The sequence below is a fragment of the Tetrao urogallus genome (assembly GCF_951394365.1).
Source record: "Tetrao urogallus genome assembly, chromosome: 4".
Taxonomy (NCBI): Eukaryota; Metazoa; Chordata; class Aves; order Galliformes; family Phasianidae; genus Tetrao; species Tetrao urogallus.
This window is the reverse complement of record NC_136817.1, coordinates 66,074,699-66,218,877: the sequence shown is the minus strand read 5'-3', so window position 1 is coordinate 66,218,877 and position 144,179 is coordinate 66,074,699. Positions and strand designations below refer to the sequence as shown.

The 144,179-nt window shown below is 43.4% G+C and overlaps 4 protein-coding genes across 4 annotated transcripts; 1 reads left to right on the top strand and 3 right to left on the bottom strand.

The window, feature by feature from the left end:
- Window positions 1-43,426: 43,426 nt before the first annotated feature.
- Window positions 43,427-56,311, bottom strand: SUCLG1 (succinate-CoA ligase GDP/ADP-forming subunit alpha; the record flags this gene model as incomplete). The annotated part of the gene is made up of 9 exons (XM_079535152.1): window positions 43,427-43,512; window positions 44,184-44,372; window positions 44,814-44,965; window positions 45,805-45,888; window positions 48,288-48,345; window positions 48,432-48,644; window positions 49,174-49,290; window positions 50,200-50,303; window positions 56,260-56,311. 9 exons carry the CDS (start codon window positions 56,309-56,311, stop codon window positions 43,486-43,488), a joined length of 996 nt encoding a protein of 331 aa, XP_079391278.1. The 3' UTR covers window positions 43,427-43,485.
- A 14,762-nt stretch (window positions 56,312-71,073) lies between these two features.
- Window positions 71,074-85,693, bottom strand: RPIA (ribose 5-phosphate isomerase A; the record flags this gene model as incomplete). The annotated part of the gene is made up of 9 exons (XM_079534677.1): window positions 71,074-71,171; window positions 75,039-75,138; window positions 76,435-76,576; window positions 77,067-77,135; window positions 77,244-77,308; window positions 78,196-78,255; window positions 80,841-80,896; window positions 82,543-82,603; window positions 85,508-85,693. 9 exons carry the CDS (start codon window positions 85,691-85,693, stop codon window positions 71,074-71,076), a joined length of 837 nt encoding a protein of 278 aa, XP_079390803.1.
- A 4,753-nt stretch (window positions 85,694-90,446) lies between these two features.
- On the top strand, window positions 90,447-130,477 carry EIF2AK3 (eukaryotic translation initiation factor 2 alpha kinase 3; the record flags this gene model as incomplete). Its single annotated transcript, XM_079534407.1, has 17 exons — window positions 90,447-90,697; window positions 96,102-96,231; window positions 111,596-111,790; window positions 114,347-114,477; window positions 116,481-116,715; window positions 116,993-117,155; window positions 118,064-118,201; window positions 118,719-118,841; window positions 118,998-119,218; window positions 119,547-119,659; window positions 120,704-120,826; window positions 121,991-122,140; window positions 122,907-123,693; window positions 126,518-126,685; window positions 127,201-127,302; window positions 129,165-129,227; window positions 130,301-130,477. The coding sequence occupies 17 exons, from the start codon at window positions 90,447-90,449 to the stop codon at window positions 130,475-130,477; spliced, it is 3,270 nt and encodes a 1,089-aa protein (XP_079390533.1).
- Window positions 130,478-132,351: 1,874 nt separating this feature from the next.
- Window positions 132,352-136,407, bottom strand: LOC306945464 (histamine H2 receptor-like; the record flags this gene model as incomplete). Its single annotated transcript, XM_079534186.1, has 4 exons — window positions 132,352-133,030; window positions 133,623-133,799; window positions 135,995-136,280; window positions 136,383-136,407. The coding sequence occupies 4 exons, from the start codon at window positions 136,405-136,407 to the stop codon at window positions 132,352-132,354; spliced, it is 1,167 nt and encodes a 388-aa protein (XP_079390312.1).
- Between the last annotated feature and the right edge of the window lie 7,772 nt (window positions 136,408-144,179).

The following is a 144,179-nucleotide window of genomic DNA, read 5'->3' as shown; positions in this document are numbered from 1 at the left end:
CTCACCTTGAAGGCCCACAGCCATCCTATGATCAATGAGTACAAACAGGTCCTCTTTTTTTCCCTATTATTTATGTGACAGTTTCCAAGACTACAGCAGGAATTCTTGTTATAAGTTCCCAAGTAAATGATACTGCATTTCGTAGCACTGAATTTCATTCAACTGCTGTACTTCAGTCCTATTATTTTGTCTAAAAAATGAAAATCTACCAAAGAAGTTAAACAGCAATGAATTATATGTAATGTGTCTGTTTTCATTTTGTCCCCTTTATCTTCACTTCTTAATTTTTCTATTCATGTAAGCTGAGCTCTTTTCATCATGATCACACTAGAAAATCTGTACAATCTAAGCTTTTTTTCCTCCTTTTTAATGGATAAGGTTTATCATTCTACAGGTGTGTAGTGTTACCTTTGCAAGGCTTACACCTGACTTACAAGTTCTCGTTTCAGCTTTGTCTAAATTCCAGGATGGCAACTAGTTAATCCTTAAATTTAATTCTTTTAATCCTCTAGATCTGTGCTTGCACATATGATTTGTGTGCTATATAGACATGTATAGAATCATTAAGGTGGGAAAAGACCTCTGAGGTCATCTAGTCCAACTGTCATATTGTGCTTTTATGAACAGGAGAACTCTCACTATTTATACATGCTGCATCTACAGTATAAGGTTTTACTGTGTGAAATCCAGAGCAGGATTCAGTTGTTCTAATGACTGCCTCAACCATAAGCATGTAGGATACTCTAGGGTATTTTGGCAAGCACAGGCTGGGCAGATATGACACAGTGGCTACAGAGACCTTAACTTTTCTGGAACAGTTGCTACAGAGCATCTGGAATACCATGAAACATCTTCAACAGGGGGCACAACTGGAGCTCACCCTCAATCTATTGTCTCCACTGGGAGACTTCGAGAGATTAAATGAAAACTTTCAATTTAGAAACAACATTGGTGTCTTCTAGCAATGAGCTAAACAGGCAAAGGTAACTTTGGAGAAGACAGCCCTCAAGTCAGCTTTGGGCAATTTGACTCCACGCTGTTTTTTTCCAAGCTTAACAATTGTGATGTTCCACATTACCTCTTCTTAGCTACACTGGGGCAAGAAAGTGATTATCTTGAGCACTCTTGACAAAGCCAGATATAAAGACAGGTCTTCAGAGTTTCAGTTATATCATCAGCCAAAAAGAAATACCCAAATGTCCAAGCATACTCACAATTTTTGCTTTGTGATTACGGCCAACAACCAGCAGACCACAAGGACTAGAGCTCAAAGGAAAACTTCAGCAGATTCACACCTAGGAGAAAAAATACATATATCCCCTTGGTTGTACCATCCTAAGCTTTCAGAGCTGTTGGGATTGTTTGTTCACTTTGATTTCAGCTTTTGACAGAGCCCTGAGACATAGAGCCTCCTGTTCACATGGTCATAGCCAGCACTGAGTGAGTTCTCTGTCACCGCAGGGATATTTGTGGTATTTCCACTACTCCTGTTCCCTAATGCTGTTTCCCAACAGTGTTTGCCTTCAGTTCATGTGTTCACAGTGGTGATGGATTGATAGTTGGACTAGATGATCTTAGCGGTCTTTTCCAATGTTAATGATTCTATGATTCAAAGTCACTGGGAAGAACTGAGGTAGGACCTCAAATTCTATGAAACCACATGAAAAAGGCAGAAAAAGAGCTTGCCTGTGTAACTGTGAATTAAAAGAAATATTTCTCATTTAGTAACAGGTAATATTTTGACACAATCTCTGAATTCAGGCTTTACTGCTGCCAGAAGTGTTAATCTCTGATTCGAGCTCTTATCAGTGAAGATGGGAGGGAAGGAAACCTTAAATGCAAAATTGCCAGAAAAGGGCTGCTTGAATAAGCAACTTCTAGCTCTTCCAGTATGAATGTAATTGATTTTTAAGCACTGTTTCTGAGGAAGAACACATCACATCGTGCCAAACTGCCACCTAGCATTGGGCTCTGCCTGTTTGGACAAAGGTCTCCATGTTGTCAAGTACTGTGCACTCCAGCAAAACTAAAAATAGTAAAAGATAACTGTTTGGTTCAACTGTGCAGCAAGTGGAGATTATTAATTGCAGCAGATAGCACATTTGTAATATCTCAACAGTACTTGTGGAAATAAATGAAATGGTAACATAATTACTCTAACTTTTCCATTATTTCAATTAATTTTGCTTTCATGTCCAGTGACGCTCTTGTCACACTGTAGTATTGTGTTTTGAATAAATTTCTGCCCTGCTTCAGAAGGTCTGCTGGGTCTCCAACATAGAAGTTAAAGCCCTCTAATTAATTGTTCCTTTCATCCTTTAATTAGAACTATCCTAATTTCCTTCCACATCATTATTATATAAAAAGCCACACCTTCAACTCCATTTTTCAGCTCTTGTATGCTGATGTGGGAGATTAAAATCATAAGAACACAAGTACAAGTGACGAGGGATGCATCACAGCCTGCAATGAAATTTTGTTAAACTGTGTCCTTGACAACAGAGAATTGTTCTCTAAGGCTTAACCAACACAGCTTTTGATTACGCACAAACTTGCAGAATTATCTCTGTCCAATGGGATACTAGACCAACAGCTAATGAACTTCAGTAGAGGAAAGTTCTTTTGTTGACCCTACATCACTGGATGCTATAGGAGATTTCTACTAAAAGGGAAAGAGAGGGGAAAATAAAAATCAGAGCTGTGTGAAAGATAAGACACTAGGCCTTCTTTTAAGTAGTTCATTTCTGATATACTGCATTGTAAAAGTCTTAATATTTTCAAAGCTCAGATTTGTTTCTGTCCAATGCTGTTATCAGGTTGCCACGTAGTTTATTTTGATACTTGGTTTAAAGGGATTTTTCTATTTGTCCTGAAATTGAAATGGATTCTTTAAAGTCAGGCCCACCTCTAATTGAGGAACAGGATAGGTCAAAAAGAGGAGGGTATTCAGTAAAGCTACCTATTTATAAATTAAAGATCAAGCATACCTCACAACTTGAGATCTTGAGTTGAGCATACCTCAACTCTGAGACAAAATTCAGTCTCCACTTATTTTTGTATTTCTTCACAATTGCCAAGAAACTATTTTAATAACCTCTCTAGAGCTTAAAACGATGCAGGTAATTGCTTTAAGTAATTTTAGTGCTATTAAAGATAACAAACCTTTTGTGTAAAATACTCTTCTAAGCAGTTTTTCGCAGAAAAGGGGTAAAGTTGTTTTTAGTGCAAGTTTGAGTTCTTTTTATAGTTGAGCTCAAGCGATAATTACGTTATCTATAACAAAAGATGTGCAGATATTCCAACTCCTGCCACTTCAGTCTCATGTTGACTCACGCAGAAAACATCTGAATTTTAACTAGCTCCATTCCCACCGTTGAGCAGCCTGTATGTGATCTCCAAATGCACCTTCAGATCGCACTGATAATGTTCCAGTTGCAACGTTATTCATCATAGAACATTTGTAACGCTCGAAACGGAGTTCCTCCCAAATTACTTGTGAGAAACTCAGAGGAACAAGTGAGCATAAATCCTGCATGCTTTGCTTTCATTTCTTTTTCTGACCTTCATGATTACAGCCACAAAATCAGTTTCTTCTTCTTGGCTCTACTTCATGAAAAAAAATGTGTCAGAAAAAGTTGGATTCTTAGAGAAGTTTGGAACACAGAAAACTCAGTCACACAAAAGTTTGAGGGTCCCAAGTGAGCTGTAATATAAGTTCCTTCTCTGTAACATTATGTGCTGCTAATGAGTTATGAGAATCCATACTCCCTCGGTGTTCAGATGCTGAATAAACAAAAAAAGCATGCACTTTTCTTCTTCTTCAGACTTTTTAGAGGATGCAAGTAGCTTAGACTCAGAATAATCCCACCTAATAAAAGTTAGGCATTTTAACTGGGAATGTAATTTACTGAATAACTCACAGCATAATGAAATAGATGCAATAGGTTATTCTACAGAGGTTCCGATCTCTCCCTCTTGAGAATGATGCAGCTTGCTGTCAGGAATACATTTCCTTCCCAACATTACAGGAAAAAGAGGCTGCTATTGCAGACTAATGAACTACACATCATAACTTCATCAGGGCTGTCCAAAATACTCATTACTTTATGCCTTTGTGGCATCATAACCATCAGTGCCCGAGGCAGGTTAATCCCAGTACCTGGTTCTGCTTTCTCACAAGCTTTCCTCTTCTTTGTTTTATTCACATTCAATCTTTTCATCTCTGGCAGCTGCCGGCCCTACATCTAGAAGGGACCTCCTAGTGCTGCCCAGCTCCAATGGATAACTGAAACAAGTTGAGTAACATCTGCCAAAGAAGCTTGGCAAAAAGAAAAGAAAAAGGAGCATCTGTGTAGATGGAAAAATAAATCACACTGCGATGGCTCTCACACCTCTCCCAACAGCTGGGACATACGTTAGGTGAGAAGTTCTGGCCCGAATAGTCTACAATATTTATCTCTGACCAGACTAAAAGGTTGGAGATGCTTCTCCCACTATTCTTTTTTTTCCACTGAGTCATGAAAATGCATTTCAAACCACACAGCTTTAAAGCTTACAACTGGAATTTATTTATTTTCCTCCCCTTGCATTCCATGTTTCCTGCTCATTTTTTTCATCCCTCTGGACAGTGTTCCAAGGTAGTAAAAGCTCTCTTCCAAACAGACTGAAGGAAAAGTCTCTTTCCTTCCCATTTTCCTTGACAAGAAGCATTGATTTTTCAGCCATTAGTTTCTGTGAGCTGAATGTTAATGAGCCTGCACAATATAAGTAATGATGATGGATGCTTTCCAGGTGCACTTATAGACAGCCAAACATTCTTTCCATGGTCTGGCTGCAACAGCTCCTACCCAAAGGGAGCCACCATTTGGCACAAATCCATCCATTATCACAATGCCTTTGCACTGAAGCTCAATGCATGGGATAACCTCAGATCACTAAACTAATTTCTAACCCGTGATTTGGGGGATTCACCTTTTATTTATTTCTTACATAGGAAAAACTTTCTCCCTCCTGAAGCAGGGGAAGGAAGTGATCATTGTGGAAGAGTAGAGATGAAGGAAGTTGAGTCACTGACTCTGGAGGTGCTCAAGAAAAATTTAGGTGTTGTGCTAAGGGACATGCTTTGCTGAGGAAATTTTGGTGGTAGGCAGACAGTTGGACTGAATGATCTTGGAGGTCTTTTCCAACCGTGGTGTTTCTATGATGTGTTACAGGCTCACCAGAGTCCCCATTCTTCTATGCCATTTGTAGTGAGGAGGTAAAAGAGGATGGAAAGGAATAGGAAAGTGTTTTTAGTTTGCTTTCAGTTCTCACAGCTCTGGTCTGCTAGCAGTAAACAATGAATTATATTAATCTCCTTTATGCTGAGTTCGTTTTGCTGATGAGTGAACTTCCTGTCCTTATCTCAGTCCCTTGCCTTTTTGAGGAGGAGGAGAGGACAGTGTGGCCACTGGTGTGAAACCACCACATTGTCCTGCTCTCATTAAGATCTATAGCCAAAATACCTTTGGAGAGCTTTGTTACCATTGTTTATGTCTTCCTTAATAGCTAAAAGGCTTCATCCTTGAATATTTTCTACATGGAAGAAATTCTGACTTATGTAAGCAGCACCCTGGAAGGTCACAGCTATTCATACTGAATAAGGGAGGAAACAAGATAATTGAAAAATGGTTTGCAAGATCATTCCTCCACTCCTTTCTCCAGTAAAATCCTCAGCCCTAAACAAGAGCTGTATAGATTGTACAAGCAATGACCTAAATGTTCCTCATTTTAAATGTTTGTACCTCTGCCAAAGTAAGCAGTTGGTGAGCTAGATGATCTTAGGTGTTCTCCCTCCTGGTTTTCAAATGTAAAACTGTAAATGTGTTGCTGTAGAACAAGGCACTGGTATATCAAGCTAAGCATCCTTCCTAATGTACTGCTTGGCCTCATCTGAGAATTAATAAGAATGTGCAGAATGTATCCAGTAACAATGCAGGAAACTGATAACGTTACAGATAGCACATAGTACAGATAGGCATAGCCAAGTTACACAAACAAATGGAGAGGAGCATTAGGGGCCATGTGGGGAGCTGAGTTGAGCAAGGCCAGCAAGATCTGGAGGATGATATTAGCAATACTGGGTAAAGCTGAGATTACCTAGGTAACTGTATCAGAAATAGCAGCTTTACATACATGGATGTGGAAAATTGTGACTAATAAAAAAGATAATTAGCCATAGGTCAGTTACTTGGGAAGGAATGAGGGTCAAAAGGGAAAAAATGCAATGAAAAGGACATCACGCAATCAGATTTGTCTGGGAGCCCTGTGCATACCACTGCAGTCTGAGGCGTGACAAAAACCTTGCTGCTTCCATCACACCCATATCTTGATCCCACAGTCGTGTGGATCTCAGGCACCTCAGCCAGCTTTGCTAGAACATCAGGAGCTCCTTTCCCAGCAAAGAGAGGGAGATGGTACAAACCAACAGCACCACTCCTTCCTTCCCCTTTAATGGGCAGAGAGCACAAATTTGTTTCCATAACTTCATCAGATGGCAGCCTAAAAAACTGAAATATTTTGACTTCTTTCTCCCCCACCCTTTTCTCAGCTCATTCAGACTCTCTAATCTCTTCAATCCTACACCTCAACTCCACACTCCAGATACACATTTCCACTTTTCACCACAACACTTCCCAATGCAGTAAGCCAGTTAAAGTAATACATAGATTCCATTCTCCTAATTTATTTTAGACTGCAACAGGGTCAGGAGAAATAAGGATTACTTTCTTAGCCAGCAAGTCTGCGTCCAGAAACAGATGCATATCCATGTTTCCATAGCAATGGAAATTTCAATAGCTGCTTTGCTGTTTCATGCCCACCAAATGTGCACCGATGAGCAGCATCACAATGACCATTCCAGCCCCTCATTTGCCCCTGGTAAGAACTCACACATTGGATTAAACCACTGTGACTCATGGATGAGCTACCCAAAGCTAAACTGCAAGAAGCTGCATTTTAGCCAAAATGGAAAGCTGATGTCCCATAGGCTCCCAGGAGAATTGGTTCTATTTCCACAACATTAAGTCATTTTCATTTCTCTACTCTGGACTTTTTGGGGCAGGTTCTCACACATTTGTATGTAGAAATAGGCAAAAACGTTCAGCTGAAACAAAGCTAGCTCTGATTGCATGAGGACCTGAATGCAAAACTATTTCCAAAAGTCTTCATACACACAAATGAGCTGCACTCCAGCACACTGCATTTTCTTCACTGCAAATACTATACTTCTATCCTCGTCTCTTAGTCTTGATGCACTCTTTGCTTTCTATTAACAAAAATGCTCTCAAGCTAAGGAAAACCAGCAACACTTCCACATTTATGCCAGCTAAAATTTGCCTCACAAATTAGACATTTTGGATTTCCTCCTGCCCCTATGAGGGCAAAGAAAAGTTTAGTAAGATAAAGAACTCAATCTACCTAAATGGCTCATGTTGTCAAGTTGCATTTTCTCCTTTTTTCTAATTCCCAATTGAAAGAAGATAACCAGAAAGGTACAGCATTTTAAACAGTGGGTAATAATTCTTATTTTATAGTCACATGAAAGCACTGGTAATTGCCTTCTACTTGCTGCGGCTATAAGACATGGAAATAATAAGGTCTGGAGATAAGGTTGTAAGTATCAACAATTTTTCTTTCTATCCACTGAGATTCTAGTTTGGACCCGACAGTCATCATTGACTTATGTGCCATTTGAGCAGGCATTCTGGTGTCATTTCACAGGGACATGTGGCTTGATGGGCCTTTTATGAACAATTACACAATGGTGTAATTTACAGCATTAGCCTGGCACACTCTGCATGTCGCAGGATGCACGCAGCAGTAAGGCACAGTGCAGAGTGAAGGAAATCAAGAAATACAACGCTGCCTGGGCAGATTCCCCATAAGTTCGCAGCTGAGAAGCTGGGCATGTAAACCCCATGAGATCCACACAGACGACTGAGAAAGGCTATCCCTCCCTTAGAAACCAGTTTTAATTCTAAAAGCCAAATTAACGCTGGGCACATTTCCTCTGAAAAGCAGAACTTCAGCTTTTATGAAACTGAATTAAGTTTATCAAAATTTAAGTTCTTTTACTCTGTCCATTAAATCTTTTAAGCAAAAGCCATAATGATGATGGCTGTCATTATTTGCCATCACAGTAGCAGCATTTTGCAAGCACCCAGGAGCCCAGTCAATTGTACTGCAATGTTCAGTTCTAAACTATATCGATCCTAAGCTCCAAGTCTCAAATCAAAAGCCATTTCTGAGATTTTTAGTTGGCGTGACTCAAAGGCAGAAAAGGGCTATGTTAAGAGTCACTCTTCTGCAGGGATGCATCACCTCAGCAGCCATGAAAGGTAGTTCTAAATTTACAGTTCAAGAGTTGACTTGAGACACCTCCCAGAGCTTACACTGCCAGTCAGGCCAGAGACTCAATTTCTCTTAACATATTCCATCTGAGAAGCTTCTGAAACCAACAGAAGGTCTCACAGTGACTTCTACTGCATGTAGCAGTCCAGGCATGTGAAGAACATGAAAATGAGAGAAGATCTGTCGAACCCAGTAACCAGCTGACCTCCTTCTGGTGCACCATGGCTCAAGTGACAGAGTTACATACCATGCTGAGCTATGATCTTGGGCTGAGCAGCATGAATTCCCTCTGCTTAGCCTCCAGGTACATAAAGCATACCAAAAGCCCAGGAAGTGAAAGAAAAGGATCTGGAGATTTTGGTCAACACTCAGCTGAACATGAGCCAGCAGTATGCCCAGGTGACCCAGAAGGCCAACAGCATCCTGGCTTGTATCAGCAATCGTATCAGCAGAAGGGAGATGATGGTATTCAGCTCTGGTGAGGCTACACCTCATGCTCCATCTTCAGTTTTGAGCCCCTCATGACATGACAGACATCAAAATGCTGGAGCATGTCTAGAGAAGGGCAATAAAACTGGTGAGGGGTCTGGACCACAAGTCTTATTGGGAGTGGCTGAGGGAACCAGTATTGTTCAGTCTACAGAAAGTCTCTGCCAAGCCTTTTCTTAACATCCTCATAATTCCCTGAAAGGACTGAGATGGGAGTCAGCCTCTTCTCCTAGGTAACAGTGATAGGACAAGAGGGAATGGCTTTAATTTGCACCAGGAGAGGTTCAGGTTGGATAACAGGAATAATTTCTTCTCAGGAGTGGTGATGCATTGCAATTGGCTGCCCAGGGAGCTGGCAGAGTCACTGTCCCTGAAGGCATTTATGGAAAAGGTAGATTTAGTGCTCAGGGACTTGGTTTAGTGGGTAATGCTGGTGGTAGGTAGATGGTTGGAATGAATGATCTTAGAGATCTCTTCCAACCTCAGCGATTCTATGGTAAGTAGGAGACTTTAATAAATTAAAAAAAAAAAAAACACAACACAAAAACGATGTATGGAGCAGATAGAGCAAGCTACAGCTACCCCAGCATTCGCTGAGACTAAAACTCAGAAAGCCATTTGACCTTCCTGTCTCCTTCTGGCCCATGTACAGGACTCTGTCACCTTGTCTGCAATCGTATACAGCTTCAGGGAGCTTGGAAAGCAAACCAATGCAATTTTAAACCTCTGAGACTGCAGAAAGTCACCACATACTGATTTTACCACTTCTAGACCAATGACTCTCATTAGACTTTTATGAACTAGAAAGACATCGTGGTCACCTATTGTCTTCTCAAAGAAAAATGGCCAGTTTTCTAGGCAAAAAAACAAAAGAGCCTAGATGGAATGTATGATTCTATCCAGCAAATCTGCCTTCAAACAGAAAGCTGAGTGATAGAATCATAGAATTGCTCCAATTGGAAAAGACCTTAAAGATCATCCAAAGTCAACAGAAAGTCAAGGAGGTACATGGAGGCTCTGACATTCCCTACTCCCTCTCCACCTGCTGAGTGGCTATGAATATCATTCCCAAGTACATTATTTTTCGATTTACTGAACACAGAAATTAAATGCCAAATTTTGTTTCCTGAGCAACACTCTTCCTTCTGTCCCAAACTACTTCACAGTCTTGTCAAATTGTGTGGTATTAAATTGCAATTAATTCCTACTTTACATTTCTTCAAGAGAGAACTCTGTTTCAGAAGTGGCTGGAGCATTGTTTAGATATACTTTGGTTTTGTCCCTAATAAGATTGAGTTTCCTTGCTTCTAGTCCCACACTTAGATTAGTGTATCACAGACAACAGTTACTGAGGATTAAGCTCTCTTCACCAACAAAAAGAAGTTGAGGCTGATATTAATTTGTTCTTGATATATAGTCCTTTTTGCTGCAAATGGGCCAAGTTAAATGGAATAGCCTCTGGTTTAGTTAGTCAAAATTCTCAAGGTAAGTACATGATCTCACACTCATGAAGAATAAAAACTCATGAAGAAAAATACAGAATAATCTCTGTTCCTCTTTCAGCAGACTTGACAGGTCTGTAATAGGACATAACTCATTAGAGCAGTAGAGCTCATTGTCAGCAAATGTTGTAAAGTAAAATAAATGGGAATTAAAATTAATTCTTCATTAAGATTTGATGAAGACGCTGTCCTTGAGCTGTAAATCCAAGGCACCTCTCCTTTGGAGAACCATTATAAACCTGCAAGTCCCCCTTATTGTCTGGGAGGCTCTATATGATGTACTGTTACTGGTATACACACTTTGCATTCCACTGTTACCATGCTCATCTCCATAGGAACCACTTGCACCACGGACTGCTGGAGGGTCTCCTGGTCCTTCACACCAGCCTACTGAAATCACAAAGACTTGTGGGTGCGAAGCAGTTTAATTCTTTCACTCTTCCCAGTTTACTTCAGTTCAAGGATGGCCTGGTACATGCCCAGAACATGCAACGTAGTTATCTTTGGAATATATCTTCTATTGTTTTGGGAAGATACCTGCTCCCTGTCCATCTTTACTGAATAGAAAGAAACCCGAGATTGAAGGCATAGCTATTAGAAATCTGAAGTCAGGTGAGCTGTACCCCACATCAAGATCTAGTTGTAGGCTCTTCAGTAAGAATGGGATTCTTCTGTTGTATCTTTTGGTAGGCATCTGTGTTTCCAAGCAGAAATAAAGACATAATTCATTCATTTGTACAATGGCTGTAATTGCAGTCATTGTTCTGCAAAAAGGGCCACACCACACTGTGTGAAGTGGCATTCCAAAGGGCAAGATGAGGAGGGATAATCCTCCTGAAAGGATGCTTACCCACCCTGACAAAGAAGGGTCTGAGGGATCTGATTCTTTTTGGTTTGTATAAGGAGAAGGCACGTAAGTGCTCTGAAGTTGAAGGAAAACACTGACAAAGAAGAATTGGTGTGAAATTGGTCATTAATATATTTAAGCTGGCGATTAGAAACAAGTTCCATTAAATCAACTCCCAGGCAAGACTGAAAGAAGAGAAAAACTGACTCTGAGACAGAGCTTCATACTGTGAAGAGGAGGATACAAGGTGCTGCTTTTGATTACAGGCAGCTCAGTGTGCTGACCCACAAGACCCCTTTCAACTTCACACTACTGTGTTCTCCAATGCTGTCATTGCCTTCATCATTACAAGTGGAAATTGAGGGCACTCAGCACTGACCAGTCCTAGATCCCAGCACAAAGAACTCTCACACTTAAATTTGCTTTTCTCAGTTGCTGAAAGTATTGGCTCAACAGAATCCGAGAAGAGCCAGCCAGGCACGGTATTCCCTGGTCCCCTTCATTTCTTCAGAAATAATTTCTCAGAAAACATGTTTCCATTTTACAAATGGACTCCCAGAAAAGTCCTGGATTAGGCATTTTGGTTTTTTTTCTTCATCTGCTAGTGCAAACACATTTCAGTCAATGTGAAATCTGGCTGCAGCAGCTCCCTTTGGAAGGATTACAATGACAGCAAAAGGAGGCTGATGAAAATTGTGACAATCCTCTCTCTCCCCAACAGATTCAGAACAGTGAATGCTAATGTTAAAAAGTACAAATGGCACCACATGCAATTTTAATGATTATCATATGAGAAAAAGAAAAAACATCTGTGGAAGTTAGGAAATCTTAATGGGAGATTTAATTGACTTCATTTATCTAAGGGGATATGCATGTGTCTCAGGACCTCCAAATTAGGTGCTAGAATTATTGGTTTGCTTGATGGAGGGTGCGCTATACCCAAGAGTCTGTAGCTGTCATATCTCACTCCAAACAGGAAAATCAAGGTTATAAATCACCTTTATCACCAAGACAATGATTAAGAACAAAATGTAACGGTTTAGCACAAGAAGTGAATGAATGACTGCTGCCGGACCCAAAGGCCTCCAACTATAAAATGAAGAACTGCGATTAAGCAGAACAAAAGTCTTCAACTTACTTCAGGCCATAAGGATCAAATTAAGCCTCAAACCATTTAGGAAATGGCTTTCATAACATTTCTTGTTATGAGCATCTTGGCAAGTGTTCAGGAAGTTCATTAGGAAACAGGAGCAACAAATGCTCTTTACTGACTCAAGAAGAGAAGGCTTCTTGGAACTGAACGCATCAGAAGTCAGCAGCAGAGAAGGCCATGGTTTTAGCTGAGTGTAATCCATTCAGGCACAGCCTGGTGGCCCAGAAGTGACTCCAGTCTCTTTTCTATTTGTGCAGATACCCCTGCACACTTTCATTTCTCTTTTAACTTCATGTAAGAAATGAGTAGAAATTTAATGGATTTTTTGGTATTTCCCATCACTGGCGACATTCAAGGCTAGGCTCTGAGCACCTGATGAAGCTTGTAGTTGTCCCTGCTCATTGCAGGGCAGTTGGATTAGATAGCCTTTAAGTGTCCCTTCCAACTTCAACAATTCTTTGATTTTCTATTTAAGAAGGCTGCAAAACATCAGTTCACCCAAACTCAAGATACATCTGTTGAAGACAAATCCAAATTTTTCAATTTAAAAAAAATATATACATTTTCTTCAGAAACCTATGTTTGTCTAAGTTACCAAAAATTAAGAATATAAGGAAATTATTGAAAACTAAGATACAAACCCCAGAATTGACCAAAAGAAAACATTCCTGCTGAAACAAGCATCTTGGCCCCCCTTCCCTCTAAAATGAACTTGTACATTCATCCCAACTCTCTATGTGGATATGCACAGAGAGGCTGCTGACAGCAGTGGGGTAACTCAAGGCACTCAACCAGTGTCAAATGAATAGGTACAGAGCACAGCCCCAGGTCTTCATCTGCTTCTCCCAGCTATTTCAGGAGCTTTCTCTGCTGACTGATTCAGCTCCACAGGAAATGCACCCACTTGCTATTCCTTCCATCACTGAGTAACTTTGCAAAAAGGTACTCCGTTGGCCTGAGAGGTGCCCAGAATCTCCTTCACTCACCAGCAAAGTGCTGTAAAAGCCACTTGTGATGTGAAAGCCTCAAACCTCTCCCCTAGTTGCTTGCAATCAAAATCAAGAGTCCAAATTGCACTCAACACAGAAACGTGGCTGCTCCTCTACCCATCTCTGCACTGCATTTTAGGTACCAGCAAATTGTTTGCTGGCTTTTTAGAGAGTTTTATGGTTTGGATAAATGGAGATGCAATTAACTTCAGGCACCTTCATTAGTAGATACATTTGGTAAGCTGTCAGTCCAAAACGGTCTGTATAAGTTTAAAGCAAATGTAACCTGAAAGCTCAACAGCCATCTGTGACTCTCACATCCCACTGGCATTTCTCATGTAAACTGGATGGGTTGTCTTGGTGCCCAGCTCCATATTTACCTGCCTGTTTTTTAAACCAGGAGATGACAAAGATAGTTACGGAAAGTTACTCTCATACCTTGTTTTTCTCAAGTAGTCTAGGCCATGAAGGAAGGTGCTGAGCTCTACAAAGAACCATCTGCAGGTTGCATTTTGATAGAAGGGGACAACTAAGACAGTCCCTCTGAAAGTTATTGCCTGAAGGAAGAGTTCATTGACCTCATTCATCTAAAAGCAGACAAGAAAGACCATCTTGTCTGAGGACACGTCCCAGGGCGAGATTTAGTGTGACAGCAGTCAAGGGAAGAAAGCAGGCTGGTATTCCCCCAGTATCCTTAAGAAGTCCTCTGTGCTTCTGCATGTATTATTTCAGTCCCTCTAACATCTGTTGACTTCCTTAAAAAAAAAAAAAAAAAAGCCAGGAGTAGGAATTCTCACATTTAAGATTACCCACAAATATTAATGTGCAAATATACATGTATTATCTCAAATAGCACAGCTGTTCTGAACCAGTTTTCATTCTCTCCAGTTATAAGAGGGAGATTTGGTAATTGTGGATGAGCTGCTTTGAGCTCCCCTTCACGGAACCATTGAGATGACAAGGTGAAACGTTCTCTGCTGTGATTATTACTATTTATCCTGAGCCGTGAAATGTGTATATGCGACATAGCACAGTTGAGACACTATTATATACCTCTTTAAGTCTTCAACTACTACTGAAAAAGAAAGAGCGAGCAGCTTGGGAATGGGCAAATTTGCTCCACAGTGTCAGGGGAAGCCACCTTGGCAGATGGAAGAAGGGGAAAGAAAGATGAATGGATAGCCCAGATGAGATCCAGTTATCAGTGGTTTCTGCCCTCCCACAACTGATCTGCTCAAAGCAATTTATATCTCCTCAGCACATGCAAGACACAGACCTACTGCAGCACATCCACAGGAGGGCCACAGAAATGATACAAGGGGTGGAACACCTCCCTACAATGACAAGTTGAGAAACTGGGTCTGTTCAGCTTGAAGAAGAGAAGGCTCCAGTGAGACCTGATAGCAGCCTTTCAATACCTGAACAGGAGCAACAGGAAAGAAGGTACAGACAATTCAGCAGGGTTTGTAGTAACAGGACAAAGGGAAATGGTTTCAAACTGGAAGAGGTGAGATTTAGACTAGCATATAAGGAGAAAGTTGGGGTTTTTTTTTTGTTTTTTGGTTTTTGGTTTTTTTTTATGATAAGGGTAGAGAAGCACTAGTACACATTGCTCAAGAGAAGTGGTGACTACGTTGTGAATATCCCTGTTCAGTGCAGGGGAGTTGGACTAGATAGCCTTTAAAGGTCCCTTCCAACACAAACAGTTCTATGATTCTATGCTGAGCAATGAGCAGTAGCCACAATTTGGCATGAGCCCCATCGGTTGGGGCCTGGACCCTCTAGCAGACTGTGCATTGTTCCAAGGAGACTGGAGTAGCAGAGGAGGAGGGGGGTTGAGCATACTCAGCTCTCTTCCTGGTACAAAGGAGATGCAGGTGAGATGCACAAGAGATAGGACCTGGAAATCCCTGGGCTAGTAGCACACACTTGTCCTGGCTACCTGGAAACAAAACTTTAGGCACAACCTCTCACCTCAGCACAGCAAAGTTTTGAGCATTTAATCACAGAAACATTTTTCCATACCCAAACACCACTATTAAATCACCCCTAAGCAATGCAGCAGCTAACGCTTGCTGACAGCAGAGCTGAGTGCAGCAGGGAGGGGCTGCCCTGCCTCCCTAGAAACACTCGCTCTCAATCTGTTTTTCCAAACACAACGAACAAAAATAGCCCATGCAATCCTGATGGAAGCTTTTTCTGTGGGATACACTTCCCTCTGCTGTTCAAACGTGCCAATTGCAATGCAGTGACAATATGCCTGTTCTTCTGAGCACCCAAAGGATATCTGGTTGATATTTGGTGTTAAACTCAGCATTAAACTTGTAGGGTGATATTTATTAATTGGTGCCATCTGAAGAAAACTGTGGCTTATCTACTTTCCTAGTTACATTTGCTTAGAAGGCATACTCAGATCCTATCTGAACTTGGAGATTTCTGAAATAGAATTTGTTCTGCACAGAAATTAAGGCCAAGTATTTCCTGCAGCAGAGCTTTACTGGAGTTGTACACACTGCTTGTGGCTAATGGAGTCACAAGCAGCAAGACTGCAAAATGCATTCTCAACACAGCTACTCAGTCATATCACTGTTCTTGCTGCAGCACTGTACTGCACATACACAGCAAAAAGAGCAGCTTTATTCCAGCAGTCAGTGATGTTAAAGAGCACTGCCAGTTCTGGATCACACCCTCACAGGTTTACTTGATTTAATTTGTCCAAGAAGTGGCACACACTCATTCATCCTAAATGCCTTCCTTGTGGAAGAACTATGCACCCGGGTGAGGGCAAAGAAAAGAATAAGGGCTCAGTGCTCTTCCTTACAGATGAAGGATAACTCTCTCCCAGGAATCAAATCCCAGCAAAGTATTCTACTGCCTTCTCTTTCCTGGGAGCAGAAGGATGACTCCCATTGACACCCACAGCTTTCGGTTGTGGATGCCCCATCCCTGGAGGTGTTCAAGGACAGATTGGATGGGGCCCTGGGCAACCTGGTCTAGTATTAAATGTGGAGGTTGGAGGTCCTGCATGTGGCAGGGGAGTTGGAGATTCGTGATCCTTGAGGTCCCTTCCAACCCTGGCCAATCTGTGATTCTGTGACTGGAGAACCATGACAAGAGGTGACAGCATAGAATAGGAAGAACCTTAAAGATAATTCAGCTACATCCCCCTGCTACATCCTGGTTGCCATCCACTGGATCAGGTTGCCCACAGCCCCATCCAACCAATGCCTGGTGTACATCTCTGCTCCTCCAGTAGTGCTCATAGGCTCCCCCAGAATCACAGAAGCTGTCCTGAAAAAAAGGAGCAGCACTAAAAGGGAAGAGGAGTTCAGCTCAGCACATTCTGATATCAGTTCCCCAAACACAATTCCTCCTGGCTATTGCAGCCACCCTTATTTAGACCTATTTTCGCAAAAGCTTCAGTGACATGTAATTAACTTTGTGCTCTGGGCAAAGTCTCACAGAAGTAAAAGTGCTTTAAGTGCACATGCAGTGGAAATTTACTGTTTGTAAAGCAGGGTATATGCATAAGAACTGCTGATACAAGATCACGTTTTGTTACTTTTATTCTTTGTTCTTTCTGCTCAGAGGAATTTGAGATATTTCCTTCTAAATTTATTGAATTACCTGCCATCAGCTTTTATTTCATGCAACCATTTTATTCTAATCTCTGCATAGCAGCCCAGCACCTTATGTATAACCTCCCCACTCCAGAGGCCTTCAAGGCCAGGCTAGATGGGGTTTTGAGCAGCCTGCTCTAGCAGGAGGCATCCCTGCCTATAGCAGGAGGTTGGAACTGGATTATCTTGAAGATCCCTTCCAATCCAAACCATTTCATGATCCGATAACATGAGTAGAAATAGCAAAGTCCTTGGTCTGCTCTGAGTGTCCATCATATATTACTGAGGGGAAAAAAAAAAAAACAACCTTGTTTGATGGTTTTAGAAGGATTTTTTATTCTGTTGCAAGATATAAAGATATAAAGTTAATACCTAATCAGGTTAGAATCATTCTTATACAAAAATATACCTTCCTCACTTAAGTAGTTTCTTAACTCATGCAAAAAGCAAGCAAAAATACACTTAATTCCCCAGTAAGTGTAAAACATCAAACAAATGGTGTGCTATAAGAGCAGGATGAGAACAGTTAGATCTTCGCCCTCAGTCTTCATTGAAGGCATCTGAACTCCTCTGAGGAACAGCACCATGGAGAAGAAATGGCAACTCAAGAACCTTACAGAAGAGCACTGGGAAGAACTTTTCTGGGTCATCTTGCCCAGAGAGCTGTGGGAACCCCATCCCTGTAGGTGCTCAAGGCTGGGTTGGATGGGCCCCGGACAGCCTGAGCTGGTGGGTCAAGCAGCCCACAGTAGGAGTTGCAGCTGGGTGGACTCTAAGGTCCACTCCAACCCAGACCAGTCTGTAATCTTATCTAGTCCATCCTCCAGGGAGAACATAGACCAGTTCAGATCTCCCTTACATGCTCCCAAATATTTATATCCCATACATAGTGGAGACCAGGACTTGGGTGCTGTCAACATGAACTGAAGGAAGAAGATCCGTGCCCAGCCCTCACCAGGGGAGACCAAGAATGTTCATCATCCCAAAGAACTGCAGGATGCAGCCTACAAGCTGCTCCAACAGCAGTGGGACATGGAGCAGGGTCAGGATGGAGGCTCCCTGGTGGGCTGGAGCATTTGGGCAGTATGCTTTAAAGTGGATTCTCCTAGAGACATTCAGCAATGCCCCCACACTTCTGTTTTTCTTCCTTTTGGGAGGGATTGTAAATCAGTTCTGATATCTAATTGGACACTTCTACCTCTGGTTATCATATCTTATCAATTCTTGATTTAAAATTTAATGACAAGGCACAGGCACAGAACTAGGTAGCCAGCAAAATTTGTTTCCTTAGGAAATCAAGCTAAAAATTCAATTAACAAACCCAACAGCGTCAAACTACCTTGAAACTTCAGTTACTTATTAGCTTTGCCTTTGCAGGTGTTGAAGACAATAAAATTCCCAGCACTGAAGCCCCAGTCAGACATTGAAAAGCAGCCAAGCTCCTAAGGCTGGGGCGCTGGAAATAATCTGTTTCCCTGCCAAAGCCAGAAGAAAGTTAACAAGCAATTTAAGTTTCAAGGCAAGCCGTTTTCATGTGTGTTGTTCATTTATTTGTCTTTGCTAGATAGGTGTTTTTTCTTTCCTTCAGTCCTTAACTTTTAAATGTGCAAGGCTGCCAGGGAGGAGAATGATGTGCTGCAGGGAAGATTTGGAAGGAGGTTGAGGCAACATAAAAGCACTTGCTTTAAAGGCAGAGACAGGGGGTGGATCAGGTCAGCTCTGCCAGATCACAACAACCTGAGATGTGCAGAGGGTTGAGATGCTACCATAAAGAAAGCCATCAGCCCACCTAACCTGAGGACAAGACACAGCATAAATCAGGCAGTGCAGATTCAAGGGTGCTGCCGTATTGATCACATCTTGTAGCTGCGCTGCCTCGGAAGAAATTCAGATTTGATGCCCCAGCTCTGCCAACCACAGCCAAAGCCACAGGCTCCTACGCAAAAAGAAAATCAATCTGCAAAGGGAAAAACAAGGTGCAAGCTCTCAGCAGACTGCTCTGCAAAGGGCCAGTGAGTAATCCAACTATTGCTATGGTTGTTCCCCTAATGATCTCCTGTTCAAAGGAGAACTCACACCGTTTCAACCATTCTCCCCAGTGAATACCCTGGGAAGGCAGCAGCTCTTCCCATCCTTCACACTCTCCATGAAGCCTCACACTGATTACCAAAGTCTCTTTAGCTTCCTGTGATTCAGGTGCCACTACTTTTCTATATGTGCAGGCTGCAACTCACCACCAATTCTGTGATTCAGCCATCAGAACAGATTTGAGAGGAGGGGCTGTGAATGCCTTTTGGTGCTAAATCCACCCCCTGCAAAGGTGCTCTCTGGAGCAACATACACCTTAGAGTGACTGAAAGGCAAATCAGTTGTTTGTACTCGAGCTGCCAGGATTCACTGCTTCTTCCAACTGCCAACTGGAATTCAATTGGAGGGATTCAATCCAGACATGCATCTAACTACTCCCCCTGCTTCCTCCCACCATTGTTTTTGAACTCTCCTGGAGATCAGAATTTAGGGGCTTCATCATCATCTGCTTCCTCTTGTTTCTTCCTTCAGTTCCCACACACATCCCTTTAAAACAGCACATGGCCAGACTGCAGCTTGGCCAGGCAGGGAGAGAAATGCTGATTGCAGGGTCAGGGCAGCTGTCAGAACTGCCCAGGAGCAAAAACCACTTCATCTTTTGGAAAGTAAACAAATAGGAAAGGAGCATCAAAGAGACCAGCACTGCCAAGGTCACACAGAGTCAGAGGGAGGAGACCTCATGCATCCCAGCTGCCTGATGGCCTGGAGGAACAAGCTGTCCTTGTCCTGAGCTTTTTTGCAGGGCAAGGGGTGACTGTGCACGAGAGGCATTGACTCAGATGCTCCAGGTAACCACCTGCTGTGGTTTCAGGAGGTCTCTTGCCACAGCCCTTTGTTCCTTTGCTAAAAGGATGAGGTGGGCAGGAAAAAAAAGCAATTACATTTTGGATCATCTGCTTGAAAATGCACAGCTCACTTATTGGAGCTTCACAATTCCAGTTTGCATCTAAGCCACCCACTTTGTCATCATGCCAAGAAACAACTGGAAATTGTTTTTCCAGCTGTCTTCTTGCAGCTCAGTCACCATCCTCAGCAATTTGTCATATTGCATGTTCCCCCAGAGGATTCTAACTGTGATAGGTATTCTGAAGAACACACAATCCTTAACACCTCCAGGGACAGTGACCCCACCACCTCCCTGGGCAGTCTGTTCCAACAAGTCAACACTCTTTCTGAGAAGAATTTTTTAATATCCAACCTGAACCTCCGCAGTACAATTTGAGGCCATTACTTCTCATCCTAAACACACACCAGCAAATTGTAGCATGATACTAGACAACCACATCCTCACTGCTCTTTTACAAGAGCAGCTCTCTTTCTCCCACTTTGGATTTACCCACACCAATTAACTTCTGTTTGTTCGTTCCTCCTTCACTGCACTGCTCCAGTAACTTCAGAAGACAACTTAAATCTCAAGGGACTGCCATAATCTTGCCCACAGGGAACAGAGTTGATGATGGCTCAAATTGTTTGCTCTGGTGGCAGCTACAATGCTGTCACAGCTACAGTGGATATAAGGCTTTAAGCATCGACTTTGTAGAGTCATATTAGCTACAGATTTTTTATGCATTAATTTAGGGTACAAAAGTAATTAGAAGTACCCAGACCTCAAAATGAAGTCACTAGAGAGACTGAGAAATACCTAAGCCAGTGTGTTCCCATCATGCCTAGGAACCATACATTAGTGGATAACACACACATTACCTGGAGAATGTCCATCCCTCAGAGAAATGCTTGCTGTATGACAGACATTGAGAAATGCCTATCTGAGTCCCACCAACCTTCTGGTCACTATGGATAATTCCTGAAGACCTAGCAGAAATCAAGCATTTCCAGAAAGTGTTTTGGCTCACCTGAGGGACGTGAACAAACTTTATCACTGCAGACACTGCATTCCTGTGAGATGAAGCCCATCCTCCCTATCCCAGCTCTTAACACATCCAAATTCCCCAAAACAACCAAAGTTGAGGTTCTGTTAACCCAGCTTTGACACAGTGAAGATGAATACAACTCTCTCAAGCATTTTTCCAGCTTTTCTTTCTACAACCACAAGTTTAAGTTTTCTGGTATTATTAACTTGCTTAAAGGATACCTGCACTGCATTTCCAACATACTGAGTTTTGTTGAAGTCAGCAGGATAATATTTACTCACTGGGATTCCTCCAGGTGCAAAAAACTGCATTTAAGCCCTAGTTACAAGGCAATGGAAGGCAAGACTCAAATGAGAAGATATATTTAAGCCAGAAGTGCAAGCATCAAGTCATACACACTGCTTCATGTACAGGTTAATACTGAATATGAGTAGCCAGATAACAGCCCTTGCCTGGTAGAGGCATGCAAATGAACTGGAAAGAAAAGAAATAGAGCCATCTAACTGCATATATCTGTTCCCCTTGTCTGTTTGGAGAATGCAATTAGCAATAGGTAATTGCTCAGCTTAGAAATGCTAGACCCTATAAGGTAGCTTTCGTGGCATAACACAAAAGATATATAATATTAATTAGCTACCCTGCCTCAAGAGATAGTTTCAGTAATGCTTAGTGGGTCAGAAACCATGACTGTAATCAAATTTAGCCTTCACATTGTGGTCTAATGGAAATACATCAGGTGAAATTTAGAACAAGAAGCTTGCATAGACAGAATAGGAACATTTCTATCACACTTCCACGGCATCTCTTTTAGTTTTGCTCTACATTAGAGAAATAGGAGTCCAAAGCCCCTCTGCTTTCTCAGCACGCTGAACTTGTTGCAAGGTAGACCTTCCCCCCAGCTCAACCACAGGCAGAGGAGCTCCCCCACTGACAGATTTGGAGGAAAGCCCCAGGGCTGGCACTGCAGCTGAACCTGATCTACTCACTACACTGATTATGCCCTGTAGGAGAATTGCAAGCTGGGGAAGCTAGAGAGATGGTTCCTCTTAATAGTCTACAAACTATGACCAGGGGCAACTCTTCTGTTTTTTGTCCCAGTGCTCAGTGCCTTTGCATCACAGGTCTTAATACAGCCAGCACTAGATATGTGAGCCTTGGGCACTGCAAGGGGATCTTGCCACCAGATTATATCTTTAAACACTGCTATAACACAGCGTTCCTAGTGACTCCCTAACAATGATTTTGACTGACACACTCAGTGACAGGACAGCAAGGTGCCAGGTTACAAACCCCAAAAGCCCAAGTATCAGTTTTAGCAGGTGATGCAACCATCTCAAACCAACCATTAGCATTCCTGCCGCTGCTACAAATCAGCAAACTGACTACAACAGGCAACAAGAAACAAGAACTTGTTCCTCTTTAGCCACAAAAAAAATTCCCCCCTCAATTTCCCAGCAGACCCCCAAAGGACTTCAAATCTTCAAATGTGAGCTCAGGCTCACAAAGTAATTACAGCTGGGGAAAACCTGGGAACACCAGGGACAATTCCTATGGTGACCCCACCTTGGTCTTGGACAGCTAGCTTGCTTTGTCTAAGACAAACCCCACTGAAGTGCACACACTGACATCACATCAATAACTTTATAACATGAGCAGCATTTCACCATCCACAACCATTACATACAACCCAGCTGGCTGGTGTTATACCTGGAATGCACCAGTCAGATTTAGGGGACAGCACTACACTACAAACATTTCTCTTGCTCTGTGCCTTCCACCATCTTCCAAAAGCCAAGAGAGATGGATTTATTTTGTCTCTGATTTATTTTAGATTAGTGCATTGCCTGAATTGACAGTCTTTTAAGGGGCTTTATTAGAAATTATGTGAGAAGCACACTTGGCTAATGAGTAAGAATGTACGAATCACTTACCTTTCACAGATGTTATTTGGGCTTTATTAATTAATTAGGCGACAAGGAAAAAAGCCTTGAAACACATTTATCGGTTAATTCTAGAAGAGAGTTTTTAATCCAGAAAAGTATTTGACATTTACAGCTTAACTGGTTCACAAGACGACTTGTTTTGATTTCATATTGTTAGAAATCAATGCACAAGGTTAAGCATGACATTATAATCCAAGGTTCTGTGTCATAAACAGGACTGTAGTTATGCTAAATCAAGGTAGGCCAAATTTACTGCAGAGTCCTAGACAGCATAAATAGTTAATTCATGGATATTGCATTACCTGGTTTAGAGGTAGAAAGAGTTGTTAAGAACAGCTCTGGAGTCGTTCCCCAAGGCTGCTTTGCAACTGCTGTCATTCATCTTCTATCCACCCTGACAAGCTTCTGAGTATTTTGAAAGAGGCATTTTGATTTTAGCAATAAAAATAAGTAGCTTGAATGTCGCTTGGTTTGTTGCTGTGCAAGCATAACCCCCCAGTATCTCCATGAGTTTCAGTTTAAAGGGATGAACCTCTCAAGATCAGCCTAGCAAAAGTATTTGTAATTTCACGGCCAAAACAGAAGCCTTATTAGAAAGAAAAATCTCTTTTGTATAAACATCAGTAAAAAGCTAAAAAATGAAAAAGCTTCATGTGAAAATAATTAGCATACACATGCAATCATGTTTGCAAGCAGTATGCCTATAGCTATAGCTGCCTTCTTGAGAAACAGGACTCCCATAGGTTTCTATGTCTTTGAAAACCATGCTCTGTGCATATTGCTAAGAAAACAAGAGGGAGGAGGTCAGATACCACACTAACTCTCTAGTGTTACTGATGACAACACTAACATACTGTGAAATGTACTTAAAAACATGATGTAATGCAAATTGTAAAGGGAGATCGTTGGGAGTTGTTACTTCCCCCTTCTACAACAGAAGGAGAAGAGAAAAACAATTCAAAATGGATTACTCAAGTGACAGAAAAACCCACCTTCTCATAGCTATGCTCATAGGCATTTTGGAAGCAAGATTTTCCAGCTCCCTTCCAGTTATATGACAGGATGAGGAGAAACAGCCTCAGTTGTGCCAGGGTAAGTTTAGGTTGGATATCAGGAAAAACTTATTTACAGAAAGGGTTGTTAAGCAGTGTAATAGGCTCCCCTGGGAGGTGGTTGAGTCACCATCCCCGGACGTGTTTAAAAACCATTTGGATGTGGTGCTCAGGGACATGATTTAGCAGAGGGTTGTAAGAACTCTGGTTAGGTTGTGGTTGGACTCAGTGCTCTTTAAGGTCTTTTCCAACCTGAGCAATTCTATGATTCTGTATATATTAGTGAGATTTCTACATGCCTTTAACAAAGAAATGGTTTTGTGTTTGTCTGAGAGTTTCTGTGAATATCCCATAAACTTTTTGTTCTTGTGAAAGTCTTAAGTTACTTTTTCTATAATGGCTGGGAGACAACTCCAAAATCAACCTGATATCAAATGCAAGTTCACTGTGATGCTTGGAGGGCAACTGACTCATACACCAGTTTGCTTCTGGAAAGCAGGTTTTTGACAGAAGTAATTTATATTCCATGAAGAAATTTATGTTTTTTTTTATAGTAACCTTTAAAATCTTTTCCTTTCCCCCAAATAAATCAAATATTTGAACCTCCTTAGGCTTTCAAAGAATTGATTGCGAAGAAAAAACAGAAATGGAATGAAAACACCTTTTTTCTTTAAATTAGAATTACAAGTGCATGTTGTTTTACTTCAGTATTTTCCTTTGAGGGGTAGAAAATAAATAGCTACATAATAAGATGAATTAAAACAACACAGAAGGACTCCTGACATTTTTCTTAAAAAGAAAAATGAAATACCATTGCATGTGTAAAGCTGCATTCATAGATTTTTGTTAGTCATTTATTTTGTATGGTTATGGCTTCTTACTGAGATTATGGCTTCTCATAAGATGGCATTGCTCCATCTTATAGGGGCTCTAGATTACTTCAATAGGTTTTGATATAGCTTTGAATTTCACAGGAGGGCAGGGGAAACATGGAAAACTTCAGCTGACTTTTTCCCCTTCAGTCCTCAGTTGTTCCTTTTCACATATATTTATAGCCACTTCCAAGGATGATAACTTCTTTGAAAGGGTTGCAATTTGAGCATTTTATACACCCCAGGTGCATTGCACCTATATAACTCTTATTACCATATAACTCTTTCTAACTATAAAACTCCTTTAGGGAACATAATATTGTTTGCATTAACTCAGGAACTGGGAACCAACCACCAGCATGTCAGGCCCCTCATACAGGGCATCACACATGTCCACATCCTTTATTCCTCAATGAAACAGGTCCAAGAGCCCTCTTATTCCTTTTAATGGACAAATAGATTATAAAAACATTTCTTCACAAGAGCAGCTCTGGAGATAAGAGTAGTTTATCAGGATTCAACAGGAGTGAATTTAATTTCAGCAAGTTTTAATCTCTAACTTTGTTATCGTGCACCCAATGCCTTTGCATGCTCAGCTTTGCAGGAAATAATGTAATGCCATTGCTGGCAATGGGAAGCCAACAGCAGGAGGTGAGACTGAAAGCTTGTTTGCACAGATGAATATTTATAGCTGTATTGTGAGCATCTATTTTTGTGGATTACACCAGAAGATATGACAACACACCACTAAAGGAAATTACCTTATGACTTTAACATCCATGTAATTTCTGTACCACAGAATGGCCCAGATTGGAAGGGACCTCGAGGATCATGAAGCTCCAACCCTCTGCCACATGCAGGGCCACCAACCTCCCCCATTTAATACTGGACCAGGCTGCCCAGGGCCCCATCCAACCTGGCCTTGAACACCTCCAGGGATGGGGCATCCACAACCTCTCTGGGCAGCTGTTCCACCACCTCACCACACTCATTTGCAAAGAGCTTCAATTTCATTCATCTTGATTTGGTAGCATTTTATGTGAATGGTAAGCTCTGTTCTATCATTATTCTTATTACAGCTAATAATAAACATTCTTACCATAATTAATTAGCAGTTTTCTCTTTCAAATCCATAATGAACAGCCAGGAGAAAGGTGCAATAAATACATGGGGCATTTAGAAACTGCTTAAACAGTTACACTGCTAAGGACTTCCTACAGCTAATATACATCTCTGACATACCAGTGGCATTCTGGTATGCATGGAAGTGATGAAATCACAGCCATATTAGGAAATTAGGTCTTATTTTTCCTCCGAAACAGTTCATCTTAATTGTCTTAAACACCTCCTAAAACTACAGCAAAGAGAAAACTTAGTTGCAATAGAACTAGAGCTAATTTCACGAGCAGTGGACGAAAGTCTTCAGTGGGTTTAATCGGCTCCCAAATCATTTAATGAGAAGCAGTGTTAGATCCCCCCACCCAGGATAGAGAGATATAGAGACACATTCAGTGCTCTAAACTGGTGCCTTGGTGCATCTGAAATGCATGCACTGTGGAGTCAGACACCTGGAGTAGGCACAAACCACAAAGAACCTACAGGAGCTCCTCATTCTGCAGTGTTACACCATGTAGTCACTAAACCTGATAACTAATTACATGATTTCTACATATTTCTCCCTCACTGGATGAGTAACTACAGCATCATTAATCACCGTACTCAGCAACAAGTAAATAACACAGAGCATTAACATGATCAAACCAATCCCATATTTGCCACTGTTGCTTTTATCACAGCACAAACACAGGAAGCGTTATCAGATGGAAAGAGTCACCTTTAAAACACAATGCTGAGAGGTACTTTGAAGCACATCAGGAGTCCATAGTCCTAAAATTCAGTAAAAGCACGGGTTTCTCCCCAGATGTTTTCTCACAAAAGTGAGAATTTTCCCTCTTGTTGCCCCTGAAGACACCATGGAAACTGGGCCATCATTAGCCTGACCCAACACCCTGTGGGAGCAAACACCTGCAGAAGGTGATTTGAAACCACTAACATTAACCTCTTCCAGCCTCATCCATGACCTTCCTCAGCTGACTTCCCTTGCACTCAGCTGACACGTGCTCTGAGACATAAACTGTATTTTAGATATGTTTGTGGGAAGACTGAGCTGTTATTACTTTTACAACAGGAATAGATACACTGCAGTATTTACAGCCCCATTTCACAAGGCACCATACAGATGGGTCTGAAGAGACAGTCCCTTCCCTGAGCACAGTATGGAGGAGGCAAAAAAAACCTCAAAATTTATTATAGTTACTCAGCAGCAAAGCAGAGGGAAAAGTGCCACTTCTGAGCTTGGTGTTCTGCCCAGACAATTTTACCATTCCTGCCTTTTAACACTTTTTAACTTTCCCTTTAGCTGGCATTTTGTTGAAACAAACTTTATGGTCCATAGCATCAGTGGTACCAAAATATGGCAATTAATCACAGCCAGCTGCCAAGTTTCTACTGAGTTCAAGCATTTAAGTCACAATTAGCAGACACAATATTTCAGGACATCAATTTAGACAAAACATTGAAACGCTGAACCGAGTTTGATCTATGACATTGGCAGAGTTGCAATGAGTCCATTATCATACAGCTGCATTCATCATAATTTACCTAGTGGCTGTTGAGCACTGCTACATTCACTGGGCCATGAAGGAAAGGCCTATAAGCAATCCTTGAATCTACAGCCGTGATGATTCAAACCAGCAAATTTCACTGTCTTGCTTCACACACACCCAATAAGACTCCAAGAATATATACTTCACAGCCAAAAAGACTTAACTTTGCAGTAACAAGTGCCAGACCAGCTGTACAGGCATTCAGCCCCCAAAACTACGGCTTAAGCAATAGCAACCAACTCTAGAGAGAGCAAGGCTCCTAACAGGTAAGAACCTGCTCTCACAACACTCTTCACTGGTGGAACAACTTGTACACCCAAAAATGTAAAAGGAAAAAGCTTACCTTTAGCTGCTGCAGAACACTTCACCTTTCCCTTCTCTCTGTAAAGCTCACACAATAATTCAAGAGGAGATGCTGGAAACCAAAGAAGAGAGATGGCTAATGTTACCAGGCTATAGAGGCTTCAGACTCTTAAATCAGCTTGCCAGCAAATCAGATCTCTTTCAGGATCAGCATTAGGTGCAGCTGGTAGGCTGACACAGGTGAGGCACATAGGGCTAAAATTGCCCACTGAGACTCATGCCCTACTTAGGCTGCAGCTGTGCCCATCCCCACTAACACAGTGTAAGGGGATCATGAAACATCCCTCCCCATCCACCTCTCTGAGCTCTATTCACCGTTGCCATTGTCTTCATTTGCATTTCAGACCAAGTAGAATAAAAGCAGTCTCGTGTGTCTTTCTGTCTGTTATCACAAAGGAGTATTCCTTGAAAAGAAGGAGTTCCCCCTCTCCTTAATATTAAATTCTTTCCCAGTATTGTATTAATTCCTTTACTCACATGTAAAATTTATTGAGTTGTTGCTAGGTTTGGTATTTATCACAAACTGATTTAATTTTTTGTAGATGCTTCCAAATGAAAAGTGGATTCACTCAGAGGCTGCTTAGAAACTACATAATTGCTCAGAGTAATTGAATGGCTGAAAGAAAAGAGAGAGAAACAGAAAGAGAAATCAAAGGGGGGGGGGGGGGGGAAGAACAAAAAAAGAAAAAACTGGTTTGTTTTTTGGCAATCATTAATAAGATAGAAGATAATAAGATCAATAATAAGATAGAAGGGCAAAAATTAGCTCCTTAAACAATCCTCTCCCTGCACCACTATTCTGATGCAGCCCGAGACATTGTTGTCTTCTGGGCTCCAACAGCAAACAGCTTGCTCATGTCCAGCTTTTCATCCACCAAGACCCTCAAGTCCTTTACAGAGCTACTCTCACTCAGTTCTTCTCTTAGTCTGTACACATATCTGGGATTGCCCCTACCCAAGTGCTACACCTTGTACTTGGCTTAATTAAACCTCTTTAGATTCTCGTGTGCCTGCTTTTTGAACGAGTCCATGTCCCTCTGGATGGTGTCCCTCCCTTATAATGCATCAACTTCACCACTCAGCTTGATGTGATCTCCAAATTTGCCAAAGGTACACTCAATCCTACTGTCTATGTCGTTGATAAAGGTGTTGAAGAGCGCCAGTCCTGAGACAGACGTGCTAGGGAAGACTACTTGTGACTGTCCTCCACTTGGTCATAGAGACTCTAGCTACAACCCTCCAACCAATTCTTGATCAATATGATCCACTGAGAGATTCATCCAAGGGCTTTTTCATAGTTTGACCAGGATTCCTTTAGGAAGGAGACTCTGTGTTATCAATCCCACACCTGTAAGTCCATATCTGGATTCCCAAAGCATTCATGAGGTTGTGCCCAGTGAGATTAAAGTTTTGCTTACAAATAAGCTGCATGTAAAGGCACAGAGCACATCCCATGAATCACATTTATTCCCTTCATCTTCCCATACTCATGGGGATAACCCCACATCCCAAACCCCACTGGTCAACCACTACCATCATCCTCCATCCTTCCTATGCCCACCATTAAAGAGGCCTGAAAGAGATCAGCAATGTGCTCTAGGCATTTGCCTCACATGTGCGACCACACTGACCGTGTTCCACTCTAGGACAGAAGACATCTAAGGCCTGATGCCAGGACTGCCAGGTATCCATCAGCACCTGCTGCCTCTGAGCTGTGCCATTCCCTGCTGGACAAAAGCCATCTGGACCACAGCATCTTCTCAGCCTTGATGTGGGCGTCTCCGAGTGATCAAAGCAATGGATGCCTCTATCCAAGTCTACATGTGACTAAAATGACCTGACTTCTCCATTTGTCTGGATTTAAAATTATGAACAAGTTGCACAGAGCCTATTTCTGACTTGGCATGCTCTTACACTCAGAGGACCTTTTTTTAACTGATGATGCTCAAGATGATATATGGGTTTCCAAGAGCTAAAGTCAAATCGCATCACTAGGTTATTTTTTTGTTATTATTCATGAAGCCCATTTCAAAGCTCAATTCAAAGGGCATCTGTAAGCAGCCTGTGAAGAGCTGGAAAGCTTATTGCAATAAGTGAGTCATTTCTCAGTAGAAAATGAAAAACTTACCATGTCAGCAAGATGAATGCACATGGTAGAGCATTGAGAGAAAGACAAAATGAGATTAAGGGACTGGAAATGCAAAGAAATCTTAAGATAAAGCAAAACATATGAGTGGAAAGAACATCAAATGGAGTTACATGGAAAATTGTTCTTAGGAAGTTCCTCAGGTGATCCAGAGCTTCAGAATAAGAGAATCATTTTGTACCTCCTTGCCCACTGAGCTAATTTCAGAGACAGAATGCCCAGGCGTGGAATAGTGAAGGTCAAAGTTTTTCTCACAAACCACCACTAACCTCCATCCTTACACCTGGAGTGGAAAACACCATAGATCAATGATTCTGCATGTTTTGTGATATTAGCAGGTCGTGGTCTTGAAGACCAGCATTTTGACATCTTTTTCCTAGGTGGCAACACTTCAACATCATATCCTCCCTCAAATATTTGCCATTCCAAAGCAAATTATTTTGGCCACCTTGCAGGCTGTACATTCTCCATTCCTGTGGCCATCCCAGCTGTTCTCCGTAGGGCTTCCAGTTTAATGTTATCTTCTGAGCATGAGTTTTATATAAGTCATAATATGGACTCACATAACATTTGCAAGGATATTTATATTTCTCTCCTGGAAATATAGCTTGCCAACATTAGCGTCTTTGTTATAGTTTCGTTGTACTGATGGCTTGGCCAGATGCTGCCATCAGCCCAGGTTTCTTCCTCCTCCCATACCTTGTTTTATACTTGGGTTTTGAGAAGGTTGGTCCTTGTTCGTGTAGATAACTGCTGAATAAATCTTTACTTTAGTTCTGCTTTTTAGCCCCCTTATCTAATACCAAAGGAGGCAGCAATGTCTCTCTAATACACAAATTACTTTTGAATAAATCAACAAATGGTACTGATTTTAGGAGATGCAAAGGACTGTCTCTAACAGAAGAACATCTCTTTTCACTCACTGAAGACTTATCTTTTGTAACATACCTGTTATTTAAACAACAGGTATCAGAATCTACTTGCTATACAAATATCTTTCATATTGGCATATGGAAAACATTGTGTGTTTCCTATTGAGATGCACAGGCAAAATTTTAAAGAACAAGAGATAGAGTAACAAATAAAACAAGATGCAGAAGGACCAGGGTAAAGGGAGAAAGGGAAAAGCTTTGTGGCTCCTTGTAAGCATGTATGGGAACTACTGAATCATAGCCTGAAACTCTGATTGACCACCTGAGGCAAGCAATGAGTCAGCCCTGGAGCACAGGTGAAGGCAATTCACCTGTGCTACTGGAAGGGGTGGAGCCTGGCTCCACCTCTCTTAGACCCCATTTAAGTGCTGACTACCATAGGGGAAGAGTCTCTTTTGGAGATTGCTCTTCTTGGAGTCTTCTCAGTGAGCTCAGGACAAGGGTAAGCTTTATTATTCTTTAGTGTGATAAGCTGTTTAGCTTAACTTTCTTGTGTGTTTCTTAATTATAACATCTGTGTATTCATTGATTATACCTAAATATGACCTGTTACAACTCATGTACTTCACTCCCATGGACACGGCTGGGAGCATAGCGGTGATGGTTTGACAGCTGGACTAGATGATCTTAGGGATCTTCTTCAACCTTAATGATTTCCAACCCTATGATTCTATTCCATGGCATGATCATCTACCTGAATGCTCACTGAGAGCTGACAGTACAGACAGATTCTGACCTGCCTAAATCTTCTCAATGTCTGTGCTGCTCTTTCCATAGGAATGAGTGCCTTCTTAAAAGATAACAGAGATGGTAGTGTAGGAACTGATGAAACAAGCTAGTCTAAAGCTGGCATGAGTTGGAGAGAAGGGATGACACCACTAATCATCTTGTCTGTTTCTATGTCCTGCTTGCTTCTTGTCATGTAAGTCTTGTAGGTGTGCAGACAGTTGTGTTCTCGCTAATTTGGTGTTTGGAAGGTAACAAGGGGCTTTGTGTTGTTTCAAGGTTCTTCAGTAGACAGAGAAATGTGTAAGGTCCTACCCATCTCCTGCACTCATGAAACAAGTCAAACATAGAGGAATTTCTGAACTCAGCTTTTCTGGGGAGCTTTCCAGTATTCACAGAATGGCTTAGGTTGGAAGGGATCTTAAAGCCCATTCAATCCCAACCCCCTGCCATGGGCTGGTTGTCCCACCACCAGATGAAGCTGCCCAGGGCTCCGTCCAACCTAGCCTTGAGCAATTCCAGGGACTCACAGCTTCTCTGGGCAACTTGTGCTGGTGCCTCAACATCCTTTGAGCCAGTGAAGTGAAGGGATGGATCACTTTAGGTAAATAAGCGTGCAAAGAAATTATCTCGATCCTTACTGCCTAATGAGGAGAAATTGCTTTTCTGGTCACTGACGTGATTTCACTATGAGTCCAGATAACACACAGAATTCATCAGGAATGAGCAAAATGTGAAGCACTAACATTAGCTGGGCCTCAACAAAGTGGGATTGGCTGATGGATTTGCTGAGTTTGTTGCAATCATTGAAGAGGCAAACGGGCTCTGATCTTGCTTTGGACATCATCTCCCTGACCACTCAAGTCAACAGGAAATGTTTCCTGTAACATCAGTTATTTTTCTTTGGTACCTGTATGGACATCTTTCATGAAGCTTTGCAGTGTGTAAAGCACATAGGGAAAGAGACAAGCCATTTAGTATCTTATTTACATGTTCTTGAGTTATGGAGTCCAAGTGAAAGAAAAGCCAATAAACTCACTGGACAGATTTTTATAAGCATTCCCTTCGGAGAGAACAGCTCTGAATACTGTACAGTTCTGAAGCAGAAGCACAAGTTTGATATTAATTGCAATGGGCAAAAGCTATAAGTTTTTTCCCTCCTTTTGACAGTTTGAAGATGAGTTGTGCCATTTCTGGACCAGGCAATGTGTACTGAAGAGCAAAAAGAGACAATTCAGGTGTTCATGCAGGCAAAGAGTTTACATTAGCTAAATCTACCAGGGGTGCTGCAGAATCAATCTGCGAGTAGAAAACTGAAGTGCAGGACCATGTTGGGCATATAGAGCAGAGAACTGCAGCTATGCTTTCATGTCCAGCTTTGTGAAACAAAAGCTGTTACCAACCTAAGTTTACTGCAGTGACCCCAAAGCTGACCTTGAGCCTCTAAAGGTCTCTTCCCAACCCATATTATCTTATGATCTTCTCTCATCTCAGCCCCTCGCCTCTTACCAGCTGAGTTGTGCACTTAGCATGAGTAGCATAGAAGACTTTGATTCAAGTTCTCCAAGAACTGTTGGCTGTATTACAAATCCAGAGCACTATTAAGCAGGGTTTGCAGGCTCAGAAGAAGAAATAAAAAGCACATTGGGAGTGAACACTGAGATGATGTGCTGAATTCTGCAGAACAGAAGTGATTTAAAAGGTGTGTGGGTGTTAGATGTCAGAAAGACCCATCACTGAATCTGACTCCCAGACACATGGGCTGAAGTGTTTTAGTTTAGCCAATGATCTGCAGAAAGCACTTCTCTGCAAAGATTATTTTGCTCATAAATGCAGTAGCATGAGAGGCATCTTTAGAAGCTGAGATACCTTGAGGCCTGAAATCATTTTGAGGATGTCAGCATAGGAAAGAGGCACCGAAATCCTTTTACAGACCTGGAGCTGCTCTCTTAACCATTAAAGGAAAAAAGGAAGCACGTCAAACTCAAAAGGGATGTAAGATAGTCCCAGGCTTGGATAACTTCTTCAATATTTGGGGGGCTAAAGGTGATAAAACTTGCCCTTCTCTGTGTCAAAATTCACGTATGCACCTTTCATTTTTAATCCAATCATGATGAAAATGCTACTCAGTTCTGGAGTTCTCTACATCCAGATAGAGGTTTGAGCATGCTGACCAGGCTGATATACCTTCAATGGAGACCTAGTGGTCAATTTAGTAACCAGCTTATGTCAACTTGGATATCCCAAGCTGTCCCTTGGCCTCCCTCTGCTCTCCAGCAGCCCATGGGTCTTCCATAGGTGCTGCACCTGTAGAAGATCTTGGTTTGCTTTGCTGTTATTTTGTATGACAGGGTTTCACCTGGCCCTAACGCAGAGAGCAGGGATGATTTAATGCTCAGCTGCAAGCAGGAGGCAAACTGGAGGTCGTCCCTGGCTTAAATGAGCTGTCAGACTTTGTGGCCTCCTGCCCTCGAGGGCCCTTCTGCTGCCTGGGATAATTGGCATTTATGAGCTGTTCTTTAGAGCCACATGTGGAGAATATGGGTTTCAAATCCCAAGGCTGGAATTCACTTCTGTAATGAGACTAAGAGATGCATAAAAACAAATAAGGATAAAAATAGTCACAAATCAAACACCAGCTGGCTGCTAATTGCACCTTCTCTTTGTTCACCTGGTGTATTTAGTGAAGTCAAACAATGTTCTTACTGATAGGAGCCCCAGCTGCATTCTCTCTGCAAAATTTCCCCAAAACTGAGCTGGCAGGGTACACAGTGCTCTGTATTCCTGCCTCATGGGAACAAGATGTTTTGTAGGCCTGACCAGAGCCAGAAGCTTGGCTATGCTTTTCTCTTATGCTCACTGCCAAGAGCAGCCTCTACCCTATTTTTCAATCTCTCAACTTCCAACCGTTTGACCCTGTAAGAAAGGTTTCCTTGTTTGCACCAGGGGAAGTTCAGGTTTGATGTTAGGGAAAATTTCTTCTCAGAAAGAGTGGTGATGCATTGGAGCAGACTGCCCAGGGAGGTGGTGGGGTCGCTGTCCCTGGAGGTTTAAGATACAGATGTGACACTGAGGGATGTGGGGATGGGTTGGGTTTGGACTAGATGAGATGATCTTAGAGGTCTTTTCCAACCATAATGATTCCTATGTCTTTGCCAAATTCAAAAGGATTTTATGACTACACCCATCTCCAGAGCACACAGCATAATTCCCTTTCAATGTCTGAGCCCTTAGGTTGCAGGCAAGGCAGATTTTCAAGCTTTTCTCCACAGCCATGGGGCAAGAAATAGCAAACTGCCACTCCTGGTCCAGATGCAGTTACTGGGAGACTTCAGTGCTGCCTTCAGCCTAAAGTGAAGGCTGAATGCCTCTGATCCCAACCACCTTCAAGTTACTGCATGACTGACATTCAGCTGATCTTCACATTCTAAAAGGAAATGAAACAAAACTCTGTTCGTTACAACAATCCACCAAAAATGTTTCATGCTGTAAATCTTGGTGTGCAGGCTCTACCAACATCAAAACAATCTATCCAGGAGAAGGCGTTCTCCCCACCCCACTAGCATTATTCGCACATTAAATCAGAACTGACAAAGCAATCTTTTCAGCTGAGCTGCTCTCATTCTTCTTTTTTTATCATGATGAAATAATTTCCCTTTTTAACCACTTCCAAAAGCTTGTACTGATGCATTATGGAAGTGGCGACGTGGATATCCAAGAGGATGACACGTTTGACTTTTTTCAGAGCACTAAGCAGACAGGATGTTAATGAGTTGGAGAAGTATTAAAAATGCTTTTGCAAAAGGAAATGGTTTTTAACTGCATAAACCATCGCAGCAGCTATTGATTGCATTTCCCCCACAACAAGGCAGGCGAAAGCTGATTTATGACAGCAACCCACCCTAACTATCTAACCAGATTTAATATAGTTGCCACTCCGTGACACAATGATGTATACCTTTGTGGCAATCTAGAAAATAATTTGCAAGGAATAACAGTTTGTTCTTCAGCAATCAGCCATAAAGCTGTCAGGGGAGGGTCTCCAGGCTGGTGATAGGACAGTGATGGAGCAAGGAGGGACTGAGGGGAGGATCTCAAATTTATGAGCATGAGGATTTTCATGAGGCTGTGTTGTTACTGGTTTTATTTTAACTGTAAACCAAAAGTAACACAGTCTCCATACACGGTATTTACCCACCCTCACTTTTCATTGTCTGACAAAAATTCAAATGGGCCTTGCTGTGTAAGTTGACAATGCAGTCATCAGTTGTCTGAAGCCAGGATTTTCTGACAGCTCCAGAAGCAGCATCCCCGTTGGGAGCCAGAGGCCAAGGTTATGGAGGGAAGAGGAAGGCAGAATCTCAGTTCACCTGCACTTTTTTTGCTTCTTCACTCGAAACAAATACTGAAGTCACCAAGAAAGCAATCTCTTCCATACTGAAATACTTTGCAAGTCTAGGTAAAAAAAATTTCAGGACTTTTGCTTGGAGCAAAGCCTTGAATAAAACACAGTGTTTCATGAGGTTGGATCTTATAGTAAAGGCTGTTCAAAATGTCTCCTAGGAGTGTCTACTGAAGAGGGCCTTAGTATGGGACCAGGGCAGAAAGGACTGGGGTAAGCCAAAGGTGTGATTTGGCTGCCTCACTAGTAAGAACACCCAAGTTCTGTGCTTCAACCATGACTGTGTTACAGCTGGGCAGTAAATACAACAGCCCCCATCCCTTCCACCTTTCCCATGCTGCCTTTTCTCTTCCATCACTGAGGCTCTCTGAATCTAGTTACAAGAGAACTGGTTATTTTGTGCTCTCCTTATTTCTTTGCACACTGGTATATTGCTCACCTTTAGGGTACATTGGCTTCTCAACCACATCTCAAAGCATATCTGCTCCACAGGAGCACCAGTACATCCTAAGGTGCTCTAAGTGAACCTCAGGGTGGAGAGCAAGAAGGACATGACCATAGTGCCTGCTTCAGGCGGAGTGTTGACACCTATTTCCAGAAGGAAAAATCCTTTTAGCAGCCTAGAAGCATTTATGGATGTCTTATTTACCAGAATAACAAAAACAACATCAGAAACTTAAGTTAACCACTGAACAGAGCCCTGGCTGGAAAACAAGCCAGGCATATTTTCTTTAGTTGACTAATTCTTGTTTGTTTTTTAAAAGCTGCTGCTATAAAATGCACAATCCAATTACAATTTCCATGCTGAAAGAATGGCTTCTAATTATATTGTTTCCCATCATTGCTACAATCATTGGAAGAAAGAATGGATTAATGCTGTATGATTTTGTTCCCTGTACAAGAATCAGATAGAGGCATTCTCAAATGATTTATAAAAGACACATTAAATAAACAAACAGTGTTTTTGCAACAGAAATAGACTGCACCATAAACAGGACAAATTGAAAAATACAGATTTGCTGCTATGTTCCAATGCATCAGAAATGAGGATAACACAGTAACCATGCATACTGAGTATAAACTGTATGACACGAAATCAGGAGGGAAGCTCAAGTGACTTCTGAAATGTGAGTCTGGGCTTTGGGAGAGCTGGCTTGGGGTGAGGCATGGCAGAAACCTTAAATGTGACTTCGAGTAAGTCCTGGCCAAGGGCTACAGTAGTGCAGCTGTAGAGGGAGCCAGCCTAATTGTCCCCAGGTGAGTGCAATCATGCATGCTTTGGGTGTATGAGTTTCTCTTATGAGAGTTTGACCAGAAATCTAGTCAATGTAGATCAGTGATCAAATGTGTCTACTTGAACACACCAGGGATTTTGCTGCCCTGGCTTCATTTCTTGCATGCTTAACTCCAAACACCCAATTCTACTATGTCTGAAGACCTTGGGAGATGGATATGGATCTTGACCCAAAATCCTTCTGTGTTTTAGAACGAGGCTGGAACCAGAGTCTAGATTGGCATCTATGAAGCTCCAGTTGGCTACTCACCTGGAGTACTGTGTGCAGACGTGGAGTCCTCAGTACAGGAGAGACACAGACCTGTAGGAGAGCATCCAGAGGAGGGCCACAAAAATGATCCAAGGGATGGAACACCTCTTCTACGAGGACAGACTGATTGGGATTGCTCAGGCTGGAGAAGGCTCTGAGATGACCTGATAGCGGCCCTTCAATATCTGAAGGGGAGCTACAGGAAAGAAGGGGGCAGACTCTTTAGCAGAGTCTGTTGTGACAGGACAAGGGGAAATGATTTCAGGCTTAAAGAAGGTAGACTTCGGTTGGATTTAAGGAAAAGGTCTCTTACAGTGGCACAGTGATGGTGAGGCACTGGAACAGCTTACCCAGTGATGTGGTGGATGCCCCATCCCTGGAGACATTCAAGGCCAGGCTGGATGTGGTCCTGGACAACCTGATCTAACTGTGCATGTCCCTGTTCGTTGCAGGGGAGTTGGACTAAATGGGCTTAAAAGTCCCTTTGAACTCTAAGGATTCTATGATTCATTCCCAAATCATCCATACTGTGGGAGACAAAGTTCAGTATCTGACTTGAACTTATCTGATAGTTTCCTACCAAAAGATAAATAAGGTCTATCCAGTTATATGACTGCTGAGAAGCCTTCCCCACCTATTGATTTTTCTCCTGGCAGCTATTGGTAGTTAGCAGCAAGACTTGCAGCCTAAAGGCAGAGCAAGAAAGGAGAGGATGATCTTGGGCAAGACACAGCCTTTTAGGCTGTGATTCCTCAGAGGCATTTCTAAGTGCAGAGGCACACATACGTCAGTCACTACATACACGTCTATTGCCACAGCTCCTAAGCTACAAGACCCCTTCCTGCCTTTCTGCACAGTCAACCTCCTCCACACAATGGCTGAGGCTAAAGATCCTAAGCCAAACTGATCTTGTCCCACACATCGCAGAAAAGCAGGACTATTCCAGTTCCCAATGGCACTGCTCATTGCTGGCTGCCTTCAGTGTGCACAGCCTGCTGTATGTGGCTCTACAGAAGATGCTTTTCTTCCAAGGAGCCTCATCTCCTTCTGCTGTCCTCCAGAGAGTCAGCAGAGGGTGACTATTTCATAGCTCAGTTTATTATGCACTGGTTAAGTTTCTGCTTCTGCTTTTGTTTTCTTTCATACGTGACAATTCATTTCTCTCCTCCCTGACATCCCTACCTGTGCTCCTTCTTGTCAGCCCTCCAGCCTTGGGCAACAGAATAAAAGCAACAACAAATACAACAGGTAAGCTCTTGAAGAAACAGCCTAAGACATTTCTTGTCCACATCAGAACGAAGATCAGTATTTCTCTAAGGCAGGTTCCATCTGACTGCTAAAGCCACTCAGTTCAGACAACATTACTCATACCAGACTGAAAAACAACAAGAAATAGCAGCACTATTGGCAGGCTGAGAGCACAGGGAGGGAAACCAGCTGGGCTCTCTACCACCTCTCCCCAACTCAGATAAAGGGATATGATCATAAATCAATACAACATCCAGAAAGAATAAAGTAGTGCTGCTTTTGTTTTCATCTTCTATTTCACCGGCACAGTTTCAGCCCTCAAGTTAAGAGAGGGAACTCAGAACTGTTTTGGTGTCAGAACCTGCCACCTAGAGAGCAAAACGAATGGAAACAGGTTGGTGGGTTGTTGTGGGTCTTTTGGTTTTTGTTTTGTTGTTGTTTTTTAAAGCAGCCATCTCATAGCCTTACAGATGCATTAGAAACTATAAATTCACTGCGCTGTCTTTTACAGCAACGAAACAGATTTTAAGAGACCTTTAATTATGTATCTGCACAGCACAGACATCATTACAGGCTATCACGTCTACTCTCAGCACAAACACTGCCACGTGCAGTTTAGTGATTATGGGACAGGAAAGCTTTTTTTCCCCCCAGTTCCCTGAATTTGTAGTTTGCACAAACAGGCTGATTCATGTAATTCTTTCTGAGATCACATCTCTACTGCAGAAAGCAGCTGGTTTTTAATCATCAGTTTGGGATGCTACAAGCAGCAGCGGGTTGAAGGGAGGCTGAGGAGAGATGGAGGTCTTCCTCCTCTCCCCGTTGGTGGGATGGGAGGTTGTGCCAGGGGGGTCAGATTGGATGTTAGGAATAATTCCTGAAAAAGCAGTAATGCCTTGGCAGGGAGGTGGTGGAGTTACCATCTCTGGAGGTGTTCAAGAACCATGGAGATGCGGCACTGAGGGATGTGGGTTAGTAACGGTGGGGATGGGTTGGGGTTGGTGATCTAAAAGGTCTTTTCCAACCTTAATGATTTGATGATTCTGTGATTCTAAAAGCCTCCCCATCACCATACAGCCGTGGTGCTCAGCACCCACAGCCCTCAGCCCTGCCCCAGCAGGTACAGCCTGCTGCCAGGTGGCCACAGCAGCACAGGGCTCCCCATCACAACCTCAAGAAGCAGCTAGCAGGTTCCTGCCCGTGTCAGACTTGCAGAGAGTCCCTCTGAAGAAAAGCTTTAATCTAATCTTGACCAGCAAGAAGTGGCAGGCGATGCTTCATTCCACAGTTTCAGCACAGTTAAGAGCTTATTGGTTGGGAATCAGAAACCAGCTCCTGTGGCCGTTCTTGAAACCACAGTGCTGTGCCTCAGTGCTCAGATTCCAACATTTCCCAGCCTATTTTGATATGCCTATCACGGGGCACCCAGCCACCAGCCCTGCAGGGACCAGTGTCAGGGTCAGTCACTGCCCCAGGCCAAAGGACATTTTTTAACTACTTTCAGACCACCTAATTAGTGGCCTTCTGCCAGAGTGCAACCTCTAACCCACTCGTCACTGGTGAGGCCCATTAGTGAGTGCTCCCTCCTCACCTTAAGACTTTAAATCTGCCATTCGATCCACCAAGAATTAAGCTGCATCTTCAGTTCAACCAAAATCACCCGCACCATCTCAATGCAGCATCCATCCAATTCTAATTAGCACTGTGTCAGCACCACAGGAAACAGGAATCCGAGAGGATAAAACAGATATAACAAAGGGGCAAAGGATTGGGGCACACCTCAGAAACTACAACAGCTGTTGAGAAAATCAGCATCATTTTCTCAGTTATCCCCTATGGTTTTAAGAACATCTTGACACTTCAGCGTCCATCTTTCAGGAGCCTCTCCTCCCTTCTCTGGCTCCCAAGCACAAAGATCTTTTTTAGCCAAAGGAATAGGCATAAATGCTTTCTTTTGTTAGTGAGTTTCAATAAATTGAGTTATAAATACCCATTTGCTAGAATCTAGCTAGCATTTTATGTATTAAAAAAGTAACACTCATTTGTCCAAAAATATTGCATAAAATATTAATTCTGGACAACAACAAAACCACAGAAGAAAGATCAGTGCCAGAAGTCTTAATTAATTTCAAACTATAGTACATATATTTATTTGTGGACAGCCTAGATCAAGGAGAACGAGGGGTGGAGAAGGGAGGATTAATTCTTAAAATCTAATGAGAATTTGAACAGCAACCTCAGATGTGCTTCTCTTGCACATAAAACCTATTTATTGAGCTATAAAGTAGCCAGAGGTTAAGGCTCAACACTAACTCAACTTTTTCCTTTAAAAAAAAAAGAAACCAGAACAATCTTCCAGTTCAGATTACTTGAAATATTTATTCATAAGCACATATGGTATGAAACGGATGCGAATCTATTTTTCACTGTCTTTATCAATGACAAACATCATCAGCCTTTTACAAGTGTGCATTTTTAGGCAGCAAGAGAAAACTGGAAAGATTAAGCCTTTCTATCACAGTCAGATTTCTTCTCCATCTTCAGCTGATCCTCTCCTTCACGCTGGCACAGACTGCTTCCCCAGGCTTGTACAGAACCAGGCAGCTGCTAAGGTGTAGCCCTGAATATCTGCTGTGACCATTAGAATCAGGGTCACACTTTTAAGCCCTCCTTCAAATACCAACGTACGAGGAATGCCTCCTCAGAGTAAAATAGTAAAATGGAGTTTATGGCTAACTTATAAAATTGCTGGTGCCTCTAAAACAGCTTCCATTGAGCAATCCTTAGCAGGAAACTACCACGCTTCAGTTGTGCTGGAACAGCTGCCCAGACAGGCTGTGGATGCTCTGTTCCTGGAGGTGCTCAAGGCCAGGATGGCTGGGGGCCCTGGGCAGCCTGGTCTGGTATTAGATATGGAAGTTGGCAGCCCTGCCTGCAGCAGGGGGGTTGGAACTTCATGATCCTTGAGGTCCCTTTGAACCCAAACCGTTCTGCAATTCTATGAAATTCAGGTGGCTGTATCAAGAAGCATTACCCATCCCTAAAGCTGCTGTGGAGAAGCCCACCATTAAAATGAGTCAGCTTTGATGCAGGATCACAAGAAGACAGGCTGCAACATCCTGACATTCACTGGTGAACTGCACTCTTTCCCAGATGGAGACATTTTAGTACTGATATTTCTTGAGCTAAAGGGCACTGATTTGTCTTTTTTGCTTCAGACTGAATCAGGCACTACTTGAAAACAAGAGCAGATCTAGCATTCAATTCCTACCTGCTTTCATAGGTTTTATCAAATGATTTACTGTTCAGTGTTGCTCCCAGCTGTTTAGTGACTTGATGTCAGGTCCATTTTAGCAAATCATGCCGATGTTTTACAGCATCTAACTCCTGCATCCTGTGGACCCCATCATCTGACCAATTCTGACCACATGTGAAGTGCACTAATACACATCCGGAACAGCAGATATATGACCTGTCCTTTTACACATTTCCTCAGGGCTTAGCTCTCAGAACTGTAAATGTCAGCTTTGAGATATATGGTCACTGCTTGCATTAGGAAGCAAAATTGCACAGGCGCTTGAGAAAGAAAGCTCACAGTTTTAAACAAATAACAAGACAAGCTTTTGTAACAGCACCTTTATGGAACAAGGTTAGCTTTAGACAAGTGCCAGGTTACAGGGATTTTTATATAAAGAAAGCAATCTTGGGTTTAGCCCACTCTGATAAAGCTTACAAGACTAATTTATAGGCACTGTGTTCGGGCTATTTCCAAAGTAAAAAAAGGCTTTCCATTACAGTGCTTGGAGTGGTTAACAAGTAAGATAACTTACTACATTCTTTTTCAGAGATCACTCAATCTTGTCCATTATGTCCCAGCATTATTGGGATTTCAGAACACACAAACAATGCAATCCTAGCTCAGGTTAAAGAGGAAAGCAAGGTAATGTAAGCCAAAGAACAAACCATTTTCATAGTTACAACTGTGAATATACATATTCGCATTGGAAGTTACACTCATTTTTCTGCATAAAAATTCCACCTCTCCATACAACAGTTATGTGTCAGCAGAGGACTACACTGTGCACGGCTCAGCCTTGAATAGAAAGTCTGGACTGGAATCACACCCAGCTACATGGATCAACAAGCAACCCCTTCAGATCCAGCAGCTCTGGTTTAGTGGACGGAAACTTTGGCCTATTGTTCAAACATACTTGTCAGCAACAAACAAGAAAGATCTTTAAAAATAAAGCAAACTGTCTTGTGTGCATAAAAAGTCAGTGCCTTGACCTTTAAAAGCATCTCTATAAGCGACTTTACCTTAAACTGGGCAGTGCTTAAGTTACAAAAGATTCAAGGCTGATTAGTTTCTTTATGATGGCTGAAGAAACGGTTCTGCTTCAGGAATTCAAAATGAATCAGGTTTAGTAGTAGATTTATTAATTTGCTGTGATTTACAGTGCAGTGATCACGTCTGAAACGAGGAGACATCAAAACAGGTTTAGCCTAAAGGTTTATGGCTTCCAAGTCAAATTCCATGACCAGTGTCAGTCATTTGGGCAACTGAAGATTAGCAAACAGAAGATAAGCAGAGGTCAGGTGCTGCACTGATGATTTGGAGACAGTATTCCAAAGTATCTTCTCTTACAGCAATTTCCTTTTCTCAAACTCCTGCAAGTAGCAAACAGACATTTCAGATGTAAGAAAAAAAAAAAAAAGGCTTTTATTACTATTATATTTTTAATTACTTTGTATTTATTTTATAAATCTAATTTTAGGAATTAAAAACTAAATTAAAAAATACTTCATGTGTGCAAACCTTCTCTCACCTCACATTAACTCACTGGCTACGAAAAGCAATTGAGCTAGACTGCAGTGATACCAAGGAACCACTTGCTCCCAGACACAGCATGAACTGGCTTGAAAAACATTAATTCTCTGTAAGAGCATACAGAAGTTTTTCAGTTGTATGCATTCAGCTCTAATTCCGAATTAGTACTTAACAGACATTTCTATATGCCATATTGACTGCGCTTTCAAAGACTGTTTTGTTGTTTTAAATTAATTTGGGTTCTTTGCTTCCTCTGATAGAACCCAGAAAACACAGTTCAACAAGCAGTTGTACACCACAGCAAAATGTAATCACTTCTGCATTTTTGCTGCTCACTTTCCTATAAAGGAAATACTACATATAACTACTTCTGCATATCACCTAAGTCATAACTACATTAACCAAGCTTCGAGCAGCAGAGTATTTGGGTCTGATATGCACTGCCAACTCCTATTCCCTCAAAAGCAGACTCCTGCTTAGTGTGAGTGCACAAATATACCAATTAACAAACCTTGTAGATGGTGCTGCCTAACTGAGCAGGGGACATGCTGACAACAACACCAGCGCTCTGAAGAGCAGCTATCTTCTCTTTGGCTCCACCCTTCCCACCAGCAATGATTGCTCCAGCATGACCCATCCGTCTGCCTGGAGGAGCAGTGAGACCAGCAATGAATGACACTACTGGCTTGGCATTTGAACCCTGTCAATAACGAAAAGACACTGAGTTACATGGTGAAGGGTGAATGAAAAGCAACTCCAGGTAACAGATTTCAAATAATACATCTTTGGCTAGCTGATACATCAAAGAGCTGGAAATCTCAGACTACGTGGAACCTTTAGCTAGAAGTGTGAAATACTTCACCTCCTGATAAAAAGCAATACTTTACAAAATGCTTCCCAAAAAAAAAGCAAAATGTTCCCTACAAATATCATAATAGAATTAAAAATCTGGAGCCGATCCTCTACAGTTAAACTGAAATTAGGAGCTTTAATCATGTTAAATTTCTCTTATATCAAAGTATGATAGCTTGTATCCTTTGCTCTTTTGTCAGCAGAGGTTAGAAATTGAACCAAGCTTTCTTGACATGGCAGAAAAGGGCTAACCAGCAACATATTTGGAAGTAAGCTCTTCAAAACTTACAGAATTATTTTCCTTCAAGAAAGTTGCTGCATCTTCTTCAGCATTTCCTCCAATTTCCCCAATCAATATGATTCCCTCAGTATGAGGATCCTTCAGGAAGACATCAAGACAGTCAATAAAATTAGTTCCATTGAAAGGATCACCTCCAATCCCTGGAAAAAAAGTGTAAAATTGCATTAAAAAATAACTCAAGATAATGACACTGCATTTACATTAACAGTTTCAAAGCAAGTTTCAACAGGAATGTTATTCCCAAAGACTCATAAGACAGACAGCTCTTGGAGTGCCAAAGAATCTGCTCTAAATCTCTCCTCCACTACTTCACAGAGAGCTTGCTATCCAAAGTTAAACATTTGTGAATGATTTGCCCAGAGAGGCTGTGGATGCCCCATCCCTGGAGTTGTTCAAGGCCAGGTTGGATGGGGCCCTGGGCAGCCTGGTTTAGCATTAAATGTGGAGGTTGGTGGCCCTGCATGTGGCAGGGGGTTGGAGATTTGTGATCCCTGAGGTCCCTTCCAACTCTGGCCATTCTGTGATTCTGTGATTATTCACCTTCCAAACCATAAGCCAAACATCACATCCTATACAGAGACTCCACACGAGATACAGCTGAGTTAAGACTCCAGCAACAGAATTTTACTGTTAAAAAAAAAAAAGTGAATGAGCCAACTTGCTCAGAATACCCAACTAAATGCCTAAGAATGCTCTGTCCTTTTACATTAATATTAAACTTCTCAGAACAATTTGTTTCTAAACTGATGCCACGTTTGTTGGCTGCTCTCTGCTCAAAGATGTTTTCTAGGCTTTTATTGATCTGATGTGGAAATGGTAACAGAAAAGGATTATATCTTCACAACAGATAGAGATCTCATTTCTCAGCATAATGATAAGCCACCCAACAATTTCTAGGCTTGCAGAAAGTAATTATTTTGGATGTGTTCCTCTGAAGAAAAAGCCAGTGAGTCTACAGGCTGCTTCTGAGGAAACCTACCAACACAGAAGGACTGCCCCAATCCAACTTGCGTTGTCTGATGAACAGCTTCATAGGTCAGGGTTCCAGATCTTGACACAATGCCTTTGGGAACAAAGGGAGATAAACTTGACACTGAGTGCATGACTACAGGCAGCTGTTCTTAAATTCAACAAAATCTTACTGATTTTGTACCTTACTGAACTGAACACAAGATGTCGGGTTTTTCAGCTATCGTTGCCAAAACATGAAAACTCTATAAAAGATTACATTTGTATTATTTCGTGATTGGCATTTTTGACACTTAATTGTAAAGAGATTAAAGCTGCCCAGAAAAGCAGTAATGTTGGCTGAGATGCCATTCTTCACACTACCACTTCATCAGGAAAGAAAGTTGGAAACAAAATAGAATATATACCTTGTCCTGTAAACAAGTAGCTTACACCTTGAACTCAAAACAGGGTTGCAACTCAATTAGGCTCTTCCAGAACCCAAAGACGCTACGTTGAAAGGGCAGATGATAGCAAGTCAAGGGGAAATGGTTTTAAATTGAAGGAGGGAAGATTTAGGTTGGATTTCAGAGGGAATTTCTTCACAGAGAGAGTGGTGAGGTGCTGGAACAGCTGCCCAGAGAGGTTGTGGATGCCTCATGCCTGGAGGTGTTCCATGATGGGGCCCTGGGCAGCCTGGTCCAGTATTAAATGGGGAGGTTGGTGGCCCTGCGTGTGGCAGGGGGTTGGAGCTTCATGATCCTTGAGGTCCCTTCCAACTCTGGCCATTCTATGACATAAAAGAGTTACCATTCCTAAGATACTTGCTGCTGCAACTGATTGTTCTACCATACATATTTAACGTTTATATTACAGTATTACAAGAGACCACAACCCCAGCCAGACCTAACTACACTTTCTGCAGCCAAAGTTAAGCACTGAATCGTAGGTTGGGGACAAAATACTTGCATCTCCACTTTTTAAAGTCAAGATTTTGCTAACACTACAAGAAGGAAGCTTTTCAAGAAAAACAGACATCATCTTCCATCTATTTCAAGCCATTTAACAAGCAGTGTAATTAGTATATTCCAGAAACAGAAGGCAAAATGCACCATTAGACTAACATTTAACTTTGTCTGCTGTTTATACCATAGAAGAGTGCAGATGTCTACCAGCAAAGAAGTGGGTTTATTTCTTACTACAGCCCACAAAGAACTTCCTATGTTTCAGATTCAGATACTACAGACCAAAAATTGAGGCTGTTTTCAAAGCTCACATCCCAAGATTATCAAATGATTCTTGGATGCCTCAGAGCAAGAGAAGGCTGAGGAGCATTCCATCAAATGTGAGTGTCAAATGAAGTTGGGAAGGTAGCAAAGTTCACATCATTACTCCCTGGCTCATGGATCACTATCAAAAACGTTTCTAGCAGCAGTAGGATATCAGGATTTAAAACATCCTTTTGCACTTGATGTGCAAAAGATTCATTCATTCAGATTCCATGGTCCTGTGACTCCAGCAGACACTCAAGATCTTAACAGAACTTTGATTCAGAAGAAAGCCTGAATGACAATATCAATTGTCACTGTTACAGTCATAGAGCAGTGGTTTAATGTTATCTAGAAGGGAAATAACTGCAGTGGTCTGATTTTTCTATTTCCAGTTTGACACAAGTGCTAATGCTTCCTCCATTCCAGCATCACCAGGTACAGCTTATTCCATTGTCAGAAGCGGTCAAACTAATGGTTGGCGACCCTGCACACATTGAGCAGGGGGTTGAAACTAGATGATCACCGTGCTCCTTTTCAACTCAGGCCATTCTATGATTCTGTGTTAGAAAAACTGCCCTGAGTACTGTTAGTTCCAGTACAGTGAACAGCTTTCCTCACAGCGAACATGTTTTTCCACCAGAAAAATTACAAACATTAAAAGGTGCTGTGTTTAAGATAAACAAAATACCTCACTGACAGATAATGGCAGTGTATGCTGCTTGCAATGTTTCTGAAGCTCTATTTATTAAGATAGCAACGTATGTTTTGGAGCACCTTTTAAATAATGCAATGCAGGAGTTACAATCTATTCTTATTTCTATAGCTTAAGACAAAGAACCACTAGAAATCAGCATACAACACTTGCATGCTAAAGGGTTTGTAACTAATGTGTGGTTATGAACAATTCTCTGCCTCTCTGATCTCGGCTCCCCTGTCTGAGAAGTGGGTGTGCTTGTCAGTTCCACTCACCATGGTACTACTGCCTGAATTCCCAGGTTAGAAAGTTCTTTGTAAACTCTTCTCTTTGGAAGTACGCTCGAATAATCGTGTTAAGGAAACAAACTCTTATCATTAAGTTCTTTGGCCTTCAGGATTTATGAGAAAGCTAACTTACAAACTGAAGGACAAAGTGTTATACAGCATATTAAGTGCCTTCTGGGTAGGATGAGGTTAGCCTTGTGGATAAGAATACTAGAGCACCAAACATTACTTTTAGATGATGCATAAATATTCAAAAACTCACCAATTCTTCCTTTTTTGTGAATGTGACCAGGCATGATACCGATTTTACACTCTCCTGGCTAAAGAAAGAATAAGAAGATAAATCAAGCATTCAAACCATCACTAAGAATGGTTCAGCCTTGGAGCAAATTCAGAATTCACTTACATTGATGACACCAGGGCAGTTTGGGCCCACAAGTCGAGTCTTATTCTGGCGAAGCAGTCTGTGCTTAACCCGAACCATGTCCTGCTGGGGAATCCCTTCAGTAATGCAAACAACCAGGGGAATTTCTGCATCGATTGCTTCATTGATTGCAGCAGCAGCAAATGGAGGAGGTACATATATAACCGTGGCAGAAGCACCAGTCTGTTCTTTGGCCTACAAGGACAATAATAAAAAAGGTATCAAGCGTTTAATGAGCCCAAAGAGAGCATCTGATTACTAGTCACTTAAAGTATGTCCTCTACAGGCAAAAGTGAAATAAATAGATATATAACAGTTTACCATAAACGTGCAAGTGTTAAATTCACTGAAGATGGACATACAGAGCACAGGGAACTGAAACCTAAGCACTATCTGAAAAACACCTCCCCTAAAAACACTGTTAGATAATACTTGGCCACAACTTCATCACACAAACCAAAATCAATCAGGAAACAGCTACAGGCATAAAACGTAACCCTACTGCAAAGAAAAGATATTTGCATTGCTGAGTGTGAAGATCAGAGTGGAAGGCAGATTCATGCTTGACCACACAGAAAGCCTCTCTCACAAGGCTTCTATTTCCTTGCTTGCATAGTGACATCCAAGGTTCAAATCTGTCTCTTCACTATGAGGAATGGAAGCATTCAGCAGCATTAGTTCTTGGACTGAACTGTCTGCTCCTTTAGTCACTGCTACAAATTACCTCCTTCACAGAATTAAACACAGGCAGACCCAGATGTGTTTTTCCACCTTTCCCTGGAGAAACTCCTCCAACTAGATTGGTGCCGTACTCCAATGCCTGCTGGCTGTGAAAGGTGCCCTATGAGAGAAAAAGAACAAAGATAAAATGCATATAACAACAAATAAAATGTGGAAAAAAAAAAACCAACTCTGATGACATCTATAATTCTGAAGACAATTTATTGCACCTCAATTTACAATGAGGTGATTTCACCCCCAATAAATAATCGGCTATTCTGAAGAGTGCATCAACTTGTTTTAAATCAATTCAGAATATGCTATCAGTTTGTATTTGGTTTTTGTTTCTTTTAAACTGAGGCACACCAAAGAGCAATTTGTCCTGTGTTGCTGATACACCTGCAGACGAAGCAGCCATGTTTTATTTTCCACATCCATTATGGCAGATGATAAATTTGAAGAAATTACCATTCTCATCCATAACCAGGAGACAGATCAAGCAAAAAGCAGTCTTCTCCCCTTTTAAATGTGTAAAAGAGTGAATGTGAGATTGAAATTAAAACAATTTTTTTTCCTGTGGGCATCAATGTTCAAAGGCATTCGTGAAAGATCACTTTCAAAGCTGTAAGGTTTTACAAAAGTAGCTTTTAAAGCTTGTAAAGGGAGCAAGTCTCCCTTTACAAAGAAGCCCTTCCAGTTGTACAGGGCTTAAGGCTTAAGAGCAAAGCCAACCACAAAAATAAAAATGAAATATAAAATAAAGTCAGGAATCAGAACACAGTTGACTCAAAAACAAAGTTTTAAGTTTGCACACCGAAAAACAAAAATCTATAGTTTATTGATATTAAGAAAAATGCTATTTGGACTTGGAAAGTAGAGAACTACACAGCCAAAGGGATCTCTTCAACAAAGCTTTGCTTCCTATCAACAAAGAACAAACTATAATCTCTCTTATGCATTACTATATTTCATGGCCAAATAATTTTCTGCACCAGCAGGGTGACAGAAGAAGTATTGCACATACACGTACCTGCTTGCCTGTAAAACCCTGACAGATAACCTTTGTGCCTTTGTTAATATACAGATTTTTCCTTGATGCTGAGTAAGAGCAGTGTCGTACTCCATTCTGGTGCACTAGAGAAAGGCAGAAAAGAGAAAGCAAACCATTAATCCACTGCCTTGTTATGCTCCACGTTAAAAAATGTCCTATCAAATAAGTACATACACATTTACGTTTTCATAGAATCACAGAACAGCCTGGGTTGAAAAGGACCACAATGATCATCCAGTTCCAACCCCCTGCTGTGTGCAGGGTCACCAACCAGCAGACCAGGCTGCCCAGAGCCACATCCAGCCTGGCCTTGGATGCCTGCAGGGATGGGGCATCCACAGCCTCCTTGGGCAACCTGTTCCAGTGCATCACCAGCCTCTGTGTGAAAAACTTCCTCCTAATATCTGACCTAAACCTCCCCTGTCTCAGTTTAAACCATTCCCTCTTGTCCTATCACTATCCTCCCTCATAAACAGCTGTTCCCCCTCCTGTTTATAAGCTCCCTTCAAGTACTGGAAGGCCACAATGAGGCCTCCCCGGAGCCTTCTCTTCTCCAAGCTAAACAAGCCCAGTCCCCTCAACCTTTCCTCACAGGAGAGCTGCTCCAGCCCTTTGACCATCTTAGTGCCCTCCTGGACCTGCTCCAAGAGCTCCATGTCCTTCCTCACTGAGGGCCCCAGGCCTGGACACAGCACTGCAGATGGGGCCTCACAAGAGCCGAGTAGAGGGGGACAATCACCTCTCTCTCTCTCTCCCTGCTGGTCACCCCTTTTTTAAGATGAATTGATCCAATTGCTTTTAAAAGCAGCTCTGGAAGTTCTTAAGTGGTAATGACTTGTTTTTCTACGATATTGCGCATCGGTAATTTACCCAGTTTGTTGAGGGTCAGACCATGCACATACACCACACTGAACATCAGAACCCCAGTCAGGATGAACAACAGACGCCAGCATCTTATCTACTGCTTTCATTCACAAATGAATTCATCCCCATCCTCTACACATTTCTGCTAAGTGATAAAGGAGACCCAAAATCCCAGGTTTTCTTAAAGCAAGCAAAAGCTATTACACAGAAAGAATATTTTTCAATATAAACTGCTGATGCAGGAATGAGGTGACTGTTAGCAGGACCTTCTTTCTCCATACCATAAAAGCACTTCCATAGTGCCAAGATCAGCTGTCCATCCCATATCCATTTTCAGATATTTACAACCTTTCACAAAAACGTTTTCAAAACCTTAAGTTGACCAATTCTCAGCTTTCAGGCATATACATGGATATATTTTTCAAGGATAAGAAGCTTTCAAGTCTTTTCTTTTTCACACTTTGATAGCTTGGAAAAGATTTATTCTTCTGCACTGATAACTGAAAAACTGCTTAAATTCCAAAACTTTTTATGGATTTAGTCTTGAAAATACCTCATAAATGACAAAGTAACCTTGGTTTAGAGAAAATACAGCTGGCTTGGAAAAATCTGGCTAGAAGTGTGAGCAGTTTGCTGACTAGGTCTGGATAGTGATAGGACAAGGGGACAATAGGAATGGTTTTAAACTGAGACAGGGGAGGTTTAGGTCAGATATTAGGAGGAAGTTTTTCACACAGAGGCTGGTGAGGCACTGGAACAGGTTGCCCATGGAGGCTGTGGATGCCCATTCCTGCAGGCATTCAAGGCCAGGCTGGATGTGGCTCTGGGCAGCCTGGTCTGCTGGTTGGTGACCCTGCACATAGCAGGGGGTTGGAACTGGATGAGCATTGTGGTCCCTTTCAAGCCAGGCCGTTCTGTGACTCTATGACTTCTGGTAGAGGCAGCTCAGCATATACACATGTCTGCAGAGCAATATGTTTTGAAAGAAAAGAAGGAAAAAAAAACCCTTTGTGCTTTCTGGGATAGATTAGGATGAGAGATTTTTATTATCCCTTACAGCTGGCACGATACAGCTCTCTATTTCCCACTGTGACCTCATCTGAAGTAGAAAACTTTCTCCCTGGCCACCAGCACAGTAAGAGCAGCAGAGGTACGGCTGGAAATGCAGTTTTGCTGAACATGGCACAGGCTGCAAGTCCTGGGTGCAAACAGCAAGAGATTTAACAGACAAGAGATGAGAAGGAAACAGGTGGAAATGGAAACGGCACACCCAAGTTCACAGCAGGTAAGAGTCAGAAATAGAACCCAAGTCTCAATTTGCAGCTAGACTTTCATTCACCAGCTCATCTTGTTTCACAGCTTCCAACTGCTGTTCAAGGAATTGCTTCTGTTAGAACAAATCAGGGTTCCACAGTGTAATCCACGTGCCTTCAGGAAGACAGCACAAGAAATTATTTGCTCTTCTGCTTGCAAAGCTTCAGCAACAAGCCACTAAAAGCTAACCTCATCACTGACCCTATTTTAATGTACAGCTCTAACTTACAGGCCAAGCTGCAATAGTGCAGGCTTTGTGTCAAGCCACAGAGCACAAGGACAAGACTTTGCAAACCCAGATCCAATCAGAAGCACAGTGAAAATGCTGTATTTTGTCAGATCAGAGGTCTAATAACACTAATATCACTGAGCTCAATGAAGGCCTGTAGTGCACCTTCAGAAAAGCAGAACACAGTGCCAGGCAACCTTCCTCAGGCAATCCCTTTGGCTTCTGCCACATAATTTTTAGTTTTTGATAGTTTGCATTTGTATTTAAGGAAAACAAATAGATCTGATTTAAAGCAATAGAGCCCAAGTTACCTTTGTACAGCTTACCCCAGCAGTACAGATAGCAGGGCTCAATCCCTTCCCAACTCAAACTTCATGGAGTTGGAAACTTGTTATTTTCAGGACTTCTCACAAGATTCCCTAAAGCTATAGAGAGGAATCCAAATCAGAGTGCTTTTCTCTTGCCCACATTTATCCTGGACCAAAAAAAAAAAGAAGTTTGGAAGGCAAGGAAGGATCTGAAGGTGCTCACAGAATAGCACAACATGAAAGCAAGGGAAAGAAACAAAGATTCCTTTCCAGAAGGACCTGAGCAGGTAGTTCCACTGCCAGGAGACTGACAAGCAATAAATGAAATTCTCCCTCTATCACTTCTTGAAATGCCCTGGGAGCTTAGAAATAAAGCAAGATATTCCTTTCTATTTCCTATGTAAGAAAAGAAGAAAGCCTTAGAAAATAAATAGGTTCCAGTACAAATGGGAAGAATGGACTTCAGGGCAAAGTCAGGGAAAGGAGTCAAGTCCAAAGAGCACCAGTGGAAATACCCAAGTTTTTCTGGTGGAAGAGGACAGAACTGCAGCAGTTCTGGACAGCTTCTTACAACACAGAAAATACATGGGGGAAAAAAAACAAAAATAAAAAAAAGAAACAACAAAAGTTGAGTGAAGACCAAAGTGCTGCAGTGAAATTTCCAAGCTCACTGAGTGGAAGTTTGAGATTTGGCACAAGTTCTCGTCCCAGTCCTTCCTTAGGTTTAGACCATCATTATTAGGCCATATTCACACGTGCACATTTGGAACAATTATTCATCTTCTCTCAAATCAGTCTGCAGAATTCAGCCTTCAAGGTGGCGATTGCACTTGTACAAGATGATCCTTACTGACAAGGAGATCCCATGTAATCAAGGGATTGCTCAGAATATCTTTCTCCTTGTCTGAAAGAGAATTACGTGCTCAGGACAGGATTTCTAGCTACTGCTTCTCAGTTTCTCTTCCCTCACTCTTCTCTTGCCAAGTTCCTGTTAATTATGGAAATCCCCATCTATGAACACAGCGTAAGAGTTTAAGAAATAAGTTAACCAGTCTATAGAAGGACAGATGTGATGACTATGCTACACCCACCACATTACACAGAAGTAGGACTAATGGGAAAGCAATATTTAGAAGAATTTCTATTTCTTTCAACATTTCTTTGTTCCCTAACCAAAAATCCCCACTCACTGCAAAGAACAATACTGGCTGCACTGGGCCACGGAGTCATAAAGAGTGAAGCTTCCTTCCAAATCTAAGGAGTTTAAGGAGAAAATAGGCACTCCTGTTCTTCCAAGACAACAACCTTTTTCCCATATATACTTCACTGAGAATGCATGCAGCTGAAGGGCTGGGAGCCCCTCTCCCAGTGCTGCTCACACTGAAACACCCAACAAATCCTCCATTTGCATCATTACTTCTACAGCAATCTTTGCCAGAGCTGTGCCCCTAATCTACTTCCATGATTTAATCAAAGAGCTTTCCAAAGGCTTCAATCACACCCAACGTAACATCCCAAATTTAAGGTTCCAGCAGACTTTTAACATTTAAGAGCAATGAACCAGAAAAATGTTTCAATGAAGGAATATTTGATCTCTCAGAAGTTTCTTTAGAAGAGTTTATAAACCGTTGCAAGCAGAACACCTCTTGAACCACTCAGCCCACCTCTCCCCTTACGACCCAAAAAGAACCGTAAGCACTCTTCCTTCAATCTGTTTGACTGCTGTTTGTAAAGGGAATGAAGTGGGGTTTCAAAGACATAAAAATCTGTAAAAAATTAGCTTTGCTGGAGTACAAATTAACCCACGCCAGAGATGCTACACGCCCATCCACCAACAGAACCAATTCTCTTGGACTCACAGGAGTGAGCTCAAAGAGTTCAACTGATAGACAGAGACACTGTGCTGAGGCAACATAGCTCTCTATTGGTGCTTATAGGGGACATGAAGCAGGAAAGGACACCTGCAGGAGGGTGAATCACATTAGGAGTCCCTGACATACAAGTTAATCACAGAATGCCCTGGGTTGAAAAGGACCACAATGACCATCTAGTTTAAATCCCCCTGCTGTGTGCAGGGTCACCAACCAGCAGACTAGGCTGCCCAGAGCCACATCCAGCCTGGCCTTGAATGCCTCCAGGGACAGGGACATTAGAAGCATAAAGCTTTTCTTGCAAGGAGTTTCACTGAAAACAATTAAGCTTAATTTTGCTCATTTGTTCCAGCTGCAAGATGCAAGGCTAACACATCAAATCCTCAGCTTAAGATTCCAAGAAACAACTCTTGTGCTTTGACATGCCCATACTGATTTCAGTAGAGGATGCAGCATTAACTGCCCAAAATAAGCACAAAGAAAGAAAAATAAAGTTGTTTTCTTTTTTTTGATTATTTATTTACTACAATCTTCAAAGCAACGCATATAAAGGCTTATAAGCTGAAAAATTAGCCTCAGATTGCTTGTGGTCTTCCAGTGAATACGTAAGGGTTTGAGTTTTGGGTGGTCCTGTGTGGAACCAGAAGGTGAGCTCCACATCAATGTTCACAGAATGGCCAGGGTTGGAAGGGACCTCAAGGATTGTGAATCTCCAACCCCCTGCCACACACAGGGCCACCAACCTCCACATTTAATGCTAGACCAGGCTGCCCAAGGCCCCATCCAACCTGGCCTTGAACACCTCCAGGGACGAGGCATCCACAGCCTTTCTGGGCAGCTGTTCCAGCACCTCACCACTCTCTCTGCAAAGAACTTCCCCCTGACATCCAACCTAAATCTACCCTCCCTTAACTTAAAACCACTTCCCCTTGTCCTGCAGTTATCAACCCTTTCAAAGAGTTGATTCCCCCCATGTTTGCAGGCTCCCTTCAGGTACTGAAAGGCTGCAATGAGGTCACCCCGCAGCCTTCTATTCTCCAGGCTGAACAAGCCCAGCTCCCTCAGCCTGTCCTCGTGTTCGCCCTTTCCAAAAGGGATAACGTATCACTAAGACTCCAGCTCTATTCGCTGCCCCCAAAAAGCCCGACGTGGCTCCTCTCCACCACGGTCACACCGCAGAAAAAGCCACCCCAGAGCGCAGCGGCTTCTCCATCCAGAGGAACCTCAGCTCCCCGAGGCGCGGGTTCTCCTCCGAGCGCTCAGCCCCGCTCTCCCCTCCCCGGGTGACCTTGCGAGGCGGCGGGAAGAGGAGGAGGAAGAGGAGGAGGCGGCCGGGCTCCCCTTCAGCGCAGGCCCCGCGGCCTACCCCGGAGCAGCGGCCGCGGGGGGAGCCGGTTGCCAAGCAGCGCGGAAGACCCCGGAACGCCGTTGAGGGACGAGGGCCGGTACTCACGGCGGAGGAAGCGGCCCAGGAGGCGGGCGGCCGCGGCGCTGCAGTGAGACATCGTCCCCTCGCAATGACACCGCCACGGCGGCCCTACGCGGCGCCTGAGCACTGCCCCACCGGCGCGCCGCCGGGCAGCCCCGCGTTGCGATTGGCTCAAGGGGAAGGTCCTCCGCACGGTGTCAGCCAATCAGAAGGGAGCTGAGGGGCGGGAAAGCCCCGCGGGGGATTGTGGGGGTTATAGTCCGCAGCGCCTCGCCTGTGCTGAGCCCCTGGCGCTTGGGGGGGGGGAACACTGAGAGCTCCTCTGAGGTCACCAAGTCCAAATGCAGCCCATCCCCACCGCGCCCACTAACCGTGTCCTTCAGTCCCACCTCTACACAGTTCCTGAACCACCTCCAGGGACAGCGAGCCCAGGACCTCTCTGAATCACAGAATGGCCAGGGTTGAAAGGGACCTCAAGGATCATGAATCTCCACCCCCCTGCCACATACAGGGCCACCACCCTCCACATTTAATACCAGACCAGGCTGCCCAGGGCCCCATCCAACCTGGCCTTGAACACCTCCAGGGACGAGGCATCCACAGCCTCTCTGGGCAGCTGTTCCAGCACCTCACCACTCTCTCCGTAAAGAACTTTCCCCTGACATCCAACCTAAATCTTCCCTCCCTCAACTTGAAACCATTTCCCCTTGTCCTGTAGTTATCAACCCTTTCAAGAGTTGATTCCCCTCCTCTGGGCAGCCTGTGCCAATGCACTACCACTCTTTCTGATATTTTTCATAATATCCAACCTAAACCTCCTCCAGCACAACTTAAGGCCGTTGCCTCTCGTCCTGTCACTGTTACCTGGGATCCCCAGCTCGCCACAATCTCCTCTCAGGGAGCTGTACAGAGCCATAGGGCCTCCCCTGAGCCCGCTCTTCTCCAAACTGAACAATCCCAATTCCCTCATGTTGACACAAGTCATTACCCCCTAATACAAATGTTGTGGGACAGAAGCCAGCTCTACTCACTTCAACATAAGAAGAAATAAGCCTGTTTTGGGTTGGTTTAATGCAGTGACTTTGTTCCTAGCAGAGAACACTCTGTTCTGCCAACACTAATTCAACTGATTCAATCAGCTAAGTAGAAAGAATCCATTCAACCCAGGGAGAAACAATACAGCAGTGAGGAGCACTCAGGTGGCACAGGAGTTCCCCTGCACTGCTTGGGACAGACTGAGTTCTGTCTCAGTGTGGGGCAGCCAAAGGGTTGGAAAAAAACCATGGGATTTAATCTTTGAACAATGCTTTTCAGCCACTGCAGAAGGGGTGGGTCTTCCTAATACATTTTTAAGTGTGCAACCTCGTTTTATGAGCAGTGCGGATTTTGGAGCTGAACCTTATGGAAATCACACGTCCAGAAACAGCCGAATCCCAGTGAAAACATCTTTTTGCTCATTTACTTAGAGCTGGGCTTTGATCTTGTTTGAAAGCAGATCTTCGTGAGGTTAAACACAGGACTTTCTGCCCAGTATGTCTGCAGAGGGCTCGACCTTCAGATAGGAAAAACAACAACAACCGAAAGGAATAGAGTGTCATGTTAATGTTTACTTACCTGGGAACTCCCGCAGGAGCATAAGATAAAATCACACTGCCTGCTCACATTTTGCCTTTCCTAGATCTTTAGATGAAAAGAATTCGCTGCAAGCACAAAATTAAACTTCTTTTGATACTCCCTTAAAACTAATGGTAAAATGTTTTTCTTTCCTTTGCTTACCTTCTGGTTGGACGGTTGTGGGAATTTGGAGCTTAGGGACTATGCGCTTCCTTGGGGCCATCACAGAAATCAGCCAATTCCTCCCAGCCAAGGCTTCTTCTGTGTAAGAAAAGGCAATGCTAATGCTTTGTTTGTTTCCATCATCTGACAAAATGTGCAGTGTAAATAAATCACCCTTAAACATCTGGACTTCCTAGCACCAGGGGTAGAAAAGCCACACCTGCGTTTTGCAGGGTGTCCTGTCTGCACTCCAGAGCCTATGCCTGGTATTTTAAACTGGAAGAGGGTAGATGTAGACTAGATATTAGGAAGGAATTTTTTATTGTGAGACCAGTGAGGTTGTGAATGTCCCCTCCCTGTAAGCACTCAAGGCCAGGCTGGAGGGAGCTGTGAGCAACCTAGTCTAGAAGGAGGTCTCCCTGCCTATAGTGGAGGGTTGGCACGAGATGCTCTTAAAGGCCTCTTCCAATCCAAACCATTCTATGATTACTTCCATGGCATATACACAGACTGTGCTCCAAGCATTGGCACTCAGAAGCACGTGGATAGAATTGTCACCTGCATCAAACGCCAGTCTCTCTCTTTCCCATGAGCCTGAGATAGGTACAGAAAGTGCCTGCCAAGCTCACCTTCTCCATTCCCACAGGTAACTCACTCCTAGCACACACAGCATGCTATTTCCCATATGCACATTTCCATGCATGAATCCATGTATCTCCTCTTCTGGATTTCCTGATGACTTGTTTTATGAGATTGTTGCAGACAACACAGGGAGCATTTAAGCTGCTTGTGGACTGGCATCTAGTACAGCTCAAGCCACCTCTCAGCACCCCTTCAGCTTCTCCCTGCTCCTCCAGGAAGGCCTGGTTTTCCCTTAAGTCCTATACTCAACCAGCCAGCCTTCTGCAGGTGCCTCGGGTACCATAGGGCATAACAGACAGCACTCAGCACCTATATTTAGGCACTGGACATGAGCCTTTGCTGTCCAAATGGCATGCAGCTAGGGAGGAAATTCAGGTCCTATGTGCCAGATGAGTACACATGTGCTGTCCCAGCTCTTGTGCCCTGGGAGACCTTGTTGGTGCCATCAGCAGAGACAGAACAGCAGTTCCTGCCAACCATCAGCCCATCCCCATCTTTTTTTCCCTGTTCATTCCTATAGTTGTTTTGGCACTTGTGGAAACCCACAGAACGACATTCAAATCCCTCCTTTAAAGCATTTTCTTCTACTTTTGTATTCTGAGAAACCTTTTGTCACCAGTTGTGGCAGAAAAGCAATGGATGGCTGAACAACCCTACACCTCCACTGACCAAAAATGATTATTTTTACTTTTCCCATACCTCCATCATAGAGGAAATTGCAGGCTGGGCATGAAGGTTTGATTGTCAAATATACATATGGTCATATTCAGAGTAGGTATTTTTGTCTGAGTTGAATTAGCCACAAGTGCCACTAGATGTCACAGCTGCTTCATTGTTTATGTTACAAGTTTGGCTGAAGAATGAAAGCAAGGACTGTGCAGCAAAGCAGAACCAGGCTCCTGTCCTCAGGCCATTGTTGGAAGATGCTTTAGGACTGGCTTTTCTTGATTAATGACCTCATGCCCTGCTGTCGGGCTTGAAGGGAACCTGCAGGAAGCAGACAGTCAGGGAGGAGAAGGGGACATTGGAAGGGCACAAAAAGTTTTGCTGAAGGCAGGAAATCAAAGTGACCACAAAGATATGACCTTCTCTATGCTGATAATTTCACTGTTGGAAAAAAGTCACTTTTCTACACTTTTTCTGGGATTAACCAATAGCATTTACCTTGGTGCTGCTGATGCTTGCCAGTTGGAGCTCATGAAGACCTGCTTCCTCCTGCTGAAATATTTAAGAAATAACAAAAACATCAAGCAAACATAACGAAGCCAAACTCAGGGCATTTTCTGTCAAAGACAGCTAATTTTAGTGCCACACTGCTGCAGAGATTGGCTGCATCCCTGCCCTATTCATGGCAGAAAGGCAAATAACTGCATCACAAAGAAGCCAAGTGAATGGTAGGGGAAGAGTATTCTTCCTCCCTCCTCAGAGCAGCCCGATGTCTGTCTCCTCTCATGTCACCCATAGGAACCTGTTCATTCCCTGCATTTAGCTCTGAGGTTCCCAAAGGAGGATACATCTTTTCTGGAGGCTGGTTCAAACTAATTATCTCCCACAAACCTTCAGAGAATTTTCCTTCTCCTGAAGACACCGCAGTTAGAGCAGCAGCCTGTGCCATCGCTGTGCACGTGAAAGTCATAACAATGCTGGAGAGAATTAATTCCTTTATTCACTCTGTTGTGACCAATAATTGCGCCTGTGGATTCTGTTTTCACTCCACTGGCAACACTTATGTTACAAACAAAACCAAAACCGAATTCCTGTGAAATTGCTATGAAAGCATTCCCTGAAGGGGAAAGCAAAAATAAAAACAAGGGGGAAAGAATAAGAACAGTGGGAAAAAAAATTAAGAGAAGTCAGATGTGGTTCAGGAAATAGCTAAATACAATTTCCAGGATGAGCTCGCTTCTATGGCCGTGTGTCGTTACTTTAACCTTGTCCCACCTTGGCTGCAAATCTCCCGTTCTGTAGGGAGCTGCTACTAGGCTGTTGGAAGGCCCATCACTCATGGACACCCCACCTGGCACCTCTGCAAACAGCACCCTGTCTCCTGGAGCAAAGCAGCATCTGGCAGGATATGATTTGCTTCAAAAGCAGCCTCTAAATTTTAGCTTTGAAACAAAAGTCAACACTCTTCCATCCCTGGAACACTCAAGGTTGGGCTGGATGGGGCTCTGAGCACCTACCTGCCATCTACACCCAAAGCTGTAGATGTAGGTTTATTGCAAGGGAGTTGGACCAGAAGATCTTTAAAGGCCTCTTCCAACTCTAATGGTTCTATGATTCAGTACACACCATGCTCTCACTGCTATCTCTTGTCAGAGCTGCCAGATGAGTCTATGGGTCAGATGGAGGATGTATTTTCCAAGTAGGGACAGCATGGTGTCATCACACAACCCCTACTTCTAGGTCTTAATGGGAATTGGTCTTATCATCCCACAGAAATCAATAGTCAGAGGATTGGCATCATAACCAGCAACTGCAGCAAGGTTCCCTATTTACATCTGGAAGAAACTGATGGAGGAAACAACAAACTAACAGCAATTTCTCATCTCCAACTCCATCCTAACAAACCACACAGTCTCTGGCATGGATTTTTGGTCTCGCAGACAGCAATGTTCAAGATAAAGGTGATGGGGAACTTTCCTTCTGATGTGGCTTCCTTCCTTCTGCACTGTGGCTCTGTAGCTCAGCAAACTCTCTAAGGAATGCTTACAGAGAGAGAGGGACAAATGTAGAATCTTTGGAGTTGGAAGGTACCTCTTAAGGCCATTTAGTCCAACTCCCTCGCAATGAACAGGAACACCAGGTTGCCCAAGACCTTATCCAGCATCACCTTGAAAGTCTCCAGGTGTGCCTCACCACCAGTGAGTGGTTGGAAGGTGCACTGTGGAAAAGAGCTGGGCGTCTTTCAGCAGAGCAGGTGTGTGAACTCCATTCAAACACCATTTAAAGGAATATCTACAAGTTGACTACAAAGCATACATTTAAACGTCAGTGTAAATCCAGCTCTGAATAGACAAAGCATTAAGGCTGCCTCCCTCCTCTCTTCTAGATCTGAGAGCACATCATGAGGTGACTTTAATCAAAGCCAGGAATTTTTCACTTGGAAACTTCCAAAGGATTTGAATTTTTGTTGTTGTTGTTGTTGTTTTTTAGTTTGAAAAGAAACAAATGAGCTCATTTTCCCCACTGCACTTTGTACTGGCTACTGACAACAGTGGGAATTCAGTCCTGGAAGGAAGCTGCCATGCCCGTGCTCTCTAGCCCTCTAACGGGCTCTCGTTAATCATATCATAAAATGGGTGAGGTTGGAAGGGACCTTAAAGCCCATGCAGTTCCAGCCCAGTCCCAACCACTAGATCAGGCTGCCCAGACTTGGTAGGAACAACTCATACTAATGAGCTATGATGTGCTTAATCCCCATAAGAGCCCAGCTCCCAGGTCAAACCCCTACCCACAAAACAGCCTTTCACAGCATCCATAGCTTTCCACAGCTTCAGCTTTCCATCGTGTTCACAGCATTGTATCTTTGTTCACATGCTCATCTAAATAGAATCATACAACCATTAAGATCGGAAAAGACCTCCAAGATCATCTAATCCAAGCCCAACCCATCACTACCATGTCCACTAAATCTTGCATGCCTTCTCCATTCCCAATCCCACAAAATGTTAAAATTTAACATTTTAATGTTAAATTCTGTTTCTGCATAAGGCAGGAAAGCTCCCACCTGTCCACTGTGATAATGTGCAGACATCTCCTTTGCAGTCCATTGCTGATGAGTTGTCTGCAAACCAGATGTACACAGCTCACATCTGCAGAGCCACACAACCCTGGGGTTGCTCTGAACTCTCATTATTTCTCACTCCATCCCTCTGCATACACCAAGATGGTCTTGCAGACTCTGCTACACTGCTTCCAAGGCAAGCATTAATTGAAGGAAAACCCAGTTTAATTCCATCCCTAAAATGAAATGGAAAGGTGCAGGAACTTTGTGTCCCACTATGTTAATTCTTCAATGTCAATACTAATTCTGTACAGAATCAATGGGATTATTCACAGGTTTGCAATCACCCAAGCCCAAGTCTTGAGGAGGGCCACACCGCTCATCCTACATTCCCAACTAGACATACCCAGATGACAAAATATGACTTGGGTTGAATATCCTCATGCAGCAATAGGAAATTTGTGCCTTCTGCAGTGATTCTCCCAACGCTGTTCCTCCTTTTTTACCATAGGACCATCCACTGTGCCCATGAGTGCCGTGTGGCAAATTGGAACAGATGGCAGTGCCCCAAATTGCTCTTTTTATTCTTTTGTATATAATTTATTGTTCCTGCTTGGTTAGACTGGAGTAAGTAAGTTGATGTCATGGTCTTTTGGATGTGGCTTTTAAGGCTAAGTAACCAAGATGAGGGAAAAAATTAGATGTCCATTAACTAAGATTTAAAATAGCTAATTAAGATAGCAGCTGATGCATAGCTGGTGCATAGCTAAGCAATAGCTAAAATAAATAGCTGATGCACAGATATATGCATCATCTTAATGGTCTGCAGAGAAACAAGTAAATTAACAATACTGTGTGAAGGAGAGCATGGCTGTAATCATATCTCGGATAGCTGTCATATTCATAAATATAAGTAGTCAATGATGACAAGTCAATTATAAATATGTACTTACAAGAGGAAGGCCATGAGAAAGTTAAATATTTTCTTCCCCTTTATCAATTATTTGATGGACTTCAGTCATATTCCCACTGTATTCATTATTTTAAGGTGTTTTATTTAAGCTGTCTTAAAGAATTTTGGTATCTTGAGCAAGTAGGCACGTGTATTCATCAAAGATTTGGATGTTGCCTTCGTATATGTGGAAAGTATCACATTTGGTTGCCATTTGTGCTATGATAAAAATACAGAGCTATTCTAAAGATATAAAACTTGAATTGCCTGCATAAAGATTTTATTTTATTGATGGTTTTGGGAAGGGTTGCATCCAGTGTTGTTTTCTGAAGTTTTAGCAATGAGCAGTGATCTGTTCACGTTAATTTATCCATTTCTCTAATTACTCCTTGACATGTCCTTGTTATCCCTGTTCCCTGCCAGGAAGCCCCACTGAGCTCATCCTGGCTCCAAGCAGCTATGTGACACCGCAGCAGCATCAACACCCCAAAACACAGTCACAGTTTGAGCTGGAAGGGACCTTTAAAGACCATCTGGTCCAACTCCCTTGCAATGAGCAGGGACACACACAGCTCCATCAGGTGCTCAGAGCTCCGTCCAGCCTGACCTTGAGTGTGTCCAAGGACGGAGCATCCACCACTCCTCTGGGCAATCCGTGCCAGTGCCATTACTATCCTTATGGTAAAATAATTGTAAAATAATGCTCCTAAAAACCAACTGACTTATTTGTCTTGCAGAGCTGTAAGTGAGATGACTCTGGCCCTAATGTTTGGAAAATGCAGATGGAGGTGGGTGGGAAAAATGAACGCCTGCACTTCACTTCTGTACTCACGTGGATGGACTATGTGTGTGTACTGCAGGTGCATGGAGTTACTGTCCTTTTTATGACCAGATGCTGCTGTGGATAGGGTAAGTGCTGGGGAAAATCGATCTGCTTCAAGATCATTAGGAGTTCTGCTGCTGAGTGAAACACCAGCGCAGTTTTAACCTGAACGCCGATTTGCAGCATCACTGCTGTGAGAGCATCAGGTAAAATCAATGGGAGTGTTAGAAATAAGCTCTTGGTGCCATTAAAAGGTAAACAACCTGCCCAGGTCTTCTCGGATCAGCCTCAGCGCTACAGAGAGTTGCTTTCCTGGGGAAGGACAAGAATGAGTTCTTCCTGTCTTTGAACATCCCTTCTGTTGATGCTGCAGGGATTGGCAGCAGCACTAACTAGTGAAATGCCACCAGTACACGTAAAAGAAATATCAGAAACAAAATATATTCCCTATGAGAGGAAAAAAAAGAGGCCAACAATGTTTCAAAATATTTTCTGGAAAGTTTCTCATTATTGAATTCTAAAAAATTTTTTTTTTTTTTTCTTTAAACATGAAATGTATTTGAAATGTAACTCCTTATATTTCCAGGACAGTATTTCTATCCAGAAAGCGTTGCTGGCCCTGATGTGCACTCAATAAAGGATGGCAGTTAACCCTGGCCTGCAGGGTCTTTAAGGCTGTGTGAGACCCACAGAATCATAGAAAGACTTGGGTTGGAGGGGTCTTTAAAGATCATCAAGTCCCAACCCCACTGCTGTGGGTAGAGTTACCAGCCACCAGACCAGGTTGCCCAGGGTCCATTGGCATCTCATTGGGCTGCCAATTTCCCACTGAGAAGAGATAGAATTTAGATTAAAAACAGTTTAGAAGCCATCTGTGATCCCTAATGCACTGCATCCACTGTGTTGTGTTGTTCTTTTGGGTCTTCAAACCCAGTCATCAGGTCTAAAGAGACGCATTTACAGAGGCATAAATGACAGATTCCAAAGTAATTTTTTTATTTTATTTTTTTTCCAGTTGTAAGCACACATCCTGCAACAAGTGGAACAAGTTCTAGGAGCTCTAGAGCTGAGAAAGTCCAAGTTCAAATGAAAAACTGAGACTTTACTAGCTTGGTATAAGACTTTATATATGTATATAATATACAGGCTGCTCTGGGCAGCCTGGTGTGGTGGTTGGCAACCTTGCCCATGGCAGGAGGGTTGAAATTAGATGATCTTTGAGATCCTTTTCAACCCAGGCCATTCTCTGATTCTCTGGTTCTATCATATAGCATAAGTTGAGGGGTTTGTGTTTGTTGTTTTGTTTTAATCTTGCTTTATCCTAGTGATGTTTTTCCAAAACAAATAGCTGTGCCACTGACTTCAGTTCAGTTTCCTGCCTCTAGTTGTCGAGATGGCTGAGAACTAACCACCCTAAGAGATTTCTACTGAGCTGATTTTCAATGGATGAGAGCACTGCAGGAGGAAACTCAAACATCCCTACCACCCATTCAAACAGCAGCATGAACTGTAAAGATTTCCTGTATCCTGAAGAGCAGTATGATAAGGATTGGGCTCTGGGACTGGGGCGGGTGTGCCAGGAGGGGTCAGGTCCTGTCTGTAATAGATGGGATGAGCTGATTTGGCTCTTTCCATCGGGCTCCACGCTTGCTCAAGCTGCACACGTAGCTTTCGATTGGCAAGTTGTATGGACAAATGCTATTACTGATGCAGTAAAACTAGGAATAAGTTGCTCCTGTTCCTGCTTTCTCTATTTGATCAGCAAAACGCACGCAGAGAGAGATCGATAGACAGAGAAATGTATTAGAGCAGATGGTATTTGCCTACGCCTCGCAGCTGTCTGGCTGAATAGCAATATTGATCCTGTAAATAATGACATCCCTAAAATATTGTCTGTATTCTTCGAGCAATAAATGTAGGCCTTGGGGCATGAATGTCTCCACTGAATGCATTTCTCTCAGGAAAAGCATTGCTATCCTCCACAGAGCACCTGCAGAATGGGCTCTCTCACATTGACCACATCTTATTTATTTCTCTTGCAGTACCAAATGAAAACCAGAAAGGTAATCAGATTTCTTTTCCCTCTTTTTTAATATGTGGTCCAGAATTTATTTAATCCAGAAATGTTGAAGTCTTCTAAGCAGCCGCTGACTTAAAGAGGCTTATTTGTCCCTTTATAACTAAAATATCCCAAATCTGGAGGATTTAAAACAGCAAGTTTTAAAGTAGGAACACTGCACACTTAGTAAGGAAGGGCTTGTATTACAGAACTGAAGAACACATCACAGCTCTACCAAAGCTGTGGAAGACTTTCGGCCAAAATACATGCTCTGCCCTTTCTTCCATACCCTGGTGACTTGTCATGAGTGGTGATCCTGAGGGTTCAGTACTGAGGCTGGTCCTGTTTAATATATTTATTGATGATCTGCATGAGGGGATTGAGATTGTCTAATTAAGATTGCAGATGGCACCAAGTTGGGAGGAAATCTGTCTGCAGGTAGGAATGCCCTACACAGGGATCTGGATAGGCCAGTTATATGAGATTCAACAAGACCAAGTGCTGGGTCCTGCACTTTGGTCACAACAACTCCATGCACTGCTACAGGCTTGGGGCAGTTGTACTTCTTGCCATCTCAGCAGAGAAAAATGTTAAATAACGACTTGCTCTTCAATAATACAAGAATTTGGGTGTACAAGATTTTGGTAAGGAGCTGACAGATTTGGATTCCTTGCTGGACTGGTCCAATCCTCACTAAACCATACATAAACTCAAGAAGAAAATGGAAAGATCCTCTCTGAAAAGCTGCACTCCATTAAGGATAAGAGGAAGGCAAAGCTCCTTTTTCAAGCAAGGAATTAAGGTAGTAAGACAAGTGTCACAGTGTACTGTCTGCATCTACAGTGATGCTTTTCAATTTAATTTGTCATTTCCAAATACATTATGTTGGAATTAAACTGGATGGTTTATTAGAACCTGATTAGCAGAAGACTCTGCACTGTAGCATATCTTACAAGCTACTGAAATTAAGGCTTTGAAAATGTGTTAGGGGAACTTATGCTTAATTACCAATTTTGATGTTTGATGTTAGGTTTTTTTTTAATCAGCCTTGCACTGGAAGAGTACCATGAGGGAATGAGGAGGTTGGTGTTGGTGTACAAAGAAGGGATGATCCCAGTTGCAGATACTTTGGCTTCTGTGATATTTTTATGCATGACCAAGTTTATGTGCACATTTTTACAGATATAGCATTGGATTAACTCTGAATTTGGAGTGATTAAAGAATATTCCTAATTCAACATCCCAAGTTGAACTGGATATTAACAGCTCCTCCAGACTTACTGATTACATACAGATGAGCAAAGAGAAGGCTTTCCTCATTTGCGAGATGGTTCTGACTATATGTTTAAAGGATATTAATTCTCATTATACCTGATTAATACTCATTACAGCTCATTTTTCTTACTGGTTATAATGTGCTCATGTTCTCTTTATCACTTGGATTAGAATCATTTGTTTTAATACATGGAGCAGACATACTCTGTGCTGCCTGCTCAATTATTTCAGTTTCCTTCTATGTCAGGTTCCACAGTACAATAATTAGATCATAAAACGAGACCCACAGAGACAATAATAAAAACCTGACCGGTGGTAAAACTTGTTTGATAACATGGAACAAGGTGAATCACTTTAACTAAACTCTTAATTTATTTCTCCTTAGTTAATTCAGCTTAATTAGATAACCTGCTAACCAAAGGTTAATTCAGTCCTACCTGAAGCACTCTACTATTATATCTGTGTTGCTGTTCTTTTTTTTCTTTTTGAACAATACTAGTGCTTTATTTCCTCTCTTCCTCATTAATTTTACTGCTGCTGTTGATCTTCCTAGACATATTTGTTTTCTCCAAGGCCAAGCTAATCCATAATTCAGTGCAAGTGGCCAATCAGCTGTGCATTACCCACAGTGCAGAAAGCAATGCCAGGGTTTGCGTGCAGGGATGGATTGCAACCTCTCACCATGAAAAGCATTGGGTAACAGGGAAAGGTAACAGGGAATGCTGCGATATCACACCCTAAATAGTCACAGCTCCCCTGCCTTGGGCACTGGAAGGACATCTCTTGCCATTTGTTTTGGATTTGTTTTGCAATGTCATCTTCAAAAAATATGTCACTGCTCTTCTTCCTGAGCAGACGCAGCAGCCTTGTTACTACAGGCAAGTTGAAGTCAAATCAAAACCAGAGATGTTAAAATCAAATGCAGCAAACACAACTGAAAAGAAAGCAAGGGAAGGGATTGTGCTATGCTACATTTGTGTGGCCTCACCTCACCGTGAACAGGTTTGGGACACAATATAAGGATATAAAACCACTAGAGAGCATCCAAAGGAGAGTTGTGGAAATGGTGAAGGTCCTAGAAGGTAATGTGTATGAAGAGCAGCTGAGATCCCTTGGTTTGTTCAGTCTGAAGAAGAGGAGGCTGAGGGGAGACCTCAGGACAGCCTAGAAGTGAGGTGTTTTCCGGTAACAACAACAGAGAATGGCACGGAGTTGTGTCAGGGAAGAGTGGGAAAGGACTTTAAATGCCATTCAACTCCAACTCCCTGTCATAGGCAGGGATACCTCCCACCAGATCAGGATGCCCAAAGCCTCACCAGGCATCACAGAATCACAGAATGGCCAGGGTTGGAAGGGACCTCAAGGATCATGAATCTCCAACCCCCTGCCACACGCAGGGCCTCCAACCTCCACAATTAATACTAGACCAGGCTGCCCAGGGCCCCATCCAACCTGGCATTGAACACCTCCAGGGACAGGGCTTCCACAACCTCTCTGGGCAGCTGTTCCATTGCCTTGTGTTGATGAGCAGGGAATCTGCGCCAAAATCTGCACAAAACCTCCAGAACCAGTGCAGACACCAATCTTTCTCCAGCACTGCAGATGTTTTAATTCTAACCCTGTGGTACACTGAAATGCACATGCAGCCTCTCTGCTCAAAGTTCCCCCAGCAGAGAAAGCCGTCACAGAAATACCAGGCTGTGCCACGAGCATCTTAAGCACCCAGAGAAGCTGAAGAATTAAACCTGCCGTGCTCAGGCTTAGATTTAACGAGCCCCTGCTAAGCACAGAGCTGGATGAGATCATATTTGGTCTGAGGCCAGAAAGAAATGGTGCGGTAATGGTTTCATTGGCTTTTTGAGAAGGGGCTGCCTGACTTCAGAGAGTCAACAGCAACACTCCTCCTGCTAATCTCATTTTCAGAAGCGTGCTGTGTGAGAAGAAGCTTCCTCACAAAGTTTTGCTTGATTGCTCTCTGTTTATCTAGAATTACATTAGGAGTCCAAGACTATCTGAAAACAGCCCGCGGCAATCCAGACGGAGTTGTGATTTTGTGAACAGCTTCAGCAGCATCAGATTTGTGAGAAGAGAAACTTCAGCACTTCCAGCAAGTTGTTGGCTGGAAGGTAGCCAGTTTGGTCACTGTGAAGTGCTTCAGAATTAACAGAATGGATGTCCAGAAAAGGCAAAATTTAAAGAAAGACAAAATTATTTTACACACACAGGTTTCAGACATCAGATTTAAGAAAGGTGAATGGCAAGTGCTGCAACTAACAAGTGATGGTTAGAGAATCTGGTTAATGTAAAATAAAGTAGTGTATTTACCTTAAGCGGAAAGAAATCAAATGCAACAGGATCTGGATGCAGTGCCCATGTAAGGGGAAAAAGCAGACAGAAGCTTTTAGTGGAATCAGAGCACAAGTTAGTCTCAACAAGTATTTTGTGTTGTTCCCAAAATAGTCACCTTAAGATGAACATCTGTTATAACAGCTCTTTATTTCAGTGTCTATTACACAAAAAGAGGGCTTGCATTTTGACACCAGAATCATGCAAAGCACCTATACACAGAGAACAAGATACTGAATGAGTGTCTCTCTCCTGCTACATATGGTAAACTTAGGCAGGAAGACTCGGTTTTCCCTTGCATTCCACTCTATCCTTCTACAAATCAACCAGCTGTGAGAGCTGATAATTAACCTTCATTCTAAACCAAATAATTTGCCACTGAACACTGCCCTAAAATGCTCAAATGTGCTTTTGTAAACTTCATCAAGTGCCCAGTTCTGCTCTCATTATACAAGGACGAAATCCCGAATATCTCCAGCTACTGGAACAGACTTTAATCAGAGGTACTAGATCAAAGCAGTTGTAGAACAGAATTTGGCTCGAAGGATGAACATCTCTTCCATACAGAGGCCCCAAAAAGGCCCCTTTTAATGTCCCAGACACAGGGATGCAATGTCCTTAGGCTCAGAGATTTGTCATATGCACAGAGGATTAACTAGACATCCTCAACTATTAAAAAACAGTGGTATAGAAAAATAAAAGGCATAAAATACCGAACCAAAAAGGTTCCAAATAAGGCATCAGTCGGTCCCAACTGGATGTGCTCCCATTACGTACATCATCCTCCCAGCCAGAGTGGTTAAGGATGATTTATTAGGATAGTAACACCAATCACCGAGCACTAAGAGCGACCAGGAAGGTTCAAGTTCAGTTCAAAAAAAGGAAAAACAGAAAACAACAACAGAATTCAAAAAGTATTCTTTTTTTTTTTTTTGGTAAATATTTCTTAGAAAATAAAATAAAAATGTTAAAGCAATTCGTTTAACTGATTCTTTAAAAAAAGGACAACATTCTTGTAAAGTAAAAATATATATATATCTGGAAATAGAGCATCTCTTTTTTTTTGTTGTTTTGTTTTTTTAAAAAGACATTCAGTATCATATCAGCGGATTCTGACCGACTCCCCGTCCACCTCCTGCGATAACCGCTGCTCTTAAGGCATAACGTCAGGTTGGCACCGTTACGACAGCTGAATCAAACTGGCCGAAGGCAAAGCGGAGCGGGCCGAAACGCCGCCATCAGCGAGGCTGCTTCTCCCGCACGCTGACCGAGCCGTCCTCCATGCCGAAGTACACCACCTCCGCCATGTCGATGAACAGCCCCGTCTCCACCACGCCTGGGAACAAGAGTTCATCAGCCAATGAGCCAATTAAGCCACCCAGAGGGAAATGGATGGGCTGGCGAAGTGGGCCTCTAGTGAGAATCTAATGAGGTTCAATAAGGCCAAGTGCAGGGCGCTGCAATTGGGTCGGGGCAATCGCAGGTATTTATACGGATCTCCTTGAGAGCAGCCATGTGGAGAAGGACTTGGGGGTCCTGGCAGATCAGAAGCTGGACATGAGCCAGCAGTGTGTGCTTGCAGCCCAGAAGGCCAACTGGGCTGCATTAAAAAAGGGGGGGTCAGCAGGGAGAGGGAGGTGATTGTCCCCCTCTACTCGGTTCTTGTGAGGCCCCATCTGCAGTGCTGTGTCCAGGCCTGGGGCCCACAGTACAGGATGATGTGGAGCTTTTGCAGCGGGTCCAGAGGAGGGTACTAAGATGGTCAGAGGGCTGGAGCAGCTCTTCTGTGAGGAAAGGTTGAGGGAACTGGGCTTGTTTAGCTTGGAGAAGAGAAGGCTCACTGTGGCCTTCCAGTACTTTAAGGGAGCTTCTAAATAGGACAGGGAATGGCTGTTTACGAGGGTGGATAGTGATAGGACAAGGGGGAATGGTTTTAAACTGAGACAGGGGAGGTTCAGGTCAGATATTAGGAGGAAGTTTTTCACACAGAGGCTGGTGATGCACTGGAACAGGTTGCCCAAGGAGGCTGTGGATGCCCCATCCCTGCAGGCATCCAAGGCCAGGCTGGATGTGGCTCTGGGCAGCCTGGTCTGCTGGTTGGTGACCCTGCACATAGCAGGGGTTTGAAACTGGATGATCATTGTGGCCCTTTTCAACCCAGGCCATTCTATGATTCTATGAATTAGTGCCAGAACCACCCCAGTGCTGGAATCTTCTGAGAGGTGTCCGACATGGGTGATCTTTCATCAACCACACAGGGAGCATCTGGGAAGTCTTTTCCTTGCAGCTGACTCCAGAGGAAACTCTCCACAGAGTAAGGAACAATGTTAAGACAAAGCAGATCTGATACTACATCTGCAATTTGTGGCCCATTAGCAGATGTACTTTTGGTTGAATTTAATTACATAATTATGGGATGCTCTTAACCTCACAATGGTCACTGAGCCACAGTCAGATACTGTAAGCACCCAGGCTAGCAGCTTCCAAACCAAGCAGATGGAAAACATGAGCCAGCTGCACGGGTTTGTATAAAACCTCCAGGCTTTGCTCCCATCCAGACTCCTTAGGAGAGATCTGGAAAAAATTCTTCTCTGAAAGAGTGGTGATGCATTGGAGTAGCCTGCCCAGGGAAGTGGTCTGGAGTCACTGTCCCTGGAGATGTTCAAGAGCTATGGAGATGTAGCACTGAAATACATGGTTAGTGGGCATGGTGGGGATGGGTTGATGGTTGGATTAGATGATCCTAGAGGTCTTTTCCAACCTGAATGATTCTATGAATCACACCGAAATTTCCTCTGGCAGAGGGGAGAATATCCTCCTTCTCATATTGATTAAGGCTTTGATACCATAGATATTAGGACTGCCCATTAGAGAAGTTAATCACATTAAGAGCAGTTAAGGGCAAGATGGGTTTGAAGCCGAAGACCAAAGAAGAGGGGGAAAAAAGAAGAGCATCAAAGTCTTGCTCATGCAGTTGGTCTTTCCTTACACAGAGGAAAAAATGGCCTGGGGATGTCATTTCCTCTATTTTGAGGCACATGAAATCCTCAAACAACTCTAATGTTTGCAATTCACAGTGATCACAGAATCACAAGGTTGGAAACGACCTGCAAGATCATCCAGTCCAACCACCCTCCCATTCCTATCAGTGCCACAAGCTACTAAACCATCTCTCGTAGCTCCTCATCCAGGCGCCTCTTGAACACTACCAGGGACGGCGACTCCACCACCTCCCTGGGCAGACCACTCCAGTGCCTGACCACCCTTTGAGAAAAAAAGTTTCTCCCAATATCCAACCTAAACCTCCTCTGGTATAACTTCTGGCCATTTCCTCGGGTCCTACTATTTGCCTGGGAGAAGAGGCCAGACCCTTTTGCACCACAACCTCCCTTCAGGAAGTTGCAGAGTGCAATGAGGTCTCCCCTGAGCCTCCTCTTCTCCAGACTGGACAATCCCAGCTCCCTCAGCCGCTCCTCATCAGCCCTGTGCTCCAGACCCCTCACCAGTTTCATTGCCCTTCTCTGGACACGCTCCAGGGCCTCAATGTCTTTCTTGTGGTGAGGGGCCCAAAACTGAACACAGCTCTCGAGGTGCGGCCTCACCAGTGCTGAGTAGAGGGGGATGATCACCTCCCTGCTCCTGCTGGCCACACTATTTCTAATGCAGGCCAGGATGCCGTTGGCCCTCTGGGCCACCTGGGCACACTGTGGGCTCATGTTCAGCTGAGCATCAACCAACACTCCCAGGTCCCTTTCCTCTTCACAATCATCCAACCACTCATCCCCAAACCTGTAACGCTGCATGGGGTTGTTGTGGCCAAAGTGCAGAACCCGACACTTGGCCTTGTTAAACCTCATCCCAGCTCTACAGCCCTCAGAGTCCCTTCAGGTGGCAGCCTGCTGACACACGTGGCACTCAGCTTGCCAGAGGCAGAGGCCACCAACACTCAGAGCCAGCACCAAGTATGCTGGGCAAGCCCTCATTTCACCAACAACTCCTGCTGCAATCGAGGACCTGTATGTAAACACTCATATTGGTTGCTTGCACAGCCAAGCCTCAAACCCAATTCCTACCAGATGAACACACTCCAAGAAGGCTGAAGAAAAAAAAAGTAGGACAAGGCAACCACATGCAAAGTGCACAGAGCCCTGCTATCACCATTATATCCAGACTTTAAGAATTCTGCTCTTCCACTTCTGGGTAGGGAAGATGCTCTTTTCCTCTTAGCAGGCTCACTTATGAGCTCATGGTTAGACCACAGCATGCTGAAACCACCTCCAATCTGTCTCTTTCCCCTTCATCCCTCTTGGCTGAGAGATGCAAGAAGGAGCCCATGAAAAGACTCTGTGTTTTGTTTCTGCAGAACCAGCCACCGTCTCTCTTGTGCACAGAAAGAATTCTAATAAAATACGTTTGTGCAGCCATGGACTGAAACTGCATTAGGGTACAGAGAGCACTGCACCAGGACAACCCACACTAGCAGTGCCACCAGTCTATTTACATCAGACACTGGTTTGTTCAGATCAGCTCTTGCCAAAGGTCTTAACCTGCCATCTACTGTCGGCTGTGAGCAAGTGCCAGGTAATTATTCAGACTGCAAAGGAATCAGGACAAGCCAAGGCAGAGGTAACACACCAGCAGTTTGCTCCTACATCCAGACAAAAGGAAATTGGTATGTTTTCAGCAAATCAGCCTTCTAATAAGCACTGAAGGAAGCAAAGCTAATAAACAGAAGCAACTTGAAGTAATCAGGGACAGACACTTCACTCAGCCTAAACCCATGGCTTCTGCCCAAAGCTGTAGTCTAATCATGGTGCTGCTTTGCGCAGACATGGAGGTTTGTGCAACAGGATCCCACCCTGCTCCTGCTCTGGTAACACACAAAAAGCAGTAAAGCTAATGGTAGCTCTGCTGTGCACAGTAGTGGGCAGACAGCTATCTGGGATAAACTCAAAATATTTAAGATGCACTCAAAAGCCAACCAGATTCAAGAGCAGACTTTCACCAAAATATCCAGCCAAGACATACAGATGGGACTGAGCAAGCCTCTGTATGTTGCCTTGCTGAAGTGTCACCACCCTTGGGCTTAATGATCCAGAAACAGCTCTGGTCTGGACAGCAGGTCTCATGCTCCTAGGTCAGGGATTTCTAGTACAGACCCAGGACATAGCCAATTTTTGGTCTTTAACATCACAGACATTACCTGGTATCATTTTTATGGCAGTGTTCACTTTGCTCCACTCGTGAACCTTGTCAAACTTCCAGTCCAGGATGAAGTTCCCATTGTCTGTCACCACGGGACCCTGGGAAGCAAACCTATGTCAGCACCACAAGCTCCTGTTGTACCAAGCACAGCCTTATACCAGGAGCCGTCCCTGCTGCAACAGTGTAGAGAAGGTCATCATTTGAGTAAATAAGGGCACAGTCCACTGCTCCATACAAAAAATAACCCTGTAACCCGTTGCCCAAGGCAGCTGTGCCTTCCTTGTTCTTCTGCCTATGGTTCACAGATAATCACACAAAAGCTGGAAAAATTGATATGATTTCATCAATAGAGGATAGAGGATCCTTTTCACAAGATTCACTAGAGATATGTCCTTAGCAGGCAACTATAGGCAACTGAAGCCCAAACAAGACTTCTGCACCCTCGTGATAAGGGTGGGCTGTTGCATTTCACAGGGAGGTTTTGGAGATGAAGGACTGATGGACTTTGGTGCCTCGGATGTGCCCAACACTCTCTGAAGTCCCAAAGTTGAGTCCTTTTAACAAAGATGAGACAGCTGGGGCTGAGAATAAGGAGTTTCAGCAACCCTGAGCAGGGTTTGTAAACCACACATGCTGGGAAGGACCAGGGGGTAAGACCACAGCATGAGACAGAATCCTCCAAGGACACAGCTCCTGCTGGAGCACTGGGATCTGCATTCCCCAGGCAAGGCTGGTCTTGAGCTCATGGAAGACAAGTGGCTTTCTCTTCTCAGGCTCCTAAATATAGCTCCTCAACCTCTTGGGCCAAGGGATTAAACTTATTAAAAGTGCTCAGCCTTCAGGTGTTAGCTCCAGCTGTAACTGGAGACAGTCCTCTCTTCCTCTGCCACATGCATTGGTCAAGCCCCACTGTTCAAGCCAGGATAGGACAGCGGAGACAAAGTAGGCTCAGTTTTTAGTCCACTCTTGCTCTGTGTGTCACACAGCAGCTTGGGGTCTCCAAGAGCTGCCCACCTAACTCAATACACTTTGGCAGCACAGACTGCCCTCCAGCCTCTAAACATTCCTGCAGAGCAACAATTTGAGTATTTGTGAGATGGAGGACCCAGCAGGACAGACAGTGTTTCCACAAAAGCAGCAACCTGTGCTCTGGATGGCAGGTTGGTTGTGGCCAAGGAGAGACACAGAGCAGCCCTCAGACACAGAACAGCCACCTTATTCTCACTGTTCAGAGCTGCTTGCTCTGGGAGACATAAGACTTACCCAAGCAACCCCAACATCTAAACACACAGTTCATTAAGTACAATTAAAGGAAACAGATTTGATCAGATGAAAGATCTTCTTGGCCACACTCAGGTGGCTTTGTTGGCCACAGAGGGATCAGGGACACTCACTGCTTTGCTAACAGCCATCCGCAGCTCTGCAGCACCTCCAAAGTTTTTGGTCAGGGCTCTGGTGACAGGGACGTAAGCCATGGGGATGACTTCAATAGGGATTCCCTTCTTCCACTGCTCCCCAAGGCTCTCTGATTTTTTCCTGAGGTTTGAGGAGGGATCAGTGTTAATTGTCACCACCATTAACAATGCACTTATCACATTCTTTCTCACAAATCCCTCAGGTGTAAGGCCCTGGAGGGCATGGCAATCAGATTGCACATGCACTCAAGTAGGAAGAATCAGCTTAGTGCATGAAGCTCTGCTCATAAGCCCCGTTTTGACACATTTTGGACAAGCAGGATGGAAGTTTTCAACAGTCCTGCAGCTGCACGCACAGAAGGGTAAATTTATTCCATGCTGACAATCACTATGCTCAGAAAAAGCAGAGAAGCCTTTTCCCCCCAAGCTCTGCTGACTTCTAAGCAGGCCTGCTGAGATGACAATTAAGGAAAAAAAAACAAATTCAATTGCTGAAGCACTGGGAGTTAAGCTCATTTCCACCAATTCTTGCTCCCCTGACACACTAGGATTGTAGCAGTCTAACACAGGGCCATCCAAATATTTCCACACAAAGAATACTAATATTTTACCTGTAATCAGCAATAACAATGAAGCATTTTGCATATCCTGCAACTATCTTCTCCTGTGTCAAGCAACCACTGCAAGGGAAGAAAAAAAAAACAACTAAACATTAGCCTGCTCCTCAGTGCAGCTCAAGGACACCCAGCACCTGTGCCACATACAGACATACAGACAGCAAGGCTCACCCGCCTCCTTTGATCAGGTTAAGATCAGAGTCCACCTCATCCGCTCCATCAATGGCAACATCAAGCTGTAGGAAGACAAGAAACTCAGTATGAAAACCTCACCCGGCTCACTGGAGTTTATGCCAGCCCAACCAGAGATGAGTGTCTGCTCAGCCACCCAAGGAAACCAGCCCCAGTTCAACCACAAGCATGCAAAAATTGAGAAAAGAAACAAAACAAAACCAACTGTTGGCCTGCAAGGCAAGTCTCTTCAGCCTCCAGTTTTCTCAGCTAAGGATCTGCATGACAGCTGGGGTTTCCCGGCAAAAATGTTTGTGACAACACTTCAGCAATGCAACATCCCCTGCCAGCAAGCCCCAGGCTGGAAGAGAAGGCCACTAGCTTAGCACCCTGCTTGTCATTTTAAGTGACCACCCAGAGATGAGCACTGCCCTTCTTGGTCACCTTACGGGATCAGCAGTTGGGATTTTAGAGCATCTGCAGCCTCACCTCACTGCGAGGTGTGTGCAGTTCGGGGCACCGCAATACAAGGACATGAATATTAGAGAGCCTCCAAAATAAGGATTTGGGTTTGGATTTTGAGTGGTGCTGTGTGGAGCCAGGGGTTGGACCCTACGGTCCTTGTAAGTCCCTTCCAACTCAGAATACTTTATAATTCTACAATTCAGTGATTTTTGTTTTGTGGAAAATGGAGGAGCCTGGTTCAGTAGACAGGACAGTCTCCTGTCCCTGCTCTGTACTGGCCTGGGTCCTACCAGTCACCATAAACCAGTCTTTCAGCCAGACCACAGCTTTGAGGAAACTACATTCAGGAGCAAAAAAAAACAAAAAAAAGACAGTTCTCTCACGTTCTGCAGTTTTTATCCTCAGCAAGGACAGATGAGCCTGGAGCTTTATGAAGGACTGGGTTAGAGGGAGGTCAGTAAGGTCTCAATCCTGCAGTCCCACTTACCTCTGGATGTCGGTCCAGGTCACTTAGTGTTAAGCCATTCTGCAGGATCAGCTGACGGGCCTGTGCACCAAGAACACAGCAAACACTATTTACCAGCAGCAGGAAAGGAAATCAGACTCGTCGTGTCGTTCTCCTTGCTGCCACATGGATGGGGGCTGCAGTGCTGCATCCTGAGCTCGCTGAGGGGCTGCAATCAGCAGCAGAAATGTATGGCATGGAGGAAATGATGCTTCCAGACCAGAATTTTTTCATCAAAATAATGCTGATTTGAACTGAAATGCTTAGATGGTGCAAAGGGATGGGGCTGCATCCAGGTCTCTCCATACTGAACAGCATGGGGCTATCAGCCTGGTGGGAGACACCTGTATTTAAGCATGAAGGCAGGTATGGGATTCTCAAGTTCCCTCTGATTTCCTTTGGCTGAAAAATCGGAGCAGGAAAACAAAATATTTACATCATATGGGACTAACAATGAAAATGTTTTTCATATTGAAAAGAAACAAACAACAGAAAAGCAAAAAAGAAAAGCATAACTCATAGAAAAAGTGTGGAACACCTCCTGAAATAGCTCTTTGGTGGCTGTGATCTATTTTTTTTCAAAGTAGCTGTGAGTTTCCCTCTAGAAGCAATAGAACACAAAGAACCTGCAGTTATGCTCCCTTTGGTCCATTCATTGGCTTCTTAAGTGGAAGTTCAAGCTTACAGAACCTGAAATGAGTTAAATTTTACATCTCACAAATCATTGCCTGTGTTTGACCTTGCACGAAACTCTTTTCAAGACTGAACTTTGGCTATTCAGAAAAACGTGTGTCACAGCCTAGAATTCATCCCAAGCTTTACCTGCTAACAAAGTGCACCAGCTATACATATTGGCATCCTGGAAACAATTACAAGAATTAGCCAGGAGTAGTCCCAGCAGTGAGATACAACCCCCATCTTTTACATTACAGTAGCACTCCTTAGCATGCAGTTTTAAAACCTGTGGGCTCTAGATCATACTATGCACTAGACTTGCCCTGTAAGAGCTCACAAAATAGAAAAGACTGCCATCAGTGGGTTTACATTCACAACATGGTGTTCATGTACAAAGATTTCAAAGATCTGGGAACTGAAAGCATTGAAAAATGCTGTGCTGTACATGCAGGCTGGACCCTTAACAGGCTCAGAGTCAATAGTGTGGAAATGAGGTGGCTCTCTTCAGGCTCTCTGCTTGCAAAGTGATGAGAGCAGACTGGCAGGAATCCAAAGCAGAGCTCCCACAGTAGGGGACAAAGCGGCAGAAACTGCAGAGCGCTGGCCTACCCACAAGGACCAGGTTAACCTCGCTGCCCAGCACTGGGAATCCAATGCAGTCCAAGGCACATTAGCTGGCTGGAAGGGTGGGTCCTTTTGGGATTAGATGAGTGACAGGTCGTTGCCAAGATTGGCTTCGCTCCATGCTCTCGGCAGGCATCCAGGTGAAAAGAAGAAACAACGCAAAAGCCAAGGGATGGATACTTACCCTGACACTAGCTTTAGTGCTGGTGATGGAATAACCCAACCTTACAACAGGGAAGGGAGAAGAATAAAAGCCCACTGAAAGCAATTCTTCCTTGTCAGTGACCTCAGGCAGCCATTTACACCTGTACACAGCGAAAATAAGATGCTGTTTTGCTGACTTGGGAATGCTTTGCTCCTAATTGGTAGAGGTTGAACTACGTGATCTCAGAGGCCTTTTAAAACCTTAAAGATTCTGTGAGGTCTAAGAGGCTGCACAAGATAAGAATCAGCCCCATGCTGGGGGGATTTGTGCTCACCCTTTACCACCAACCATGTTGTTTCACCGCTAAGAAATTCTGATGTTACACAAATACTTCAAGGCAAGGCAGACTCCAGCCCACACTCACCGTGTGATCTTTATCAATATTTTCTGTAAGACCTAACAACTGAACTCAAAGGAGCTTCCCTAGGTTCAAATGGCAGGTGACATCCCCAGGTGGGGATCACTTTAGACGGACTGAAGAGAGATTGCCACTGTAGTGTATGTATGAAACAGAAGTAATGGTAAGTCCTCCAGTGGACAAAGGTACAACCCTAGAATCCACACCAAGACCAAGAAAATGATAAATGCCCAATTCACTGACTGGGGCACTGTCATCTAGCCTTGAAACCCTGCAGGTAGTCTCTGTCCTGCCAGCTGGTGATGTCACCTTTCCCTGCCCTAAGGGAACAAGGTGCACAGCTGCTTATCAGCAGCACATTTCCACCTCAGGGAAATGTGACAGAGAGAGCAAAGCTATTTGCCTGAAGGCATGGAAGCAGCTCAAAAGCTTTCTGAGCAGTTTCACCACTGAGCCACATTTTCCCTCTCCCCACCATCTTTCTCAACAACTAGGTTGGTAAGAACTGATCTCTGCAAAAGTTGCACTGCGAAGGAAAAATTAAGCTGATGTCTCTTCTGCAATATTTTGCAAAACCCAGCTGATGTACTCAGTCAAGCTCCTCTTGGAAACACAAAAGCTTGCACCAAGATTTGTACAGCTTTCAGGGCCTGATATGGAATCAAAGGAGATTTCTGCATTATCTGCTTGGTTCACCACTGTCAAAGGAATGACTGTGTATGTGAGCACCCGGGCTGGAATAAAACCAAGGAGGAAGGAGCTTACCTGGAAAGACGTAGGGATGCAGACAATTGTCAGGTTCTCTTGTTTAACCCGCTCAGCTGTACGAAGAAAGCAGAAGACTCAGTTTGTTCACTGCAGAATAAAAATCACACCAGCTTTCTCTTTAAGAAATCTCAGTTCAGAACAGCCCCTCTGAATCACTGCAATTACTTGCTTGGCTTGCAAATAACTCAGTCATGCTCAAAGCACAAACAGGTGCCACCCTGCAAAGCTAAGGCTCCTTTTTCACAGAGATGTTTGAACACCCATCAAAACCCAGCCCCTGACATACAGCCATTAACCTTCATGTCTCCAGCAATAGAGCAAGGGTTGTGCTTCGTCAGCAAAACATCACCTGGGAACTCAGCCCCACTCCCACTCGCGCTCCATTAGACAGGTTTTGCTGTGCTCCTTGTAAACAGAGCTGCAGCAGCTGTCTGAGAAGTTTTCTGGCTTGTTGCCTTGGGGACATCATGTCCACTTCTTATGAAACGTTTAAATATATAGCAGGCAAATGACTAATAAAATATTGCACTAAATGGGAGGAAATATTTCCTCCCTCGGGTTAACCTCAAATGACTAAAATCTATTACTAAGATATAATTATGGACAAAATGTTATTTTAGCAAATATAATACTCAGGGTTGAGCCAAAAGCCTGAGAGTCAGCAACAGAGCAAAGAGGTGGGCTGTAAACTTCAAGGCAACCCCGCTGCCAGGGTTAAAATGTAATACACAGAGCTGTGTGCTGTTAGAACTCTAATCTCAGTAGACTCAAAAAGTTGCATTTGTTTAGAGATGGATCCAGTGTTGAAGTGGAGAACGGGCTGCAACAATGAGCCAAACCCAGACTGCTGAATGGCAGCTCTCAAGCCACCTCCCAGATAAATCTGTGCGTGGGGTGATGTGGGTGCAAGCAAGCATGTCCCACCCTGATCCCATGTTTCCTTCGCTCTACTCTAAGCCCTGCTCTGGGCCAGCTCTACCCAAGAAGCTGGGGTCATGCAGGTAGGACACTCTGAGCTCTGCTTCTAAACAGGAGCCCCAAGGCTGAAAAGAAACTTTAGATTTCAATACCCTCTGTAATGAGGCTTGATGATAATTATCTTCACGTTCGCTTTGCAAAATTGCATTTCCCTCTCTTGAATATTTTGCGAAGAGGCTGAAATGTTCTGAAAGACACCTTGAGCTAACTAGCCCCTCAGGGCCAGCAGATCAACCCAGCTGCAGGGTATAAAAAAGACGCAGCCAGATTTCAACCCTTGTTCTGCTTACGCCTCAGCAGGACCCTCAGTGTGAATACTGTGGATGTAAGCAAGCAGCATGAGCTGCATACAAATGGGTTAACAGAAGCAGAGCAGCTGCATGGCCCAAAGCCACAAAGCAAGTCAAGACACGGCAGAGCTGGAACGAAAAGGGAGATTTTTAGCTCCAGTTTGCGGTGGGTGCCAATAAAGTTCATTCCTTGGCCCTCCAGGGAGAGCAGGTGGCAATGCTCAGCCCTGCCAAGCAAAGTCAAGGAAACCAATCCCTGCTCATGTCTCCATATGCAATCAATTTGGACCACGAACCTTCAGCTTCAAGGACAAAGCAGTGGGTGAATACCCCTAAAGCATGAGCTCCCAGTCCTGATCATTTAGGGTTGGTTTTCAATTAGCCGAGGGCAGCTGGACAAGAGGACTTCCTGCAGCAGGGGAGCATCCTACCTAATCGATGCACTGCGTGGACAATTGTAGAACCACTCCCGATGCCAAGAACTTGGTTGTTCTGCAAATCAAAGAGAGACAGAGGAGAGCTGTTAACAGGGCTTCTTCTGCTTTTCCCAACAGACTCTGCATTTTGGCTACATGCAAGGGGACACTGCGTGTTAGCATGCTTCAGACATGGAAGGGAACTCTCCAGCATGGCAGGGCAGCTGCTTCCTCTAGGAGAGGGTGGCTATGAGATTTTAAGCAACTCACCCATTCCTTAAAGGACACGTGGTCACTAAACATCATTGTGCTCTGGCTCTTGAGGCATTCAATGCATTCTCACTGCTTGTTACTGGCAGCCTCAGCACCACTAATCAGAGTTTGAATTCCAACTAATCCTTGAGGAATTGGGATGAGGGCTGTAAAAAGAAAGCAGGGCTTTTCCTCCCCCACAAAAACCCAGTGCAGAGGCAGAAGACTGAGAACCACTTCCACAATTTCCACTTCACCACATTTGCACGGGAACTGGCAGCTCAGTCTTTGAGTGCTGCTAGCCAGCAGCAACTTTGAAACAAGCCCCAGCCCTGGCAGAAGACAAGCCTTTTCCTTCTGAAAGCAGGCGATAAGAAACCATCAGCTCTGCAGCACAACGGCAGGCAACACAGCACTCCATCCAGAGTGCTCCTGTTGGAAAGCCAGGAAATCCACACAACCCACAGAGGAAAAAGCTGAAACAACCTCAAGATAACATCTCCCAAAGAAGCCACACAGTAATAGTGCCGGGCTGTTGCCAACAGTATGGTTAGCAAACAGTACGGATGCAAAGAAGAGGGTAGTGGTTCCTAGAGGATAATGAATACCACCCTCTAGAAGCGTGTAAGTGGCTGCAAGAGAGTCCAGCGACACTTGAAAGATGGGTGAGCCTGGCAGCGTGTGCTGGAGAGGATCACAGCTCAGCCCTGGGCTTTCTCTGCTTCTGGTCTGGCTTACAGATCACTGTGGCCTCATCCACAACACACACACGCTTCTAAAGCATGCCACAGGCTGAGGGTGCATGGATTTATTACTTCCCAAGAGGATGCTCTATATAAGTCTGCAGTTATTATCCTCTCAACCTTCCATCCAGCCAGAGCTACCTGCTGCCTCTTGTACACTCATTTTCATTTAATTGCCCCTTCTCTGGATGGGATCCAAAGCTGAAAATGACTTAAGGAGACACAATATTGCTACAGAGACTTCAGATGCTCAATTTCAACCCAGCTGGAGTTGCAGGCACAGGCACACAGCTGCTGAGTGTCACTTCTTGGATGTTAAGCAGCTTAGGAACTATCCTCCATGTGCAGTAAGTTGTGGACAGTGCCACAGCTACAGCATTTCAATCAACTGAAATGTTACTGGGACATGAGCCTGCCTGGAAAGGTGGAGCTCAGGGCATTGCAGTCCCCCAGGATTAATGATTTCCCTCTCTTCTGCACACTGAAAGCTTAGAAAAAAATAAAACAGTTCTCAGAAACCCAGCATAGAACAGGTCCAGCCCTTCCTAACCAGCGTGACTCTGCAAAAGGGGAAAGGAACAGGTCATGGCCATATGCTTGCAACACTGCCAGCAGCACTACTACGGGAGAAAGCCTATAGCACCCAGTGTTTCTGGATTTCAGTTGCCAGAGCCAAGCGCAGCAGCTGCAAGGGGAGAGGAGCGAGGCTCATTTTTGGCCATGTAAGAGGCAGTTTGGACTCCTTGCCCTCAACTCCAAGGGCTGGGACAGCTTCTTGAGTGCCTTAAAGGGACAGTGAGAGCCTCATTTTCCTCTTAGGTATCTTCAGTCCACTGTGGAAGTTACACCTACCTTTAATTAAATTTTAAAAGGGAGACAAAAAACTCTCCTCTGCTAATCCTCCCAGTTCCTCACAAGTTCTGCCATGGGCTGCCCAAGGAGCTGCTCTTTGGGATGGCTGCGAGCAAGGGTAACAGCCCCAACATCGGAGTGGAGAATGAGACTTGTCCTGCACAACCAAGCCTGAACGCAGCAGCATCTTCCAAAAGGAGTCTGCAGCTGTGTTTCTGAAGTCAACGTTTTTGAAGATTACAAAGATCCTCCTGCTAACAGTGATAGCAACGGCTGCACACAAAGCTGTTGCAAAAAGCAGCTGCACCCTCCTGATATTAGTTGAAGAGGAGGCAGATTTTCTGCAATAGCTGAGAGTTTCCAGCTGTTCAGCGGGGACTCCAAACTTGCTTCTCCACCACTGCTTCATACCAACTCACACAGCAAGTATTGCAGTGCTACTTCCACTACTGCCTGTTTTACTGAATCGTTAACCAGACCCTCAACTTTAATCAGTTGGGATGCAGACAGAAACATCACCATAAGTTTGCTTAACCATAGAATAGCGCAAAAGCCCAGATTTAGGAGTTGCATTTTGCTGCAAAACCCTAAGTGTACAACTCCAAGGTTTGCTTTCAGCCAGGAGCTGATGCACACCAGGCTCCCGTCACCCAGACAGCTTTGGAGGAGGAAGGAAAGGCTGTAAAATAAGTGAAATATTTACGGGACAGCACGGAGCCTAATGACAACTGGGTCTGGGGGCAGCAGGAAGGAAGAGGGTTTTTTCCCCTAAATGCTCACATCGGGCTCCTTGATGCTCTTTCATCACTGCTGTTGCAACATAGCTTGCACAGCAAACACCAAGATAAACCACCGCTCAGCTTTAACCATTGACCCTCCAAGTGCTCACCATCAGCCTGTGCAGCTCCAGCCCTACCTGAGCACGGAGGGAACGCTCACAGCCCGGCAGAGGACTGGGAGCACACCTGATCAGAGCTCAGAGCACCCCAAGCTTTGGGACAGGCGCTTTAGCCCGAGCTTTTCCCCCAGCCCATCTCGCAGCGGTGGGCAAAGGGAAAGTTACGAGGCAAGACCAGGCTCCTAACTCGTGCGAAGCAGGGACGGCAGGCGATGAGAAGCCCCGGGTGCCTCACCTGGACGTGCTTGTCCACCGCCGCGCAGGCTGCCAGCCTCTTGGCCTCCTCAGCCATGGTGCCGCCGGGCCGCCCGCGGCTGAAGGCTCTCCGCCCGCCGGCCCTGGCCCTGGCCCTGCCCCTCCCCGGCGGCCGGGCAGCCAGGGGCGTGCTGCGGAGCGGGCCGAGCCGGACGGGGAGCCGCATGCCGCCGCGGCCCGCCCCCGGGGGGCTCTCCCGTGCGGGCTGCAGGCCTGGGCCGAGCCGGCTCACTTCCACTCCTCCTCCTCCTCCTCGCCGTTCTCCTCCTCCTCTTTCGGGAGGCTGGGACTTGTAGTGCGGCTAGCCGCGAACTACAGCTCCCACAATGCATGACAGAGCGCGGCGCGGCAACGCGTGTGTACGGCGGTTTGTCACTGAGGCGGGGATCGGGGCTCTCCTGTAGGGCGCGTGGAAGCGTTTCCTCCTGGGCCCGCAGCGCCTCAAGGACCCGGAGAGAATCCAGAGGAGGGCGTGAGAACGTGCGGAGGATGGAGTGCCTCTGCTATGGAGACAGGCTGGGGGTGTTCAGCATGAAGGAGAGACTTCAGAGCGGCCTTCCAGTGCCTAAAGGGCACTCCCCACAGGAGCGATGTTGGAAGGGACCTGAAAGGCCATCGAGTCCAACCTCCCTTCAATGAACAGGGACACCTACAGCTCCATCAGGTGCTCAGAGCCCCGTCCAGCGTGACCTTGGGTGTCTGCAGGGATCTGCACCACCACATCTCTGGGCAACCTGTGCCAGTGCCTCACCACCCGTATCATCAAAAAACTTAGGCAGTTACCAAGCAGAACTCACAAGACAGTATAAAACCTGATGGAAGTCTTCTGTCAGGGAGCACATAAACCCAATTTTTTTCTGCTTTTAGGATGGCATCTGCTGAAACAGTTCCTGAGAAAATATCAGGGATGCAGATCAACCTTCAGATGCACTTGCAGCAGCGTTTTCAAACCCGGCAGCCAAAGTTAAGACCAAGCGCAGGCATCTCAGTAAAAAAAAACCCTTCTCTGTGCCGCAGTCATGGGAGTTGCAGGTACAAGGTCAGAGCACAATGACTAGAAAACGATCTCTTTTTTATTTGCACAACAGAAAAGCTGCTGTTGACTTAAAAAAAAAATTCTATGCGTGACTGACTTGTTTTGTTGCCAACCTCTTCAATTCTGCTGTGATTTTTAAAGGCTAGAAACATTTCCTTTTGTTTTCCCTGGGCAGGCACACCAGTCTTTGAACAATGGGGTGTTCTTTCAACAAAGCCTCTATTATCATTACCCGGGCTTATCTGGGTGAATTAAAGCCGTACCTTTCTGTACAGAGCAGGTGACTTGCTATTAAGGGCATGTGACTGCTGCAGGGTGGTTTGGAGATTTGTTAGCTGGCAACGAACTTTCCTGATCATTTTATCCCAGTGAGTTATAAATCCAGTGAGCACGAGGCAATCTTTCCCAGAATATTTAACGTATGGTGCTGAGAATTGCTTATGCTCAAAAAAGAGAGCACAAGACCTTTGAGAAATAGATTTCCCTTAAGTCGACTGACAACCAGCTCTATCTGCAAATGGCTCAAAATCATTTTGTACAAGCCCGTGTTCGTCCCTTGTCAAAGCCTCTCTGGGAGCCAAACTCATCTCTGCTTCAACACAGAGGCAGATGCTTGAACCTGCTTTGTTTGAACAGTTGTTTTCCTTGTCCAACAGGATGTTAACCCTAGCAAAATGCCACACTGAAGAGCAGAGAAGCATGGACTACCAGGCTGGGAGAACGGCTGTACGATTCCAAGTGCTAAATCCTGCCTCTGAGGCTGAAATTACATGTTAGGAAATTACACAGTAGCTGAGATAACAGCTTGTGGTTGACAAAAAGAGAAGATTCTGCTCTTTACTCCCTTCACCCGCCATGCACTTTGGTCCTGGATATACGGATTGCACTGGCTCTCGCATGCCCCTGACCCTGTGATGAACTGATTCACCTTCCACAAAAGCAACAAGAGCAGTTTCTTGCCAGGTAGATGAGGTTGAGCTGGCTCAGCCAAACAACACATAACAACTCTGAATAGGAATGTTATAACTAGCTTAAGATGCTCTGGCTAAGCAGCGTCCACAAAAAGAAGTGTTCCCACCCTCCAGTCAATCCCTTGCCAATTTTTCCTGTTCCTTCTACACGTTGGCATGAAGCTGCTTTTTCTGAGCAATAAAACAACTAAAAGTTGTTTCCTGACCTTGTGCCTGCATGAGGAAGGCAGCGAGAGCAGCCAGTTGGCAATGGGAAGCTGTGGCAGGAAAAGCCTTGCTGAAAGCTACTACAAAACGCATACTAACTTGAGTGAAATCCTTGTGAAGGTGCAGAGCCTCTGTCAGGTTAGCTGTGTGTCTTGTGCATTTGATAAATGGCATGAAACAGCCAAAAAAGACAGCAAGACCTATGAAGGTGAAACTCCGCCAACACAGAAGAGAAACCATGTGATAGATTGAGCATTTTAAAGCACGTCTAGCTCATCTTTCCAGACAAACTCCTATTCTGGTTGGCAGCAGCTCTCCAAGCCTGTTCCTCCAGTTACATTCCAACAATTGCATTCTTCATACCTAGTTTTTTATCCTGTGAACTCCAATTCAGTGGCATTTCTTCTGTGTAACATCTACTTCTCTTCTCTGATTTGACCTGGTGCTTGATTCTATTCTGCTTATGAAAAGATATCAGCAGAGGTGGTGATGCACTAATTACATTATGTGCGTCTTTCTGAGGCTCTGAGGTTTTCTGGGAGAAATGACAGGCTAGAAGCGATCACGCTGCAGCCTACTAATGGCCTTCGGTGCAGGGCAGCCACGAGGTGGCATGCTGAGCTTTCATTGCTGTGCCTCGATGCTCTGAGAGCAAGTCAATCAAGAAAAGCAGGCAGTTCTGGAGTGGAGTGAGGTAAAACGTCATTCCTATTAGCAACCATCCGCCCTGCAAGTGCAAGCTTTGATTTCCAGATAAACGGCTGGTTGGATTTTAAGTTATTGTCATATGATTGAAATAGATCTCTTATGTCACTCAGACAAAGCAGCGCGTGAGTCATGCTTTGCAAAAAGCAGGAAGTTTGGGTTTGTTGACACAAGTTTTTAACACGGAGAAAATTATGCAGCTGTATTGCAGCGTTTGGCTTTAAGGATTTCTGAATAAGATTATCAGTGTTTTAGAGAAGTACATTTCCAAGCCAGGAAAATAATAGCTTTTAGATTATGATTGCTATTCCTTATGCTGCAGTGGCAAAGGGGAATGTGGAGAAAAGACTCACTTGTAAACTGTTGGAGCTCCCAAAAACAAAAGACAGCGATGGGGAGACTGCTGATCTGGGATAGGGGGTGGGAAGAAATACAAGGCAATGAGTTCATAAGGTGAGGATCGGTAAGGTGCTGGAACAGGCTGCCCAGAGGGCCTGTGGATGCTCCATCCCTGGCGGTGTTCAAGGCCGGGTTGGATGGGGCTCTGGGCAACCTGGTGTGGTATGAAACGTGGAGGTTGATGGCCCTGCGTGTGGCAGGGGGTTGGAGCTTCATGATCCTTGAGGTCCCTTCCAACCTGGGCCAGACTGTGTGATTGCATGTAATACACGTGGGTGTGGTAGGGACATTTGCACAAGGCTGTTGCTGCCTTAAGCATAATAAACCTTCAAGAACCAGCACAAAGGTAGAAGTTCTGGCTTAATGAAGTATGGATATGTCCTGCAAAAGCACTTTGGCCGTTCCCATTTTCTTAGCAGGCTGAAAATAAATAGCCAAAATGGAGGAAATGAGAAGTGTTGCTGTAAATGAGAAGTGATGGGAAGCACAGCAGTTATTGGAAGTGAAGCACATCAATAGAAATCTATAGCTAGCAAGGCTGAGCACAGCAGAAACCCCAGAAAGCTCTCCTCCAGGCCCATTACTAGATGAACACGATTAAAACATTAGTAATGATGCATTTATGAACATTTATGGTCTGTGTTTGTGAGGGAGGATATATGGGTGAATTACTTAACAGTGGTGTGGTGAATTTCAGTCCACTGGTAACCAATGAAGCTCCCCCATCTTCTAGGGATGACTGCAGCCCAGAAGGTGGGAAAGAACCTCCGTGTTCCTCCTCAGGAAGCCTAGAAAGACCAGGGGAGATTCTAGAAAGCATCAGGAGTGCCAGGACGGCACGCGCCTTTATGAAGGGCAGCCAATGTGGAGGTAATAACTCCTGCTGGCCAGGCACCAAGAAATGGTGCATGTGACTCAGTTATAAAGCAATGAAGGACACTTTTTCGTTTTGCTTAGAACAGCACGGTACATTAACGAAGAACTGTAACACAACATCAGCTCGGCACCTATTAAACGCCGGCTGTACCGGCACCTCGCGCAGCCCTTCTCCCCTCACACAGAGCGCGTGCACGGCGCCCCCTCTTCCCGCCCGACCAGTCGCCCCTCCCCGCCCCACGCGCCGAGCTGCGCGCGCCGCTGTCCCCGCCCAGCCGACACGGTAAAAGAGCCACGTCTCCAACCCGGCGGAGGCCGGCCGGGAAGAGGCGGGGCCGCGCAGCCCTGCTCTCCAGTCAGCAACACATGTGGCGCGCCGCCTCCACCAATCCGCGAGCAGCTCGGTGAATCATGCGCTTTCGATTGGCCGCGCGTTGGCAGGGAGGGGAGAGAGCGGCGTGAATCCGATTGGCCCGGCGGCTCTGTTGACAAACACCTCTTCCTCCCACCCTCTCCCTCGACTGCGCCAATGAGAGAGAAGCCGCGAGCGGAGTGACGTACCGGCTGACCAACGGGCTCGCTCCTCGCCGTGAGGGGCCGGGCGGCGGCGGCGGCAGTGCCGGTACGTGGCGGGCGGGCGGGGCGCCGGGCGCCCATTCCGCAGCGGCGTTTGCGGCGTCGGCAGCGTTCATGCCCTAACGGCTGCCTCGAGGCGGGGCCCCTCCATGCGGGGCCCGCGGTGCCGCAGCGCTCTGGCCGCCCTCACGGTTCTCTTCTTGTTGGGAACGGCGGCGGGCGCTGAGGAAGCTCCGCGTGGCGATGCGGCGGTGGTGGAGGAGGCCGCTTTCGGGCTGGGGGCGGCAGCCGCCGCTCTGCCGGCCGGGTCCGCCGATGTGACGGTGGAGGACGACGTGGCCGCCGCGCCGCTCGGCGAGCAGGAGGCGGAGAGCAGCGGGGAGTCCCGGAGCGGTGGCAGGTGGGCCTGGAGCCGTGCGACCGGGGGCCGGGGTTGGGCTCGGGGTGAGGGCGGCGCGGCCCCGTCCTGCCCTGGGGATGTGCAGCGTGCTTTGTGCCCAACCCTTCTTTCGTTGTGGGGTGGGAGGGAGGAAAGGCGGCTGGGACGGGTTGCCCGATGGCCGACTTTGGGAGCGCAGCACGGGGAAATGCGACCCTTCGTAACCGCTGGCGACCTTAAGCTGCGGCGGGATGCTTTTAATGAATGAGTCAAATGTGGCAGCGTTACTGGGCTGTTCGCTGCCTGTTTGGGAATTGGCTGAGAGCAGATGAGGTGATAAACCGCAGAGTCAAAGTATGACTTAATGCTTCCTTTATTTGAGAGCCCGTTCGAAAAATGAAGAGCTTTCTGTTGGTTGAGCACAGAACTGGCTGCTAACTTTGCATCCTGTTATGTGTAAAGCAAATCGATTTTCCTGTTATCAGCAGGAGCATCTGTTTCTATGTCGAGCCATCCAACTCCTGGCTGTTTTATTACAGCTCTGCTGTACTCGATTTTTAATGTGACCTTAATTTATTTAGCACAAAAAAGTACTGAAAAATATTTTTTCTGCTTTATATCTATAGAATTAAATGGAGGCTCACCAAAGATGCTCAATCTGATCGTTTCAGTCTAAGGTTAAATGTAGGGATTCTCTCACTGATCAGTGCATTGGGAAGATTTGCTGCTGTTGAATGATGGGGCTGTAGTATTTGCCTGCATTTCTTTCTTTCATCTATGTTTGTGAGATGTCTGCTCCCTTCAGCTGATTGTTCTTCAGCTACAAAATATCAGTGTAATGCAATGAGGTCTTAGCATAGGCTGAAAAAAAACTCACTTTGAACTGTTTTCCCTGTAGGCAAATAAATGTAACTGTGGTTTTGAGGAATTTCTCTTTCCTAGAAGAAAGTAAACATGATGGACAAGGAGGAATGGTTTTAAACTGAGACAGGGGAGGCTTAGGTCAGATATTAGGAGGAAGTTTTTCACACAGGCTGGTGATGCACTGGAACAGGTTGCCCAAGGAGGCTGTGGATGCCCCATCCCTGCAGGCATTCAAGGCCAGGCTGGATGTGGCTCTGGGCAGCCTGGTCTGCTGGTTGGTGACCCTGCACATAGCAGGGGGTTGGAACTGGATGAGCATTGTGGTCCCTTTCAAGCCAGGCCGTTCTGTGATGGTTGGTGGCTTACCTTGCTCTTTGCTTACAGATAGGTAGATTTGAAGTTGGAGCAGACGTTCACAGTTTGACAAATAGCTGCCCCAAATGGCTTTGGAGTCCAAAATTAGGATTGTGTTTTTTCCAATTGAAGCAAGAATAGCAGTAAATATTACACCTAAGCAATGGTATGTTCTGCTTTCTTTTACTAACAAAAAGAACTCGTTTGACTAGATGTAATTCTTTAGTACAGCGAAAGTGAGTGGACAGGCTGAATCGGTGTTCCTCTGTTCTGTTGACATCTTCCTTTATGTCTTGGCCCCTTCCTTCTGTTTGTAGGTAAATATACTTCACTTATGTGAAGTAGAGCAGAGCTGAGTTCAGGCCACCAGAACTCAAAAACTGCTGTGTTCTTCATAGGATGTAGCTGTGGTTACGAGCCTCAGGAGAGGCCTTTTATAAATGTATGACAAAGTCTTTGAGAGTTGTCTCTTGCATAGTTTTGAGGGGGAACATTGTAGCTGTGCTTTAATAATAAATTAGTGAAAGATGAGAGAAAATGGTAAGGAAATAGATTTTCAGTTAATTGTAGAGACTAATTCTGGATGTGGTGTGTTTGAGGGGGAAGCATTTTTGGATGGTTTTTCATGTTGGAAAGTGAAATCTGACAATATAGTGTTAGTGCAGTCTATTGGCTGCTGCAGTTGGATATATCTGTATGCACAGTTATAAGCTTTTGTCTTAGTCCTTTTGCTGGCCACCTGTAAGGACCTAGCAGGGATTTTCTCCTCCTCCATTACCTGGTGCGTAAGGTGCTGTGGAGCTGTAGCTAGAGAACAAGGTGAAAGTACAGGAAGTGTATTTTCACTGACGTTTGTTAGTCAGGAGGCTGGTTGATGTGTGCTAGAATCAAGAATACTGCTGTTTCAGATTGGATATTAGGAAAAAATTCTTCTCAGAGTGGTAATGCATTGGCACAGGCTGCCCAGGGAGGTGATGGAGTCGTCATTGCTGGAGATGTTCAAGAAATGAGGAGATGTGCTACTGAGAAACATGGTTGTGGGCAGGGGGATGGGCTGGGGTTGCATTAGATGATCTTGGAGGTCTGTTCCAACCTTAATGACTCCCTAATCCTGTTTCAACTTCATGCCAATGACTGGATACTCTTAACTGCAATCAGCGGCGGCTTGCAGAAAGATTAATAAAACTCAGTCATTTTAACCTAGGATAAAACTTCGTTTTCTTAACCATGTGCTATCTGTGAGTATTTGGCATTGTATGCTACAGTAAGCTTCAGCACAGTGAGGTGACAGAAAGGAAGTGCTTGCCTGTTTCTAAGCTGAGTGAAGCAGTCTCTTGAAGTAGCCACCTAACTGATGTTGTCAGACTGTTAACCTACTGCTTGATCAGAACAGCTGGAAGTTGGGGAAAAATCTTTTTTTCTTGTCACCACTACTTGCTTTTAGTACTCAAAGCAACAAGCAATGGAATCTCACAGAGATAAATCTGGAAAATCTGCCAGTGAGAAAGTATATAACACAAGTATCAGTGTAGACAGGGCACATGTAGATGAACTAGGAGCACTAAACCAAGGGACGGGATATTAACTCACTGGAGTTGATCAGAGATGGAGAGGACAGCACTTAGATTTTAACATATAGAAAAATGCAATAACTAAGGATTTTATTACAAGAGCTAGGAATTGTTAGTGTGTTTTTTGTGACGTGCAGGAATGCTGTTGGAAATCGAGGTGAAGATGGGACCAGAGATAGAGATGGGTTGGTCCTGGTCCTGTCTCATCACAGTGTTTGTTTGGCAGGTGGAGTTTGGGAAATAAAGTCCACTTGCCAACTGTTAACTGATGGAGCAAATAAAGAGTGCTGCAGCATCCAGAAAGTGTTGGGGGCTTTTAGGGTATGTGGGATATGCTGTAGCCGTTGATTGAAGTAGCTTAATCAAAGAGAATGTGCTGTTGGGGCAGAAGTTCCCTCTGAAGGCTTGTTTTTTGTTTGTTTTTTTTAAATACTTTCATTTTTAATGGGCTGAACTTAAAACTTAGGTGCAGTTTCATTATGATTTATCTGAGATTTATGGTGTAGGTACACATTCAAGGACTGCCACGTTGGGTGGCAAGGCTTCAATAATGAGGGCTCTTGGTGGAAGGCTGATATTTACATCTGGTGAGAAAAGATCATATGAAAAGACACAGGCATAAAATACTCCTTACTTAGGGTTAATGGAAGTGGGAAGAATTAGATAAAGAAAAATAAGCTGGGAAGGGGGCAGATCACCCTGTGATGTTAGAATCTGCCTTTTCTACCTGCTGAGCTTATCTCCACTCCAGCTTTTCTTCCATAACCAACTTCTCAGCTGACCAATGTAAAATTGAAATAGAACCACTTGGAATAATATTTTTATGCAGTGCCAGAGAGCTTCAGACGAATTGTTTTCCAGTAGAACGTTCAGATTCTATTCAGTGTGTGTCCAAGGCCTTTAAGGCACATGTTTACAGTGCTTGAGAACAGTCTCCTGCAGTCCGGTTTATTATTAACCCAATCTTGATTTCTGCATGGTTGTAATAATTATGTGTACTTGGTTTATACAAACACACATATTCCACTGTTCAAATATTTGCACATCTGACACTTTTCTTTAAGAAGATTATGGAAGAATGTGTTGCTTGGCTGCCTTATGAAATAAGGGCTGCAATTATTTTTGCTGCAGGTTGAAGATGTACTTAGTTGCTCCTATACTCACCTGTACGAGCATTTCCACCCCCTCCTACCCACGTTCCAATCTGTCTGTCAGGCTTACTTGCACAGTTGCTCATTCTCATTGAGACCAATGTCTATGAAGAGTCCTCCTGGGTCACTGAATCCCTCTGCCCTCAGTACACGCTGTCTGTAAAGAGATCAGACCCCACTCCCACTGCCTTTGAAAGTCGGTCAGCTTGCAGCGAGCCAAAACTGCCTAACATCCCTGGCTTTTTCTGGTCAGAGCGCAACAAGTTTCAAGGAAGTAAAAAGGCAGTTCAGAATTGCTTCAGCAGTGTTCTATCTCTGGGCATTCTCTACCTGTGAATTCTGTTGGTGTGTGTATGTATTTGGTTTGGTTTTAGTTGATGCTTGAATTCTGGCCCGATCAGGATGGCTTGTTCTAATTGCACTACAACCTAGGAGAATCAATAAGCTTCAGGCACTGTAGAAACCAGCAGCTCACTTGCTGTTGCCATGCATTTCCAGATAGGCTACTTAAAGCTTAAGTGGCGTAAGTCAATTTGCTTGCTTTGTTGTCTGTAGTGGCTGGAGATTTCTAGCATCATGTTTGTCTTGAGTGAGACTTCTTTGTTTTAGGATGCATAAATCTCCCCCAGGATTTCCTTGTTTCATCCAGAAGTACTGAAAACTTAGTTGTGGCTTAACTTTTTATTCGACATACTGATTTACTTGGTTTATTATTACTGATTTTGTTTGATTTTAAAGGATGAAGAAAGGTTGAGGGAACTGGGCTTGTTTAGCTTGGAAAAGAGCTCTGGGGAGACCTCATTGTGTCCTTCTAGTACTTTAAGGGAGCTTATGAACAGGAGGGGGAACGGCTCTTTACGAGGATGGATAGTGATAGGACAAGGGGGAATGGTTTTAAACTGAGACAGGGCAGGTTTAGGTCAGATATTAGGAGGAAGTTTTTCACACAGAGGCTGGTGATGCACTGGAACAGGTTGCCCAAGGAGGCTGTGGATGCCCCATCCCTGGAGGCATCCAAGACTAGGCTGGATGTGGGTCTGGGCAGCCTGGTCTGCTGGTTGGTGACCCTGCACATAGCAGGGGGTTGGAACTGGATGAGCTTTGTTGTCCTTTTCAACCCAGGCCATTCTAGGATTCTTTGACATGTTAAAGTTCTCTGTGAAATCAATTGGATCTATACGGTTCATAACTACTTTAAACGATGCCATCCTGTATTGTTGTGGTATCACATGCATGTTGAACCAAGAAATCATCTATCTCCCTTGGGAATGAACTCTGAGAGTGTCTTATAGCATATAAATTAGTTTGATACTCAGCAACAGGATTATATTTTCTCTTCTTGTTGGTCGGGGTAGAACAAAATGCTGTTTTGTGGCACATGTCAGCATAGATTTATACTTAATGCAGTGGGGTTCCAACTTTAGAAAACTTCTGATTTCAGCTACCTGTTGCTGAGATTTTGACTCTGGATGTTTCCACTTGCAGATCTTTAGTAATTATCAGCACTTTGGATGGGCGAATTGCTGCGCTGGATCCTGAGAATAGTGGAAGAAAACAATGGGACCTGGATGTGGGATCAGGTTCTCTGGTGTCATCCAGCCTCAGTAAACCAGAGGTAAGGCTTGATCTTTCTCCTGACTGTCTTCTGAAACAGCATTGTCAGTGATGAATTGAATGCCATTTCTTCTATATCTAATATCTATTAAATAATGCAGCAAAACTAGTATGGACAAAGTTTGACAGCTGGTCTCAAACTTATTTTTGTGAGGCTTACATCATGTTGCTGTTTCAAACTTGAGTGGGTCCTACTATTGGCAGGGTTGGTAACTATCAAGCGAGATGATGTAACTGGGTTTGGGAATTGTGTGCTGTTGCTGACTGGAAACAAGTTACTTGAAATTTGAATGGAACAGAAAGATCATCTGCTTTGTGTTACTGGAGTATGTTTTGGCAAGTCCTGTCACTTTTTTTCTTTCCTCTCAACAAAAGCAAAAGTCCTTGTGACTTAACAAATGAACAAAAGATTGTTTCTTATACTAGATAAGCAGGCTGCCTATGAAATAGAATGTATTAGCAATGAAATAGAATGTATTAGTGATGAAATGGAGCACTGAAGGTCACGCTGAAGGACTTAGTGGGGGAGGGTTGCATCATTTTTTGCAGATAAGCTGTAACAAGGAAATTTAGGGAGTTAAATATCTTGATTGGTGCCATTTCCTCCATCAGTGGTTGTATTTCCACTGGTTTTAAATTCATTTAAGCTAGAAATTAGGAGAAGTTTTCTTGCTTTTTTCTTCCTACATTGACAGAATGATCTGTGATTTGATACTGAGCTCTCCTAGAATTAGGAGGAGTAAAAACACCAACTGTGAAGTGGTTTGTGGTGCTGACAAAATGCTTGGTCCTTCACTGTCACAGATGGTTGAAGTTGATAACCGGTCCTATACCATACTTCTACATGATGAACAGCAAAGAATGAAAATTGAATGATGGTTATTCAGTCTGCATGAGTGTGGTTGCTTGTGGCTCCCCTTTACATCTACATGACCTCTGTTGAAAGGTTTGGTTTGATGCTGTGGGTGAGAGCTGGTAGTTGAAGGGTGAGAGCTGATAATAAGCAGCTCAGACTGACTGCAAAACTGAAGTGAATGTTGACCCATGTTCCCTTGTTTCTGAGAGACTTGTATTTCCAGATGCAATCTTTTGATGCTTGTTCAGATATATTTTTGTATTTATATTCTTTTGTAAAAGAAACACTGTGGGAAAGAAGAACTTTTTCAAACTTTTCTACAGTAGAACTGAAAAGAATATGAAGGCTAAATGAGCTTGGTAAGGAAAGTGTCCAGTAGGAACTGTCATCCTTCACAGATATCTTTTGTACTAGGAACTTGAAATATTGGCCTGATACCAGTTGCTGTGAACAGTTTCAGATTAGGAGCAGAAATAGAACCACCACGTATAAAACAAACATTTGTAATCTATACAAAGAAAATAATTTTTCATTACAAACTAAGACACGAGCCCAGGTTCAAGATATTCAGATACCAAGAATTCTGGCATGTAGTACTGGATGAGTCTTCTTACAAATCTCCATTTTTGTTTCTAAACTGGTTGGAGTTTTGATCTTACAGTGTGGTGTGACTTTAGAAACTGAAGGTTGATGCCTGAACAGCAGGAATTGTACTTTGTTCATGCACTGTTTAGTTCATTTGTCTGACTGCAAGTTAGTAAGTTATGGGAATCCCTAAATTACAGTTTGAATGTTATGTATATGGGAAATGTTCTGAGAGGCTTTCAAACTGTTTCATTTCTACATCTGTGGCCAAAGGCACCGATGGCTTTTGGCAATTAACGTGGAGAGGTAACTGATAAAAGTAAAAGTAAGTAACGGTTCATTCTGACCTTTTAGAAGCTGTTAAGAATTATGAATGTAGGCCTTTTAGAACAGCCTTTGTTGAGACATAAAGCTTATCAAAAACTTAAGTAATGAGCATTCCAAGTTAACTACATTAAAATGTCTCGGTATTTAAACACCAGTATTCAGCTGAAAGATTTCATAGTGAATTTAGGGACTATTTGAAGTTGGCTTCGTTAGTGTTGTTGGGCCATCTGTATTTTGAGTCAGCATATTAAATTCCCCAGGCTCTCACTGTTTGTCTTCTCTCCACTTTGGTGTTTCTGTTCTGTGTGGGCACGTGGCATTTTACCCCAAGTAATTACTTTTTCTTTCTCTTCCAGCATTTTTGAGGTATAAAGTTCTCTCTGCTTACAACCAGAATATTATCTTCCACATAAACTAGCATAATTATGTACGTTGTTTATCTACACCTTGCTAGGAATGGCAGGTGGCAAATTCCTTCTGCATTACATTTGGAGTGTTACTGTGTTCCTTCAGAATGAGGAGTGTGTGCTGCTGTGTCTGGGTTCTTTTTTACTCTTGTAAAACTTGCATCGATTTTGGGTGAGAGTGCAATCAATTTCAAGTCCTGGTGCCAAAGTATCAAATCCATTTCTAAATGTGCTTTAAGAGACATGAAGAATTCAATCTTTAATTGTTTAATAAAACTGCAGTTACTGCCTTTGCTTGCTTGCAAAGTGTTAACTTGTCTATTTGGAGCTTGTGTGTTAATTAGGAAAGCAAGAGAGTAAGATTTCAAATGTTCCAGCAGCTCTGTCAAACACTTCAGATCTTGAAACTACTTCTTAAGATGCTGACAAAAAGAGTTGTTCATCATTTGTCGTGTGAACAGATCAATTAAAAAGGAAAGTCTGCTGAACTACTGATTGTTTGTCTGGGTAACTAAAATAGTAAAATTCTTTGTTTCAAAGCTCCAGTGTACACAACCATGGTCAGTGTGCCAATGCTGAAAATGTATGAGATTGCATTTCAGCCTTGTGCATCAAAACTTCAGCTGCTGTTAAAATGAAAAGCCATTCTCTCCAAGCTGCGTGTAGCATGGTCAATATTTATCGTTACCTGCACGTGAAGACTGCCTGCAGAAGTTCAGGGTGAGGTCACTGAAGCTTACCTTTTCCACAAGTGAACTTAATTTGAATGAAAAACATTTACTCTTTAAATTTAAACTTTTTATTGAATGCACCATCTGTAGTTAGAACACATTTTGGAGAGTCGACCTGTTAAAATTAGAGCTGCCTCTCAAGCAGTGGAAGTGGTTTATAACACACTGTTATGAGACTGTTGTCATGTACTAACAAGGGCGATGTGTTCTCTTATTTGCATAGCTTCATACTGAATTGCTTAATGGCATTCTGTCTCTTTCATGTATTCTCTGTTACACAAGGAGAATTAATGTAAGCTTGGCAGCACATTCAAATGACCAGCCAGCAGAGGTGAGCATGACAAAGGGAGGCTGGAGAACGGGTGACAGGAGGCAGTCTAAAAGGTAGATCATCTGTAGAGATACTGCTGTGGAAAAGCTGGTGGCTTTTCTCCTGGTATAAGAAAGAGAAAAAGCAAGTAGCATGCTCCATTGTGGTGCTGTGACAGTAACAGTTTAAAGATTCATGACTCTTTTTTTTCTTTGCTGTCAGGAATACTGCAGGGAGTTCAGCCCGGCAGAGTGGCACCAATTGTATTTTCAGTGGTCCAGGTAGAGGGTATATGGGAATGTACTCAATAAAAGTAACTGCCCTGGTCATAATTCTGTTGCTATGGACTCATCCCCAAGTAAGAACTGCATTTATTTTTTTTTTTTATTGGAGAGATTTGAGACTATGGAACAAAAAGCATTTGAGGCCATGGATGTGACATTGTAGGAGCCATAATAAGCATGCCACCATACACTGGAAAAATGGAGGTTTGTATATTATAGCAAAATTCACCTACACCCTTATCACTCTAAAAGTTCATAATGTAGCCACACCAAACAAGATTTGCTACCAATTCAAGGAACTGTGAGATCTTTTTTTGGTCATAAGTGCCAGAGTTTTTTTGTTTGTTTGTTTTTGCAGTATAGCCTGGGATTTCCTTCAGAGAAATGCAAAGATGCAAAAATGTTTTACTCTGAAGTCAGCACGAATCTATTTGTATTGTATGCAAAGTGGGTCTATAGATATCTTCAGCAGTTTGTTCCTTTTTTCTCCTTTGGAGTACAAGGCTGCTGCTTAGAGCAGGCAGTTGTGAAACAATTTCAAGGTCTCCAAATCTCTGCTAGTAACAACATTTAATATGCAGTATAAATGTTTTGGGGTTTGTTTGTTTGTTTTTTTGCTTTAACTGTGTTATAAACATGTAGAATTCTCAGTGCTTTGGTTCTCTAAAAGATAAGGAATGGGAATTTCTGCTGCAAAGCCAGTCACTTTCAGGCGCTAACTGCCTGGACTTGCTGCACATTGGATAAAGCATCTGCTTCACCCAGTCCTGGACAGAGAGGGATCTGAGTTATCCTGAGTTATCCTGGGTTGTTTTGGGAACACGGGCGAAGATTCAGCCTCACTCCTCCTTTGGCCTCTTACAGAAGAAATTGCCAAACCCTCAGTGCAGCAGGTCAGGGCAAGATGAGAGGTCAGCGTGCCCTCTGGGGTCCTGGCTTTTGATTTGTGGGTTCTCTTCTGTGTGCCCTCACAGAGGTTGGGAGTGGGTGAATAATTTGACTGTCTCTTTGAAAGAGAAATCTTGTGACATCAGCTGCAGGAAAATCACACCCATCGCTTACAGCATCCCTGCAGCAGCATTTTATTAACCTGATTTAAAATGAGGTTTTTTGTTTGGCCCGTCGCTTTCTAGTTTAGTTAGTTTTTAATTAAGTCACTTTCTGTAAATATCATCCAATGGGAAGCTGAGATGTGTTTTTTGGGTATGGGTGGGGAATACTTCACTGTCAGTCATGCAGTCAAGCTTGTTTGAGTGCTTTCACTTCAAGGGTTATTATAGCAGCTTTTGACTACAGTGTTGAATATTCCGAATTTCTATCAAACCTGTACAAATCTTCCCTGTTGCTCCTAGCAGTCACTGGGTAAAATAAAAGGAGATACGATCCAATCTACACGAGCACTGAGAAAATGGCTGTCTCGGCTCTCGCTTTTTGCCTTACAAGCAAGTTGTTCTGCCTGGCTCACTAGGGTTAATGTTAACTTTTAATGTATTCGTGCATCTTAAAACATCTGGCACAGGACACGTCAGCAACAGAGGCAATCTGTTCTGCTTGGCACTTGGCTTTCTGCACAATTCAGGCTGCTTGCAGGAGCAAATGCTGTGCAGCAAGGTCTGTCTGCCATCCGCAGAGAAGAAGTTGGTCTTATGCTTCAGAGTGTGTGCGAAACTCTCAAAAGCAGAACTTTACTCTGGAAGGGGAAGAATAAAAATGTTTAAAATTTCTAGTGGTGTTGCAAAATTATTTTCCAGCTGTTCTATGCTGTAACCAGGTGCAAAGCCCCAGATTGCCACTCAGTTCAAGTAGACAGAGTGCGTAAAATGATTGACTTGTTACTGAGGCACGTAACTTGGAGGAATCCTATTTCCTGACAGGTAAAGTGATATACTTGTAATTGTCTGGAAATGCATATTAGTAGAGCTCCTCATGACCTGTAGTTCTTCCTTATTTTTTGTATACTGCTGGGGTAGATGCAGGACCACCAAATGCTTCTGTTGCTGGAGATGTCATTCCTCTGGAGGAAGGCATAAGCCAGTTCTCCATTATACATCTTGCCTGTAATAGAAATGGAATTAAACTATCCTGAATGAAACACAAGATGTGGGGATTGATAACGACAGTGTTGTTGAGGGTTAGAGGTGGTTGGTTTATAACTGAATATTGTGTGGTAAGAGGTCCTATGTCAGGTTATCAGCTGCCATCTCTATTCCTCTGCAGGGGAAGGAAATGTGATCCTACACTGCTTGAGGGCACAGAGAGATATTAGAGTCTTAAATGGTCCTGGAAAAGCTCATAATGAATGAGAAGCGAGTGTCCAGAATTGTACTTCAAAGGAAGATAAATTCTAATTGCAATTGAGACAGAAAAGGCTTATTAGGGCTATCAAGGGGAGTGGAGCCTGTGTTTTACAAGAAGAGAATAGATGTGACTGCTCTTTAACTACACAGATGTATTATGATTACTGATGACCCAGACATTTCTTTTTATTTTGCTGGCAACATGCAAGGTGCATTTGGCAGTAAAGCAGTGAATGCCTTGCAGCCTTGCTGCCTGTTGCTGAGTGTAGTCTTTGCTGGTTTCTGGGTGAAATTAAAATGATAATTCTCCTGGCAGTCATTTTTCTAATATTTAGTGGACAAAATTTCATTAGCAAAAGACAAATTGTTTTTAAGTATCTGCACGGCTAGAAGTTGTGCTGTTGTAGGAACTTGTTAAGGGGAATTGCTGATTGACACTTGAGCAAAATTAGGGATTAATGTGCTGCAGCAGCATGTGTTTTGGTTGGGTGACAAGTAGATCTGTTGCTTAGAAGAGTGGCCTTGTGCTGTTTTGATAAATACATCCTCAAATACAATAATCTAAGTTTAATGACTTATGCAATTAAAGAAAAAAAGGGCTTCCTATAACAGCAGCTTGGTGGCTTTTTTGCTGACACTTGAAGTAGTTAGCACTGATGAAGCTCTGATAAAGTGCTGACATGTGTCTCTAACTTGTGCTGTAACAATGTCTGAGGGGGAGGGGGTGCAACTGTTCCAGGGCATGTGGGGAGCTGAAATAACGAGGTGTTATGGCTGGTGTGATATCAGAGCACTCAGCCCTAATTCTCACAATGCTCTTCCTTGAGCACTGCCAGCAAAGTTTTCCCTGACAGTCACTCAGGCAGGGTTAATGGTTATGGCCAACTTTCATCTGTTATGCTGACAGGCGTGGTCAAAATGTATTGCAGCAAATCTTGAAAAGGTCCTTTATCATCATCTTGCTGTCTGTGTTTAGTTATCTTTGTAGTAGCCTTTAATTTAATTACATATGGTACACTGCATGTTTTGTATTGGTTGTTAAGCAGCTCCAGTGTTCTCTGTTTTGAAATGGGTTGGCTCTAGTGATGCCTAGGCAAACACTCATTTCAGAACAGCATGAATGACTTGGGTACTTGGAACCTAGCTGTCCAAAAAGCAACAAAGTGATTGATTCTGCCCTACACTGCTTTTGAACTTCTGGCCTGTAACTTTATCTGTAAAAGGAAGTGCTTGTTTCAAGCGTTAAACATTTCAGACAGTTCAGCAAATCATTCCTTTAACAGCACAGCTGCTGCTATCCCATTTCCAAAATTTCATCTGGACTTTACCCTCCATGCACAGGTAACTTTGTTAATCTTTCAAGATCCCTGCATGTTTCATGCTTTCTGTCCTCTAACTTCACTACAACCTTTGTGTTCTTGAAGAAAGAGGATGCATTTGCAATTTTCGTTGTTCTCCTTTATTGGGATCTCTTTTCTCATAGGAATTGCTCTGTGACTCAGTCTTCCCCTAACCTTGGGACTTTGTGTCCTTATCTAAGAGACCACCCTGTCCAGGCAGGACCAGGGAAGAAGCACAGCCAGCCTGGCAGAGATCAGCTTAAATCCTGGACTGCTGAAGTGATGTGGGTCATGTTACTGCTCATCTCTTAAGTGAAGCATCTTGCTTAGCTTCTTACTGATGCTATAAGAGCCCATTAGTGATAGGACAAGGGGGAATGGTTTTAAACTGAGACAGGGAAGGTTTAGGTTAGATATTAGGATGTTAGATTCACACAGAGGGTGGTGACACACTGGAACAGGTTGCCCAAGGAGGCTGTGGATGCCCATCCCTGGAGGCATTCAAGGCCAGGCTGGATGTGGGTCTGGGCAGCCTGGTCTGCTGGTTGGTGACCCTGCACATAGCAGGGGGTTGGAACTGGATGAGCATTGTGGTCCTTTTTAACCCAGGCCATTCTATGATAGTCCTGCCTGCTGAAGAGGAGTTAAAACATCTTCAGACATCCCAGTATTGTAACAATACCAATTTTGACATAGTAACTAATGACCTTCCATACAGTGCCTGCTTCTCTAGGTGAAAGGTTTGGCATAATCTTCATTTTCCTCACTGACCTTTTCCTCTACATGCTGTTGGTTTCAGTGACCTCAGGGGGTAGACTCAGTAGCAGCAGCTCCAGAGTGCTTTAGAAAGGACCACTCTGAACTTCCAGAATGCTATTCAAGTCTTCTTTTTTTTTTTTTTTTTTTTTAAACAAAACTTAGTGGTAAAGAGAGGGGGATGGAATAATGTCAAAATAAAATCTTTCTTAAAGTACTGTGCGTTTTTTTTTATTATTATTATTATTAAGGAGAACAGTTTTTTTAAAAGTCTGTTACCATGGCAGCAAAGCAGGCTGGCATCTCTGCAGTCAAAATCCCAAGCCTTGTTTGACTGTGATTAAAGTAACAGTGGTATTTTAGTTTGCTGCTCTTCAGAAGAGGGATCTGATTGCACAACACAGTGTTGGAGAACTGATCTCTTTTGAAGCCAAGGCAGTCTAGTTAACATGCTGCAGTTCCTGTTTCACTGCATGGCTGCTCAAGGGAGGGCAGAGGACAGAGTAGCACTAATTCTTTTAATGGCTAACTTGAGCCAAATGCAATACTGTACCCCGGTGCTGGCAAGGAATGTTTTAATTCTCAAGCTGCTCTGCTGCTGTCATATATTACTGTTAGCGCTGCTCCAGTGTAGGAAGCAGTTTTGTAAGCTGCAAGGGTCCTGACACTCAAATCAGGTTTTAAGATCTGAAGTGTAGAATTATGCTGGAGATACCAAACACAGCCATTTAATAAAGTTCATAGAATCACAGAATTGTAGGGGTTGGAAGGGGCCTCCAGAGATCATCGAGTCCAACCCCCCTGCCAAAGCAGGTTCCCTACACCAGGTCGCACAGGTAGGCATCCAGGCAGGTCTTGAACATCTCCAGAGAAGGAGACTCCACCACCTCCCTGGGCAGCCTGTTCCAGTGCTCCGTCACCTCACTGTAAAGAAGTTCTTGCGCACGTTTGTGCGGAACTTCCTATGCTGCAGTTTCCAGCCGTTTCCCCTTGTCCTGTCTCCACTCACCACTGAAAACAGTCTGGCCTCGCCATTCTGCCCCCCACACCTTAGATATTTATAGACCTGGATCAGGTCCCCTCTCAGTCTTCTCTTCTCAAGGCTGAACAGACCCAGTTCACTCAGCCTTTCCTCATAGGAGAGATGCTCCAGGCCCTTCACCATCTTCGTGGCCCTGCGCTGGACTCTTTCCAAGAGATCCTTGTCTTTTTTGTACTGGGGAGCCCAGAACTGGACGCAGTACTCCAGATGAGGCCTCACCAGGGCAGAGTAGAGGGGGAGGATCACCTCCCTCGACCTGCTGGACACGCTCTTTTTAATGCACCCCAGTAAGCCATTGGCCTTTTTGGCTACAAGGGCACACTGCTGGCTCATGGCCAACCTGTCGTCCACCAGGACACCCAGGTCCCTTTCCGCAGAGCTCCCCTCCAGCAGCTCATCCCCCAACCTGTACTGGTGCATGGAATTATTCCTCCCCAGATGCAAGACTCTACACTTGCTTTTGTTAAACCTCATCCGGTTTTTTTCTGCCCAGCTCTCCAGCCTATCCAGGTCTTGCTGAATGGCAGCACAGCCTTCAGGCGTGTCAGCCAATCCTCCCAACTTCGTATCATCAGCAAACTTGCTGAGGTTGAAGTTGTTGGAAGTATGTTGTAGATGTTGCTTTGAGGAAAGAGGAGGGGGAAAAAAAAAGGAGTTTCCAAACAGTTTTGCTACTATTCATCTAGGCACAGGCTTATAGCATTGCTTCTGCTCTGTGGCTGTACTCTGCACTAATCATATGTGAAACACAGGACCTTGAAAGTTAAGTCCATGTCTTGGTCCAATCTTTTCTAACCAATGGAAGATGAAACAGACACTATCAGGTAGTGGAGTATAAGACATGGTGGAGAAAGAAGAAAAAAATGTATTAAAACTACTTTCGTATGGATCTTACTATGGGCAGGAGCAGAGGAGCAGATTTGGACATTTCATTAATCCTGTGAACTCCTGTTTCTGGGTGAACCACAGTTATAAAAGTCATCCTGAGGTTTTAAAATCACATATGCTCACTAATCCTATGCAAAGCTGGTGTGCCTTTTCACTGTATCACAATCTTACTGAGATGAAACCTACTTCCTCAACTACTCTGATATGCTGCTTGGGCATAGGCTGCCTTCTTCAGAGCAGGAAGGTCTTATGATGCCTCCCCACACTGCAGCAGCAAATACTGATATATCAGAGCTCAGATGCAACCTTTCTCAGTGCACTGGTCTTGAAGATGTTTTCAGTGTGTATGCTATTTAACAGAAATAGGATGCTGTTAGGAGCAGGTACATACTTTGCAAACAGCTGCTATGCAGAAATAGGTAACTCTTCTAAGAAAGTGTGAAGAAAAGTGTGTCCTTATTCTGGCTGGTCCCTTCACAACAGTGTATTTCTGTTTGAATAGAGTTTGCCTGTTAGTAATGCTGTTGTCTTTGTGTAACCTGTGCTGCAGCAACCAGCAGGGACTCTGAAGGGAAATTGTGCATCAGCCATCCTGAAACCCAGGCTGAGGAGCAGAAATGAGCTTTCCTATTGGAAGAAAGAAATAAACCAGTGTATCTGTGCAGATACCTCCTAGCATGTGTATTGAAAAGATGGTTAATAAATCAGTTCCAGACAAACCTGAGCTAGGTGCATTGTAAGGCCATGCCCTGCGTGAGACCTAAAAAACTGTAGAAGCTTAGTATAGAGGTAACCTTACTGTACATGCTTGCAGTTTCTTTTTATACATGGAATGTGAAGCGATTGCTTTTTCTTTCCCTGATTGGAGTAGCTGCTTCTTTCCAGCCTTTATAATGAAAATGCTAATATTCTCTCTTAATATGTTCCCTGGATGAATTTTAAAGGAGTTTAAAAGACACAGTTCTCACTGAAGTCCTCTAAGAGCACACCTGATGTTGGCTTTGATCTTGTTTGTTACAGTAATCTTACTGTAGATGCAATCACAGAGACAAAGAATTGGAACCTTTATTTAAGGTCATATAGCTTAGTTAATTAGTAACTGTACTGAAGCTCTTACAGCAGTGGTAGTTTATGATCAGAGTAAGGTTTGAAATCCACAAGCTGAAGTGTTGGAAAAACAAATGCATTCTGCTTCTTATTCTAAGGAAGGTATTTTACCTCTGATGAGTTATTCCCTTGGAGCTGCTGGGAAGTCTAGCACGTCTGATAGCAGTATTGACTGTTTTGGCATCACGTTTTTTTCAGATGTCTGCATTTTATATGGTAAGGATGGCTAGGTATGGAAATGAATGTTACGCTTGCTGTTAAACAGCTCGTGGAAGCTTTTTGATCTGTGTTTACATGACCTTTTTTTTTTTCTTCCTTACAATAAATCAGCAGCTTTCTCCCTGCGCCGGTTCAACCTGGCATGGGAGCTCTCATGCAGCGCCCTCCTTTCCAGTAAAAAGTCTAGACAGCAAATTCCCTGGTAGCGTATGCCATTTCGGATCGTTATGCCTTTTTGCTTTTTGTGAAGGCTTTTTAGAAACTGCATTACCTCACCCGTCGGCCTGGAGATTGAGCAGCCCGCGTTGCTGATAGGCCTGCAGCACCCTGCGCCGAGCCAATGGACAACTTCAGCTTCAAACTCTTAATGAGCAAAAAGAGCAGCGTCTGTTTAGGGCTCCATAGTTAATGTGTTGGGTTTTTTTGTTTGTTTGTTTTTTGTTTTTTGTTTGTTTTAAAGTGTTACTTCTGAAAGACAAGCTACTTAACAATTATGTGCCATATTGCTGACCAGTGAAGCTGAACAAATAGCTATTTACATTGACAGATCAGAGGAATGTGTAAGTGCATCGTGGTAACCTACATTTTCTGTGCCAAGAGATTTGCAGCTGACTGCCTGGGTGACTCACTCTTTGGATTAGGAGATGAGGTAATGCTTTTGAGATACAGGGTGATGTCATTCCTTTACCTGAGCTGCATGCCGATGCTAGCTGCTATACTTTCAAGGAAAGTCCCTTTGCTGATTCTGATTTACTAGAGCTGTACAACTCTGAGGAATTGATACTGTTTCCGTGCTCCTGAAGCCTCTGCATGTAGAACCACATTTGTGTGCCCACAGATGCCCTTCTGTTATATGGATATATCTGCACCTGCAAGTATACATGTTTGCATACCAGTTCCCTTACTTGAATAAAGCTGTTTTAGTGATAAAGGAGCTTTGTGTAATCAGATACAATCCCCACTTCTGCCATGTCACACGTTCCCATTAATAGAAAGATTCATCTTAGAAGGTGAAGTTGTTTTTTGCTTCTGTTAATCCAGTTGGAGCTTTCTATGAAATACCTTGTTTGTGATGGATGTTAACCAGAATATCTATTTACACTTATCCATGGTCACTTTAACCCCATCCGTTCCTCCTCTCTTTGTCCTTCAGCGCTGTGACTCTTTCTGCTGCCTGTACTTGCTGCTCTGATGTGTTCACCAGCAGCAGCTGTGCCTTTTCTCAGCCTTTATTTCCAATGTCACACAGGACACTCTGCTCCCATGGGCACATTCCCAAGGTTGGGAGCATGGGCAGGTGATCAGCAGAGCTAACCAGAGCAGTCTCATCTGTTGTCTGTGGCTGCAGAGGACCAAGGCTGTAACAGATGAGCAGCTACCATTGGAAAATTTCTGAAGGCATACAAGGCATGACCTGATTTGACTCATATATTGGGAGCATACAAACAAGTGCTGCTAAGCGAGCTTATTCTGTACTGGGGGTTTGGGTGTGTTGTTCCCAGAAATGGCCAACATTTTTGCCAATTCGAGGAAAATTTTCCCAAAATTACTGCTGAGGCCTTGGAGAGAGAGCTTCAAAATGAGAGAAATGCCCAGAGTGCCATGTGTCACATTGTGCCCAGGGCTCACAGAGTTAATTGAGAGCCTCCCTTTCTCAGAAAAGATACCTCACTTTGCAAAGTGATGGCAAGGTGCTCTGAGTATACCAAGCCACACAGCCCCTGCTGTTGTGACTTCCAGGGAGCATATCTGGAAGTCTGAACCCACAAGTAGCTGTCTGGCTGCCAGCAGCATGTGTGCAGCTTGGCCAGGCTATATGAATTTAGCTGGCTGGTGGCCTGGCTGAATTTCTTCTGGCTCCAGCTTGAAGTCAGCCTCAGGTCCTTGCTGGCACATCTTGAGAGATGAGGGTGCGTGTAGCTGTTCTGCAGGAAACTGTAGTAGTAGCACAGTGCTGCTGATCCAGAAGACAGAGTGGGACTGCTCACATGTATGTGGCTCACAGACAGAGCTGTGACACCTCGGTGGCATAACAGGGTTTGCCTGAATGGGACTCTGTGTGCTGAAACACAATGCTATAGGAGCTGCTTTAGCTTTTGGTTGGTTGGAAAGTTGCCTGTGAAAAGACCAATGTCTGTTGTTTGCTCTTTTTTCTTTCATATGGGATATCTGTATTGCTGGAGATAAAGCACAGCTCTCCAAATTACGTGCAGGTAACTGAACTGGGTGTGGGAGGAAGCCTTATGGATAATTTATTAATGCAGTACTGCTCAAGCTAAAAATTTTGATCGTTATTATGTGTTTCTGAAGGACTATATTACAAAAACATTTTTTGATGCTACTTTTCTGTGCTGAATATTGTAACAAAGTACTCAAGCTTGGTTAAGGCTATAAGTTTGGCACAGGCTTCTTTTGTTATTAAAAAGTGTTTTCCATGATCTGCATGTCTTTGTTTCTAAAGATCACAAGGCTTCTCTTGCATATGAATGTTTATATAAACCTTTTGTTTGCTTTATTTTCATACTAATCATGTGATTTCTGCGAATGACCCCCTGCACAAATGTTTGCTTTTTATTGTTTTATTTCTGTGCACGTATCCAGTCATGTATATGTGTACGTGTCCTCTTCCCCTCCTTGGAAAACCATTCTGCAGCATGTTTTGTGGATCACAGCTCTCACAGTGTCTCCTCTGGTATGCTTTGGCCTTTTTTAGTTATAATGTAAATATCCAGGAGGAAAATACACATACTTCATTTTACTTTGTTTAAAAAAGAAAAAAGATCACTGCTATTCATGCGGTTATTTTTATCATCTCTTCAATTACATGTTATATTCCTGAGAAGAATTTTTAATTGTCAGTCATCATGCAGCTTTTCAAAGCCAGGAAGCTTTGGTCTTAGATCCCTTAGGGATCTTAGGGGCAGTCACCAGCATTATCAGGTAATTGCCCTAAACTTCTTCTCTGAATGAGGTATATCCAAGCACTGCAAGAAAAGAGGTCAGTCATGACACGTGCACATTGACAAGATCTTTCTTTTCCTTCCTCTTTATGTGAATCTCAACTTGTGCTTGTGCTGTATGCTCTTGTGCAACCCAGTTAAAATAAGAAGTTTCATGTTAGAGAGCATTTCAATCGAAGATGTAACATCAGAACTTAAATTAAATCCAAGCAGAAAACTCCTGGATCATGTGTGCGTGTTTCCTTTGAAGTAACTAATATACATGTACCAGAAGTAGTCTGTAGAATGTGTAAGGAGTCTGAATATAATGTAATTATGTTGTAGCGTACTGCCCAAATGGACAGAAGGTCTGCAAAAGCCTTAAAATCTTCCATGTTAATCCATATCCTCAAAAGCTAAGATTAGAGGGATTACGGTTTCTCTCCTTGATGGGCGCAGCCACCGTGGCTCCACAGTATTAGTTATGGTCTATCATGCTGATAATGAGTTTCTTAATAAGTCCCTTAGTACTCATTGGCAATGACTCATGCTTCCGAATGAGGATCTCCTTGAATATCTGTGTAATGGATGAAACTGTATCCCAGTGAAGAATGTTTGACCTATTGTGTGTTTTAAGAAAAATCAGAATTTGAAGGGATCTGTGTGTAAGCATAAGGCATCTGGGGAGAAGTTGGATTTTACTGTTTGAAAAGCCACAAATGCAGTGTAAGGTCTGTCAATGGTAGTTGCTCTGTCTGCTTTAAAGGAGGGTGGCTTTTCTGGTGTAGTCATCACTTGCAAAAGAGCACACATACAGCCTGAGCTTTTCTTTTAGAACAGAATTTAGTTGTCTGATCTGGAGGGAATGCTCAGTTCTGTATTTACTACTAAATTCACTCTGGGGAAGGTGTAGAAATTTAGAGCTTTACCTAGAATGCCACTGTCTTGAAACAATCACAATAATGTGCTTAGTTTTCAGCCACTGTTCAGTCTCTTCAAGACTACTTCTATCTACCCTTATTTCTCTGTTTGGATTATAGAAATCAACTGATTGTGCTTTGAATGCTTAAAATGGAGGAAGTGTTAGAACTGAATTGTTTTTTAACATGATGCCTGAAAGTGTTCTTTGTAATTTTGAAAAATAAGATTCTGGGATACAAAACCATAAAATAAGGTGCTGCAGTGTAAATCACTATACTTGCTCACACTATGCTTCATTTTGCATCTCTGTATGTTTTGCTAGAAGTCGTAACTTATGTTCTGTTGGCTTGTTTTAGGTATTTGGAAATAAGATGATAATTCCTTCCTTGGATGGAGATCTTTTCCAGTGGGATCGGGACCGAGAGAGCATGGAAGCAGTTCCTTTCACAGTTGAATCTCTTCTTGAGTCATCCTACAAACTGGGCGAGGATGTTGTCTTAGTTGGGGGGAAGTCTTTAACAAGCTATGGGCTGAGCTCCTACTCAGGGAAGGTAAGAGCTTCAAAAGTTGTCTTGTGTGTCTCAGATTTGTGTATCTTCTGTTTCTAGTACTATCTTGCAAGTAGATTGCTCTTATGATTTAAGCTGCACTACAGTTCTGGTGTATGATTGCACAGCACCAAGGAGCAGAGTACAAATTTCTTGGGAAACAAATGAAGCAGGCTGAAGTAAGACTTAACAGCTGTGGTTAGATGACACTGCTGAGAGCATCGCTGCAGTGTTTTCTTGTGTGAGCTTTTGCTCTCTCCCTTGTGCTGCCTGTGTCACTTGCCATTTGCTAAGCAGAATCAATTTGCTAACCTAAGAGGAAAACTCTTTGCTTCTATTGGATTACTTTTGTGCTGAGTTAGCAAATTCAGAGCAAGGGGAAGAAATGACCCCTTTCTGCAGAATTGGAAGATGAGTTCAGCTTTATTATGTGGCTCTGCCTGGAACAGCCTTCACAGTTCAGCTTACTGAACATCAAATAAAGTTTTAGATGATGCATTTTTCACAATTCAAGATTTTAATTTTTTTCTCAACTAGCAAAGAGTATCTGATTGAAAACAAGAAAAGCATTCAAGGTACATGAACGTCTGAGGTTTGTTCTTGTTGCCAGTAAGTTTACTCTACCTTAGGAGTTCTTAAATTTTAAACTCATGCAGAAATTAAGTTGAAAACTACTTTTTATCTGACTGGTTCAGAAAGTGCTTTTTTTTTCTGAAGTCTTTTGGTTAAGTGGTGTATGTTTTTAAAAATGGAAGGAAAAAAGGATTAAAACACAGGAATTGATTGCATTCTTTTGAGTCCTAGACTTTGACTTTCTTATCCTCCCCTTTCCACGTCCTGCATTATTTAAGTGGTCGCAGATGTTTTGTGTAGTGAATAGCAGATATTTGCTAAAATCAGAAATGTTGTTTTTAGAACATGTAAAAAGAAAATGATAATATTTGGTTTTCAAAACAAAACCAAGCCATAACAGTTTTTTCCATTTTAACCAGGTGTTTTCGTGTAGAATGCTGTTGCAGTTTCTGTAACGATCACTCATGATAAAGGTCCAAAGCAGTAGTTTATGAAACCATTTAGATTTTCTCATTGATGGCAAAGGGCACTTGTACCAACTGTTAAGGAAGTGGTAATTTCAGTTCCTGCTGTGATTCAGGCCCAGACTTGCAGTACCAAAGGTGCTGCACGCAGGAAATAGTGCTTTACTCTTCCATGTTAAGAATTTTGGCAGTGTGGAACAGGCTGCCCAGAGAGGTTGTTGGTGCCCCATCCCTGGAGGTGTTCAAGGCCAGGTTGGATGGGGCCCAGGGCAGCCTGGTCTGGTTTTAAATGGGGAGGTTGGTGGCCCTGCATGTGGTGGGAGAGTTGGAGCTTCATGATCCTTGAGGTTCCTTCCAACCCTGGCCATTCTGTGTGTTGTCCTTGGCACTGTAATGTCAATTCATGCTTCCTGAAAGTGTGTCCAACTTACTTTCAAAACACAAATGGCTGTATGTATTCCAAATACTGTTTGAGAATTGGACTGTTGCAAAGTCTGTGTGACAGCATTAATTTGAGGTCCCCACCCCATTTTAATAGCTGAAAAGACCAAGTGGGATGGCTCTGCAGTATTTTATATAGATCAATAGTACTTAATTTGAAGTTAATAGAGTTATGCTGAGGCAGATACGGCACGAAAACAGAATTATACTGTGAACGTACTTCTAGAAATTATCTTTCTGTCAATAGATATCATAGGAAAAAGAGGAACTACAATTTCTTTCTGTTAGAATAGAAAACTATGCAAAGAGTCAATAAGTCAAAGATGTTCCAGGCTGTAGGATTCCTAGAACTTTTTGCAAAAGCAATTCTCTTAAAGCATGCTTTTTGACACCCATCAAGTTGAACATCTAAAATCATAGAATGATAGAATCACAGAATGGCCTGGGTTGAAAAGGACCACAATGCTCATCTAGTTCCAACCCCCTGCTATGTGCAGGGTCACCAACCAGCAGACCAGGCTGCCCAGAGCCACATCCAGCCTGGCCTTGAATGCCTCCAGGGATGGGGCATCCACAGCCTCCTTGGGCAACCTGTTCCAGTGCATCACCAGCCTCTGTGTGAAAAACTTCCTCCTAATATCTGACCTAAACTTCCCCTGCCTCAGTTTAAAACCATTCCCTCTTGTCCTATCACTATCCATCCTCGTAAACAGCTGTTCTCCCTCCTGTTCATAAGCTCCCTTAAAGTACTGGAAGGACACAGTGAGGTCTCCCCAGAGCTCTTTTCCAAGCTAAACAAGCCCAGTTCCCTCAACCTTTCTTCATCCTTTAAAATCAAACAAAATCAGTAATAATAAACCAAGTAAATCAGTATGTCCAATAAAAAATTAAGCCACAACTAAGTTTTCAGTACCCTCTCCTGTTTATATGCTCCCTTCAAATACTGGAAGGAGCTCTATATCCCCTGTGAGCCGAAAATGCACTGTAACAATTATTTTGAACATTCGTGTTGGATGCTCTTTTTTTCGCTCTTGAAGCTGTTCACATTTCCAAGCTGTGAGTCTCTTGTCTTGTGTCTTAGGTGAAGTACATCTGCTCGGCTGTGGGCTGTCGCCGCTGGGATGACGATGAGGCAGAGCAGGAGGACACACTGCTGTTACGGCGGACTCAAAAAACAGTCCGTGCTGTTGGACCACGCAGTGGTAATGAGAAGTGAGTATTATAATTACACAGGTTTTAATTTGTAACACTTGAAGAATTTGACCTTCTTGCTCTCAGTAGAAAAGGAATGAGGGAGTTTGTTCCGAAGGAATGTCACAGGCTTGTTATTTAGCACCTATCTCTTCTGGTCTTCCATGTTTCTAAAAAAAAGAAAATCTGTAATTTCAGTTTTAGACCATTAGAAAAAATACTCGTCCATACTTACTTCTCTTAAGTCAAATGACAGTGACTTTCCTTGTCCCTGTATATCTCAAAAGTGTGTCATTACTGCACAAGATAAATGTCTCTATTGTTTGTTTCAACTGATCATTTGGTATAGCAGGAGATAGCCTGAAAGCCTTCTGTGATTTTTTGATTCTCTTCTTAAGTTCTTTACAGAATCAGAGAATCACAGAATGGCCAGGGTTGGAAGGGATCTCAAGGATCATGAATCTCCAACCCCTCTGCCACATGCAGGGCCACCAACCTGTACATTCAGTACCAGTCCAGGCTGCCCAGGGCCCCATCCAATCTGGCCTACTAATTGTAACTGTCAGTTTTTTTATACTTGATGTTTTAGCTTTCATTTTAAATTGGCAAGAAATGAACACTTTAAGACTGAAGACATTTCAAAAAGCCTCATTCTTACGTCTCCTTTTGTTTCATGATTTAGGTGTTCTTTTCTTCACAAGCTGTAAAAATTGCTTTGGTCTGTGACTTCCCTCATGCTCTCATTTTGAAGTTTCCAGCACACTGAGATTTCTAATTAAAAAAAAAAAAAAAAAAAACGCACGCACCCAAAACAAGCAATAAAACCCAGCCCAACAACAACTGAAAAAAAACAACGAGCTAACACCGTGCTTAAATACAAGTTTACAAGGCTGGCTGCTATACAAAGATACAGTAACTGCCCACCAGTTCAATGGAGAGCTAGTCATTCTCTGTTCACCTCCTCCCTCTTCTGTTTGCGGCAGGATTTGACACATAGTGTGTCTGCAGTCTGTCAGAAAGAAGCTAATCAGAACTTGACTAGATTAGCAGATGAGAAGTCTTAAGAGAAAATCTTGATTCTTAGAGACTGATACTGCCAGGGAGAGGTATGTCATGAAAGCACGTTTGTTGTTTGCACGCCCTTTAAAAAAATAGCGTGGTACCTTTGGTACATGAATTCTTTAGTTGTTGTAGCCAGAAATAGAAGTGCTCTGGGTACCCAAAGATATTGTTAAAGGAGTGTTTTCCTTCTTTTTGCTCTTTCAGATACCAGCTTTCCATTCTTTCCCCTCTGTATTTGTCTATAGCATAATTACAGCTCTGTGTGGTGGAAATAAGAGCTCTTTATTTTTCTGAGAGTAATTTTGGTTTTGTCCCAGTTTGTTGTTTACAGAAGTTGAAGAGTTTTAGGCTGTGCAAGAGAGCTCTATGTTCCTTATACAGCCATATTTGTTTCAGAGTATGTTAACCTGTAACATGAGCTGTCCTGGCTTTGTTGAATTACCCATCAAAGAGATCCTGTGTTACGGTTTCTGTGTGGGATTAAAAGAAACAATCAAAAAAGAAAGCACCATCCCTTCTCTTGCTTGAAAGCCTTACATTTAAAATAAAATATCCTTTGTTAGTGAATTATGTCTTCTGTAGAATGCTGCTTCCTAAATGCTTTAAGCTTTTATCAACTGTGTAACATGTTTTTCCCTAAACAGACCTAGCTTTGTTATTATTTGATGATTTTTAATTGCCCTCTCCATATACTATACCTTTAATGTCATTGGCGCTACTTCATCAGCTGTCTTCTAACCTTGGATGTCATGCTAGACAACAAGATTTCTTTCTCGTTTGGTTTGTATTCTGGATACAGTTATAGGATTAGCACTCCCTCTCCTGGTACAGCTGTGTTACTGTGACTTACTGGGCCAAATACAGGTAATTCAGTTTAAGAATCTTTGAATTGAGGATATGGTACTTGCTTAGAATATATAACTAACTTTTACAGATATTTTTTTTCTCTCTTTTTCTTTTAGGTGGAATTTCAGTGTTGGTCACTTTGAGCTGCATTATGTCCCAGACATAGAAAATAGAGCAGGATACATTGAGAGCAATTTTAAATTGCATGTGAACAAAGAAGAAACAAAAATAATTTCAGATGTGGATGAGCAGGAGGCAATGATGAAAGATACAGTGATAAAAGTCTCAGTGGCTGACTGGAAGGTTATGGCTTTTAACAGACGAGGAGGACATCTCGAATGGGAATACCAGGTGTGGGAAGAAACAGAATAATAAATGTTACAGTTGTAGAAGATATGCAGCTTCATTGTTGATGTCTTTCATCCTGGGTTTTAGATGCTGTCTCTGTGTTTAAAAAACAAAAAAAAAGCAAAAAAACCCACCTTTTTGGAACTTATTTTACTGATGTTGTGTTTTTGAGCTGCTACATCTGTTACAGAAACCAAACTGAGGTATTTAAGCACTTGATCTCTTACATAACATCTAATTAATATGACATTAATTTCCTTGTTATCTCTGTCTTCTTCAGTTTTGCACTCCAATTGCTTCTGCATGGCTGGTTAAGGATGGCAAGGTAATTCCAATAAGTCTGTTTGATGACACAAGTTACACCACAAGCAATGAAGTGTTAGAAGATGAGGAGGATCTTGTGGAAGCTGCCAGAGGGGCCACGGAATCCAGTGTCTATTTGGGTGAGGCACCAGCTGTTGTAAACATCGTCGTTTTCTGTGAGCTTTTAGTGAAGCAGATCTTTCCATACTGGTAGAATTAATTTCTATGACTATTTGGCCTAAAGTGGTAAATAAATGATATTGTGTTTTGACCAAGAAAAATAGGTTTTAAAACGTTGTACTCTATTCTATTTACTGCTTTATAGGTGCTTTGCACATGATTGCAAATCTTGAAACTTTTAGAGATAGGTTTATAGTTAACAATGCAGTCTTATTGCTCAGAAAGCTGTAAGAAATATCTCCCTCTAGTCCTCTAACGTTTCACATTATTTTTTTTCCTCTGCACTGACTGCAGTAACTTACCGTGAAGATATTTCAGTTAAGCTCATATGTGATTGAGGTTTTTATCCAGCTATTAGAATTAATTTGACGTGATTTGTGACAGTTTGAAATAGTGGCTCCAGGCCCTTCTTCTCAGCGATCTGTCTGTCTCTGTATGGAAGATGTGCTTTGGTTTTCAAGGACTTTTTTTTTTTTCCCTTAGCCACTTTCTTGAAGCCTTTCTTATTAATGGTTACACAGATATTTTCAGCCTTCCTGTTAGCAGTGTTGAAGAGTAGTGTTCACCAGCATTAACAAGGGTGGGAAGTTTGAAGGAAATCTTACTTAGGCTAAGCCCAAGATGCTTGGTAACTCTTCAGAACTGGTGGCAATTTTTTGAAGGTGTTCTGATCTCATGCTTTTCTAGAGCAAAGGGAATGTGTTCTATTTGAATTCAATCAGTCAATATCTCAGATTCTCAGAATATAGAGAAATGCTTTTAAAAGTATTCTAAACCATACATCTTAACTGGATGATTTGAGTCTGAGAATGAAGGAAACCAAGTCTGAATTATTGTTTATTATATTATTATTGGTTTTGTTTCTCAGGTATGTACAGGGGCCAGCTGTATCTGCAGTCATCAGTCAGAATTTCTGAAAAATTCCCAACCAGCCCAAAGGCTCTGGAATCCAGGAATGATAATGCAATTATTCCCCTCCCCAAAATTAAATGGAAACCCTTAATCCGTAAGTAACAACTCAGAGTCTCATTTATTGTCTTAGACCTAAGAGCATCTTTCTGATAGTTTTCAAGCTAGTCTACTAGTTCCTGAATGAGTTTACAGTTGGGAACATCTGTGCTCTATTAATTCTTTTTTTTTTTTAATGAGGTATTTGAATTGTAAGTGACTCTGTGGATTTGATGGGGTCTTCTAAAGTGATGCAGTGTTGGTCTTCTAAAACAGTTGTTTCACCAGAAGAAGAATTTTTTTTGCATGATGTGAATATGAAGTTAGTTGACTTGTCCAAAATAGTATGTAGGCTGGAAAGTAGCATTTAGGCTGGAAAGTCGTATTCAGCGGTGGTTACCTCTCTTGATTTCTACCTCCTTTGTGTTTCCTTGCATTAATTTTGGTCCTTACGGCCTGATCTGGCAACCTCATGTTTTCTAAGGTAATGCAATTGGAGTTCTCATGAAAGTCATCCAAGGGCAGAATCTTGTTAATAATCATCCATCTCAGAAAGTTGTCTCTTCTTTGCTTAGATTCTCCTTCCAGGACTCCAGTGTTGGTGGGGTCGGATGAATTTGATAAGTGTCTCAGCAATGACAAGTACTCTCATGAAGAATACAGCAATGGAGCACTTTCAGTCCTGCAGTACCCATACGGTAGGTTGACCTTCTGAATTTTGAAGTGTTACACAACAAAAACAAAGTGTGCTCACAACACCCAGTGTCTATTGAGAAGACTTATTTATGAGAAACATTGGCTTTGTAGTTGTGTAACAAACAAATCTGTGCCCTTTTTGTGTCTTCTATATGCAGATAATGGATATTACTTACCCTACTACAAAAGGGAGAGAAGTAAACGTAGCACCCAGATCACTGTTAGATTTTTTGATGACATGAATTACAAAAACATTCGCAAAAAAGATCCTGTTCTTCTGCTTCACTGGTGGAAAGAAATCGTTGGCACCATTCTATTTTGCATCGTGGCCACGACCTTTATTGTACGCAAACTTTTCCATCCCCATCCCTACAACAGAGTGAGTATTTTATTTTTTTTCCCCTCAATCCCAAATACAGAAGGTCTTATTCTAGCCTTTTTCTTTTGGTTTTGATTCTGCTCTGTGTGGTGTTAATAATTTATGAGATAACGTAGCCTAAATGCATTATTTAATCTATCTGTGAAGGCTGTCAGCTGCCACGCACAATTTGCTTATCTGCTTCAGCTAGCATTGCTTCAACCATATCTGATTACTTTGGAGATGCTTACACTGAAATAATGGAATGCCTTATCTACAGGTACAAACTGATCTCAAGTACTTAGGACTTGAATTTTTGTTTTTGTTCTTGTTTTGGTCACCATGTTAGCTGCGGAAGGAATCTGAAACGCAGTGTCAGACTGATAGCAAATATGAGCCTGCATGTGGAGATGTTAAGGACACCAGCTGGAGTGATGTCAAGAGCTCTGGATACGTATCAAGGTGAATTCAGTTCAGTACTGCTCATGCAGAGTTTTTAGTCGGTGTGAAAACTAATGCTGTCTGCAAAAAAGAGTTGATGGTCATTAGTTCTTACCTACCTGTAGTTCCCCTACTCCACAGAACAGTGAAAAAGAACCCTGTTGCCCCATTATCAATTGGAGATTGCTGTTGTGATTAGTCTAAGAGTCCCTCAGAGCCAGCACAGGACCTCTGCTTGGGAATGTTGCTCAAATACTTTCTGCTGATAGGTGAAATGAAGGATTGATTCTTAATGTTCTCATTCTGTCTGTTTCTGTGCTTCTGGATTAGAACATGGGAATTGGCACATGGAAAAATGTTTGATGTATGCTACAGAACAAGCAGAGTACATATGGAAGAAACCTTTGTTGCTTATTAGGAAAGGGTAGTTTAAAATGGGTCTATAGGGGCATGTCAGTAATAGGAGAAAATGTGACCATTCCTAATTTGCCAAAAATAGGAGATGGACTATTTAAAATGAAGAAGAAGAAGAAAGATAGTGAGATTTAAGAAGTGATAATTCAGAAGATGTGCTCAGGGTAGTAGCAGAAATACTTATTTGTGGTGGGGTTAAAAGCACGTCATGATTTGGAAAATGCTCATCCATCACCACCTGAATTGGGCATGGGAGTTTAACTGAAATATCTGTGGTCTGTGATCCTGTAGTCATAAAACCTGGCACTCTGCAAGGCTTCTTCAGTTTGTCAGATGCACTCAGATGCACGTGTGAGGAGTCTTGCTGAGGATGTGATAGACGCTGAATAAATGCATAATCAGCACCTGTCGGTTTCCTAAGTAGGTAACCATCTGATTGCCTCAGTGGGTGGGTGAGCAGAGGAGGAAGAGGAGAAATGCTTGAAGTCATTCAGCACATTTTGCCTGTACAGAATTATTTAACACTTAAACCCCTTCCCCTGACAAAAAAAAAAAAAACAAAAAAAAACAGCCTTCATTTATGTCTATTCTTGCTAACATATTTTTCTCCATCCATTCTTCTGTCCCTTATTCACATCCCTCTCCTCCCAGATATCTGACAGATTTTGAACCAATTCAGTGTCTGGGCCGTGGAGGTTTTGGAGTCGTTTTTGAAGCCAAAAATAAAGTGGATGACTGCAACTATGCTATCAAAAGGATCCGTTTGCCAAACAGGTACTGACTGAGTTTGCTGAGAACTAGAAAAATTAGTGACTGGCAGGATCTTACACAGTTCCTGAACTGATTGCCCAGGTTCTGCATTAGGATGAATGACATACTTTTTAATGGGCGGGCTGACTTAATTTTGGCATCAGGAATTTGGCATATGTATTCACAGCAGAAGGGTGACCTGTTTGGCTAAGCTACTAACATAGCAGGACCCTTATGAGGATGCTGCAGCTACATGGGAACTCCATTGATTTCCTTGATGTATTGAGCCTTTAGTAACAGCACGAGTTATTTGTAGCACTGTTAATTTGCTTCTCTCCTTTCTTTCCTTACCTTTCCTATTCCACCCTTTCTTTCTCATCCCCTTTCCTCTCCTGCTTTTTTGACTCCATTTATCCGTGTGTTTCATTCTCCGGTCCCACAACCCCTACCTTTTCTTTCAGTCATAGGTGGTCAAGCCTTGATGCTGAATTATCCTACACAGAACTTCCTTTTAGTGGGAGATGGGAGACACTGCTTCTGGAAATCTCAAGTTAGAACAGCAAACAGGCAGGCCAGTAGTGGGAGGGGGGTAAAGCTGTGAAATCTAGAATTACTATTTTTTGAATGTGTTAAATAATCGTGATTACTTAAGATAAGAGGTTGTGTTCAGAAATTTAAGGTAGCCTTTTCCAGGCATATCCAAATCATTTGAATAAAACCATTGAACTTCATTTGATGGAGTGTTATGGTCTTAACAAGAGGTCCGTAGAATGAAGATGGTCTTTATGTTGTGCCAATTAAGAAAGAAACACGAAGTATTTCTATCTGTCTGTGTGCCAGTGTCTTCTACATCCCTGTAGAATATTGCTGTCTAGTGGATTTCTGTTTTCTGTCCTTGTAAACAGTTGAGAACAAGATGCACCTTTCTTTTCAGTTTTGTTGCCTGTAATTATTTGAAAAGAGGTGAATAAATGCTTAGCTGGTAGGAGCACTCTGCTCCTCCATGCTTCTAACATAAAGGAATTACTGTGGGGAGTTTGAAAAAGGTCTTCTTTGGGGTGAAGAGTGATACTGCGAGCCTGGCTTACACATGGCTAACATTGGTTAAATTCTTTTGCAGAATTTTCTGTGCTGTGCTATTGCTTTATGTAACCATGTCACTGTTTTTCTTCTCACCCCAAATCCTAGGGAACTGGCACGTGAGAAGGTGATGCGGGAGGTGAAGGCATTGGCTAAACTTGAGCATCCAGGTATTGTCCGGTACTTCAACGCGTGGCTGGAAGCTCCACCTGAGGGATGGCAGGAAAAGATGGATGAACAGTGGTTAAAGGATGAAAGGTAACCTGTGGGTGTTTGATCAGTTGAACTTGAGGTTGTATGCCAACAGAACAGGAGAACTGGAAGATGAACTAGGAAAGAAGTAGTTATTGACTGTCAAACTGTCAGTTCAACAAGATACAAATGTATCACATTCATGCCTGGCATTTCTTAATTTCTGGGTCCTCTTTAAGGCCCTTCTTTAAGCTTCAGAAACATCTTGTAATTCTTAACATCACTTCCCTAACTGGGAATCTTGAGGAAGATCAGAGCACTGTTTACTACCGTGATTTGGTTTTAACCTTCAACAGCTCTGTTCTCTCTGTTCCTTTCCACAACTGTCCTTTTTTTAATGTCTGTCTTAGTTTTGATAGCTCTGATTCAGTACTTCAGTTAATTTATTTCAGCATAAATCTGTGAGGGCTTATCAATCTGATGAGTTATAAAGCTTGGTAGAATTAGGTTAAAAATGAAAAATTAGATAAGGTAGATTATTAATTAAGATTAGATAAGGTAGGTGTTAGTTGTACAGAAAAGGTGGGTGTATGTTAACAACATTTAAAAGTGGCAAGAGAGAATGGGACCTAATATTCTTATGATCCACTATTTAGTAGTCTCATAATAACATCTTAACATGCCTATTCTAATTCTTAGGATACAGCAGATTTTGTATAGGGATAGTTATTTCCTGTTTTGCCAGAACTTTGTTTTCAGAAAAAGTCTTCTGAAAATGCATTCTAGTGGGATGAAGTTCTGTAGTACTGACCTCTTCATTTTGTTTTCCTAGCACCGATTGGCCACTCAGTTCTGCCAGTCCAATGGACGTCCCATCATTCAAGATCAGAACAGAGCCATTTTCTACAAAGGACCACATTGAAGTTATTGCTACTTCATCGGAGAAGGGAAGGTCTTTCTCTGTGGGAATACCACGTGGTCAGTCTGATTCATCTGAAAGTGAGTTCTCTCCTCTGGAATTTTTTGCTTCAGACAACAGGGACTTGCACCAGTCAGCAGATCCACTGTTAAACCTTCAGGACAGCGTTCTTACGGGCTGTGATGTAGAAGACAGTACTATCAACAGTAATGAGCTGGGTCACTCCGAGTTGGATCACTCCCTGGAAGTCTGTCTTCCAGCTGTTCCTGTGGTACAGCTGAGGGAAGGGACCTCCTCCTCTATTGTGTTCGAGGATTCTGGTTGTGGAAATGCTTCTAGTAAGGAAGATAAAATTGATGCTTCGTGTGATGAAAGTCTTTCTGAGGACAAGCCAACGAGTACAAAGGAACCTGGTAACAAGAAATCTTCAGGAAGTCCCCTATCTGTTTCTCCACCAAGGCCAACAAGTTTAAGCCTGGACCTTTCTAAAAATACTACAGAAAAAGTCAAGCCCACCTCTCCAAAGGTGTATCTTTACATCCAAATGCAGCTCTGCAGGAAAGAGAACCTTAAAGACTGGATGAGCAGACGATGCATAATAGAGGAGAGGGAAAGGACAGAGTGTCTGCAGATATTTCTGCAGATAGCTGAAGCAGTTGATTTTCTGCATAGTAAAGGATTAATGCACAGGGATCTTAAGGTTTGTATTCCTAGGATACTATTGGAAATGTTTTTATCTGTTGGCATGGTCGTGATCAAATGTCTGAAGTTTCCAAATTGTGGTTTAAATTCCTTTATTTGTATTTATTTTAGAGCTAGTGGTGGCAATGGTGATTAGGAGACAGTTGGACTAGATGATCTTGTAGGTCGTTTCCAACCTTGTGATTCTATGATTTCCCATGCTGGCAGTGTCTTGTACACAAACATTTTTCTCATTTACTACCATGAGATTATGAGATTTTCTTCGGAGTTGTTGTAACTTGAACTGTCTGTGCTCTACTGTTGTAAAATTCCTGAAACACGTGGACTGCCTCAAATGGCATTGCTAGCTTGGGTGTTAGCAGTTACACATTTGACTGCTCCTAACAGCAGTGCCAGAGTGTTCATCTGTGTCAAGTTCTGCTTTAAGCTGGCAGATCATGTGCTGCTACAGGTAGGTGGTGTGGTGGGTTTTTTTTTTGTTGTTGTTTTGTTTTGTTTTTAATGTGAGTAGTGCAGTATTAGAAGGAAACAACAGAACGGATGAGGCTGGCAGGGACCTCTGAGTCCTTCTGGCCCAGCCCAGCCCTAGCAGGAACACTCAGAGCAGGATGCCTAGGCCCACATCCAGGCAAATTTTGAAGAAAAACCCAGATTTTGAGTAAACTCCCACTCTCTGGTCCCTGTGCCAGTGCACCAGCCTAGCACAGCAGTGCTGCCTGATGTGTTGGGAGAGCTCCTGGGCTTTGGGTTATGCCTGGACAACACTGAACAAAGCCTGTCTCTGTCCTCTTGCACTTTCCTACAGGCATTTGTGGACACTGAGATCCTTCTGAGCCTCCTCTACTGTAGGCTGAGCAGCCCCAGTAGGAGAGTCTCACTAAGATAGTTGACTACCTATCACTGACCTCAGGATGGATGTTAAAAAAGCTGAATTCACATCTGTATAACAATTTGGAGTTGTAGTGCTCCAGGAAGTAAAAATTAATTATTCATTCCTGCAGGTTTGGTTTTTTTACAGCAAGACTTTTTGTACCCCATACATTTTTATGGCTTTTTTAGTTTATGGCATTTTTTTGTGGCATTTGTAGTTCAGGAACTTTATACAGGTTTCTTCATTGCTGAGCTGTATGGCAAAGAAAGCTATTTTGAAACCTGTTCTGTCCTTTCAAGTGAAGCAGATAATTCTGGTATACATCTTCTGTTTTCCATAGAAATACTGCTGGACAGCAGCAGTGTTAATCCTGGTTTGGGAGAATGTAAGTTCTATGTTACTGCTCTAGGATTGAAATGTGAACTGTTCTGGAATTGAATGTTGAGTCAGTGCTGACTCTCCAAAAGCAAATTTCTGGGGGATTCATGATCTTTTAATGTCTGATAACATCCAGGCTGTTAATTCTGGAAGTGAGCGCTGTACAGCATGGGAAAGGCTGTGGTTGTTTTTACCTTTGATGTTGAAGATGACTGAAGTCAAGCAAGACTTCTGTGTCTTCCTTTCATTTTGCTTCATTTGTGCCTAGTCTTGATGGAAGTTGTAGCTCTGGGAGTGTTGGTATTTGTTACACAGTACCAGAATTTAGGTAAAGGGCCCAGCTGAAGTTAGTCTTACTCTTCTAAGCTGTGAGGGATTGACTCCTTTGCTTTTGTCAAATGGAGATGCCTGTTACTTGAGGAGGCATTGTTGCCTACCTCAGTGTAGAAAGCACTGAAATGCTTACAACCATTCTTGTAGCTCCTCAGTAATCATCTGGTAGCAGTAGAAGCAGAACATGAAAATACCATCTTGGACATGGCTGTTAAAGGGGATTCAAGTTCAGTAACACAAAAAGATAACCAAAGTTAGAAAAAGCTCATGAACCTATCCAGCATTAAGCTATTACTTTGAGCCATTATCTGAAAAATCTTTAGTGCTTAAGGAAATGACCAGAGAAGCAATTTAATCATTATGTCAATATGTTGCTGGATGTTATTAATTAACACATTTCTTAACAGTACTGTCTGTTGTAACCCTCTGCAGACTCTTAGTTTGCTGTTCAATAAAGCTTAGATAGATGGTCTTGAAGCTGATTCATTCTTGTCATTTGCATGGAGTTTTGTTGCAACATCTTAAGGTCAGTGTTAGCAACTATTTTGAACGTGAGGTTGTATTTTATTTATTTGGTTGAACAACTTGAGAAGGCTTTCCCAAAACAGGCTTAACAGGGTAGTAGCTTTTGTGCACTAAATGAGCTGTAACTCCAAAGGACATTCAGTCCTGAAAAGTACAGTGGGTGATAAGACCTGGCTCAGGTGGCAGTTTTACAGGCAGGCTATGAGTAATGTGAAACTAACAAGTTAGATACCTCAATAGCTCAGCAATAAGCAAATAGTTTTGTTTCTACATGCTTATGAAAACTAGTAGCCTTTTCTTCTGTCTTTTCTGGCACAGAGTGGGTTTGCTTTTAACAGAGGAAATTGGATGGACTTCGAAATAGGAATTCTTGGGAACTGTGGAGCTCTTAAGCACTGTTACAGAAACGGTTATCCCACAGTTAAACTATGCAAAGCTGACTGCAGATTGGAAATCTAGGAACAAGGTCTACTTTTATTGATAAGATAAGGTGTTGTGCCACACACTGGTTAATAATACTGTGAATGAGTGTAATACTCAGAGATTGGAATTAAAAAAACAACAAGAAAACTTCAGTCAGATCTGTAACACATGATGTGAATGTGCCATATGTTTGGAGAGTTAAGATAACTTACCTGTGCCATTCCCCACAATCTGCCAAAACACAGACTTGTTTATAACGTGCTTTTTTCTTTCCACCTGTTTGTTTTCCCAGCCTTCCAATATATTTTTCACAATGGATGATGTAGTAAAGGTTGGGGATTTTGGACTGGTAACTGCTATGGACCAAGATGAGGAGGAGGAATTGGTACTCACCCCAATGCCAGCTTATGCCAGACACACAGGACAAGTAGGGACCAAACTCTACATGAGCCCAGAACAGGTTTGTGTTCTCTCAAACTATTTCCAGCACCACCTTGAAGACACTTGAATTCCTGGGAGCTCAAGGATCAAGTAGTCTTTCTAGTAAACTGTTACAATCAGGTTTATGTTATTTCTCATCGAAGTAGAGTTTTGAGCTAAACTGAATTCCAAAATGAATATTTTAAACATAAAATAGCAAAAACGAACACTAAAAAGGGTTGGTGACCTGTTCTTTGGTGCACTGATTTATCTTGCTCTTAATGTATTAGGCTGGGTAATATTCAAGTCAATAAAGAACGTGGTATTCTTCAGGAGGTTTCAGCTGAAACGTGGCTAGGTCTGCAAAGGGGAGCTGATGATAGGAGTTGTTTACTCACACTTGCTCAAGTTTGATGTGTCAAAAGGCTGTTACAGTTAGCACCTGTTCTGTGCTTTTCTGCTCTGCACAGAGCAGTGCGTGGGAAGTTGTTTGATTACACTGTACGTAATTCTGTGACCAAACTGGCTGACCTCACCTGAATTCTGAATTTTCAGATCTGTGGGAACACCTATTCTCACAAAGTGGATATATTCTCTTTGGGACTGATCCTCTTCGAGCTGCTTTACCCTTTCAGCACACAGATGGAGAGAGTCAAGGTAGGTATGGTGCAGCAGCAAGGATTAGCCTCTGCTTCATCACTTCTTCAAAAGAATTGCTTCGTAAGACACTTGCAAGAGGTTCTTCTCAGCTTTAAAAAAGCCTTGGAATTAGGAACATGGAATCTTTATCAGCCTTGTCCAGATTCCCTGAATCACTGGAAATGAATTGCAGCCTTCCTTATATGTGCAGTTGAATTGAGGCTGCAGTTTCTTTACAAACATTCTCTGTTGTGGTGCCAAGTAAGAGGAAATACTGAACTGAGATATCTGAGATCTTAAGCGAAAAGTAAGTGTTGCAACTACAAGCCTACCAACTCATTCTTCATTCAGGAACTGGAGCCATGCTGTGCATTTTCACTATTTCTTCTTTTTGCATTTCCAGTGCATTTCTTTAATGAAAAAAGTGAAAAATTGTTGTTCATTTTCTAATAATAAAATCTTAGCAGTAATTCCCGCTCAGTGTGAAGCACCATGTTCCCTGTAATAGGTGACTTTCATTGAATCCAATGTGAATTTGAAGTTTTGATGTATCTTCCTTGCTGTTAAGATGCATGAAATCAGGAAAAAGTTCATAGAGAAGAGCAAGGGCTACAGCCAGAAGGGTTTTTCTCTTGCACATGGTGACCAATGACCTACACAGGAATGAGAGTTGTCACAACCTGTATTTATCAAATCAGTATGTTTAGTGCTTTGAAATGCTCCTGTGAAGATGGATTGCTTAGCAGAGAAGTTAAAATCATGCTGTGAGTGCAGGCTGGCCAGATACTTTGCTTATTCTGGTCTTGCTTCCTGGTTTTTGTTGTTTTTTTTTTAATGAATAAGAGCATGGTCTGGAGGAGGAATAACAGTGCTGAATCTGAACCGCTTGCCCTAAAACCAATTTGAGATTCCCTAAATGAAATTAGTTTTACTGACACTTACACCTAATAACTCTCCTTGGTTTTTAGGTCTCCTGCAGGACTGATTATAAGCTTTGCCCTTCCTGTTTCTATTCTGAGTACAGAGGCAAAGCAGTTAATCAGTGAATCCTAAATCTAACTCAATACCCCAGGAATTTTGATTCTTAGAAGGAGAGTAAGAAGGTTGCCCTAACTTTCCCTGATTTTTTTGAACTCTTTTTGATAAAATCAAAAAGAACTTCCAGCCATTTATTGTCTATTCTGGAGCTTGGCTTCTGTAATATTTGCTTCCAGCTTGTTACACTGATGTTTTCAGTGGCCAGTCTTTACTACTATGTGCGGAAGCAAAGAATGCCCTGTCTGATCTATGAGCCCAGTAAATTCTAGGAGTCTGTGACCAAGGACTGAAGAATACCCATAAGGAGAATATGAGACCTGCCACTGTCACAGGCTGTTAGTAGTTACCCTGTGACAGTACCCTTCATTTCCAAATTAGATGTTTGAAAACAGATCACTAAATGCAGCCTGACTTGGTAGAGGAAAGCACTGTTTGCAGCAGTTTTCTGTAATAAACTCCAGTTCTCATGAACTGGGGTTTGACTGTTGCCCATCACTATTAGCTGGTTAGTTTGTACTTTCAGTGGAGTAATAATGGGTTTGTTTTAACTTCAGAATTCTTGTATTTTGTGCTCAAAGTTTTGCAGTATTGTAGTTTTGGGGGGGAACTGTCACTAGGTGGAGCCAATGTGCTCTTTATAGAAGGAGCAGTGACTGAGCTGCGTGCCTAGGGAACAAGCAACTTAACCATTAAAGTACGTTGTGATCTTAACCTCTAAAACAAAACTGAAAAATGCAGCTTTTCTTCATTAGGCTGATTTGTTTGCATAGGTTAAAAAATAAGAACAATAGTGTCAAATGGTGTTTTGGAAAAGCTTCATCTTTTTCTTAACGTTTCTGTAGACCCTGAGCGATGTTAGGAATCTGAACTTTCCAACGTTGTTCACTCAGAAATATGCACAAGAGGTAAGTATGTCTCCTGCTAATAACTGTAGCTTTTTTCTTTGCTTTCCAATTGCTTTGCAAGTAAAAAAGAAAACAAACAAACAAAAACAAAGTACCAAACCCATCAACTTTGCTATTAAGACACATTTCTCTATCCGTGATGTACTTTACTGTGTTTCAAAGTTATAATATTGTGGACATTGATACTTCTGTCACAGGGTTTATCTCCAGTAACTATACAGTGTTACTCAGCTCCCCTTTGGCACTTGATGTCATTTATGTTGCATACTTCTTGCCATGAGTTCTTGCAGCAAATCCATATTCACAAAGAGAACATGCAGAGTTGTAGACAGGTAGAAGTGGAGACAGTGTGGTAGCATGGTGTAGAATTGTGGCTGCATGGGATCTAGCTCCAGGAATTGCATCTCTCAAGTAGAAAACCATATACTGAATTGGTCATCCTTAGAGCTATACACTTTCAGATAAGGAGGAGGTGATGTATAGAAGCCCTCCAGTAAAAAGCTGAGATGCTTTTGGGTTTTCATGGTAGCTTCAGACCAGTAGCTAAATGAGAGCTTCCCTGCTGGTTTTACAGCTGCCAAGTGACAGGGCCAATGGGATGTGCTGTGCTCAGTTGGAACAGGACGTTTTCACTAATAAAGATGTTCTGCTAAGTAACTGAGATAAACCTTCAGACTATTCTCATACTTAAAGGAAAGCCATCACCATCAAAAATTACTGCATTGCTTTAAACATGGTGATTAAATGTGAAGCTCAAAATTACTCATGAATGACACTTAAAATATTTTAAAATTCTTATGATTTCAAATCTTATAAATGTTTTATAACTCCATTGAATCTTGGGCCAGTTTTGGTTTGCCAAATTGATTGTTGTCCTTGATAGTAAAAGCAATTTAAGGAATAAATTACAGTGCTGTATTTTCCAACATTTAAATCACTCCTGACTTCTGTGCCAAAGTAGTAATGCCCAGATTACTAAGGAGGCAGTTGTTTATATTGACACGAAATCAGAGCATTAAATAGGAATGAAGGCATGAATTGGTTTGAGCAGCACGTCTCGTGCTTTCTTTCAGTACATCATGGTGAAGGACATGCTCTCTCCGAGTCCCACTGAAAGACCAGAGGCGGCTGCAATCATAGAAAATCCTGTATTTGAGGACCTGGAACTCCCAGCCAAACCAGTGCTGAGGCAGAGGTCACGGACAATGAGTCTATCAGGAAATAAGCATTCAAGACAACCAAGCAAATAATTATCCTCAGGATCACTTCTTCCACTCAGCAGGTTTTCAAGGGATTGTTCATCAGAAGGATCCTATGATGCAGAATATCTGTCTTGGAAATGTTTACTTATGCTTTCTTTTGCCATAGCCAATGTTTAAGATGTTGGATGGAGTTTTGTTTACTTTGACAGCCAACAAAAGCCACACTTTCCACATTTCATTTTGTTTATCTGAACTCTCCTTGGCAGGTGGGTTCAGCTACTGTGCTTACCAATGTTGTGCTCCTTTATCTCTTTCTGGGGGGTTGGGATTTCTGGAAGATTTTTTTTTATACCTTTTTTTTTTTGTTCCTGAAGCTTGTATATGTCTGCTTGCTGGGTAAGCGAGAGACCTGTAACGTGTAAATAGAATTAAAATACTGTATTTTTATAGAGCAAATTACAGTCTCTAAGCCTAGTGAGTGTAGATCTGAATCACTTGCTCTTCGGTGAAATGAAGATGATTTGGGAAAAGAAAAACAGAAGAAAAACCACAAAACAATGACTCCATTTTTTGTCTCTGGTAGGTAAACTGGGAATCTGCACTATTTTTAAAGCAAAAAAATTACCACAGCTGTACATACTGTCACTCTTCATAGCCAATCTTTACAGGAAAGTTTTTCATATTTCTACACTGTAGTAGATCTTAGGGAATGCATTTTATACAGATAAACCTGTAGGGAAGGGAAAGGAGCTTTTTGCTATTAAAAGAGGGCTTATAGACAACGGTTGGAAGAGCCATAATAAAAATTATGTACAAAAATGTTGTGATTCTGACAATTTAAACCTAATGAAGTCATACGTGTCGTATGTAATCTTGTAGATTTGTACTTTAAAAAGAAAAATCAACTGGTAGGCATTTGTGTAATCTGCTAATTTAACTGCCTAATGCCGTGCTTTTATTTCTCATTGTAAATATGTTAATTTTTATTTATAAAATACAGAATCAATCCATTTGGGTTGGTGGTGTACAGAATGCACTCGCTATAATCGCTGAGCGCATTAATTATTGTGACTTATTTAAAGTCTAAATGATTTAATAAACTTTTTTATTTAAAACAGTAGTAGTGGCTTCTGTTCAAAACCTGCAGCTGTGTGCTGCAGGTGGCAGTCTCACGCAGCTGGAACTGGCAGCTAGTCTGTATCTGTAACTGGTTTACTTTCTTGTCTTGTACTTGCCCAATGCTGCAAGGAAATGAGATACAGACAGAGCAGGAAGCAAGGCATGAGGTATCTCAGCATTTTTACAAGTGTGTGCTCCATCAGTGCTGTATAGCTCAGCTCGTGGCAGAGCTGCACAGACTTCACAGTGCATTACAGGCAAGTAACTTTGCTGGTGTTGGGCACCTGTAAGCTGCAGCTCAGAGTGCAGAGAGCGTGCAGCTGAGCCCCGTGCTGCCTTTATTGAACACCAACTTTGCTCTTTGGCCACATCCTTCCCATCACCTCCCGTTTGCAGAATGACACAGGTGCACTACTAAAACTGGTTAAATTTATAATGTAAAGTGCAAGAGCTGTAATTGCTGGATCAGAGAGATTGTTTCAACGTAAGCTGTAGGAAGTGACCACGATGTATACAGAGGAAGTCAAGTTGATGTTATACCGAAATATTTCTCTAGCATGAAGATTGAATTTGTCTTAGGAAGCACTCATTTTAAAAAATAATTACCCAGGAAGGCATTTGCTCCATTTGCTGTAGCAAACTGGTTCTTGTTCATAGAACTGTGGTATAATTGCATTTTAACCATATGCCCCCAGCTGTCACATTCCAGTCCCTTCTTCCCCTGTTTTCAAGACAGTTATTCTTCCATTAGGACACAGTCTTGAATGTTCTGTACCACCTCCTCCAGTAACTGGTTCTGGACTCTACTGCTTGGGCTTGCCCTGCTGGGCATCACTGGGCACTGGCACTGTAATGCTGTAGTCCAAGTCTGGAGCAGTCTTGGTGAAGGTGGCTATGGAAACCATGTCTTCTCCAGTGTCCACCTGAGACCTGTGCCTGCAGATGAGCAGCTTCCTCAGGGCCCGCTGGAAGTCCCTGTTGAGGAAAGCATAGAGCACGGGGTTGATAGTGGAATTGCAGTACCCCAACCAAGTGATGATCTTGAAGGTTTCAACCAGGACTGTGCTTGCGGAGTTGCTGCCCCTGGCAGCAAGCCACACGTTCAGGACAAAGTATGGCAGCCAACACAGCACAAAGACAGAAATGATGATGCTGATGGTCCGTGTGGCCTTGTTCTCCAGCTGCAGGTGGTTCTGCCGCTTGCTGTTAGGGTGGTAGTGGATGTCCAGGGTCTGAGACACGATACGAGTGGCCTTGAGCCGGGAAGCTCGATAGATGAAGAAGTACATACTGCACATGACCATGAAGGGGACGAAAAACGCAAGAGCAGATGCTACGATGGCAAAAATCCAGTTGGTGACGAAGATACATTCCGTGCCTGCATCGAAATCCACCCCGGGGATCTCATTCCAGCCCTTCATGACGGGAAGGAAGGAAATAAGGGAGGAGTATACCCAGACTGTGCAGGTCATCACAACGCATCTGCCAAAGGAAAGAGATGGGGAGAGGAGAGAGGGTCTGAGTTACTTTGAGCTGAGAACATCCAGTACAATTCAATCCCCATGGTAACATTTGTGGGATATCACTGTTCAGTAGTCCCAGAGGGCTTTGAGAAGCCACCAAGCACAGAAAAAGCTGGAGTACAATAAGTCTATACGTGAACAGCTCTAATAACTGAGTACTAGGATCTGTGGCTTGCAGAATTGGGGTCAGTGTAAGAGGTGCTCTGAGCCAGGTGGGAGAAAAAAAACAAAACAAAAAGAAAGGTTTTACAAAGGATTTTTATTAATATTTAAAGTAACAGCAGGCAGATTTTTCTGATTGGTTTCAGTATTAGCTTCCAGCCATTACCCTCAGACAACCTTCTCCACCCTGCAGTCCTCACTTCAGTGTTTTACATGAAACCTTGACAGGAGGAACATTCTGCAAAACTTCAAATGGAGCGAAGTTTCTTTTCTCACATAGTTCTGATTTGGGGCAGAAAATGCCAACAGCTTATTTGGGCTCTGCTTGCTACAGGCTGTGCCCAAGCGAAAATTTGGAGGGAGCTGGAATGAGGAGCAACTGCACTCACCTGCCACGGGACATCCTTCTGGAATAGTGAGATGGGGTCACCACAGAGCAGTATCTGTCCAAGCTGATAAAGCACAGAGTGACAATGGAAGCGGTGCAGAACATGACATCAAAGGAGATCCAGACCTTGCAGAACAGCTTCCCGAATAACCACATCCCCGTCACCTCGTAAATGATGCTGCAAGAGAAATGGGTAGAAAACAAAGCTGGAAAGGCTGATTTAACGTATTTCTGGATTGCACTGAAATAATGTTTCTCACACGGAGGTGCTCAAGAGGAGTGCACAGCAAAGTTAAGGTCAGTTACACACCAGAGATTAGCCCTCCAAGAGCAATCCAAGGCATCAACCCATGCATAGAACGAGGCTGAAGAAGATCAAGCCCATCCTCCCTGCTTGTGTTGTAAGAAGTGCTCTGTTCCCAGAGTTCCTCGCATTTACGTCTGCACAGCTTTGTTCATCACCGCTTTCTCCAGTGCCCTTTGAAGCACTGACCTTTATCAATCCTCCTCGGTTCCTAAGGTGTGGAAGGTGCCCACTTTTCAATTCTTGGGTTAAAAGAGTGGAGGCTAGGAGGAAGCCTACGCAGCTTGTACCTTATATAGCCCAGAAACGCCTCAACCAAGGGAACACACCAGCAAAAAGCAGGCATTATGCCAAAATCATTCCCTGCAAAGTCAGAGGGGCCTATAAGAAGTGAGCAGCGATGGAAGGAACATATGGCAGCTGTAGGAAAGCTGATGCGTGCTCCTATAGCATTCAGCTAGATGCAGTTTGCTTCCCTTCTCTGTAGCTCCTGGAGTGCTGCTGAAACAACCATTGTGTGGATTTGATGTGGAGAGCTGAGTAACAACCTGTTCCTGCAGAGCTTTAATTATCCTCTAACTTCACAGCTTTACGGTCAAATACAGTGGAAGCAGAGCAACAGCACTGCAGTGCCCTTAGGTGGGCTCTTAGGTTGGCAGAAACAGCCAACATGATGTCAGGAGCCAGGAATCAACGCCTGCTCTGCTTTTAATTAGCAGCAGTTCATTAAAACTACTGGGAAAGGTTGTTTCAAAGCACGATAACTGCTCTGAGTGCATTAGCAGAGCACAGTGCTGTTGAAGGGCTCCAGCTCTTTTCCTTCCCTTTGACATGTGCTGCCATGCCCGCTGAGGAGCAAACTGCAATTTGGAAGAGCTATATGGATGTGCAGCTGAGAACCATCAGCAAAATGAATCTCCTGGTGAGGTCCCTGCCTCATTCCCAGTGACTTCAATGGGGTACGAGCAGGTTAGGTCATCCTACAGCTAAGCTGTAACCAAGTCCCTGGGGTAATAGACTTCAGCTGCTTTATCCAGCTCCAAGAGCACTGAATGCAGTGCAGCCACCTGCCGTACACAGACTTATGGCCACTCTGCAGCGTGAGACAGCAGAGCCCACAAGTTGCTTTGGTTTCATAGAACCATAGGATCTTCCAGGTTGGGAAAGATCTTTGAGATTACCAAGTCCCAGCACCAAACCATGTCCCTCAAGCCACATCCACACATCTTTAATACCTCCAGGGATAGGACTCCACCACTTCCTTCATTAAATATAGGGTGAGCATAAATTACCCTTCTTCTCAAGCAAAATCCTTACTTTTGTACAGAGTGAGGAGATGGCCTTTGTTTTGATAACAGTGACAGTTATCAATTTGCAATGGTAATATGTGTAAAACAATTCCCCAGACTCAGTGAATCACATTTGATTTCCCACTGAACACTGCAGCGTTTTTTGTCTGTTGATGTAAGCAAATGATCTGTCTTGAAAGGTCACCAACCTTCCCAACAAACCCCACTCAGCATTGGCTGAGCCAGAAGGAACAATGAAAATTCAGTGTTTTGCCATGAATATGAAGAACAACACCATTGCAATAGCCTAGCAAGTCCACTGATCTGAAATTGTTAAGTTTTCTTACACAAGTAAAGATGTAAGGGTTATTTTTACTTCTCCCTCCCACTACCAGAAGATAAAACAGAAGGTTAAAGCGGTATAAAACCAACTGCACATAATTTCACTGTGCTGATTTCAACAGACTGGGAGAGACGAGGGGAAAATATCCTCCGTGATTTGCTCTACCTTTGAAACGTTAGTGGCCCCCACGCAGTCATTGCAGTTAATGATGACACACCAGGGGCTATCCCCACCTCTCATCCTCCAAATGCTGCCAAAACATTCAGCAACATTCAGACTGCCTCCATCACCCTGGAGCCCTTCCATAGCCAGCAAGAGAAAAACTCTCCATTCATGACAAAAGAAACCTCACCAACAGGTTTGGGTCAGGAAACTGAGGCACAGAAACATCTGTAATCACTGACCCAGCATTCAGATCTTGGGCGAGCTCTTCTTACCTGAACGGCATGACAAGGCAAGCCACAAGGAAGTCTGCCATGGCCAAAGACATGATAAACATGTAGGTGACAGTCCGCAGCCTCTTTTCCACCACCGGGCAAATAAAGACTACTGTATTTCCCAGGAGTGTGACCAAGTCAATGAGGGTCAGTACGAGACCAATGGCCACCTCCTGGAGGCCGATCCCTGCCCATCTGCCAGCTCCTTTCACAAAGGATGACGTAGAAGAGAAATTAGAGAGCCACGACTCATTTTTGTCCATCAGCATCTTCCCACCGTTAAGAGCTGAAAGAGAGAAAAAGGGGAAAACGTTAACACTTCAAAGCACGGTGAAAGGAAGTACAGAAAACATTTATGTTCTGCTGGCTTCAAGGAAAATCCACACACCCTGCTGTGCCTCTGCCATCACCATCCCATGGTCATCAGCTCAGAAGTGTCTGGCACAACGTGCCGTGCTGGCTGAAGTTCTCCCTGGCAATTAAAACCTCTCCAGTGAAGGACAAGCGAAGAGTGCTGAGAAGAGAGGGAACTCAAGCAAACAACTGTAAGCCAAATTAAAGCAGCTCTGCTAAGTCCCACTTAGCAAGAAGCCGTAGCCTCAAAATACATCCTTGGGATCACCTCATGCTATCCACAGACCAGGTGAGACTGCTAACCCAGGCTGGGTGCTTTCGTAATCCATAGTTTATACATAGCCTGGATTGTCCTGTTTGTTTTTTAGGCTCTGAAGGTATGATTTTTCTCCCACAGGTAGAGAACAGTAGGCAGCTCCATCCCATGCTCTGAATCGCAACCAGAGCTGCCAGTAATCCTTATGGCAAGCAACTAATTTAGGGCCTTGGGTGCAGCAGACTTGTGTTCCCTTCTGAGCACAGCAGGGATGCTCCCAGCTCCTCAGTGGGTCAGGATAAATGTCCCCATGACCAATATGCCAGTGATGGGCCCTTTAATGTCTGTCACACTCCCCAGCACCCTCATAACCGCTTGGTCAGCATGAAGAGCCCTCAACAACTTGCTTATTCCTCATACAGAAGCAATTTCAGGCTCCTGGACACCCCTGCAGCTCCTCTAACACTGTGATAAACCGAACCTGCAAACAATTTCCAAGAAGTGAAAGTACTGTGGATTTATATAATGACATAATGATGTTCCCCGTTTTGTCTCTGATCCCTCCTCGCTGCAATTCCTAATGCTGTTTGCTGCTTTTGATTGGCACTTAGCACTAAGATGACCTGTTCATGATCTAAAGATCTCCTTCCTGAACGGCAGCGCTCAGCTCAGAGCCCACTGCTGCACACACAAAGGTAGGAAGCAATCAGGTTCCTTCCCTTGCATCATCACTGATGTCTGCCACTTCACAGCTAAATTTCTCCTACCATTTAATGCTCTGTCACTGAGCCTCATAAAAGCTTTTCTGCAATTTTTTGGGACAGGCCTCACAGCATTAAGATGGGCTCCCAAGACACAGAAAACTCAGATTTCACTCAATTTCAAGTTTTTCTCCTGTTTTTCCTTTGCACCGGAATAATTATAGATGGGAGCGCTGTGTTTCTGCCTGAAGTGTTTAGATGTGACACTGAAACACGGGCTTAGCAGTCACATCTGCCCATCACACGTGCCCACGTGATTCTTTGGTAAGCATTTGTACAAAGCAGATCATTACTTACACACAGCTGCTCTGGTGATGATCCGTGAGCACGTGCTGCATTCAAACTTCAAGGAGAAGAAGTCTGTCTTTGCAGTCTCTCTATGATGCTCGAGTACCACCTTAGTTACTGGTACAGGCTGGCTTAGAAGGTCTTTCCTAGTGAGAATTCTAACAGCAAGCTGCTTATAATGCAGGATACATCTAGAAGGACACAACAGTGCTCAAACAGAGGTGACAAACATGTCCACATTCACAAAGCATCGAAGAAACACGCGTATTATTGTTTGGTTATGACACAAAGACACACTGAGCAGCTGGAAATCAGGCGCTCCTCATCTGGCCTTCTATGCCATTTCTCCAGCAAGAAATACTCAGCAAAAAGAAGGTTGTTGGATGCTTGAAACTTCAGGGCTGGGTCAGGGTGCAGACAACAGGGTCCTGCTGCTCCTGGCTGCATTTCAAGCATCCCCACATAGAGTCCTGGAAGTGCATCTGCACACTGTGTCAGACAGATTAGCCAGCAACTTCTTTCTTGCTTGCTAAGAAATGCTTCTCCTGAGTCACCTGGAGCCTTGTTAACACAGAAAAGCAGTAATCTTAAAACTTCTGGGACAAAACAGGATGGGCCATCCTTCCAAGAGATGTACTTTGCTGCTAAACCCTGCTAACCAAGGAAAAGCACAGGACAACATGCAGCTATGCCTCCCTACTGTGCTCCCACCTGTAAAGCAGTGAACCACAGAATATCCTGAGTTGGAAGGGACCCACAAAGCTTTTCAGGTATGTAAAGCATGCCTAAAAGACGGCTGCACCAGCAAGCACTGCCCAGCACTACTCTCTCCTTTTTCATCTGCAGAGTAGCATTTTTAGTACAAAAGATGATTTCTTCCCACCCCCAGATCAGCGCAGAATAACTCTAGGGCAGGTCTGGAAACACACCAGCAGCAAGCACGATCCTTACCTTCAAACCTGACCACGGCCACAGCTGGGTGAAGCATCACAGCAGCATCATAGAGCAGCAGTGGGATGCAGCATGCAGGACACCACAGTCCATTCCCACTCAGTGCTTGGAATTGGGCTGCATGCGAGCATCGTCTGCTCCACCTCCGTGCATCAAACCCTGCAGAAGTGAGTCTGCTGCTCTTCTCTGAAGAGCTGGCAGGAAGCAGTAAAACTCAGGGCAAACTTAAACCTGCAGTGTGAGGGCCAGAGAGCCCACAGGTGTCAGCGGTGCAAAACCCCAAAAGCCAAGGTGTGAACCTCAACCTGCAGGGATGCGAGCTCACAACCCCAGGGCTGCAAAACCGCAACCGCTGGGGCTACAGATCTTCAAGATGTTGGGTTCAGACCCCCCAACCCCGGGGATACCAGCACCCAAGATGCAAACCCGCAGCCCCCAGGATGCAAAACCCCGTGTGGTGGGGGTGCAAAACCCCAACCGTGAGGGCTGCAGATCCCCAACCCTGCGGCTGCCTGCACCAGAGATGCAAACCCGCAGCCCCCGGGATGCAAAACCCCGCGATGCAGGAGTTCAAAACGCCATCCCCCGGGATTCAAAACCCCATATCCTGGGGGGTGCGGAATCCCCACGGGCGAGCTGCGCATCCCTGCGGGTACAAAGCCCCCACCCCCGAGCACGCAAAGCCCCAACCCGCGTAGAAAACCCCCAGCGGCGAGAGCTCGGGGAGGCACAGCCAGCACTCCCGGCTCAGTGCCGGGGGTCCCCCGTTGCCCCCAGCCGGGCTGCACTTACCAGCAGCAGGCGGTGCCCCGGCCCCAATCCCTCGGGAGACCTCGGCCGCCCCGCCCCGCCCCGCCTCCCAGAGCCTCCACCCCTCAGGTCCCTCGTCTGCAAAACGAATGGTTTGGTTTTGTTTTGGTTTGGCTTTTTTTTTTTTTGGATGAGGGAGTCTGGAGTGTTTTACGTCGGGTTTGTTGCTTCAGAAATAGCAGATCACCCTCTGAAGGTAATGAAGTCTACTTTAAGTGGTGCTTTTCAACTCCAGCGATGAAATTAAACAGGAAAAGGAAAGGGAAAAAAATAAAAATTGATATCACAATTATCTATCTATCTATCTATCTATCTATCTATCTATCTATCTAATCTGCCTGCCTGCCTACCTACCTACCTACCTCCCTCCTCTTCAGGGAGCTGTTGGGGAGGGTCCAGAAGAGGGCCATGAAGATGATCAGAGGGCTGGAGAAGACAGATGAAGACAGGCTGAGGGAGCTGGGCTTGTTCAGCCTGGAGAAAAGAAGGCTGTGGGGTGACATCATTGCAGCCTTTCAGTACCTAAAAGGAGCCTATAAATAGGAGGGGAGCTGACTGAAAGGGTAGATAACATCAGGACAAGGGGAAATGGTTTGAAGTTGAGAGAGGGAAGATTTAGGTTGGATGTCAGTGGGAAGTTCTTCACTATGAGAGTGGTGAGGTGCTGGAACAGCTGCCCAGAGAGGTTGTGGATGCCCCGTCCCTGGAGGTGCTCAAGGCCAGGTTGGATGGGGGCCTGGGCAGCCTGGTCCAGTATTAAATGGGGAGGCTGGTGGCCCTGTATGTGGCAGGGGTTGGAGCTTCATGATCCTTGAGGTCCCTTCCGACCAGGGCCAGTCCGCGATTCTGTGATTCTATGATTAAAGATTCTATCTACATTGTAAATAACATGGGACTGGATAAATAGGCCCTGAGGAATGTCAGATGTGTTTTATTTTCTCTTTGTCTTTTCAAGAGGAAACATGTGAAGGCCCCTTGTTCAGCATTGCTTATGCAGGGCAACTGCATGAAGACTAGAAGGAAGAAGTGAGCATTTGCCTTCCTCTCTATCTTGATTCAGCCAGGTGTGAAGCTCTGCAGTCATCTCAGTGCTCGACACTGCTGCTCTGCTCCCTTCTCCAAAGGCTGTGGAGGGGATACATGCTCCTCATTTTGCCTGTCCCAGTTGTCTAAGTTACATACTTGAAGTAAAGAGCATGGAATGACATTTAGCCCTCTATCACTCTGCTGAAAAATCAGGATCCTCCCAAAATATACCCTGTGAAATCCATGGGAATTGCTGGAGCCTAGAACAGAGTTCATCAGGCATTTATTGTCGCAGCAATCATTATTTGAAGGCAGAGAGAAGATTTATACAGACGTGGAATTACAGACAGAATAGAAGAAAATAGCAGCAAGTGTTTGTAAGTACTGGGGTGTTTTTATGAATGCCCAACATTTTTCATCCTATGGGGCAATTTTCATAGAATCACAGGACGGCCTGGGTTGAAAAGGACCACAAAGCTCATCCAGTTCCAACCCCCTGCTATGTGCAGGGTCACCAACCAGCAGACCAGGCTGCCCAGAGCCACATCCAGCCTGGCCTTGGATGCCTCCAGGGATGGGGCATCCACAGCCTCCTTGGGCAACCTGTTCCAGTGCATCACCAGCCTCTGTGTGAAAAACTTCCTCCTAATATCTGACCTAAACCTCCCCTGTCTCAGTTTAAAACCATTCCCCCTTGTCCTATCGCTATCCACCCTCATAAACAGCCATTCCCCCTCGTGTTTATGCACTCTCTTCAAATTTGGGGTCACCGAATGGATTCCACTTGGAGAGCAGAAAGGACATTTCCTTCAAAACTTTCAAGACCAAACTTGAAAACAGAATAAAAGCCTCCCATTCCAGTGCTGACACACCCCAGTCTTTACTGGTGTTGGGAATGCAAACAAAGAGCACCCAAACAGAGAGCAGGACAAAGATGAGTGTGATTTTATGGGAATCTCTGGAACACAGACTGTGGGACTATCATTCCTCTCTATGGCAGCGAGCAGCACCATCTGAATTTTCATCTGACACCTTGAGGGGACCTTGGGCAATTTATCCCCTGGAAAAAGATGTAACGCTGTCAGATCACAGTCCTTGCACACTGACTAATAATCCAACAGAAATTTGGTAGTGCTTCTCAGCAAAATGTTTCTGCCTGTGAAAGGGCACGTCCTGGTTATCAGATGGTCAGGTTTGTAACGTAGGCACCCTGCTTACACCGCTGCACTTTCTCCCATGGATCACGGTGTTTTGCAAACAAAAGCCTGTTGTCCAGAAGGAGCCTTGGTTTTTCCCCTCTGTGTTAATGAGCCATCAACCAAGACTCAGTGAGTAAGGACAACATTCCCCCTAAGTGCCCAGACTGGGATACCAAGGCTGGGTTTGCACTGTGTAACTCAGTGGGCACTTTGGGCTCTCAAAGCCCTTTGAGAAATTCAAGCCCAAGAGGTACCACAACTCTCAAGCTGAGTCATCAGGACGTTTCTGTCAGCCTCCATCACTTGCCAAAAACTGCTCAATGATTCAGCATCGAGGTCTGAAACAAGAAGCTCTGGGTTCTGTGTGATAACATTTAGTGTCTAGTATGAGGGAGGGGTGTTGCAAATGCTTACCTTGGAAGGAAAGAGCAGCAGTGCCAGAGTGATACGTGGTGTTCTGAGTGGGAGGAGAGCACAAAAAAACAGTGGAAAAAGGCAATTTATCCCACAGAGTGCCACAGCCCAGTGCCTATTTAAATAGCTGCAGAATTTTTACTTACATCCAACAGTTGTGTTTCATGGCTCTGCTGTATTTCTGGCAACAGCAATGAAATTGTATTATAAATCTCTGAGGAAAAAAAAAAAATCATGTCTGACACTTACCATGAAAACCACTTCTCAGGCTGAAGGAAGTTGCCAAAGAAGATTTTCTTTTCCCTTTCTATTATTGTCCTGACAAGCTGGACAAGGGCTGCTTTCTCTTGTGCTGAAAAGATCTAATTATATTCATACATAAAAAAGCAGAAGGCAGCAATCATTTGTCTTGTGTGACTCATCACTGTCTTTCCAAATGTCATTGATGCTGGCAAGCTAACTACAGCCACGAAACACATTAATGCCTCACAAGGCTGCTCGGCTTGATGGCAGGCTGACAAGGATTAGGCTGAGTAATTGGGAGGAGATGGGAGGAAGGTATCCAGTGGACACCTGGTATTGTGCTACAGATATTGCAGAAGGGAAACCACTGAAAGACAAACCAATGCCTTCAATGGCAACTCCCGTAGCAATGGCTTCTGCAACCCATTAAACTTGAGGAAACAGAGCATTGTCCAAGTGGAAAAGGAAACATCCATATTGGCAACACCTAGGAGCAACAGTGACATGAATGCAACCATTCCCTTGTTTTGTTTTCTTCCATTCACCATTGCATATCCCAAAGACCAAACCCAGACCTGGTCCTACCAAGCCTCTGCTGCCATAGCTTGGATAAACTTGTTGCTTGGACATGGGAAGCATGTTGGAAAGGACCACAAGCTCCTCATGTATCACAGACACAAGCTGAGCTCTTCTCTGAGGTTTTCCTACCTTCATCAGGCCATGCAGCTGTTCAGCATAGGAAGCCACACTGGGCTGAACAGATGGAGCCAAAAGATCCAATGGGTCTCCTAAGGGCAAGCTATGCCCAAAAAATTCATAGATAGCTCTGAAAGCCCTGAAAGACTTCAAAGAAGTGCATCCCTCCATAGCAAGGTGGGCAGAGTATTTCCAAAGCAGAATTTTTCCTGAATGGCACAGATTTGCTGACAGCTCTTGGTCCACCAGTCTGCTCCAAAGAACATCACTGTTCCTGGTCTACAGTCTTAACTGAAAATGCATCCTCTTGCTGCTTAATTGTGATCAGCAGAACCCAGCACCCGGCCTCATTCACACACACTATGATTCTGGTGTGGTTGGAGCTCCTTAACAGAGACTTCATCTCTCGGCACAAGTGAGGTGCCTCACCTTCAGGGAGGATTCGGAGTAGGAAATCATGAGCTAAAAAGAACTCAGATAGACAGGAACGTTGCAGAAAGCAAAAGAATTGAACAAGATGCTTTTTTGGGGCCAGAACATTAAATCTCAGACCTTCCCATGCTACGATGATACACTACATTCTCCTTTGCAAACAGCTGAATTACATTTATAACAATCAATAAATGTAACTGTGGTTTGTTTTTGGCTATAATTGAGTATCTCCTTTCAAGTCTTATGGCTGCCCACCCACATCAAATGGATTAGACATCAAGCACAAATGTAACAGAGACTACACTATAGTGAAGAATGAAGCAACAGCAAATGGATCATATTTTTTTCCAAGGCATTCCCAAATCCAGGATAGACCAGGGTCTTTTTACCGATGTGATTCACAGATGAAGAATTAGAAGTTGTCTGGTAGCATTCCACACTTCAGGATATGTTTGAGGATTTCAAAATTAGCATCACTTGTCTTTAGCTTAACTAATGCCACGCCATGTCTTGCAGCTCCACGGGTGAAAATTGAATGGAGCAATGCAGGATCTGTGTGGGATAATTGCCCATGGATGTGCTGGGAACACACACCTGATCTGAACACTCACAGAAGTGTTAGGTGAAATGAGGATGAATTTAAACTCACAGAATGAGAAACACGCTGCTTCACTTGGATGGGAAATCAAACTGGCTGCGGTGTTTTGCTTCACAAGTAAGCAAGCTTTGGGGAAATGGAAGGAGCACATGGTGGA